Genomic DNA, 144179 nt, shown 5'->3' with positions numbered 1-144179 from the left:
TACTGACTCCAAGCCGACCAGTCCTTGTTTTATCCCCTTCATGCCGAGCGCCAGACAGGGTAACAACAAGTACCATCTTTTAACGTCTTTTGGTATGACGCGGTCGGGGATCGAACCCCGGACCTTCCGCTCTCCGGGCGGAGGCGGTCTTAGTGTAGTGTAAGATGGTCGAGTGTGTTTGTATACACGGGAAGCAGCCAACGAGTTCTAGCACGAACCTTGAAAATATTCACAGATGATAAACACTAAGCACCTTAGTTTAAATACTCAAATGTATGCGAGTCTGACAGAAACAAATGTTCCTCTTATAATTTTATCGTATTCGATGCTATTGGACTGAAAACACATTGGAATGTCGGAGATTCTGTAAGGAGCTCCGAGAGATGCATTTTTATAACAGTATACATCGTAAAACTATGCTTGCCGTCCATTTGCATTGACTCAAGTGTCTATCACGTGACTGTAACATTATACCTGTACCTCATTCTACTCGATGAAGGGGGCACGGGTGGCCCAGTCGTCTAAGGCGCCGCAATTCGCTATGCAGAGTTGCGTCCCTTGGGCACGCCAGAAACCTATGATTGTGGGTTCGAATCCAGGTTCGCCCCGATTATGTTTCTAGGTTTGTCAGCACCATACCCGTGCTCGTGGGTTTCACCGAAGTGGTAAACGTCTGAGACCTGCATCACTTCGGGCTTTCCTCCCACATTAAGCTGACACGCCGCGATATAACTGGAATACAGTTAAAAGCGGCGTTAAACCCAACTCACTCACTCACTTCTCGATGAATCTCGTTTATTGTGGTAACGTGTCAAATCTATACTTCCATATTACTGTTAGATATACTATCCTTAATAAAATTGTTATCCTGATGTTCAGGAGTGTTTGTTGCTTAACCAATGTATACATATACAGTTAAATACGTTTATAACGAACACGCTTATAACGAACTGACGGATATTACGAACTTAATTTTTGGTCCCGGCCATTTGCTGTATAGATGAATATGCTTATAACGAACTACGGTTATAACGAACTAAAATTAGTGGTCCATTTGGGTTCGTTATAACCGTGGTTTACTGTACATCTCTTGTTAACAGAACAAATATCTTTCTCGGAATCTTTACACAAACACAATCAGGTAGACATACCATGCGCCTAACTTTGCCAAAGCAGCAAATCACACATGTCAAAAAAGAGAGAACTGCCACGCGTGTCACCACATCATCAGAGTCTGAACCAGACAATCCAGTGACAGAAGGAGTGGCCTGGGACGTCCAGGAGAGGGGCGGTGAGGTAGCCTTGTGGTTAAAGCGTTGGCTCGTCACTCCGAAGAGCCGGGTTCGAATCCCCACAGCATTCCAACACTCACTGTGTAAGGGGAGAGTCATGTTTTCTTCTCTTCATTTTTAGAGGCTGAGATTTTCAATATACGGAAGGAATGATAAAGTTTTCTCAGTGTTCGAGGAATGAACATTTCTATGACTAAGATTGTGGATGATGGACATAACTAGCGTAACTTTTAAAGAAACGTTACCAAACTGAAATTGGGACACGTTGGGCCCAAACCCCGAATAGTGTTACAAAATGGTTGAGAATCAATCGCGTTAACACAACCAAACTAGTTTGTTGAGTATTGAACGTGCTAGAGTACCCAGGGCGAAGGAACTTTAGTTTGAAGTGAAGCGATGGCTGCACTTGCAGCAAGCCAACCTACAAAGACATGGGTATAAAAGGAACGATGCGCTGTTCCTTCTCACCCAACCCGTTGGACAGTAGCATGCTAAGATTAACCTTATTACAGAGAGAACGAGCTGGTGGTAGGATACACCAAGGAGCAACGCATGACTACGTCGCAGGGAGGTTTGGTTGTAGACGAATGGCGGTCACCAGGCGCATGGCCTGTTTCAGGCAGACTGGGCGGACGAAAGCATTTTTGAGAGGGGGGGAATTCTTATTGTCTGTATCATGGTTAGGTGGGCGAAGTCGACCTGCAGTATCACACCATCATCAAATACAAGTACAAGTTCACAATATAGCAAGGCTACATGATAGTCCACCGGATCTGTAATGGGGTAAGATGAAGATATAACAATATAGTTATCAATGGTCTTCGTTTCACATGTAGAGGTGCGGCTCTGTGGGATGCTGGCTCAGTAGAGGTTCACAGACCGGACCAAGTGTTTGAGAGATCATGGGACTGCATACAGAAGGTTGTTGTTGGTTTGTTGTTTAACGCTGCACTCAGCAATATTTAAGCTATATGACGGCGGTCTGTAAGTAATCGAGTCTGAACCAGACAATCCAGCGACAGAAGGTGTGGACTGGGACGTCCATCAGAGAGGCGGTGGGGTAGCCTAGTGGTTAAAGCGTTGGCTCGTCACTCCGAAGAGCCGGGTTCGACTCCCCACATGGGCACAATGTGTGAAGCCTATTTTCCGGTGTCCCCCGTCGTGATATTGCTGGAATATTGCTAAATGCGGCTTAAAACCATACTCAATCACTCACTCACTTTAAATTACTCATACTGCTGAAATCTGGTCACTACAATGCGACATTTCACCCATGTTTTATCCTTCGCTGATACATAAACACCACGATTGCGTCATCTGCGCCGAAAGTGTACAACAGCAGCACTTCCATGACCATTCGCGACCATCTCGCCCCATTCCGGGACAAGCCGAAGGTTACGGAAACATGCTAGTGGTGACGAATGCTTCCAGGACTTCGATTATATCTAATCAGAGAGTGCGGAGCCGCCATCGAGAAGCAGGTCTCAGAGTCAGACGGCATGACAGAGGTGTTGTCTTGACGCATCATCAGCTGCGTCGGTGGCGCAAAGCACACAGCGTATGACCTCACCGGCTATGGACAACTATTTGGTTAGACGACCGGTCAACATTTATGGTGCACCGAGCTGATGGAACAGCCAGGTTGTACCGACGTTGTCATGAACGTTTTGTAGACTGTGGGTCTACACATTTGTCGGTGGTAACGTAATGATGTGGGCAGTATTTACCCACACTGGTAGAGCAAGACGGGTGTAAGTGCAAGGCAACTTAACAGCCCAGTGCTACGGTGATGAAATCCTACAGTCGCACACTTTTCCCATTATGAACCATGGTATTACAGCTGAATTCCAACTGGACCACAATATACCGGTCAGTGCATTTAAACCTGATAGAACGCTTACAAATAAAAGCGACAAAACCATGTCCATATTCTTAAGAAATCTCTGCAAAACGCAGAGTCGATTGTACGATTTCGACTATATTATGATCATGTGTTTGTGGACCGCCTCCGTGGTCCCCGGCCGCGTCATACCAAAAGACGTTAAAATATGGTACTTGTTGTTACCCTGTCTGGCGCTCGGCATTAAGGGGCTAAAACAAGGACTGGTCGGCTCGAAGTCAGTATACTGTGTCTGAGTGGGGTATTCATGTTAAACTGCGGCCTGGTATCTCAGTGAGCTAGCACTATAAATCGGCATCAGTCCGGACTAGTACAAGCAGCCACACACACGCACACACACACACACACACACACACGTGCATACACGTCGCTCTATAAGTGCAATAATCTTGGACGCGACGTTAAACCCAATTTCACCTCACATCACCTCATGTGTTTATGAATCAGTATCCAATAGTGATGACACCCGGTGTTCACCAAAAGGTAAAAGTGGATCTTGCCCCATCGGTCACACCCATCACAAATACATGTAAAGGCAAGTCAATTGTTCAGCTGACTTATGGTACAAGTCAAAAAAGGGAACTGCATCGGACATCATTTTTGTCACTGATGCGTCAAATATGTTTACAATATAACCGTTTGAAAGCTTTACTGTGTCTATGAATGTTGTAACCCTGATCAAGATTCATATGACGTTAAAATATTTGTAGAAACAGCATGCTCAGTTTTACAACACGAACGATAGTTACGGGTTTAACGACTGAATCCATACAATCTAGACCATCTATTAGCCATTCCAGAATGTTTTTTGTTCAGGCTTCAAATCTTTAATCGAGAATTTGTCAAAATATGTTTCGAAGCGTTGTCGCCAATTTGAAAATAGATCTAGTGCCGTAAAGCACGAGAAAGCTGCCTTTTGATTGGTCATTCCATTGTTCGGTCAAAGTTCGCGCAAGGTAATGGGATGTCCTCATATTTTTTTTTAGCCCTAAGCGAGAACCAAGATCTGATCTTAATGAGATTGAGGAGTATGATACATATGTTAGGGTGCTTAACTTCCGTGTTGTGGGTTTCTTGCTGACTGATGTTTCCAACAATGGCTACTGTAGTCACTGTACAGGTGGGCTATGCACATCAGCACCAATCTGGCAATGAATCACACCCGCGTCTCTATGTGACGAGGAAGGGTGAGTGAGTTGGGTTTAACGCCGCTTTTAACACTATTCCAGTTGCATCGCGGTGTGTCAGCTGAATGTGGGAGGAAAGCCTGAAGTGATGCAGGTCTCAGACACTTCGGTGAAACGCACAAGCATGGGTATGGTGCTGACAAACCTAGAAACATAACCGGGGCGAACCGGGATTCGAACACTCGTAGTCCATTGTCAAGTGTATAAAGCATGTCCCTCGAGAGCAGAAAGTTGGTTGTTCGTTCCCCTGCCGAGTCATACCAAAGACGTTGAAAGATGGTACTTGTTGTTTCCCTGTCTGTCACTCACATTTAGGGGCTAAAACAAGGACTGGTCGGCTCAGAGTCAGTACATACTGTGTCTGAGTGGGATATTCATGTTAAACTGCAGCATGGTATCTCAGTGGGTTAACAGGAGTCTGTCCTAGTACAAGCAATACCCACCCACCCACTCACTCACTCACACACACAAACACTCACTCATGTTACACTGACCCATGATGAGGGCTCCTGGCCAAACAACAAAGGTCACCTCAACTTCAAATACACTTTATTCATCATTGCATATGATATATGTTTGAGGAAATATTTACAACTTGCAAATCATTGATTTCAGAAGATTGACAAAAATCATAGAAAAGTATAAAACTGCTTAAAACATAATAAGGTCACCCAATGTTCATGCACACGTGCTTAGAGCAAACATATCTCAGTCTTCGTACACTCATTAACACAACAGTACACATGACCTCCGACATACTTATTATGCTTCATAGAGTGACAACCTTACGTTATACGTTTAACATCATAAGAAATAAATAGGTGCTTGTGAATCAGGAGATCAAAATAATGTCTCTTAAGATTTGAAGGCAGGTTGAGCATTCTTCATTTGAAAAAGACGGAATAATAACACCTGCAAAATTGCAACACAAATGCAAACACAAAACATTTAGTGACAATGACAATACAAAGGGCTGTGGAGGATCTTGGTTTTGACCCTTACTTAGCACACCTACTCAACCATGTGAGAGACGGACATGCCGCCACTCTGGACTGCCGATGACATCACACTGTGGATGTTGTCACAGGCTCTCTGGACAACTTAACCTTGGACATCAACTAAATTGAAGTTGTTCTGATAAATATTTATCACATTATATATAATGGCTGTAGCATTTTTTTCAAATGTGGGACATGATACTTATCAAGAAAAGACTTCCTACACACTGAAAAGTCCAGAGGTTTTCCTGGCTCAAATCTCAATTGACATTTTTCAAACAACCAGACTGTGTCAGACACGACAATTCATTTTACTCACGTTGAGGCATACTACACACATGATGTAACCTGGGGACAGGTAATGACGAGTAACATTGTAGGTAACCAGAGTAACATTGTAGGTAACCAGAGTAACATTGTAGGTAACCAGAGTAACATTGTAGGTAACCAGAGTAACATTGTAGGTAACCAACATGCCCTGTGCACATAGAGATCACAGTCTACATCAACATAGGATCATAAGACTCAATTCTATCTCGACCCGACCCTGTGCCCCACCTTACTTGAGGCCACTAATAACCGACCCGCTATCGGTGCGAGTACATCAAAACCTGGGTCCACTTGTACAAAGCGATCTCAGCACTAAGATGATCGTAACTCCCAAACTTTAACATAGAGTTACGATAGTCGTAGCGCTAAGATCGCTTTGTGCAAGTGGGCCCTGATCCCTTATTTGGTACTCAAGTCCATTATTCACTGAACATTAGCTCCAAAAATAAATTTATCTTATCTATATATATATATCTACAAAAAAAGGTACATAAAATCCAAATAGAGCCCAGAACAATCCTTAATTGTTAAGCTGGGGCAATCTAGACTGGGAAAATCATTCTAGACTTAAGTTGGACTCCTTTTTTAATTTATTCTCTAGGGTCTGGGAGACACACTAGTCCATTTATACCTGACCCAATATCGGGAACTCAAGTACATCTATACCCAGGCCATAAACAGGTACTCGAATACATGTCACGGGCATCATGCAATATTTCTGTCCAGGTCTCACAAGTGGCATATTGTATGCTATGTAATGTACTGTCAGTCGTGTCACACGGTCTACTAGTGGTGGTTTTCTGATGTGACAATATTCTATTCCACTCCCAAATGCCCCAAAACAAACAAGCTGGCACAGAAAAACAGTCTACAAAGTGCAAAACTAGACAGAAGAACTAAAAACATCTACTGTGAACATGTTGTGAAGAATTTCAGAATTCAGTTTTCTGAATTACAAATAGATTCTGTAAGTTTACCCACTACTGTCAGAAGATGCAAGTATATTATTTAGTGCCACATTCAACATATCCTCTATTTAATGTGAAATACCCTTAAACCAAACATGCCCTCACTTTCCTCATAGTGCATCTGTACCCAGGATACCAGTGAGCAGTTAGTATACTCACCACCAAAAGAAACATGTCTACCATACATGTTGGTTACTATATGAGGAATTACTTATATTCAAGAGATAACTAGATTGGTTAGAGGCACAAAAAACAAACTGTTATGTTGTGTAAATCGACGCTCATGAACACATCACACGTGATGTCACAGATCCATGACTCGAGATGCACCATTTGTCTTGTGCAGGATAAGCATGTAAAGTTTGGAAATCACGTGCAGTTTATCGTGAGTGAGTGAGTGAGTTGGGTTTAACACCGCCTTTAACAGTATTCCAGTTATATCACGGCGTGTCAGCTAAATGTGGGAGGAAAGCCCAAGTGATGCAGGTCTTAGACGTTTACCACTTCGCTGAAACCCACGAGCACGGGTATAGTGCTGACAAACCTAGAAACATAATCGGGGCGAACCGGGATTCGAACCCACAATCAGAGGTTTCTGGCATGCCCAAGGGACGCAACTCTGCACAGCGAATCGCGGCGCCTTAGACGACCCGTGCCCCCCAGTTTATCATGATAAGAATAAAGTCAGTCTGTGGTACTACTTGACTGAATGTTACTTTTGTCATTTATTGGTACACACTGGAATCTCTTCTTACCGTAAATAGTTCTCCCTATGTTTCTATGGTTTGCGTTTCTTTGGGGGGCGAGTACATAAACTGGTGAAAGTAATTATACAGTATTCGGTAGACAAAAACTGCCGTCTCCTCTTAATATGACCCAATGAAAAGGGGATGTGGCTCTGATTCCTAGAGTGACGCCCTTCAGGTTTGTTTAGTGGTACTCACTCGGACCAATCCAAATAAAACTGTATCTAATAACAAAATATAAGACAGATACGTGATTAATCGCAAAGAACAATGAAGAAAGATGTGTGGTTTATTTCATGATAAGACATCATTCTATCATGATGTCATTTCTGGAGATGATGTCGTAAATTGGATGACGGTATTTTTGAGAGGGAGTGAGTGAGTGAGTTGGGTTTAACGCCGCTTTTAACAGTTTTCCAGTTATATTACGGCGTGTCAGCTTAATGTGGGAGGAAAGCCCAATGTGATGCAGGTCTCAGACGTTTATCACTTCGGTGAAACCCACGAGCACGGGTATGGTGCTGACAAACCTAGAAACATAATCGGGGCAAACCCCGGATTCGAACCCACAATCATAGGTTTCTGGCGTGCCCAAGGGATGCAACTCTGCACAGCGAATCGCGGCACCTTAGACGACTGGGCCACCCGTGCCCCTTTTGAGAGGGAATACACGGTGAGTTGTTCCCAGTAGATGTAGTTGGGGTATGTAGATAAACACAACGACTGAACGATCGCATCCAAGAGTGAGAGAGATATGACAATCAGTATTGGGAGAAAAGGTGCAGGTAATGGACTCGAGGATTGTGAGAATGCAGGAAACATTCACCTGTGCGTAAAATGGACTTGTACAACATTGCCGAGGTCAGATTCTATTGGGGGAGTCATCATTATTAATAAACGGTCAAATATTTTCAAAGCTTTACATCTCATGATCTTCAAAGAAACTGTATATAATGTTGATATCTCATAAGAAATAAATGAGTGGGAGTTGTTTATCGTACAATAAAACACTGCAGGGAGAATAAACCATGAGGAGCGCGATAATACATAGAATATGACATGGTCAGTAATGTGATGTCATGCCAGGGTCTTTCACCACTGAGGCCAGTACAGAGAAGCTATATATATATAGAAGTTTATAATTAATATATATGATATGTCATTAAAAATATATTCCTGGTTTAACAGGGAGGTGATGAAAGTGCTCACATACAACAGAAACACACATATCTATAAATATATCCACCTCATCATTATATACAGTCATAAACAATAGGGCTGGGAGGAGTCCAAATTTACTACCCGGGTACCCAACCCCCTATTACCCGACCCTACCCGGGTACCCTCTGTAGGTCGCAAGAGATGGGTACAAAATGTCCAGTGGGAATTGTTTGAACGGAGCTCTGGCAAAAAGTATTTAGATACACTCCCCAACACTATAAAGCGATCTGGTTACACATACACAGAAGTTGACTTAAGCTTTATCTTTATTCAAACATATAAAAGTAAGAAGCAATGCGTGCATCGTCAGAACCATGTGTAACCAGGAGTTCTACATAAGTTTTGGCATTAAACAACAGATCACGTGACAAACCACATGTCCGGGTAGTCGTGTGGGTCCCCGGGTCCCCGAGTACCCGAGTTACCTGTCCCAGCCCTAATAAACAAGACACATTTGGCCTTCGAATGTAACAAGAGGATGTCTCAGCTGGGCTACCACTGCTCACTGCACAGGAACACGACACAGAGGCGACACACATGTCTGTACCATTCCCAACTACTTGATCAAGGTGTGAGTGTTCACCTGCAGCCTACAGTATGTACTCCATGATGAAACAACGAACAGTTCCTCTGAAACAACTGTCAACATAGTTAAATTTCTTATCTCGTAGAGGGATTATAAAAAAATTTAAGATCTTAAAAAAAATTATAGACAGGTACACATTTGCAAACAAACACCAATTTGTTTATTTCAGCATCAAAAATTGGCACTAAGGACTGTAGTCAATGGAAAATCAAATTCCGAAAAAGATCTGAAATATCAGGAAAGTTTGCAATAATTAAAACCAGAATGTAATCTCATCACTGTTATTGATTTCAACCAGCACCAAGTCTGTGAAAGACTTCATACCCACATATCCCCAGTTTAAAAATACAGCCTCCCACCATGTACAATGTAATTATTATCACATGCTGTTATGCACCTTCCTTAATATATTCTCTGTATACTTTTAATATAGAATCAAAACTGTTTGAAAAAAATAAATGTCTGTGAAAGAAAGTCAGCTTAGAGAACCACAATGACATTGCCTTGAATGTCATCTCACCTCTATTGACTTAAGAAAGAGTTCACCATCTGAAGGATGATTTGTGCTGGTCAAGATGTAGTCCATTGACACAACACAAAAACAAGTTTGAGATATTCTAAACTGCTGAAAAAGGTTTGAAATAAAATGCGGCAATCAGCAGTCAACAAAGGTTGGCTGTAAAGTGCTGTGGAAGTAAAACGTGTCAAGTGCTGTAACATGCATAACGATCAATGCTGATGTGTTCCCACAAACCATCACTGTAGGGTGCACACTGGCACATTACATTCATCACAGTCCTCACCCTACAAGCCCCAGCAGTCAGGCAGCTTGGCACCCTGGACCAGCCGGACAGACTGGTCAACACACACACCCCACCAGGTCAACACACACACCCCACCACTACACAGTGGTCATGTGGATACAAGAAATATTCAGAGAAGTTCAGCCTAGGAAACATTCACATCTCACTATTAGCTTACAGGCTTTCTGGGAACTACAATCTCAGAACAAAACTGTTACATCATTTACAGACACAGTTTCATAAAAAAAAATGAAAAAAATGTCAGAAGTAAGTGTCTTATTGAGGATGTACTTCACACTCCCCAAATTTCACCCTACCCCATTATATCTTATTTAATGTAACCATTACGGTAATTCCATGGACCTCAAACATGTCAGCATTTTAATTCTACCTTCATCCTGTAAACTATTAAAATAACTCTGATAACTGACTTATTTTAAAAACATAGCTAATGACAAATGTTATATTTGAGATAACACTTTCTTAGTAAAGTACAGATTCCAGTTCATTTTTGTGTTGAGTCCTGTTAGGGTTCGAATCCCGGACGGGACTCAGCTCGATAATGTTCTAGAATCTGTACTTTACTAAGAGAAGTGTTATCCAAAATATAACATTTGAACCATTTGACCACATTCTAAATGGCATTGTGTGTTCATAGCCAGTGACATTCAGAAGTGATATGGAAACATGAACAAGACATTTCCCACTTATTTCAAACTGTACTATCCCACGTCTCCACGTGTGACTATGTGTAAGTGAGAGTCATGATATATATAATGTGTAGTGATGGTCGTCAAGTATCTGGTATCCGTGGAGTAGGTAGACTGCTTTGCCATCAAACTCTGCAGCTGCTATGATGTGCTGGAAAGGAACACAGACATATTGTGGTCATCGGCTGGCCAGTTTCTTAAAGAAATACTCTTGTTGATCTTTCAAGTTTTGGAGTTAGTGAGTGACTATGCTTTTATGCCCCTTTTACCAAATCATGGTAGAAGAGACCAATAGAGGGCTTCACCCATTTTTAATATGCATACCGTATTCGACGTAATAAGCGCCCAGGGCACTCACAAAATTAGAAATAGGGAGCTAGTATTAGATATTATTTTGGTGAAAAAAAAACAGAGTTGAAAGATATTTTTCTTGGTTTATGCTGACAGCCTGAAATGTTTATGTACGACAGACATATTTTTCCAGAATTTAATTGCCCATAATTAAGGTTGCATATAACACACAAATAAATAATGAAAAAAAAAATAAGAATAAAGATATGCAAATAAATAAGTCTTGTGTACATTGATCATTCGGAAGGGGTGCTAATTGGGATTGTTCACTAGTCAATATATTAGCAAATATCGCCGTGGGCGCTTATTACGTCGAATACGGTAATATCCTCTTCCATATTTACTACTTAGTGATAATGAAAACAACTTAAAAATGTACCCCACTGCCTCCTGATTTGGGGCTTTATTCATACATGAGTCATCAGAAATACGATGGGAGATTTTCAGCGATGTGTGTTATACTCACGCAGACATGACCTTGTTTACGCTAGCAGTCATTGAACTCAACACACGATCAATCTCATCTTTTTCCAATTTGCAGTTCACAGACACTCGTATACTGAAATAAATACAGTATAATTAATGACTGTAACAACTGAAAATAAGCACGAACTTTGACCTTACATTTAGTCACTAAGGTATTATTACATAGACAAAAAAATAACATAAATGTCATGTGTCAAAATAGTTATAGACCCGTGAAGATTCCGGGGTAGAATAGGTCTTCAGCAACCAATGCTTGCCGTAAAAGGTGACTAACGGGATCTGGTGGTCAGGCTCGCTGACTTGGTTGATGCATGTCATCGATCCCAATTGCGTGGGTCGATGCTCATGATATTAATCACTGGGTTGTCTGGTCCAGACTCGATTATTTACAGACTGCCGTCATATAGCTGGAATATTGCTGAGTGCGGCGTTAAACGACAAACAGACCAACCAACCAACCAAAGTAGTTATATTTAACCGCTAGATGCTATGTGTTATGGTGGTGGTACATCTGCCAATAGTTACATCAGTTTTACGATATTAGTTTTATGATACATATACATCCCCCACTTATCCAGGTACTAGTATCTGATCAACAGCAGTATATTTGTTCCCCAACCAGTGGATCCGTATTCATTCCAGTTATCCTTCTCCAATCCCTAGGTTCATACAGCCCAAGCTGACTACAGGGGTAGAGGGATTTTACAATCACCTCATGCATCAGGTACTCAGTCCCTGCTGGTTGGACAAAGGCACATTTGAACTAAGTCACTTGCCCAGGGTGACACCACACATTTTGGGTGGATGAATGTATTCGTGTTTCCACGATCTGGTCATCTACCACTGAATGACTGGGTACTGTTAAATGTACAGTACTGGCTGTACACTAGGGGTAGTGACAACACCGTAAAGACCTGTAAACATTGTTGGTCCATAGGCTGAATAACCACCTAGGCCCACTTGCACAAAGCGATCTTAGCGCTAAGATGATCGTAACTCCCATACTTTAACATAGGCTTACAATAGTCTTAGCCCTAAGATCTCAGCATCTGGCGCTTGCTGGCCTAACGCTTGAGACCGCCTGCCCACTCCATCCCTTGGAGTAGCAGCAGGTGCTTGTTCTGCAGAGCAACTAACAAGGTAACAGTCACCTGGGGTATGGAAGGACATGCTCCTCCTTCTCCAGGTAGCGAGCCAGAGTCAGTGCAACGCCCTGCTGCCTCGACTGTAACAACAATATTCATACTTTAAGCATCATTTTGAATTTTCATTGTGATAACAGTTCAGTTTCAATAAGGAAATGTATGAATCCAAGGGAGATAACTCTCAGATTGAACATCCTGAATTCACAAGACAATTAATTTTTAGAGAAAAATTATTGTTTCTGGCTAGTTGAAACACTATATATGACAAACTATATATGACAAACAATTTTTAAAGTTCATTGCTTAAAGTTCCACTTAGACTCAATCTCATTAAAATCAGATCTTAGTTCTTGCTACCGCTAAACAAAGATCTGAGGACATCCCATTACGGGTCACGTCAGACCGACCTTGCGCGAACTTTGAACAACCAATGGAATGACCAATGAGAAGGCAGTTTTCTTGTGCTTTATGGCACAAATTTCAAATTGGCGACTACGCTCAGAAACATATTTTGACAAATTCTCGATTACAAATTTGAAACCTGAACAAAAAAACATTCTGGAATGGCTAATAGATGGTCAAGATTGTAAGGATTCAGTCGTTAAACCCAAAACTATCGTTCGGAATACCCCGTGTTAAAGTTTTCGAGATTGCATGATTAGAAATCACATTCCGACTGTCACTTTCATGATCTGGTAAGCGACGCACCGATTGGTCGGATGAAAGGTCGTTCTGACATGACCCCTAATGGGATGTCTTCAGATCTTTGTTTAGCGGTAGCGAGAACTAAGGTCTGATTTTAATGAGATTGACTTAGACTTGAATGAGTTTAATGGCCACAGGAGCCCCTTGCCTTGTAACTACAAAGTCAAACTGACTGTCCTCATGTAACACTTCTAAGTACATTATCCTGAAAAGATATTACATAAACTAGTGGAAGGGAAAACTGTTGGGGGTTGAATGCAATATTTATAATGACCACAGTGTCACTCACATGATCCACAATCATCTGCAGGGTCTTCATGTCCAGATCACGGTCATCAGATGGCTCAGACAGGCGGACATGCTTGATAGGAGCGACAGGATCCCCCAAGACACAGAAACCCTCAAGCCTGGAAAACATCACATCAAGACTAGACTAAACATGCCTGTTATGTCATATCTGTCCCTGGCATGTTCAAAGCATTTGCTGAGACAGAAGGTCACTTGCATCAAACCAAATAAACATATAGCTTAAAGTTATTTGAAGTGTTGTATAACACAACTAGATTCAGACTGCAATCTACACCTGAACTAGTACACATATGTGTGATGGTGTGAGCACACAGACAATGACACACACAATCACAAGGTCACAATCACCTGTCACACCAACCAACCACTGTATCCACTCATGACAAGCATGAGGCACTGGGGAATCCCCAGGTGTCTATCTAATCACCTGTCACACCAACCCACCACTGTATCCACTCATGACAAGCATTGGGCACTGGGGAATCCCCAGTTGTCTATCTAATCACCTGTCACACCAACCAACCACTGTATCCACTCATGACAAGCATGAGGCACTGGGGAATTCCCAGTTGTCTATCTAATCACCTGTCACACCAACCAAACACTGTGTTCTGTCTTGACAAGCATGAGGCACTGGGGAATCCCCAGGTGTCTATCCAATCACCTGTCACACCAACCAAACACTGTATCCACTCATGACAAGCATGAGGCACTGGGGAATCCCCAGGTGTCCATCCAATCACCTGTCACACCAACAAAACACTGTATCCACTCATGACAAGCATGAGGCACTGGGGAATCCCCAGGGGTCTATCCAATCACCTGTCACACCAACCAACCATTGTATCCACTCTTGTCAAGCATGAGGCACTGGGGAATCCCCAGGTGTCTATCCAATCACCTGTCACACCAACCCACCACTGAATCCACTCATGACAAGCATTGGGCACTGGGGTATCCCCAGGTGTCTATCTAATCACCTGTCACACCAACCCACCACTGTATCCACTCTTGACAAGCATGAGGCACTGGGGAATCCCCAGGTGTCCATCCAATCACCTGTCACACCAACCAAACACTGTGTTCTGTCTTGACAAGCATGAGGCACTGGGGAATCCCCAGGTGTCTATCTAATCACCTGTCACACCAACAAAACACTGTATCCACTCATGACAAGCATTGGGCACTGGGGAATCCCCAGGTGTCTATCCAATCACCTGTCACACCAACCCACCACTGTATCCACTCATGACAAGCATGAGGCGCTGGGGAATCCCCAGGTGTCCATCCAATCACCTGTCACACCAACCAACCACTGTATCCACTCATGACAAGCATGAGGCACTGGGGAATCCCCAGGTGTCGATCCAATCACCTGTCACACCAACCAAACACTGTATCCACTCATGACAAGCATGAGGCACTGGGGAATCCCCAGGTGTCTATCCAATCACCTGTCACACCAACCCACCACTGTGTCCACTCATGACAAGCATGAGGCACTGGGGAATCCCCAGGTGTCTATCCAATCACCTGTCACACCAACCCACCACTGTATCCACTCATGACAAGCATGAGGCACTGGGGAATCCCCAGGTGTCCATCCAATCACCTGTCACACCAACCAAACACTGTATCCACTCATGACAAGCATGAGGCACTGGGGAATCCCTAGGTGTCCATCCAATCACCTGTCACACCAACCCACCACTGTATCCACTCATGACAAGCATGAGGCACTGGGGAATCCCCAGAAGTAACCCACAAAGAAACTGCCTTCCTTCTACTCACTTTGAGAGGCCCTCGTGCATCAGCTTACAGTTCTCTTCCAGCTGTGTCAATAAAACTGAAAACAAACAAGTCCATCATATTTATTCTAGCTAGGGAACAAAGGCCTAAGTCACACTTAACAGTACAGTCAAGTCCAGTAAGTTAAAACATGACATCTAGAACTATGGATCTTTTGTGGGGGCCCAATTGCGTCCTTCTACATTTATCATCATTGGTAGGTGAACATTTGCATTGTCCCCGAAGTCACCTTATAACGTCACATTCATCATTTGGTAAGAAAGGAAATTGTTATGCTAATACTATGAATGAGATGTCATGAAAACATTTGAGTTGTTAGTAACAGATTACCATTTTGTCAACCCACATGTTGTTGAGAGCTGATAATAATATCACATCTCCCAGATAATATGTGTCTTCCAACAGAAGTAGGGAGGTGTTCATTATACTTTAAGTATGCGTTGTATGTACTGGCTGAGTGATCTGATGACTCCCATTGGTGGTGATGATGATGCTGATGCTGATGATGCTGATGATGATGTTTTTAGGAAGATGTGTTTGTTGTTTAAGCCACATTCAGCAATATTTCAGCTGTATGTAAATAATCAAGCTTGATTTGGTTGATTTGTTGTTTAACGCCGCATTCAGCAATATTCCAGCTATATGAGGGAGGTCTGTAAATAATTGAGTCTGGACCAGACAATCCAGTGATTGATATCATGAGCATCGATCCACGCAATTGGGATCGATGACATGCATCAACCAAGTCAGCGAGCCTGACCACCCGATCCCGTTAGTCGCCTTTTACGACAAGCATAGTCACCTTTTCAGCTTGGGTTGCTGAAGACCTATTCTACCCCGGAATCTTCACAGGTTAATCAAGCTTGAACCAGACAAACAAGTGAGATGCACTACAATTCATGGTATCAGGGTACAATGACAGGCACCCAACCAAGTCACAGTGACCACTCGATCCACTAAGTCCCTTGTAGGCGAAGGGGTCGCTGTTACTGAGGTCTACTCACCAGGCTGGTTCTCCAGGATGCTTATGGCTTGTGTGGCAGCTGAAGCCAGCATGGGGGGCAAGGAGGCCGAGAAACAGTAGCCCAGTCCTGACAGACGCTGGAACACGGACAGACATCGTCACCATCAACAGGCACCAAAGAAGCCATTCTGACAAAACTGCATATCACGTTCACCCAAAATATCAGACATAATTGAATTCTTTTCCCCCAATAAATTCCAAGATGCTTTTGTATAAAAAAGACCAGATGAGGTGAAATAAGGTTGCAATTATATTCCAATGCGTGTGTTTGGTTGCTTGTACTAGGAAGGACTAATGCTGGTTTTATGGTGCTAGCCAAATGAGATACCATGCAGCAGTTGATTATGATTACCCTCCTCAGTCACAGCATATAGCCACTCCCAGGCAGGGAAACAAGAATACCATATTTAATATCTCTTGTACCGTGGGTGAGTGGGTGCGTGGATGAGAGTGAGTGAGTGATAAGTGAGTGAGTGATAAGTGAGTGAGTGAGTGAGTGAGTGAGTGAGTGAGTGAGTGAGTGAGTGAGTGAGTGATGCAGGTCTCAGACATTTACAATTTTGGTGGAACCCACAAACATGGGTATTGTGCTGACAAACCTAGAAACAGCGAACTGTGGCGCCTTAGATGATTGAGAACCTTGGTTACTCAGACGATTAAGAAGTTTCGAATAAAACCATTATTGTTTTGATCGTTAGACTTGATAAAAATCATTCCTATGCTTACCTGGTGATCAATGACGTATTTCCGCCCAAAACAGAATCATTCCTATGCTTACCTGGTGATCAATGACGTATTTCCGCCCACAACAGAATCATTCCTATGCTTACCTGGTGATCAATGACGTATTTCCGCCCACAACAAAATCCCCCGATGGAGGCAATGGAGTTCTCTAGAGATGCAGCAATCAGATCAATTTCTTCTATCTGTAAAAACAATATAATCACAAGATAACAGTAATGCAATATATAAATAATTGTTCTACAGTCTAACAGACTTTTTATAATTAAGATGTTTTGATTTAGCTAGTTGAAGGAAAATAGGAATCAGAGCATTTCCCTTATTTACATCCTGATACAACAGTAAGCAATATTCCTTCTTGCTTCAAACAAATAACAGTGTAGAACAGTCGCCCAAACACACCCTCCAACCACCTCACTCCAGCATGCTCCTGTACTACTCCTAACCCACCTTTTCCCAAGATTGCCCACATACTGGTGACCAAGCTGCCAGGCGGGGCGGGTGAAACTTCAGTCACTGACGACAGGCCTGCATGGACCAGAGGATGAAACAAATTCCACCATGCCCGTGGAACACTGACGACAGGCCTGCATGGACCAGAGGGTGAAACAAATTCCACCATGCCCGTGGAACACTGACGACAGGCCTGCATGGACCAGAGGGTGAAACAAATTCCACCATGCCCGTGGAACACTGACGACAGGCCTGCATGGACCAGAGGGTGAAACAATTTCCACCATGCCCTTGAACACTGACGACAGGCCTGCATGGACCAGAGGGTGAAACAAATTCCACCATGCCCGTGGAACCCTGACGACTGGCCTGCATGGACCAGAGGGTGAACAAAATTCCACCATGCCCGTGGAACACTGACGACAGGCCTGCCTGGACCACAGGGTGAACCAAATTCCACCATGCCTGTGGAACACTGACAACAGACCTGCCTGGACCACAGGGTGAACCAAATTCCACCATGCCCGTGGAACACTGACAACAGGCCTGCATGGACAAGAGGGTGAAACAAATTCCACCTTGCCAGTGGAACAAGGAGGAGTCCTCAACTCGTTTCCCCCCGATGATTTGTAGGGTCTGGGAGAGAGTCAATTCCAGTTGAAACGAGGGATCCCTCATCAGGAAACAGTCAATGTACGCTGACAGGGAACAACCCGAGGGGTTTGGTAATATGAGTGAAAAAACACAGGGCCGTAGAGATGTCAGACGGTAGGACTTGCCATTTGTTATGTCGGCTATTGAAGAAAAAATCATCCAAAACAATGGAGGTTTGTCCATGAAATTGCACACAGATTGTGAATCATAGGCAGTTACAATGAATATTTCTTCAGACCCAGGAAGATGCAGCTGTAAAATCCTTACGTAATGACCTCTGGAGACAGGGGTTCTATTACCTCCTTGTCCAGAAGCCTGATGTTGTCCTATAACGACTCCAAAGTTAGGCAAGGTACGTCAGTTGGAGAGGCGATACAGTGCTATAAAGGGTAAGGGGTACCCGTAGCGGAGAGTCTGAATGACCCAGCAGTCCGGGAAGAGTTGGTCCCAGTTTTGCCAGAACAACTGGAGGTGTCTGCCAAGAGAATAGTCATGAAGAGGGACGACTGGTTGCAATAGGTCCCAGTCATCCACACAGGAAGGAGCATCACTGCAGAACATGCTGATTAGGAGGGCTGAGTGCCCAAGAAGACGTGGCCTGGGTCAAAGGCTGGACCCAATTGAGTTGCTTAGCCCAGGGCCGATAGGGTGTCCTACGCGAATACTGGGTACCCCTCTCATTGTCAAAGAGTTTTTCGGACGACCAAGGTTTACATAAAGCTCCAACATGAGGAATGGGCGTCACCCCGGATCCTCAATATAAGCAGGACGGAGCCCGTGGCATGCATGAGAAGTTGAGCCAAGTCCACAAATAATCTCAACCAAAGCAGAGGGCAGTTCCCTCAGGAAGTCCTTCATCAGCAGGCCAATTCTTGTCACAAACCTGCACGAAGGTGATAATGAGAGACAATGGCAGGAGGGACAGACGGAACTCATAGTCGATGGACATCAGTGATCTGTAATCAATCTTGAGTCGCAAAGAAGTAAACGACCTTTGACTGTAGATTTATATGAGACATTAACAATAACAAAGACACAAAGGACCACCCCATTAGTGGATGGTAAAAGATATGTATTGTGCAATGAACACAGGAAGGTAAGTTGCCGTTTTGTCATTCATTGAGACCCTGAATAATGTTACACAAGGGTTGAAATAGATCAGCAAACCCAAATGACAAACTTAGTCTATTCCAATCATAAACTGGGAGCGAAGCAAATACAGGTCTGTCCAATACGGTTTGGTTGGTTGGTTGGTTTGTTTGTTACGCTGCACTCAGCAATATTCCAGGCATATGACGGCGGTCTGTAAATAATCGAGTCTCGACCAGACAATCCAGTGATTGACATCATGAGCATCGATCCACACAATTGGGATCGATGACATGCATCAACCAAGTCAGCGAGCCTGACCACCCGATCCCGTTAGTCGCCTCTTATGACAAGCATAGTCGCCTTTTACAGCAAGCATGGGTTGCTGAAGACCTATTCTACCCCGGATCTTCATGGGTCCGGAACAATACGGACTATGTAGGTAAAGGTGATGAGTAGTACAGAAGCATGCTGGGAGCCAGGTGGTCAGTGTGTGTTTTACACTGTTCTACACTGTCATATGATCAAAGAAAGAAGAAATATTGCATACTGTTGTGGACATATAAGTTAAAAAATATTTTTTTAATTTAAAATATGTGTAAGTAACTAAAATTAAAGTTAAGGAAAATACTGACAATTTGACAAATTATGACTCAGATATCTTACATTCACATTGAAATATTCAGTGACGCCTCGGCCCGTCTTCCCCAGGACACCAAATGAGAGACTCTCTTCCAAGAAAATGCGAACCTTGTACTTCCACTTGAGCTCCACCTGGTGACCGAAAGATGACATCATACAGTTTGTTTGTTTGTTGTCTAAAAAACTGCAATGTTCCAGCTAAAAGATGCAGCCTGAACATGGTCAAGTCTGGACCAGACAATCAAGTGATTGGTACTGTGAGCAACAATCCATTGTGTTGAGGTATGAGACAACACTATCAGGTTGCTGGGGACCTATTCTGACCCGGAATCCCCCTAGTCTGACTAGCAATGTGCACACCTGGACAATTTTTCGGGGCACACCTACAGTTCACACGTGGACAATTCTACGGGGCACACCTGGACAAGTCTACAAGGCACACCTGCAGGGCACACCTGGACAAGTCTACAAGGCACACCTGCAGGGCACACCTGGACAAGTCTACAAGGCACACCTGCAGGGCACACCTGGACAAGTCTACAAGGCAAACCTGGACAAGTCTACATGGCACACCTGGACAAGTCTACAAGGCACACCTGGACAAGTCTACAAGGCACACCTGGACAAGTCTACAAGGCACACCTGGACAAGTCTACATGGCACACCTGGACAAGTCTACAAGGCACACCTGGACAAGTCTACATGGCACACCTGGACAAGTCTACAAGGCACACCTGGACAAGTCTACATGGCACACCTGGACAAGTCTACAAGGCACACCTGGACAAGTCTACATGGCACACCTGGACAAGTCTACAAGGCACACCTGGACAAGTCTACATGGCACACCTGGACAAGTCTACAAGGCACACCTGGACAGTGAGGCTCAGTGTGTCAGGTACAGGAAAACTCCTGCTGCATCACCACCGACTGTAAACAGTCTGAACCACACACAACAAGTATTGCAACAGGGAATCAGCCAGGTCACACACAGGTCACAGCCAGGTCACAGTGTTACCATAGCAACATCCATTTTAGGTACTCACAAGTTGAGGTAGAGGGCAGATGTCTCCATAGTTGACAAACAATCCTTCTGTAACTATAAAACGTCTCGTCACTTTGGCTTTCTTGGGATTCTGTAACAAAACAAAACAGTGAGCAGGGGGTAGATACGGGAATATCAGGTGACAAATCAACACATCCTGACATAATCAGTTCACCTAATTAAGGTTCATTTCCTCTGACATTAGGTACAAGATGGGGTTTTGGCGAATTCCCATTGTGGCTTACAAAGATAGTAAGTGTCTGTTGAGTTAAATCAACACTTGGAATTGTGTTCCTCCTAATAAAGAAGTTGGCCTCCATAAATTCTCTCTCTTTAATGTGTAAAAATTCAAAACGCCATTCAAAGATTCAAATCTATAATGATAAACATGCTCAACATACATTGTCCAAAGTTTTGTTATGAAGACATTACGGTCAGTCAACAGATGTCAGCTGCCCCCATTGATACTACTGAATGGTGAAGTGCATGAGCACACAGGTGGTGAGGTGAGGTGAAATGGGGTTTAATGTCGCGTCCAAGATTATTGCACTTATATAGCGACGTGCATGCACGTGTGTGTCTGCTTGTACTAGTCCAGACTGATGCCCATTTATAGTGCTAGCTCACTGAGATACCATGCCGCAGTTTAACATGAATACCCCACTTAGACACAGTATACTGACTCCGAGCCGACCAGTCCTTGTTTTAGCCCCTTAATGCCAAGCGCCAGACAGGGTAACAACAAGTACCATCTTTTAACATCTTTTGGTATGACACGGCCGGGGATCAAACCCTGGACCTTCCGCTCTCCGCGCAGACGCTCTACCACAAGACCACGGAGGCGGTCACATGAGCACACAGACGGACACTGGTTTACTGAAGGTCGTATATATAATTCTTCCAGTCTGATTCTGGATCAGCGCCACCAAGATTTTAACAAGCCGTGTCAGGTGACTAAAGAAGTGTACAACCAATTTGAAATCAGCAATAACGGATGCACTGAAGACAAACTAAACATTTCAGACTATTTTGATTCACTCTTAATGACAATTACTGTAAATTATCCAAATACAAAAACGGTTGAAGATATATTTCAAGGTCTCATTTTTGAAAGGTTTTGTTCTCTGTAAGCTCACTATGGGAAAACTGAAAACAACAAATATTACTCTGGACTGATCTCAAAATAAAACCCTGAAATACCTTCTTATCGTTTTGTTGTTGCTCAATAAGAAGTCGCTCCAGGTCGGCCATGTCATTGTGCTTGAAGAACTTGACAATGCTACGAGATGCCACCAGACCTTTCTGGATGGAGAAGCAGACTCCCTCATCACTGTACAAACAACAACAGTGGCATGGTTAGAAGAAAACAGTTTGGGTTGCACACTACAAACTACTTCATTGTTCATTTGGTACGTGTCAGTGTTCATTGTATTTCTTTGTTTGTTGTTTAATGCCAAACTCAACCTACATGACGACAGTCTGTAAATAATCGAGTCTGGACCAGACAATCCAGCGATTTATATCATGAGCATCATTCCACACAATGGGGGGATGCAATGACATGCATCAACCAAGTCAGCGAGCCTGACCACCCGATACCGTTAGTTGCCCCTTTCGACAAACATAGTTGCCTCTTGCGGGAAGCATGGGTTGCTTGAGACCCATTCTACCCCGGATCTTCACGGGGCGTGAGTTCATTGTTATACCCCTTTAAACAGTATTTCAAATTGTCCCATCTCAGCCAAAGGTTTTGGGGGAAGACAAAAGGAATGCCGGCTGTAGACATTTACCACTTGATGAAACACAAGAGCTCACGATGACTCTAGAACCAAGCAGACTGGACAAGCTCTTCACAGCGATAGTCCGTTCACAGATCTCTCTATACTATCACTGCCACCAGTCCAAACTCCCCACGGTGATAAGTGGCCCCAACCATGCTTGGAGTTGAACTCGCAACCGAATAACCGTTATGTTTACAAACAAGTGACGACTGTTGTGACGCCGAATACACTTACCGCTGATAAATTACTTTCTTTATTTGTCAATTTGAATTTCTATGTCATTAAAACTATCATCTTTAATTGATATAGTAAGAATGTAAGGGAGAAGTTGGTTGATTTTCCGTTAGTCTGCATTCTCAAACCAATCTGATTATTAAAACAACAAAGTAAATTCATCTGGAAAACATGGTCAGTCGTAAACCTTTTCAAAATGAAATATGATGGCATTCCCAAAGACATAAACAAAAGTATAAACGTTACTACATATTGGATTAGAGGGCAAATTTCAAGATTCTTGTAATGGCCGTGCCCACACTGGTGGCAGCGATGTTACCGAGAGTGTAACGAAGGTGCCACGCGCTGGGAAGGAGCTTGCAGACTGGATAGGTAAGGGAAGCAACTCTGCATATCTGCTTGCCATATCCCCTGACTTCACAAAACACAATATGGATGTTTCAACTTTCATGTGGTAACATGTCTTCGTAATATTCTTACTTCAACCCACATTGTGCTTAAATGAAAACCTTTATATATTAATCCTACACTAAATCTAGGGACACTTCTATGACATGCTTAGAATCCATGCTGTGTGTGAAGGAAACTGTAAATGGCATCTGATGTTGATGTGAAACTTACCAGAACACTATGTCCCCCCTCTTCGAATAGGCTGGGATAGCGCTGGCAATGGTGGCAAACCCGTAAGAATACAAGATGGCTTCCTCACAATTCATGAACTTGGCCAGTTTCTCTTCCAGTTCCAGGTGAACGTCTGAGAAGGAAATCAATGGTGGAAATAGGTCGCGTCTTGTCACTAACACATGTCAATAATTATTCAAACATGTGATGGTTTAAAAAGCAACTGGAAATATATTCTTTCTTACTGACCTCAAATTAAAAGTTAATCTTTGGGACTGGTCATTATAGGGGGTGTTTTTTTCTCACACACACCCTCCCCCATCACGCCCATAGATGAAACAATTTTTTTATATTTATCTTTTACTACACATAGTACCTTATTAAAGATTGATTTGATATAAGAATAACAAATAAATATCAATCACATATCAACGAATTCCCAGTATAAGAAACGGTTACAGTTTCTCAGTTTCTTACCCATGGTTCCGTAAAAGCCTCTCGGTCCACATGAGCCTACCCCATAGACTTTCAGTGCTGCTATGGCCTTCGCCTACAAAATGCAAAGGATTACTTAACCGTCACATCCCTTCAAGTTACATTAAAAACATATTTCAATTGCGAAGTGTCTCATTTCTATTTCAAAATGTTCTTTTGACACGTTTTTATGGAATCCTTCATAACAGTGATAACAAATATAATGCATTTTGTGGACAAAATGTAAGCAAACATGACCATCCCTTCATGCCTAGTAAAACCATGACAACCACAATCAACCAATCAGCTGCAACATCCAGACATCTACTGCCCAAGCCTTCCCCGTAACTTTGGTGGCAACACATGATTTAGACATCGATACATCATAACAAAGTCTGCACAATACTAGCATTGGTGGTCAGGCTCACTGACTTGGTTGATGCATGTCATCATATCCCAATTGATCGATGTTCATGATGTCAATCACTGGATTGTCTGGTCCAGATCCGATTATTTACAGACCGCCTTCATATAGCTGGAATATTGCTGAGTGCGGCGTTAAACAAACAAACAAACAAACACAGCAACACTGTGTCTTCGTTTAAGCATTCAACTGACTGGAAAGAAAGCCACAATGACCAAATGACAATAGCCTAGCCTAGTAGAGTAGAGCCTAATAGAGTTAGTATAATGTGCGAAACTGCTCCATCTTCTATTGTTATTCGGATCTACCAAACTCATTGGATGACAACAAATCTGTGAACCATAAAACAGAAAGAGCAGGGTTCAAATGGCAGTCACATAACAAACAGGTCGAACCATGGAAACTATTAAATATCAAACCTCAATGCTTTTATCATTGATCATGCCAAGGAAGTCGAGAGTGGCCATGTTGATACACCGCTTGCCATTGATGGTAACATACTTGTCTGGACGGCTGAAATCAGAAACATGATTGTTCCGCAAACAGGTCGAATTACCATGACCACAGTGAGTAAGTGAGTGAGTCTTAACGCAACTTTGATCAATATTCCAGTTATGTCATGGCGTGAAAACTTACTGTGGGGGGGGGGGGGGGGTGAGTGAGTGAGAGAGAGAGAGAGAGAGAGAGAGAGAGAGAGAGAGAGAGAGAGAGAGAGAGAGAGAGAGAGTATGGTTTTATGCTACTTTTAGCAATATTCCAGCAATATCACAGCAGGACAACAGAAATGGGCTCCACACATTGTACCATGTTGGGAATCAAACCCAGGTCTTCAGGTCAATGAGCAACGCTTTAACCACTAACCTACTAGACGGTGCCTCTGACACAATGACCACTAAAGGAGACTGCTATATTGTCATATTGACTCAATACATTTTCATGAACAGTACATTGAAAGAAGGATGCTTTCTGGGAAAAATGATGGAGTTGCTTATAGACAAACGGTGTGCCGTCACCCCATACCCAGATATCATGTTCTGCTCCATGCTCTGCAGGATTGGGTGGTCGTCTGGCACATCAGGGGCCAAGGGCTCTGGCTGCCAGTCGGCAATAAGGTCTGCCTTTTCCTGTAAACAAATACATCATTTATTATTTCTCATGCACTTATATATTTCAGATAATACTTTTTAATGATATACCATTTGCATACAAACAAGGGACATTTTGAACAGAAACAAATGCTAACCATAGTTAAGTAATTACATATATAGTCACAGTCTGCAACTTTAGCCACTAGTCCGAGTCCAGAAAAATCTGTTAGGTCTAGTAAGCTCAGCTAACAGAAACGCCATATGATGACACTAAAATGTACTGAGAATGATGCTAAGAGCCAAGCGGAGGCCTGTTTTGGGCACAGACTGTTGTTACATGAACATCGCATCGATTAAATATAATGAGTGGTTAGTATTGATAAGGAAAACTTCAATTTAGTTCATATATCTGCACATTCTGCAGACCTGGAAAGTTCACTTGCTACAAAATATGCCAACATACCAATTTCATTAAAATCAAATCTAAGTTCTCGCTGCCGCTAAACAAAGATCTGAGGACATCCCATTTCGGGTCACAACCTTTCGCAAACTTTGACAGACCACTGAAATGACTATCAAGAAGCCGATATCAGCCAAATAGAAAGCAGCTTTCTCGAGCTTTTTATTTTAAAAACTGAAAAAAAACGAACATTCCCGAATGTCTAATATATGGTTGTGATTGTACGGCAGTGCTTCCCTCGTACTATGGAATGCCTCCTCCGTTCAAATGTTTATCCCACGTAAGCGAGAGATAGACCATAATTTAGACGGAATCAGTCCTACAGGCCATAACTGACGTTCGGAATATCCTGTTTTCGAGGTTGCATGATTAGAATACACATTCCAACTGTCACTTTCATGATCTGGTAAGCGACGCTTTCATTGGTCGGATGAAAGGTCGTTCTGACGTGACCCGTAATGGGATGTCCTCAGATCTTTGTTTAGCGATAGTGAGATTGGACAACATACATAGTCCACATAATAACACTAAAATCTACTCAAAATCATGTCAAGGGACATGTTGGAGCTAGTAGACTAGAAGATGTTGGCATAGGCTGTCATCAGAATTGTTTTTATGTTATAACATCAACATAACAATATTGATATTCTATACTGAGAATGATAGTAACGATTAAGAAATATATTATGGTCCATCAAAATGTGACCTCTACTGGGGATGTGGTAACGTAATTGGTGATGTATATTAATGCTGTCATGTGACTATCGACATCTGCAAAGGGTTAGCATGGCAAATGGTACGTAGAAGACCACTAACTCTCAGTTCAAAATTGCTATAAAAACTACATTTTACCTCATCATGCAACCTTGTAATGGTTAACACAGGTATTCTGAATGACAATAACGTGGTGTACGACTGAATCTGTCACAATCACCTTCTCCCTCTTCCTTCAATGGGATAACTATTTGCACAAAAGAGATATTCCCAATCTCATTAAAATCAGAATCTAAGTTCTCGCTTCCGCAAAACAAAGATCTGGGGACATCCCATTACGGATCACGTCAGAACAACCTTTTGCTAACTTTGACCGACCACTGAAATGAATAACCAGAAGTCGATATCAGCCAATGAGATAGCAGCTTTCTCGAGCTTTACGGCACTCGTTTCAACCTGGTGACTTCCATTTCAGACTACGCTTGAAAAAATTGTTGACACAGTTTTCGATTAAAATTTTCAAAACTGAACAAACGAACATTCCAGAATGTCTAATATATTGTTGCGATTGTATTGCAGAACTTCCCCTATACAGTGCAACGCTCCTCTGTTCAAATGTTTATCCCATGGAAGCGAGAGTTAGACAATATTTTTGACAGAATCATTCCGTAACTGTCGTTCGAAATACCCCGTGTTAAAGTTTTCAAGGTTGCATGATTAGAAAACACATTCCGACTGTCATTTTCATGATCTGGTAAGCGATGCTTTGATTGGTCGGATGAAATGTCGTTCTGACGTGACCCGTAATGGGATGTCCCCTGATCTTTGTTTAGCGATACCGAGAACTAAGATCTGATTTTAATGAGATTGGAGATATTCCATGGCCCATGGGAAGTACTGCTATACAACCTAAGTCATCTGTTAAACATTCCAGGTTGTTTTGTTCAGCTTTCAAATTCTAAGTCGAGAACTTTGTCAAAGTATTTTTCAAAGCGTAGTCTGGAATGTCAGTCACCAGTTTGAAACCAGACCTGGGGTATTTGTATTCAGATATTATTCATGACGAAAAATTGAGTATTCACATGTATTTATTTTTGTTAACAACTCATGAATACAAAGTAAACACAATTTATGGATACCATATTCGACGTAATAAGCGGCCCGCTCTAATAAGTGCCCACGGCGATATTTGCTAATATATTGGGACGTGAACAATCCCAATTAGCACCCCTTCCGATTGATCAATGTAAACAAGACTTATTCATTCGTGTATAATACGCACTCCTGTGTTATATGCACCATTAATTATGGGCAATTAAATTTTGGAAAAATATATCTGCCGTACATAAACATTTCAGGCTGTCAGCATAAACCATGACATTTATCTTTCAACTGGTTTTTTTCACCAAAATAATATTTTAATAAGAGCCCCCTATTTCTAATTTTGAGAGCGCCCTGGGCGCTTATTAAGTCGAATACGGTAACAACTTCTCTATTTACTGTAAAGGCGATGTTTCAGAACATATCCTTATACTGTTGTCAAGCAAGGCCATGAATACACATATTCATACTGTATACAGAGCTCCAGATAACTTTTTAAGCAATTGAGTTTTTACTCTAGGGTTTCTATTTTAATTGGGTAATAACATTTTTCATTGGGTAACCAATATTATTTCACTCATCCATTCATAACTCTATTGGGTTTTCCCCAAAATTAGTGACCATTTAAATTTTTTGAAAAAAAGGTGAAATAATGTTTTAGATGTATATAACTGTTCTAAATATATAGGCTTAACTCAGAAAGTAAATTAGCTCATAATTGTGTTTCGGAAATTAGCTCCGTTGTATGCATGCTGAAAAAGCTTCATTGGGTATTTACGCAAGCTGTTTTTATACATTTGAGTTTTTCATATAATGCATGCGTTTCTGTACGCAAGATAATTGAAAGTAATTGGGTTTTGAACATTTTTGGGGAGTATTTCATGCAAATACGCAGCTTATCTGTAGTTCTGTGTATTTGAATACTCTCTTCCAAACCCCTGTATTTATAATTACTTTAGGAATACATTATGAATACTTTTATTTTACACTAAATGATGTGTGATTGCTCAAATGATGTATTATATCATTTTTATTCTCCAGTATTTCTGGGTAGGTCACCTTTCCTATTTGTTATTGTATAGAATGTTAGAATGATCATAGTGTTGAAAAAGACAAGGTCCCCATCTGGTCTTTTATTTCATGTAACAACACTCCACAGACTAGTGATTTGCAAACTAGCTCACAATGGCAAAAAACACTACATGTTGATTTCAATATTGTTTACTAATGATTAAGCATAAACTAAATAACAAACATTTACACCTTTTTATTTTTGCTAATGATGCTAATTGAATTATATTAGTTTTATTTTTGTCCGTCACTTAAAGGCTCAGTTGGATTGTCCTGCACTAAACAGCCTCCCAGTTAATATTACATCCAGTCATGCTATTGTATAATCACAATTAACATGAACCATTGCACGAAAACACAAGCTGTTACATGAACAGCCGGGCTGAACCTCCCATTCTACAAGCAAACAATGGGCCTAATCAGCAGGTTGCCATATGCCTTTGTTCTTGCCTAGCGACTCATTCTGGTTTGTTCACACTAAAATCGGTTTGGTTCATTCTGGATCAGGTGTAAAACTTGTCCATCAGGTGACTATTTTTTTATTGCTTCTGATTGGCCAATTAGGTTCAGCCTTGTGACTTTGTGCATTTCCCTAACCATGTGCCACTTTGAACTGCACATTGCAGGAGGAAAGGGCACGCTGGGCATGCTGGGCACATTGGCTCAGGATCCGATACATATCAAAATATTTGTATGAGCTCATATCTGAAGTGCATAACCCATATTTTTTATAGACAGGATATTTAAATGCCTGGCACACTGATGATTTACAGTTGGCAGTATCAAGTATGGCACAATGGATGAAAATATTTACTTTTTCACTACTAATTTTAACTACTAGTGTTTGGACAAACATTTATTAAAGAATACATTTAAGGTAAGAATCGATATGTTTTACGTAGGGGGCAACTGTGATCAATACTTGCATCGGCAATTCAAATATTGCGATCCACCGATGCATTGGTGTATCGTCCTATCACTAACTTCATATGTACCTAATGTTGAGAGGTCGGATGTGTGTTATGTCAAGTCAGCAGCTTTGATGACATCACACCTCTCTTTTTAACGCGACAAATCACGATCAATATGGGTTTTAGAAAACAGCATATAGTATGACTCTACAATATCGCTGGCTCTATATTATCGCGGTCTCTGCAAATGTTGTAATCCACACACCCTGTCGACTGTTTACTAACGTATATCTAAGCACAATATTTCATCGCTTGATCGAATACAGGACTCGTTGTGGTATGTCATGGCTACTTGTAAGTATACACGCTAACTTATTATTATAGTTTCTGTAATGTTTTTTTAAATTTAATTACCCCTACATCCGTTCAAAAGTGGTTAGAATAAAACCCACTGGTTTGGACAATGTCCTGTGTCCCAAACTCGGTTGTATGCATACTGATTATGCATAATTCAAAACAGGAAGTGATGTTAAGTGCCTAATCCACATGTATCACACCACAAAATACAAAATAGTGACACCATGATCAAATAGAGTTGCCTGCCCTTGAGTAACTAATGACAGGTACTTTGTTTACCGAACTCGATCAAGAAAATCAGCAGCGATCAATTGATGTGTCATAAAAGTTTAACAAAGAATCAGAAACATTTTCCATATGACATATTTATATAGGTTAGTAAGCGTGAGCCATTACAGTCCATTAAAAATGAACTACCGCAATAACATAGCGCACGATGCTACTCAACAGCAACATCCAGTAGATGGTCATCAGGGTAAACAAATGTTTCCAAATAGATTGCACACCTAATAAACATTGTACAATAGGATTTGCTTGGTCACCACTCCAAAAGTGTACAAACCTTTTCTGTTAAGACTGTTCTTTCTGGAGCATAGCTCTTGGAGAATAAGAGAAGCTTGAAGATCCATACTATCAACAGAGCTTCAAACACCAAGTGGTAAGCTGGCGCCTGCAATGTATAATTATTCCTGTTATGTCTAACGCCTGTTTCATATATATGATATTCTGAAATACCTAAATTATGATAATTCTATTTGAAATACATGAGCTCATTGTGGAATGACTGTGTTCTACGCAATAAATATTTCATAAAACATGTTTACTTCATTGTTTTCTTTAACTAATAGCTTATGTAATAAGTTAGAAAACAAAGTTAGATTTGTATTATAAAACCAACTAAGCAAATTAAACCATTATTACGATATGCTTATGAACGAAATTACATGATTTATGGCATAATAACAAATACATTCCATTCTGATGACAATATGAGCCAAATATACTGTTAGGCCGGCTCCCATCACGAAAACAGAGCAGGTGCACCTTACCGAAAGAAACACAAACGTGAAAATCAGTCATCAGTTTCATGAAGGATATGTAAATACTCATATTCTATGGTGTTAAAAAATAGTAATACATCTTCTACATTCTATTTCTCACCTGTATAAAACCTTGTATGAGGTCATACATGTCCCAAGTTGCTGGCAGGATAGCCATTGTGATGCTTGTCGTGAAGGTAGCGAGAGTTACAAAGGGGAGGTAATCCGGTTAACAAGTTGAATCTTGTACACGCCCATGGGTTGTAAAACCGGCGCAACCATGCTCACTGAACCGAAAACACAAGGATTTTAAATTTGGATGATTAATTTGATATTGTATTCTGGGTCAACAACTTATTTGTGGTCGATCATTTTTCAGAAATTCATTATTCAAAATAACACTGTATCCATGGATTTAAATACATATTAAAAATCTCATCTTTGAAAAAGATATAACTATCAGGTTTACTTATAACCTTTGGTTAATTTGAACAGTGTGCAATTTTGTGATATATTCAATTGTGTGTAAGTATTTAATAAGTAAAACATTCCCATTTAATCAGATGTTGATAACTATATCAATTACTGTCTGGAGTCAACAGAACTACATCTAGATTTAGAAATCAGTTAATCAGAATCACAGCAGGTGCAATAATGATAATAATAACAACAATAATAATGTGCATATTTATAATGTGCCAATCCACATCCAACAGTGTGCTCAAAGCACTACATTATTAATCCAGTCAATGGATGAGTGTCGGCTTGATTTTCATTCTCAGCTCCCTGGGGAGTATACAACCCAAGCTGCTTGTGAGGGGCTAGAAGGTTAACAGTCACATTACCATTCACTGCTGGGTTAACAGAGGCACATTTCGACCAAAGTCACTTGCCTCAGGAGACACCGCATGTAACATGTGCTTCAGTGTGTAGCAGGACTGAAGTTCTAGAAACTCGATCAGGAGCCAAGCTGACGAATCTGGTCACCCATCCAGCTACCCTCTGCAACCAACACTGCTTAACTTCACCTGATTTCTGCGCTGTGCACAGGACCGCGTGACATGATCATCGTCATCACCATCATCATAATACTCATTGAATCATCACAAAACCCATCTTCCCGAAGCAAGTGAGTAAACTGACTATAAAAGTCCAGTTTCCACCCTTGCCGAACTAGGATGGTATTAATGAGTTACATTTTGGCTGGACTGATGAGTCTATGCATAGTCCAATCAAAATCGCGTTCCGAAATTGAAATCTGGTTCGTAAATTGTCATGCAGAATTCGGTCGATTGCAAGATTTGCAAAGCATGTACACCACTAACTCGTTGTCAACAGATATTTTCAAAATCTTTTCATGTTTTTAATAAAGGTGTTCATGTGATTTGATGCACTTCGCGATGTAAGACTCGTTTTATCATAGTTATGGATGTTGATTATCAATCAGATCGTCTTGACTGGGCGCCACCGTTTGAAAGAAATGCAAGTGATACCAGAGGTGGAATCTGATTGGTCTATAGGGGAGGCATAGAAGGGACATAACTCTTAACAGCCACTGGTGGCACTATGATCGAGCCCATGAATTCCAGCCTAGTTGGCAAGGGTGGAAACTGGACTTTTTAAGTCAGTTAACTCTCTTGCCTCGGGAAGATGCACAAAACCCAGCTGGGCAAACATGGCGATTGGCATCAACATCTTTGGTCATAAGTTTTATTAAATGAAATATATGGTCTCTGCCTGTACCTATGAAGTTAAATATGCTGACAGTTGTCATTTTTTACATTTTTACATCCATAATTATATTTTGAAAGTGTTTTCCAGATCACTTCAAATTCTGTCAACCATGAAGTCTTGCTGTATGTGATGCTCAGGTTTGTGGCCTCTCACAGTATGTTGCACTGTATTTGTGTCAGGCCATCTTAAATTGCCAGTTTCCTATTTTTTTTGTCTTTGTCAGAATATATTTGGGCTTCTGCATCTTTGATTGTTTTTGGTGTGTATTTCCAATTACCAAGTTTGCGTATTTATTGGCACAAAAAGCATTTAATGTGGAATATAATTATTATTGTGACAAGTTTTGTTTTACTTCCAACCTAGTCTGTTTACCAATGTCATTCATCTTCAAATCTTTGATGTAAGTGAGTTTGGGAAGGGTGAGGTGTGTGTGGGATGAGGCAGTCTGTCTGGCTGGCTGCTTGTGGTTGTTGGTTTGTTGTTTTACGCCGCACTCAGCAATATTCCAGCTCTGTGACGGCGGTCTGTAAATAATCGAGTCTGAACCAGACAAACCAGTGATTGACATCATGAGCATCGATATACGCAATTGGGATACGCTGACATCAACCAAGTCAGTGAGCCTGACCACCTGATCCCGTTAGTCGCCTTTTACGACAAGCATATTCACCTTTTATGGCAAGAAAGGGTTGCTGAACACCTATTCTACCACGGGTCTCCTACATTATAGGGACAGTGGTCATGGGGTGTTGAAAAACAATCATATGAATAGTAATCATAAAATTTCTTTTTTTATTGATGTCTTAAAATATTGTTACTTGTCTTCGATAAAAGATGGAAGGAAAAGTGCCAAGATGAAAGGACACACCCTTCCCAAAAAGGTTGGTGTTTCAATCCCCTGGCCGTGTCATACCAAAAGACATGGTATTTTTTGTTTCCTTGCCTAGCTCTGGCCATAAAGGGGATAAAACTAGAACTAGTTAGTATACTGTGTCTGTGTGGGGAATCCATTTTAAACTGTGGCATGGAATCTCTGTGGGCTAGCACTATCAAACAAGCATAAATCTAGCCTACCACAAGCAGTGAAGATTTACAGATTTACAGTCTGCCGTCATATAGCTGGAATATTGCTGAGTGTGGCTTTTAACAAACAAACAAACAAAAACATATAATGTAGGAAGAAAACAAACACTCAAAACTGATGTGAATAAAGGCCTTTGTATGTTATCCATAGATATGTAATACAGATGTGTAAACAAGAATATTTTTTATTGGGTCACAACATATGAATTATTTGCTCGTCAGCTTTTTTATTTTTGTGTATATAAAAGATTATTTTCTAAAAAAAGAGTTAATTTCTGTATTTTGATTATACTGTTGTAGTGTTACCGTAGTTGACATAATAAGCACCCTGCTCACCCCAGTGATATTTGCTAATCCCAATTAGCACCCCTTCTGTTCAATGTACTCAAGACCTATTTATTTGCATATAATACACACTCATGTGTTATATGCTCCCTTAATTATGGGCAATTATATTCTGGAAAAATATATCTGTCATACATAAGCATTTCAGGCTGTCAGCATAAACCACGAAATCTATCTTTCAACTCTGTTTTTTCACCATAATAATTTTATAATAAGAGCACCCTATTTCTAATTTTGAGAGCGCCCTAGGCGCTTATTATGAAAACAGTAGTTGTTTTGTCAGCGATGCATGTTCTGCATTAGTCAGTATTCTAGACTCCGAGCAATTGAGTATTTTCTTAGGTTTAAATAATAAATGTAGTGCTTACAGAATCTTTACATTTCCAGCATCATATCATACAGATGACCATGTACTTGTTATCGCAAAGTTTCCTTGGTTATACAATACTTGCTTCAACCAGAAATAAAACTTGTGTAGGATCAACTGAAATCTCCTTGGAGATGTTCCTTTATTGTCCATTGATTGGATTGTTATCAACAGATTCTACACTATCATACAGAGTACAAATGCAGGGCCACATCTTCCGTAGAATTTTACAGAAATTCAACTTGATATAGAGTATATATTCTCAGGTCAGAATTGGTCTTCAGCAGTCCATGTGTGCCACCCTCCTTAAAGATCCAGGTCAGAATTAGTCATCAGCAGCCCATGTTTGCCACCCTCCTTGAAGATCCAGGTCAGAATTGGTCTTCAGCAGCCCATGTTTGCCACCTTCAGTGAAGATCCAGGTCAGAATTGGTCTTCAGCAGCCCATGTTTGCCACCTTCAGTGAAGATTCAGATCAGAATTTGTCTTCAGCAGCCCATGTTTGCCACCTTCAGTGAAGATTCAGGTCAGAATTGGTCTTCAGCAGCCCATGTTTGCCACCCCAGTGAAGATTCAGGTCAGAATTGGTCTTCAGCAGCCCATGTTTGCCACCTTCAGTGAAGATCCAGGTCAGAATTGGTCTTCAGCAGCCCATGTTTGCCACCTTCAGTGAAGATCCAGGTCAGAATTTGTCTTCAGCAGCCCATGTTTGCCACCTTCAGTGAAGATCCAGGTCAGAATTGGTCTTCAGCAGCCCATGTTTGCCACCCTCCTTGAAGATCCAGGTCAGAATTGGTCTTCAGCAGCCCATGTTTGCCACCCTCCTTGAAGATCCAGGTCAGAATTGGTCTTCAGCAGCCCATGTTTGCCACCCTCCTTAAAGATCCAGGTCAGAATTGGTCTTCAGCAGCCCATGTTTGCCACCCTCCTTGAAGATCCAGGTCAGAATTGGTCTTCAGCAGCCCATGTTTGCCACCCTCCTTAAAGATCCAGGTCAGAATTAGTCATCAGCAGCCCATGTTTGCCACCCTCCTTGAAGATCCAGGTCAGAATTGGTCTTCAGCAGCCCATGTTTGCCACCTTCAGTGAAGATCCAGGTCAGAATTGGTCTTCAGCAGCCCATGTTTGCCACCCTCCTTGAAGATCCAGGTCAGAATTTGTCTTCAGCAGCCCATGTTTGCCACCTTCAGTGAAGATCCAGGTCAGAATTGGTCTTCAGCAGCCCATGTTTGCCACCCTCCTTGAAGATCCAGGTCAGAATTGGTCTTCAGCAGCCCATGTTTGCCACCCTCCTTGAAGATCCAGGTCAGAATTGGTCTTCAGCAGCCCATGTTTGCCACCCTCCTTAAAGATCCAGGTCAGAATTGGTCTTCAGCAGCCCATGTTTGCCACCCTCCTTGAAGATCCAGGTCAGAATTGGTCTTCAGCAGCCCATGTTTGCCACCCTCCTTAAAGATCCAGGTCAGAATTAGTCATCAGCAGCCCATGTTTGCCACCCTCCTTGAAGATCCAGGTCAGAATTGGTCTTCAGCAGCCCATGTTTGCCACCTTCAGTGAAGATCCAGGTCAGAATTGGTCTTCAGCAGCCCATGTTTGCCACCCTCCTTGAAGATCCAGGTCAGAATTTGTCTTCAGCAGCCCATGTTTGCCACCTTCAGTGAAGATCCAGGTCAGAATTGGTCTTCAGCAGCCCATGTTTGCCACCCTCCTTGAAGATCCAGGTCAGAATTGGTCTTCAGCAGCCCATGTTTGCCACCCTCCTTGAAGATCCAGGTCAGAATTGGTCTTCAGCAGCCCATGTTTGCCACCCTCCTTAAAGATCCAGGTCAGAATTGGTCTTCAGCAGCCCATGTTTGCCACCCTCCTTGAAGATCCAGGTCAGAATTGGTCTTCAGCAGCCCATGTTTGCCACCCTCCTTGAAGATCCAGGTCAGAATTGGTCTTCAGCAGCCCATGTTTGCCACCTTCAGTGAAGATACAGGTCAGAATTGGTTTTCAGCAGCCCATGTTTGCCACCCTCCTTGAAGATCCAGGTCAGAATTGGTCTTCAGCAGCCCATGTTTGCCACCCTCCTTGAAGATCCAGGTCAGAATTTGTCTTCAGCAGCCCATGTTTGCCACCCTCCTTGAAGATCCAGGTCAGAATTTGTCTTCAGCAGCCCATGTTTGCCACCTTCAGTGAAGATCCAGGTCAGAATTGGTCTTCAGCAGCCCATGTTTGCCACCCTCCTTGAAGATCCAGGTCAGAATTGGTCTTCAGCAGCCCATGTTTGCCACCTTCAATGAAGACCCAGGTCAGAATTGGTCTTCAGCAGCCCATGTTTGCCACCCTCAGTGAAGATCCAGGTCAGAATTGGTCTTCAGCAGCCCATGTTTGCCACCCTCCTTAAAGATCCAGGTCAGAATTGGTCTTCAGCAGCCCATGTTTGCCACCCTCCTTAAAGATCCAGGTCAGAATTGGTCTTCAGCAGCCCGTGTTTGCAACCCCCAGTGAAGATCCAGGTCAGAATTGGTCTTCAGCAGCCCATGTTTGCCACCTTCAGTGAAGATCCAGGTCAGAATTGGTCTTCAGCAGCCCATGTTTGCCACCCTCCTTGAAGATCCAGGTCAGAATTTGTCTTCAGCAGCCCATGTTTGCCACCCTCCTTAAAGATCCAGGTCAGAATTGGTCTTCAGCAGCCCATGTTTGCCACCTTCAGTGAAGATCCAGGTCAGAATTGGTCTTCAGCAGCCCATGTTTGCCACCCTCCTTGAAGATCCAGGTCAGAATTGGTCTTCAGCAGCCCATGTTTGCCACCTTCAGTGAAGATCCAGGTCAGAATTGGTCTTCAACAACCCATGTTTGCCACCCCCAGTGAAGATCCAGGTCAGAATTGGTCTTCAGCAGCCCATGTTTGCCACCCTCCTTAAAGATCCAGGTCAGAATTTGTCTTCAGCAGCCCATGTTTGCCACCCTCCTTAAAGATCCAGGTCAGAATTTGTCTTCAGCAGCCCATGTTTGCCACCCTCCTTGAAGATCCAGGTCAGAATTGGTCTTCAGCAGCCCATGTTTGCCACCTTCAGTGAAGATCCAGGTCAGAATTGGTCTTCAGCAGCCCATGTTTGCCACCTTCAGTGAAGATCCAGGTCAGAATTGGTCTTCAGCAGCCCATGTTTGCCACCTTCAGTGAAGATTCAGATCAGAATTTGTCTTCAGCAGCCCATGTTTGCCACCTTCAGTGAAGATTCAGGTCAGAATTGGTCTTCAGCAGCCCATGTTTGCCACCCCAGTGAAGATTCAGGTCAGAATTGGTCTTCAGCAGCCCATGTTTGCCACCTTCAGTGAAGATCCAGGTCAGAATTGGTCTTCAGCAGCCCATGTTTGCCACCTTCAGTGAAGATTCAGGACAGAATTGGTCTTCAGCAGCCCATGTTTGCCACCTTCAGTGAAGATTCAGGTCAGAATTGGTCTTCAGCAGCCCATGTTTGCCACCTTCAGTGAAGATCCAGGTCAGAATTGGTCTTTAGCAACCCATGTTTGCCACCTTCAGTGAAGATCCAGGTCAGAATTTGTCTTCAGTAGCCTATGTTTGCCACCCTCAGTAAAGATCAAGGTCAGAATTTGTCTTCAGCAGCCCATGTTTGCCACCCGCAATGCTTGTTTTCCTTTTTAAGAGGTGACTAACAGGATCAGGTGGTCAGGTTTGGTTAATGAAATTGTTTGATAGGCATTACTTAGAAGTTGACGGATGACAGAGTAGAGATAATTTATACATAACAACTTCTTCATTTACTGTAAATAAAGAAGTTGTTATCCATATGATCTCTACTTTGGTAAATGAAAGCCATTGTATCTCAATAATGTAGATTGATGCTCATGTCAATGACTTGATCATTTGGCCCAACTTAATTATTTACAGACCACCATCATAGAGATGGAATATTGCCAAGTGTGGCAATAAACAATAACCCTCCGGCGTCTTCCTTGTCTGCCTATGTCAGGCTAAGCATTGTGTTTGTTCACTTTGCTATGTCGGTATTGTCCATCCTACCTTTCCCAGCATCCTGGTTCAGCTGTTTAACACCGCTTTTAACTGTATTCCTGGTATATCACAGCGTGTCAGCTTAATGTGGGAGGAAAGCCTGAAGTGATGCAGGTCTCAGACCTTTACCACTTCGGTGAAACCCACGAGCACGGGTATGGTCTTTTGGTATGACACGGTCGGGATTCGAACAGCGAATCTTCCGCTCTCCAGATGGAGGCTCTACCATTAGACCGAGAAGGTGGTTTGACTTCCATTTGGAATAGAAACAGTGGGAAACTCCCTACAGTTCACACAGGTCCCATGAACCAAATCATGAGCCTGTACATCACTGGTCTTGTCAGTGTAATCGTAATAGGTAATAGTACTAACATTTACAGCACACTCTCCCCACAACCCTATCAAATTCAAATTGCAAGTTGTATGAATTGAAAGTAATAATTCAGAAATGGATGAAAAGAATTATTACACCAATTGGCAGAATTGTAGTTATAAAATCTCTACTTGTATCCAAGCTTACCTATTTGTTGTTATCATTGCCCTCCCTCCCAAGACGTTCATAAAACATTAAATGACATGCTCTTTAAGTTTCTGAGGAATGGAAAGACTGATAAAGTTAGAAGACTAAAAGTCTGTCAACCTGTTGAACAGGGAGGGTTAGGTATGATTAATATATTTTTGTACACAAAATCTATTAAGATTACTTGGATAAGGTGATTATTATGTGGAGATACCAAAAAGTGGAAAGACATCCACAAGGCTGCATTTCCTTTTGTTAATGAACTCAAAGAGTTTGGATCTCGTTTTATAGAAAAGAAGCAGTGTTTGTTTTATAATATATTTTGGAAAAACTGTTATGAAGCTTTTGTAGATTTTGATAAGAAGATTGTACCAGATACTTTCAGCAGTTTTTTAGCTGAACCTATTTTTTTCAACATCAAAGTTAATAAATTACCAATATTCTTGAAAGATTGGGTTGATAAAGGTATCACCCAAATAGCAGACATTGTAAATCATAATCATGAATTCATATCTTTTGAAGAATTCAAAGACATGTACAAGATAAAATCAACTTTCTTGGCTTTTTATGGTATTGTTTGTGGTATTAAGAGATATTTGACCAGTTTGAATTTGACTAAACTCCCTACTGACTGTAGAAGAACATCGCTGTGCTATTAAAAAGGTCTTCTCTAAAAGTACAGGCTCTAAATATATTTATTATATTCTTGTATTTGTTGATATGAAAACAAGAGGCCAGGAAAAGTGGGAGTTACAGTTTGGAAAATTGAATTGGAATATTATTTGTATTAAGCCTTCTAAAGCAACAGGTTTCAGTATTGAATCATACATAGAATACTTGCAACTAATTCTTTGTTGTTTAAAATGAATATTTCTGATACCACACTTTGTTCTTTTTGCAAATGTTATGATGAAACTATTGTACAGCTTTTTGGGGGAATGTGAACTTGTACAAGTATTGTGGAAAACCTTCTTAGATTGGATAAATAAATGTAACCATATACATCATATCAAATTAAGTGCTGAACTTGTTTAATTTGGTGTTAAAGAAAATATTGTTACTGACCAAGTTTTTGATCTTCTTATTTTAATAGCTAAATCTGTTATATATTTCTGTAGATTAAAAAAAAACAAATCTTTGCTTTGCAATATTTAAGAAAGATGTTTGTCTGAGATACAAAATTGAGAAGAATATAGCCTTTACAAATGGTAATGTAGCAACATTTTATAAATCATGGATCTTTTATCATATATTGTTTGAAGAAGCAGAACAGCAATAACATATGTATCTCTTTCTCATATTTGTTTCTTGCCAGGATCAGTGTTTGAATAATATTTTGAATGCTTGACTGTGTGTATGTTTTGTTATATTTCTTAAAAATCACCTTGGCACCATTTCCAATATTTGTATTTAATTTTTCCCAAATGTATACATACATTGCCTTCAGAATGTGAGGACGACCATTGCCCTGGATGGCCATCCTCCTCATGTAACAGGGAAAAGGTGATATAAAATGTATAAAAAAATTCACAAAATTCAAATTGCATTCACATCTCCCTGCAATGGTTTGTGCACAACAATTTAACTTTCAACTTCGGATTGTATTGAATTGATGTTGGACATCATACAGTCCTGTTTCACTATTGGGACTGCCAAGTTAAGATCACACAATAATACTTTCTCTAAATAAGGAAGAATTTTGAGAAATTATCCATCTTGCGCTTTTAGTATTTACAATGTGTGGGAAGTTGGGTCTTGTGCATAATGTTGTGTTTTATCAGCATGTTGTTTGCAGTTTCCCTGATGTACACAGCTGCTGTTCCAAATGTGTCTAATCACTGCACAAGCATACCCATGAGGATGCTGGTCAGTACTACAAGCTTCCTGTGAGAGCTGACTAAAAAGGGAATCGGTGGTCAGGCTCTGTGAATTGGTTCACTGTGTAATAACCCATGCTTTCAGTCACTGGTTTGCCTGGTCCAGAATTGATTGTTTACAGGCCACCACAATGGAGCAAAAATACATGGGAATGCATAGTAAAAAAACAAGCAAACATCCCTCTGAGTAAGGCAGTTTCAAGACCAATGCTGAAGAAACAGGATACAGAGAAAAAACACATCTGTAGGTTTTCCAATGATTTACTACTTACATCATGTTGAATATTTACACAGAATGAGAGCTAAGAATTTTCACATTTCAACACATAAGGAAAAACACCCAATGTACATCGAGATAAATTTAACATACATTAGTCTCTTGGATATAATCCACCAGTACAGTAACATGATCAACAGGAAACAGTTTGTACAGCCAGAGTGAGTCACATTTAATGTAGCATGCTCAGATGGGAAGGAAGGGTGTTATACGGGTTCATATCACATAGTCAGGTTATGTTGGTCATATCACAGGGTACTCCAGGGCCCACTTGCACAAAGCGATCTTAGCGTTATGACTCGTAAGCCTAGGTTAAAGCATGGGAGTTACGATAATCTTAGCGCTAAGATTGTTTTGTGCACGTGGGCCAAGAAGGAGAAGGGAGACTGGCGACCAAGGCAGGGGCAAAGCAACTGTAACCATGGTAACAATATCAACACCATGCATGGCACAATTAGATACTTGAGTCATGAAGGGTGAACTGCAAGATCAAAGCAATAACTTCCAAAATATACCGGATTGCTAACAATACATAGAACTAGTCAGGATAACCTTGCCTCTATAGAACACCCTTCTTGTTAAATGTATCCAATTGCGCCAAGCATGTCGGCCTGAGCCAATGAGGGCATGTCAACAAGCTTACCATAATTTATTTTATGTACACTGCACCTCTAGTCAAACTGACATCATCAACTGCACTGTAAAACAACGTACAACCTCCAACCACACTGTACAACAATGTACACCCTCGAACCAGTCAGTATTATCTACAATCCAATCTGCCTAACAGTACCTAGCACTGGATCATTAACATGGGCCTTGCAAACTTTGATAATAAATAATCATAAGCTTCATATCTACCACATATATGAAATATATGTTATTCCCCAATGGCAATGTGTCTTATCTAGAGGCTGTAGTGGTATTCCCTTTCACACAAAGAACCATTGGTATATCCCAAGGGACAGTAGAAACTACACATTGTGACTCAATTTATGTGACCAGTTTTAGAAAGTAAAAGAAAAGGAGAAAGCTTAAGTTTATCGTCCCCAACCATGCCAATTTCAACCATCCACATGAACCATTTTAATTTTCCATTATTTATATTTATTACTTAGGGTGGGTAACTTTACATGCTTTCAAAAAATTGCAAGTATGCGATTTTACCATTTGGGAAAGTGTTGCATTTATTTTTTGAAAAATAATGTAATTAAAATGATGCGTCCCCTCCCCCAAAAAGAGAATAATAACAACTACAAAAAGTCACGTAATCCCTTCATTAAACTCCAAACCAAAAGACCAAAAACGTACTATACTTTTTGGAGGTAAAGGTTCTACAATGTTAATAGGTCAGGGTTTACCCAACATCAAAATCAGCTTATTACAGACTTCTTAGTCGAGTCTTGAATGTTTGTTACAAGGCCAGATCAGCTTTTTCTTTCAGGAACATCTGTACGGAATTTGGCAAAAGGTTAGAGTAATTCAGACACTCATGCCAATACAACCACGTGACCAAGGCTCTCATCTTGCGGACAGGCTCCCAGCACTATACGTTTGCAATCTCAAGCATTGGCTCTTGTAACTTTGGTTTCTTAGCAACAGAGTAACACCACCCAAATCACTAAACATCTAAAAAATTAAACAAAGAAAATGTCCATTTTCACCTTTAAAATAATTAAATTACGTTATATTTACTACACACTTTTCCTCCTAAACATTAAATGTGGATCTCAGTGGTAGTTATTTCATTACAATAACTAAACCAGATATTTAACTTGGAAATTAACAATAACTATAGGTCTTCCAAATTTGTATAAGCTACTCTGATAGACATTACATCATAATGACAATCAATAGGTTTATACATAAATTTTGTATATTTTTTTATAAAAGTCAATGAAGGCAATGACTGCCAAAATTAATGCAGATGATGAAGTAAAATGGTATTTACACGGATATAATGTTTATATTTAACGTCGGGTAAACAAGTGAATCTAGTAACAACTCTGAAGCAACTGCTTTACACAAAAATAACATTGCATGAAGCTGGTGGTACAAGCAAGTTTAAAGTCAATAACAGCTGTGGCCTGAATGTATCTTCAACAGAGGCTAAGACAGACTCTTGGACTGAAACATCTGCCATAATGAAACAAACATTGCGTAACCATGGTGACAACATATTGTATAGATATTGACATTGGACAATAATTTGTGAAAAACTTTGTTGATTACATTATTTTAAGAGACAATCTAAATTAAAGATTTCATACCAAGGAACTGTATCAGATTATGAGAGTCCCATTGACGTTTACAAAATAATAGCAAATATGTTTTTATTGTTTCCAGGGGGGAACAGAAAACAAGAAGTTATATATTCCCTTGAACACAGATATGACAGGAGAGAAACAGTCGGTGTTAATCATAGCACTATTTTGACATGGAGTGATGGAACACTTAGTGTAGTGGACGTGTACTTATGTCTGCCATTTACACACTATACATTCACACAGTAACAAGGTAAAACATACCCACAGACCAAGTTTCTTTCATCTGAGAAAAATATCCTTCAAATCTATTTTTGATTATGAACTAAGAAATACATTCACTATCATGATTCCATAAATGTCCAACACAAGGACAGGTGTCATGGACAATGTACCCCTTCCTGCTGCAAGTGAAAGTAAACCCACGACAATGTACATTCACTTAACAAATGTTGAGATTCAAACAAATGAATTGCTAATGGCTGTGTTACTTTATCATCAGTTATCAGCAACATAAAGAACAAAGGGTAGGGTAATTTGATCATGGCTGGTATGTCAATATCAAAACCAAATCTAGATCATGAAGATAACAAAACTTCTTATCAATTAAGTAGAGGCCTATCCAGTGAGGATGTGTTGAGCAGACAATTCAGGTGCTCTCCAGAGTTCATGAACTGACTACTCAGTACAAACAACATGAAAGCACACATTAATCAGATGAAGTAATTACATGTAAGGTTGTCTTGGTTAATTTGAAAGTGAAACAAATTCTCTCAACATAAGTGACCTTCATACGTTTAACAGAATGTAGATACATTGAAGTCTATAGTGAATTTATCTTTTTGCTTGTTGGTTGTTTAACACCGCACTCAGAAATATTCCAGTGGCCTGTAAATAACCAAATCTGTACCAAACAATCCAGTGAGTGAGTGAGTAGGGTTTAAGCCACTTCTTAACAGTATTCCAGTTATATCGCAGTGTCAGCTTAATTTGGGCGGAAAGCGCGAAGTGATGCAGGTCTCAGACGTTTACCACTTGGGTGAAACCCACGAGCACGGGTATGGTGCTGACAAACCGAGAAACATAATCGAGGCGAACAGGGATTCGAACCCACAATCATAGGTTTCTGGCGTGCCCAAGGGACACAACTTTGCACAGCGAATCGCGGCACCTTAGATGAGTAGGCCACCCGTGCCCCAGACAATCCAGTGATTGATACTGCTAACGAGTCACGACTGGGCAAGAGGACTATCAGCCAAGTCGCTGAGCCAGACCACCCAGTCTATTTGGCTGCCTCTTGCAAGCAGCATTAGGTCTCGAGGTTACCAATTCTACCGTGAACCCCCATGGGGTGGTGTATCTACCTGTAAAGAACACACCAAATTTGTAAATTGTCATGGACATCCAGAAATCAACCTCCAAGTTGGCAATGACACAAGAAAGGCTGCATTCAGATGAAGTAATATAAGTAGCTCACATTTAGTAACTTTGTTATAATAATCATGATTTCAGCATTCAGTCTTAGCATGTTAAAGAAAACAATGTCATCCAGAGATGTGAGTGCATAGGAAATCATATTCTGTGCCCTGCACGTGATACAACATGATTCCATTATCAAAGGACAGATTATACAAAACTTTTATTACCAGGAAAACATTGCCTCTCGCCAACTCTATCCATGAATACTTTCAAAATTCAAACAAATCCATTTTATTTTTAGAAAAGGAGCTTAGAAGTTTGTAAATAGGGTGCAGAGGAAATCAAATTAAAAGCGAACCACAGCTGTAATGTTTTGAATGAGGGTATGAAACTTGTGGAGTGGGTGGGGTGAGCGCTTTTGGTATTGGTGGCGTCCTAAAAGCATCCAAGTATGAAACAAGTGTGATGTACAAAAAGCATTATGGGAACTCATTGTGAGCTCAGGTCAATGTGCAGTACTGACACAACACAACAGCAGACAATTTATATCACAATATCATTTGCCACATTTCTTAAATTCACATGAAACAAGAGATCTGATATGAAACAGTTCTTAAAAAACATAATGGACTAAAAATAAGAAGCAACACACTTCCTTTCTCTGTGCCCCTTGTCAAGTTATTGGGAAACATGTGACAATGTACCAAAAATGAATCGCGATTTGTTTCCTTGGTAATTACAATATATGAACTACATGTAGAGGTTGAAATAAATAAATGATAGTATTTTGATCATACTTGTGTGCTGCTAATAATCTGGGTATGCATTCCGACATGATTCAATTGCAACACAGACAAAGCATAAATCTGCAGATGTATTAACACTGGGACTAAGGGGAACTGTTTTGCTGGACTTTTACATACATAACCTTGTAAAACAACATCAGTGAAAAATGGGTTGACCAACCCTGGCAGCTCTATGCCAAATTAACAAAAAAATAGGTTCTGCAGCTCACCTTTCAACTGTGGTGTCACAATGGTGGCGAAAATATATGGTGATGTCACATAATTAATTCTTGCTCTGTTCAAATTTGTGTTGTTAGTTCTTTATCTTTCTGTATAAGGATGTTATTGACATGCTGGGTGTACACGGCAGGAATCAAGGGTGATGTTTGGTTCTTGTTGAACACAACACTCGGCAATATTCCACCCATATGCCGATGGCCTGTAAATGTATGAGCCTATCAGACAATCGATAATGTCAGCAACAATCACTCCATCAGGATACGATGACACACAATCAGCCGAAGATAACGAGGATCAACAGAAACAACAAACCTTTCTACACAACTGACAACCTTACATCATTTTCATTGCACACTTATACATGAGTAACATGCTTTGTAGAGGGTCAAACACACACATTCATCGTGATAATCACCCACTCGTGGTTTGGGGTTACGCGAAAAAGGGGTGAAAAGATGCATCTGTGAAGCATGTTTTCATACGATGAAACGATACACGATACATATTTTACTGTATCAATACCATACACTTTCTAAAATACATTATTTACCACTCGTTTAATAAATAGTGTTTCAAGTTCACTACTAAAAATAGCCCCTACAAACGTGCCTACAGCTAGCTTTTCCTTTTAAACCTGCTCTGAAATGATAATAGTCAAGAAGTTTCCACACGTTTTGATGAGAATATGCAAATCGCAAACTATGTATCATGATACATACCGTGTCGTAACCTTTGTGTATCGTTTCACCCCTACAGAAAAACATGCATTTTGAGAGTATTTTTCAGTATGTTAAAGTGAAGGTCAAACCAAAGCATATTACGAATTATGGAACACAGTGTGAGTCCATTAGTATCTAATTACCAAATTTGAAATGAAAGTGAGTTAACAGGGCTTTCAATGAGGTTGCAGTGGAGCCATGGTGTAAAAGGGATTCCCGTCTTCGCATATGTATGTATCCTTGGTGGGAAATGCATGTGGAGTATCAACTTCAGGTGGTTCCTGAGATTATGTTTACGACAGACAATGGGCGACACATGACAGACAAACAGGCCATGACATAAGCTCACTTGACTTGCATTCAGGTGAGCTACAACACATGAAAGGTAAAAATCTACAGCATCAAATATGAATATAACAGCAAATATTTTACTACCCTAATCTACAGCAAAAGGTAAAAAAATTATTTTGTCTCTATGTTTATAATGTAGTCATTTTCAAACAGTAATGATGTACCAAAGTTCAAATATATACAGTATGACAAGCCAGTATGACTTGTAAAAATCGGACAGACCAGGCATCTTCATTATGTTCATAAGTCAAATTAACAGGTTAACAAGTTGAAGGCAAGTGCTTAGGATGCTAATTATAAATACACTGACATACAACACAGATTTACAAACAGTTGCATGGAGATATAACCAGATAAAACACTTTAACGGGAACAAGGGCTGTCATCAGCACTGTCATAGACGCTTCATAACAATGTCTACTGATCATTTGCTGATCATGGTAGTAACAATCAGATGCGATATCTCCCAAACATGGTGAAGGCATTTCTCTTTCCGAAAAGAAATATTTATAGATTAACAAATAAATTTAAACTTGAAAAGCTAACAGGAAAATCATTTGGTATTTGCAGCTTTCAGTCAAGAAGTTTAATTGTATATAGAAGATGCCGAGATGTAGGGCTACTGTTACAAACAAGTATAGCCTCTACATAATACAAAGAAATATTAGAGACAAGAGTAAGGATAAGTATCAAAATTATGTCTGGAGCCTTGTTGTTGTTAACATGTTGAGTCTATTTTTTTCTAACAAAAATATATCTAAGCAGGGTTAGAACATAACATTAGACCGCCAGCCTGGGCTAGTACAAATTCCCTTGGCATGGTACAAACTCCTGTGGGACGGTACAAATTCCTGTGGGATAGTACAAACTCCTGTGGGATGGTACAAATTCCTGCGGGATGGTACAAACTCATGTGGGATAGTACAAACTCCTGTGGGACGGTACAAATTCCTGCGGGATGGTACAAACTCCTGTTGGACAGTCCAAATTCCTGTGGGATAGTACAAATTCCTGTGGGATGGTACAAATTCCTGCGGGATGGTACAAACTCATGTGGGATAGTACAAACTCCTGTGGGACGGTAAAAATTCCTTTGGGATAGAACAAATTCCTGTGGGACGGTACAAATTCCTGTGGGACGGTACAAATTCCTGCGGGACGGTACAAACTCCTGTGGGACAGTACAAATTCCTGCAGGATGGTACAAACTCCTGCAGGATGGTACAAATCTCCTGCAGGATAGTACAAATTTCCCCATTGTTTTAACATTACAAGGGCATTCATTTTATCTTTACCCAGACTAGTAAGGTTTTTGTGTTTTGTTCCAACCCTGTTAAGGACTATGTAATTATTCTGACCATGATGAAAGCCTGAAACATGCATCAAATCAGCACAAATAATCATGTTTTGTTCTTATTTTGGGCTATGACTTTGTCCAGGAACTTTTCTAGGTCCCGGTGTGATCTGTAGCAGTTGTTCTCGATGCTCAGGGTCAGCTCAGGCAGCATGAGTTGAATCAGGAGAAACACCTTCTCTCTGAACTCCTCCAAGCACACATCGGGAGACCGACACAGACTAACACAAGTTTCAAATACAGGCACCCCAGAGTTAACCCCCAATAAAGTCAAACTCTCCAACTCCATGCTCAGCTCTTCGGAGTCTTTCACATCATCCTCTGCCTCAGCCTGCTGCAACAGCAGGATAATGTCATCAACAATTCTTGAAAAGTGTCGCCCCTCGGGGGCAACCTTTGATAGCACTGGTTGTAACCTTGGAAACAGGTGGCAGAACAGGGTGTGAAGTTTCGTCTGCAGATTGGACAGGTACAGACAATGACGCACGAATCTTCGTTCATGAGCTTGTAGTGAGTTTTTGCCACTGACTGATACCACACTGCACTCGCTATGAGACCTGGAGTGGCGTTTCCTTCTGGCAGGGCTCTTTGATCTGACACAACATTGACAGGAGGAACTATTTTTTCTGCCTGCCTTTAAACGTTTGCTTCTAGATGAGCCACCCTTTTCGTGGCACTTGTGAGTGTCCTGGGAATGACTTTGAAACACTTTGCTTTCAACAAGTTCTGTTTCAGGCTTCTTGATCTGTGGCTGTGCTTCCCTTTTATCAATCACCTCAGCAAAATATTTTGGTGGAGAATTTTTAATGCTTGATTTCCGCTCACACTTTTTCAGCTTCAACACAAGGGGTGGACTACCATTACTGTTCGTCTTATTCGTGAGGTCACTGGGAATAACAGTAAAACGATGACTATCACAAGAAAATTGCGGACTTTTTGTATGACCAGAGACATGATTGTCGTGTTCATGACGTGGACTTTCCTCACAACAACTCTCACTCTGTGAACCAGCGCCTGAGTCACTGGCACCTATTTCACAGCCATTCCGAGACACATAACCAGTGCTGTCACAGTCAACACCTGCAGACAAAGTCCGCTCAATACACAGATTTCCACCATCAGGCTTTTTGCCCAAACCAATACCTGAACATGAATCAATCTTGCTTGTGACCAGTTCCCCGCCGGCAGATTCCAACTGATGGCAGCCATTACTTCTCACCGACTTTTCCCGTTCTGAGGCAGAAAGAGAAGCTAGGCAGTGCTTGCTGCCTGTTTTCTTGGATCTATGATTGTCTTTGGGAGTGAAAACATATGTTTCCAATAAGGAATTGCACATTTTATCACCGACTGTATTTGATTTAGGATATGATTGTTTCTTGAATTTCACTGATGATTGATGAGAATCCCCAACTGATTTTGATTGGTGACTGAGTGAAGCGTCCCCTCCCTGCACAGAGGCAGTGGTGGTATCTGGGAGCTGTAGGCTAGGGGTGAGTTCAGGGGGATGTTCATGGAAATTACCATCCAGGTGTTGAGAGTAGGGCATGTCTGGGGGCCAACAATTACTGCTGGAGAAGTCATCTTGGATGTTGGGTGGCGAGTCATCACCACTAAGGCATCCTTCACTCTCTTCTTCCAACATCATGTCCTTTCCCATCCCCACAGACGCATCACATCCAGGGGACACAACTCCGCTGTCATCTGTCTGGCTGCCAGGGCTGAGGCTCTTCTTACAGCGGACCCATCGTTTGCGGGAGTATTTCTTTAAGACTGCCTTATATGCATGAAATCGCTGTCGGGTGGTGGACTTCATACGCCTGCTGACTAGATTTGCTGGGTTCATCTGAGTTGACAGTGGAGATGGATAGGACGAGAAGGGAGACAACTCAGTGTCAGTATCGCTGTTGTTGTTTGTATCTACCAACATCACCTCATCTTCAGTGTCACTGTCTCCGTCCCCATCCTTGGACTGGTTCAGCCAGGCTTCAAACGCCTGTTCAAAAGCACCAGATTCTGATGGCAAACTCATTATGTTCACTTTAAAAGTTTAGTTTTCACATTTCCTATGTATTCTCAGTACTACCGTTCATATGATGGAAACTTGATTTAGATGTAGAGTTCACATGATTTTGGAGCGGGTAAAGCTGACAACTTTCACATATTGAAAGGGTGTGTGAGAAGAATTTGGTAGAAATGGTAGATGTCCTGGATGTATCACCTTGCCACTGCAAACAAAAACAAAAAACAAATTATACAACTTTGTAAGTACATTCTCATGGTGAAAAGAGATACATTTGTGTTTGTCAGGCAGTGTTTGAAATAAAATAAACTGCCAGGCTATCATCAAGACAAGACTTTAGAAGCTGCAGGCCCTGACTTAACTTGACAAGCCCCTTAATTTTTTAGGACCCCCCCCCCCCCCACACACACACACAAATTTGAAACTACGGCCCGACACAAGATCTACCTGCCACAGGCCTATGGGCAAGCACACCACTGTTGTCAGGCGTGGTTTTGTTTTACTAAACAGAACAGTTTACAACCAATTCCCAACACGACCAGGGTCTAGTAATATTTCTATTCTAAAGTCTGAAAATGATGCCAACATATGGGAATTGATGACTGCAAGGTTTTACCTTGACCCACAAAACCAGGGGTCCCAAATAATTAATGTCAGGGTCCTGTAAGGTATTGGAATATTGTAATGCAAAGTATTGTAAGATTTGATAATTACTTTAATTAAAAGGCCTTTATTTTTCTTGTCAAGTATTTGGTACTATGAATATTAATGTGCATCCCTAAGGATGCAATATTTGTTTTGTTTTTCTGTGTCCATTCTATACATATGTGCGTACTGGACACAGATTCATACATCATGTAAGACCCAGGATGACTGGGAGACTTAACTGATTGATGGTGTAAAATATTTCTATCATAACTTATCATGTTGTTTTGTGTATGACACTGTCAGAAAATGATAAGTTTTTACACCTTACACATAATTGTTTGCTACAAGGTTCCATCTATGAATGGTAAAAGTCCACAAGAAAATGTCACTAGTCCACCCTGAATTTAACTATTCTTTAGTATGTTAATTTCGCACCCTGATTCATGTTCAAGATCAAAGTTTCAAAAAAGTGCCTGCCTGTTGGTCCCCATGGCTTGTAGATATTTTGCTGGGGCCATAGTTTCAAATTTGAGCAAGTCCTTATGGCCCACAGCAAATTAATGTGCCTATTTATTTGTCACAATAAGCTGCAGTTTTAATAAATGGGGGCTTGAAGAGTTCAGTCAGGGCATGTAGCTTCAAAAGACCGCGTGTCCTGATGATGACTGGCAATTTTTCTACAGCTGCACACAGAAACATTTGTTTTCGGCTCATCACTGAACAGTTGCAGCTTCCTTTTATCATGATATGTTTTCCTGACGGTTGTCACACCCACAGAACTCAAACTGAAGGCAACAACTTTGATGCATATTTATCAGAGACATCTTTTTCCTGTAAACAATGGATACATAATTGTGCATCATGTCCAGTAGTGATTCCAGTAAAATACAGTGTATCATTCACGTTTCATTTGAACTGCAATGCAATCATATCCTGTAAGACAGGACTCCAATAATCTGGATGTTGCTCTTTCCAATTGTGGTGAGTTGTCTTGTTGGAACATAAATTGTCACAGGGGCAGAAAGTGAATTTACTATAAGGTTTGAGATTTGCTAAATTTGGATGGGAAAGGGTTGGCTAAAGACAATGAAATACTGCCTCAACTACTGAAATGTCATCGTACATGAAAATACTGATGTATCAATAAAAACACATGTTTAAGAATATCAATACTAAATTAACAATCCACTGCCACAGAAATCTTAACATTCATTAAGTTTACCCTGGTAAAGATTGACAATGAGGAGGCAGAAAATTGTAATTTTAACATAAAAGGATCGGCCTAGTTCATAATTGCAGGTCGACATAGGTAACTTGTGTCTATACACATACAGAATTATTATTAATTGATAAATTAATATATTGGGCTTCTGGGTCAATATATATCGATACTAATTTTCCAATAACGATAGCACTAGCTTTAACCATGCCAAAATCCTGCTATAAGCTATCAAAACATCCTCACAAGACGACATGGCATTGTCACAGTTAAGTAAAATTACCAAGCTGTTGACAAAGAATTAATCAAGTGCTGCCAAAGCCCATGTTGCTGTATTTTACTTTTTATATCAATTTAATTAATTTGTATCTATCTTGACTGGTATCATCTTATTCTGGTTGCAACATACAGCTAATTATAGCAGCATCTCTTCACCGAGACACTTGTCCCAGTAGTCCAGACAGTTCACTATATGGGGCATTTTGGCTGAAAACAAGACTGTTCACATTAACTTGGTTCCACTGAAATGATTACTTCCTTGTCCAGACATTCCACATCCTAAACCTAAACAGGAATAAGAACAGTCATTTTGTGTCATCGTGTATCACTGTTCAATAACATCAAATCATACTTTTCATGACTAATTTAAGAAGCAAGAACATGCCTTTGTATGGATTGACAACATAAAGTGGTATATCGACCTACTACCAACACACGGCGATAATGATATTATGGCAGTGGTTTTTACAAGAGATTAATGGCACAAGAACATTAACCTTTGATAAACCATTGTTATCATAACCTATTTTGACAATTTATGAATACCATTCAGTCAAAAGAATATCCGCCACAATTACTCAGATAACTGGTTACGGTTTAATGAGAATTCATAACCATTTGAAAAATATACAAACTGATGTTCGATTTCAAAGTTTTACAATTAATAATCGTTTGAAGTTTATTATTGCTAAAATGTATTATTTGCCCATCAATAAAGTCAATGACATAAATCATGTATACCATGGCAATAACACTTCAGTCGCATTTGTTTGTAACATCATATTTTTGTATGGTTAAGGAGTTTTACGGTTAAACTTAAAAAAGTCTGTTGGGCAGCCCCAGGCGAATTCTACGATTCCACTGAAAGGTTACCACAGAATTGCAGGAACATCACTGAATTTGCTTCTCTTTTTCAACAATCAATACACCAATTTTCATTATTTATAAACTTTTCTATCGCATTTTGCACTCGAATGATGCACAAACACTTAACTTTCAAATCAAAATATGAATTCTACAATAAAACACTATTTGAAATACCTAATTCTCATTCATAAATGTTCTTGTGGTGTAATGACAACATAAACTATGCTTACATCAAACCATAATCATGTCCATTTATACCCCATATTTCAACACTGAACACATTGACTTACAATTCAGGGGTTTATATCAATATTTCTTTTAACATCATGTTCATACATATGCCAAAACATACCCGATAACAATACTTTATGAAATATTTCATACTACAATCAGTGGTTATAATTAAAAGCTTATTGCCTTTGGTGATAAAATCAGTTTGTTTACAAAAGAAACCAATAACACTGGAAAAAATATACATACTAGTGATAGCACTTGCAAGGACAGTAGTTGTTCATTTATAAACAGAAAGTCTGTATTTGACTTGAAGTTACCTTTCAGGTTTTTAGAACATTACATACATGCTACAGCTAATTGCAAATCCTACATAAGTATGATGTAGTTGAGGTTTCTGTCATGGCAGTGCAAATATTACTTGATATTAATTAAAGGTCAAGCAACAAACAGCCGTCGAAAATATTAAACTAATGAACCTGGGAATCCCTACTGGTCGGAAAGACAATGGGGTTCAGTTGGGAGATCTACATGATACACTTTCAGATCTATTAGTGCAATAGCGATTTCATGTGACGATCAAAATTTCTAAGCTTCAACATTATCAACACTGCAAAATGTATGTCACTAGTAATATTCTGCAAACTTTCACAGCCATGACATCACTTAATAAGCAGAGAATATCCATAGTATTTATATTTTTTCAAAAAACATTAACGTAACCATTTTATCATGATCCAAAGAATACCTCATGTGGGCATCCACCACGTCCAATGTCACATAACTGGCAGATGAGACAAATGCTTAATTCTAGTTAAATGTAGGGGTGAAATGATTCAGCAAGATCAGATTACGACACGTATCACGATACGAATCACAATACCCATGTTTACATGAAATTATGAGGAAACTTCTTGACTACATGTATTTGAGCAGGTTCAAAAGAAAAACCTAGCAGTAGACACATGTTCGTAGCAGCTATTTTATGTAGTGAACTGGAAACGCTATTTACAACACATTTTGCAATATTTGATAGACAAAAATAAATGTGACCGTGTTGCTGCTGCAACAGTGCTCGGTTAACGGCTGCACCCGTGCATGATGTAACGTTTCACAGCTATATGAATGTCATCAATTAGACAGAACATAAAACATGTCAAAGACAGGGAAAGTGAAAGCTTAACCTAATTCTAGTACTCTTACCATATGCGATTTCGGTCCCACAATTTCTTATCATAAATGAAAAACTGCTAAGATGAGTATTTTCGCATAATATAATGCACGTTGAGAAGGCATGTTGGTGATGTAGTTTCCTCTGTATAATAATACAGAAATGGAGTTTTGCTAAAATGAAATGTCATTTAATGCGACATATATTCTGAGCAATTCAAGAACATCAAATATGGCATTATTCATATTTAATTAATCATAGGAGTTTATGTCAAATGGAATACCACACTAGTTTAGCCTCGGATAGACACTATTTAAGTTGTTTCGTCTGTTCTATATTAGTAAAGCGATCACCTGCCAAAATGGAAAATGAATGTCAAGTGAAAATGTAAACATATCCCATCAGAATTTGAGACGGCAAAATAGACTAAATTATCAGCGACAGTTGATTCTATTTCTGTTTTAGGTATTAATACTCACATATAAGGAAATATGTCCGTACAACTTGCAGTCTCTAAGAGAAAATTGATGAAACGGTGAAATTTTAGTCCTATGGCAGCCGCTTCCCAATCGTTTAGAAGGCGCGAACTGCCACCTAGCGGCGACTTCTTCTTCCGGCTTGCACCAGTTTGTGACGTAACTTCCTTCGATCAGGTTCGGTAACTCGCGGCATGTTCACAGGTGCCCTTCGCTGCAAGAAAAAAACGAAAAGAGACTCTCCTTGACCCATGATAAATCAAAATGCAGTACGATTTCAAAGACGAGAAGCAAGCTCAAGAGTACCTCAAAACTCTCGACATTGAATACAGATTTCAGTGTTACAAGGAAAAGGAACCCGAAGGTCTAGGCCTACTAAGCGGCTATTTCTAAAGTTCCACTGAATTTGTTGGAGTGTTACCAATTTAGAATAAATTAGAGCAGTACTTCATTCATAGTGAACTAAAACAGATTCGAAACAAGTTGTCTCCGGGCTCCACGTGCGATACTATGTTTTAGTACTTCCTAAAGAAGTGAACAGATGCATTTGTGTACAATGATTTCTGCTAATTAGGCCTACAGGCTACATGTGACTTATTGTACAAGCTAGTTTTCACTAGTGGAGTGAGAGAGCAACATGGTACTACCACTGCCTAAGCAAATAAAATGCACATAATGACATATACAGATATATCAGGCTTTGAGTGCAAATATGTTCTATTTCAAACTATATATCATGTTATTTTTAATGAAATCTTTGCCCAGACAAAAAATAGAACCTGTAGTGGCTGCCTTGAAGAGACTAAACAATGTCCACTTAGGTACAACAAATGGAAAAAAGCGTTTTCGCTTCAATCGTTTCTACTATGTAATTTGCAATTATTCATTAAACTTACATGATTTAATAAGTGTGTCATTTCTCCTACAGATACATACAAGTGACCAATACAGTTAACTTGGTGTGTGACCTGTGTCACTATAATGTAAGGCAAGGACAACTTAAAAAAAATAAAAACAACTAGTTAAAAGCCCTTGTCTGATTGGTTCATGTGATCTTGATCAAATACTATGTATCCTGCCTGCAAGGGAAATAAATGTCTGAGTGGGAGAATAAATCTCTTACGATATACTGTAATAATTTATTTCTTAATATTTAAACCTAAACAAATGTACATTACATAATTATTTCTTTTGAGTTTAAAAAATTATTCATTGAAGTAATCAACAATGATCAAGTGTGATGGTACAGTGAAAAGACTGTAGTCCGATATTTTCCCCAGTCAGGTTAGATCAAAGACAAAGAATGCACCATTAAAAATCACTTCTCAAGCATCGTAGTGGTCAGTACAAAACCTGATTGAATCCAAGGAATTGAAAAGTCACATCAAAACTTTTGACACTAAATCAAAGATCAATAATCTGTGTACATATATGTGGAAAACATATTCAGCTTTGTTAAAAATTAATACTAAAACCAGTTTTGTAAATTTTAATCATGGTTTGCCATGTAAACGATTGATGCTCCAAATCATAAAGTCCAAATTTGAAATGATGTACAGTACACTACAGTTATAACTCAAAGGGAACACTAATTTTAGTTAGTTATAACTGCAGTTCGTTATATTCACATATACAGCAAATGTCTGGGACTTAAAAAACAGTTATATCTGTCAATTATAGGTGTTTTTGTTATAAACTTAGTTTACTGTATTAAATAATGATGGGTATTAGCCAGACTTTTGTATTGCAATAAAGATTCATGTATCGTGGTAGATACCAAATAATACTGCATGTGTGCTTTGTTATGAACCTCCCTATTACCCGACCCTACCCGGGTACCCGCTAAAGGTCTCAAGAGATAGGTACAAAATGTCTGATTTGGGAAACGTTTGACCGTACTCCTGTATTTAGATACACATGTACATGTCTAAAATGATCTGGTCGTGCATACACTGAAGTTGACTGAAGTTTTATCTTTATGCAAACATCAGAAGTCAGAAGGAATGTGTGCAGAGTCGGAAAGAAATGGGAATATTGTCACTTATAGTGTAACCATAGAGTTCTAGATACTGTTTGCCATCAAACAATATAATCACGTGACTAACCACGGGTCCGGGTAGTCCTGTGGGTACCCGGGTCCTACTCAGTACCCACCCGACCTGAGTACCCGAGTTATCTGTCCCAGCCCTTGTTAAAAGCCATTAAACCCAACTCACTCACTCATTAGTATTTCAAATTGTGTTGTATCGGTATTACTGTGCGCCTCTGGTATTCAACTTCTTCTAATTTTGTAGGATGTCAGCGTCTTGCTGATTTCCTGGATAGCATCAGGAAGGACTTCAAGCAGGCAGCCGCTGTATACAAGACGAACTGTGAGGAGAGCAACTATGGCGTCAGCTGTTACAAGTACGCCAACTATAACATCATGGGAAGAGGTATATGAAATGGCGGTCGTCAGTCCCTCAGTCTTGTTGCTACAGATGTCTCAGATTATACCTACTATGCATCAATGTACTGTCTCTCATGACTTCCACTCTGCGGTATTGTGGGATATGAAATAGTGGCACTCTGTTCCTCCTCTTTGTCATTATCATATTTTTTACATGACAAACCATGATTCACATATACAAAACTTGGTTGAAGCCAAGGAATTGAAAAGACATTTCAATACTATTGACACTAAATCAAAGATCAATAACCTGTGTGCTTATATATTAGTGGTGTGACGATGCACCGATGCATCGATGGATCGTGACTTTTTACTTCTCGATACAAGTATCGATCACAGTTGCACACTAAGTAAAAAATATCGTTTCTCACCTTCATATGTTTGATTTAATAACTGTTCCACTAAACACAAATCAGTAGTGTATGTTAATAGTGGAAACGTAAATATTTTCATTTGTGCATTACTTGACACTGCCAACTGTAAATCATCAGTGGGCCAGGTATTTTGCCATGCTGTCTATGAAAAAGATGGCTTACGCACCACAGATAAGAGCACATGCAAGTATCGTGATACATATCGGATCGTGAGTAAGGTATCATGATACGTATCAGATCTCACAGTTGGTGTATCGTCCCAGCCCTATTATGTAAGGGAAACATATCATTAAGTTAGCCCACGGACATACCAGGCCGTGGTCATAGAACCAGGCATTTCACATTTCAGATAGATATTTCTGGTATTTGTGCTGCCATGTTAAGTAGGGAAAAGTAACTGATCATAACATTTACTGGACAGAAGGTCCGGGTTCGATCCCTGGTCAAGTCATACCAAAAGATATTAAATAAATGTACTTGTGGGGCGGTCCGGTAGCCTAGTGGTTAAAGCATTCGCTGGTCACGCCGAAGACCCGGGCTCGATTCCCAACATGGGTACAATGTGTGAAGCCAATTTCTTGTGTCCCCCGCCGTGATATTGCTAGAATATTGCTAAAAGCGGCGTAAAACCATACTCTCACTCAATAAATGTACTTGTTGATTCCCTGCCTGGCGTTCTGCATTGAGGGACTAAAACAAGGACTGATCAACTCAGAGTCAGTAATGTGTCCTAGTTGGGTATCCATGTTCACATGCGGCATCGCATCTCAGTGGGCTGGCACCATAATACCGGCATAAGTTTGGACTAGTTCAAGCAGCCACACACACACATAAATGCACATTGCTATACAAGTGCAATAATGTTAAATGGGAAATTAAGATCCAACATGGATCGGGAGTGGGAGTGGTTGAGCTTCTCCCCTTTTAGAAGCATACTGATCATGTTGATACACACCCTTTATCTTAATAATTTGGTGACATGTCTTCAACAAAAATAATTTAATTGACTAAATTTTTAATTAACAAATGCATTGTATTTTAAGTGACTCGCCCTAAAAAAAAGCTTGACACCCCCAGCTCAATTACCTAAAGGCTGTATTCACACTTGAAAATAGCCATCCATTTCTCCAAGCGTTGTGCAAGGACCACGAAAATTTTTAGTCAAGTTTAGCCCTATTTATTACACCAGGGCACTTTAAATCTTCAAAGAATAAAAGATGAGTTTTGATCTGTTAATCTAATCTCAACAAAATGACCACAACTACTTTTGCCTGATGAATTATCTCCCTTTCACCATGGCAACCAAATTTTGAATTACTTCAATGTAAATAGAACTGCTTTGTTAATGTAAGAGGCATGTTGTGAACATTTCATGGAAACGTTACTCATTCAAGTTGTACAGATGCTAATTAGTTGAGAGAAAAACCACCAAAATTGTTCCTAATGAAAAAGCATTTTATCCTTTCTAATAGGCTGTCATATACAAATATAAATGAACATATTTCTCATTTAATGATCGAAACATTGCAGGTATGGAAAAGAACGAAAAAGAGGCATTGAAGTATTACAGTAAAGCTTGTGTCCTCGACCATATGCCAGCATGTCACAGTGTGGGCCTGATTCATGGGAGCAAGAAGGTCTGTCCTCCCGATGACATGGGGGCAGCGTTGAAGATGTTCACGAAGGCGTGTGACAAGGACTTCCTTCCCAGCTGCTACTACATCAGCGGCATGTACATCAGGGGCAGTGACCAGGTGCCCAAGGACATGAAGAAAGCGTCCGAGTTCTCCAAGAAGGCATGTGAAATGGGGCATTTGTACGCATGTTCCAACTTGAGTCAGATGTACAGGAGGGGAGAGGGTGTGGAGAAGAGCACCAGCTTGGCGGACAAGTTCGAGAAGAAGGCGCAGGAAATACGGGATGGTCAGACACGAAAGGAAAGAACTATAAAATTTGGTGAATAGGAGTATAGTTTTTATTAGACACAGTTGATGATGGATAACATGCATTTTTAAACTTATTCCTATCTCACATTATGAATTTCTTACTTTTTCTTTCACCGTCTCCGTGGTCTAGTGGTAGGGTGTCCGGCTGGAGAGCGGAAGGTCCAGGGTTCGATCCCCGGCCGTGTCATACCAAAAGACGTTAAAAGATGGTACTTGTTGTTACCCTGTCTGGCGCTCTGCAACAAGGCTAAAACAAGGACTGGTCGGCTCGGAGTCAGTATACTGTGTCTGAGTGGGATATTCATGTTAAACTGCGTCATCAGTGAGCTAGCACTATAAATCGTCATCAGTCCGAAACTTGTACAAGCAGCCACACACATACACGTGCAATAAGTGCAATAATCTTGGACGCTATGTTTAATCCAATTTCACCTCACCTCCTTTTTCTTTCGATCCTTACATGCTTGAACAATAAGAGGATGAGAAATGAGAATGATGTGGCAGGAGTATTCATGTGATCAGGTCGTCTAGGTTGCTATGCACACGATTACACTGAGTCGCAGGGTGGTGACCATGGTGATGCTGGGATGTGTTTGTGTGTATTGTTTTTTGAAGCTGGAAACTTTGTTCAAGCATGTTTCCACGTAAAGATTGAAAGAAGAATGGAAGAAATGCATAGTGTGAGATGTGATAATTATATAAATGTACAAATATTTGTAAAATGAACAATTGTAATATTCTGCAGAATTTGCTGTATTTGTTTGTGTTCTATTAATGACCAATTGTCTGCAATATTTTTTTAATATGGAAGAATAATCAGATGTTTATAGGTATTTGGTCTCCTATGATCATTTACATATATATTTTGATAAGGTGTGTGATAATCACATGTCATGGAAAATATCGAAATCTTTCAAATGTGAACATTTGTTTCATATCAATTGGGTTATGAAAGGTTGTTTAGTCAGTGATTGAGTGAGTTTATATTTAACGTTGCTAACCAGTGAGACTAAGGGTTGCTTTCCATGCAACTTGTTTGTATCACATATCTAATGGCGTGATTGTAGTAATAGTTTGTGTGAAATCTACTCCAGAAGGTTTATGGAACAAAATGAGCTGTAGGCGGCATGGGTGCCAAGGCTGTCGGTCAGCAACATCTAGGTGTTTCATGTATGTTTGGCAACAGTTTCCATTGTCATGTTTCAAGTCACTTTCATATGCTTCTGGGGGCATAACAGGCGTGGTTGTCTAAGGTGCTGCAGTTCACTGTACAATATTATGTCCCTCACCACTAGGTGGGGGCATGTGTGGCCCAGTCGTCTAAGGCGCCACGATTCACTGTGCAGAGTTGCGTCCCTTGGGTATGCCAGAAACTTATGATTGTGGGTTCGAATCCCAGCTTGCCCAGGGGTTAACGTCTGAGACCTGCATTACATTAAGCTGACCTGCCGTGATATAACTGGAATACTGTTAACAGCAGCGTTAAACCCAACTCACACACTCACCCAGCTTGCCCAATTAGGTTTCTAGGTTTGTCAGCATCATACCCATGCCTTTGGGCTTTGACCAAAGTGGTAAATGCCTGAAACCTACATCTATTTCAGACTTTCCTGATGTTAAGCTGTCAAGCCTTGATGTAACTGGAATACTGTTCAAAGCAGCATGTGTTTGTTTTATGTTTAAAGTAATAAGTAAGGGTTGGCTGTGAGCTCAGTGCAGCAGGATTGCTATTTTTGTAGCCTGCTTGAAGAAATGTGAGAACAAATTAAACAAATGGGTCACCATTATCAGAATGAATTAGTTTAGTGTGGGATATTTGTGTGAGCAGATGGGAAAGATATGTGTGTTGTTGATTATAAGTGTTATAAAAACTTGCAACTTAATGATTGGATTTTGTTTTCATTTATGAAAGGTGGCTAATACCTCCAACCAAACACACAGAGAAAATTAGTACAGTTATTTGACTATACCATGTACTGAAGTGAGCTGAAGCAGGCAGTGGTAGAGAGAACACGCTGTAATCGATGGTGACATGGTTGCCCTTAGCTGTAATCGATGGTGACATGGCTGCCCTGAGCAGTGATCGGTGGTGACACGGTTGCCCTGAGCTGTAATCGATGGTGACATAGTTGCCCTGAGCTGTCATTGATGGTGACACGGTTGCCCTGAGCTGTGATCGGTGGTGACATGGTTGCCCTGAGCTGTCATTGATGGTGACATAGTTGCCCTGAGCTGTCATTGATGGTGACATGGTTGCCCTGAGCTGTCATTGATGGTGACACGGTTGCCCTGAGCTGTGATCGGTGGTGACATGGTTGCCCTGAGCTGTGATCGGTGGTGACATAGTTGCCCTGAGCTGTCATTGATGGTGACATGGTTGCCCTGAGCTGTCATTGATGGTGACACGGTTGCCCTGAGCTGTGATCGGTGGTGACATGGTTGCCCTGAGCTGTCATTGATGGTGACATGGTTGTCCTGAGCTGTAATCGGTAGCGACATGGTTGCCCTGAGCTGTGATCAGCGGCGACATGGTAGCCCTGAGCTGTGATCAACAGCGACATGGTTTTCCTTGAGCTGTGATCAACAGCGACATGGTTGCTCCAGGCTGTGATCAACAGCGACATGGTTGCTCCAGGCTGTGATCAACAGCGACACGGTTGCTCCAGGCTGTGATCAACAGCCACTTGGTTGCTCCAGGCTGTGATCAACAGCGACATGGTTGCTCAAGGCTGTTATCAACAGCGACATGGTTGCTCCAGGCTGTGATCAACAGCGACATGGTTGCTCCAGGCTGTGATCAACAGCAACATGGTTGCTCCAGGCTGTGATCAACCGGGGTAGAATAGGACTTCAGTAACCCATGCTTGCCGTAAACGGCGACTAACGCATAGAATGGTCAGGCTCGTTGACTTGGTTGATACATGTCATCGTATCCCAATTGTGTGAGCCGATGCTCATGATGTCAATCACTTGATTGTCTGGTCCAGACTCGAATATTTACAGAGTATGGTGTTAAACAACAAACAGATGTACACATTGTAATCAGTGTCATTTGTGAAACTGAGACAATGCTCTGTGTAATTAGGTGTTAGCTGTAGATGATAAAAGTTGAATTGAGTTTTGAGTGATTGGAATAAAACTTTCTCGGACGTCAGTTGACGTGGGCGTAGTAAGTGTGTCACCTTGCACAGTCAGGACAAATAAAATACGGAATGAATAGTGAACACACATCTTGTTCAGATGAGAATTATTTCACAAATACGTGAATTAACACAAAATGTCCCCGTGTACAGGATCCCGATGTGGAATAGGTGAACTAATATACAACGTCCCCGTGTATGGGATCCCAATGTGGAATAGGTGAACTAATATACAATGTCCCCGTGTATGGGATCCCGGGTAGAATAGGTGAACTAATATACAACGTCCCCGTGTATAGGATCCCAATGTGGAATAGGTGAACTTATATTCAATGTCCCCGTGTATGGGATCCCGGGTAGAATAGGTGAACTAATATTCAATGTCCCCGTGTATGGGATCCGGGGTAGAATATAGGTGAACTAACACAAAATGTTCCCATGTATGGGATCCCGGGTAGAATAGGTCCCCATGCATCCTATCCACGACTCCTGCAATGACTAGGTGGTTACAATGTCCAGGTGATTGTCCTCGTGCGGTCGGGTAGCCTGGTGGTTAAAGCGTTCGCTCGTCACGCCGAAAACCCGGGTTCGATTCCCGACATGGGTACAATGTGTGAAGCCCATTTCTGGTGTCCCCCGCCCTGATATTGCTGGAATATTGCTAAAAGCAGCGTAAAACCACACTCACTCACTCACTCCTCGTGTCCCAACCCAGTGTCGTTGTTTCATCTTTGAACAGATTTGCTGCAGTACGTAGGCGCCAGTATATGAATAGATAGTACATTTGTAATTGCCAAGTTTTTCTTGTTTGTTGTTTAACGCCGCGGTCTGTAAATACTGGACCTGACAATCCAGGGGGTGATAGCACGAGCATCGATACGAAGACATACATCAACTACGTCAGCGATCCTGACCACCCGAGCACTTTATAGTCGCCTCTTGCGACAAGCATGGCCTACCGAAGACCAGTGCTATGATCCGGATCTTCACTAGGCGTAATTGGCAAGTAAAACATGTCAAATGCCACTTGTAATTGGTAAAATGCAATGGATGTGCTTGTAATAGGTATGGCGTCAACACACTACAAACATTTATACAGCGATCAGATACCCGCAGGAGAAATAATTTAAGATTCACTTCTACAGTCTGTACCTATAGACAGTAGTTTGTAATGTTCTCCTCAGCTCTCAATCGATTTAAAAAACAAAAGCTTGGTCATACGAATTGCAATTCAACCATGGTAAATGTGACGTGGCGGATTACTACAGTTAAGGGACACAAACTGATGGAGATAGTCAGCAGGCATCTATCTATTTGGTACTCTACATCATTTAGTGAGGCAACAGGCCACGGCCAAGATAAGAACACACTCCGTGCCAGACGACCAACAAAGGATCGAAATTAAATGTTTACTTGCAGTTTCACATGCTTTCCTTGTAGGTTCAATAACACACACACACACACACACACACAAAACACGCACGCACACACACACGCACACACACACACCACATAAAAACAACAACATGCAAACAACCAACTGCTCAAATATCACAGTACAAGGGCGGGTCCAGCATTTTTAAAAGAAAAGAAAGGTCCCAACTTCCAAAACCCTCTCTCAGATACGTTTGCAGCCAACAACATACTGCAAAGCGTCTCCCCCCCCCCCCAAAAAAAAAAACAAACCAAAAAAACCCAAACAAACAACAAAAACAAATAAACAAACAAACAACAACAAACAAACAAACAAACACAAAAAATCGTTCAGCCATTATCATGAATTTGAGGATAGAGATCGACTGGTGCGACGCGCAGAGACCATAATTACATCGGTTATGGTCTCTGTGCCACGTGGAGATCTCTGTCACCCATAATATTCCAACTCAAAATATATCTATATTAGTTTGTTTTCTTGTTGAACATAGCCATTTCCGAATTATCCCTTTCATGCGAGAAACCCCTCTCTCACAACCACAACCTTCTATAGCTATTCTATATTGGTACATAGCATTTTATAATGGCTATATAAAACACTGGATGGATTCTTCTCTAGTTTGTAACAAACTCTAAAGAAACTCCTGAACAAAAAGCCAACAGCTTACTGTATAAAAAAAAGTCGAAGCTCTCAGCAAGGCGACTGACATATACAAAAAGACTGGTCCTGTTTTCAGTCCGTGTCTCCTCCGTGATTTTCTACAGATGCGTGTCGTGTTATGCAAAACAATAAGATCATGCCACGTTTGATATAGCTAGTTATGTAATTTCCGGTTATTTCATCTACGGAGATCGAATTTCGTCATTACTATGTTTACGCAACACCATCAAAAGCGGCTTGGAGAAAAGAAATGGTTAAAGAATGACGCTGCCTTATTTTGATCATTAGATTCCTAAACGTACTAACAAAGCTCACTGTATGATACATATATTGTTTTCACCATAGCTATCTATATCTTATCACGCTTTTGCAATGTAAGGTTCCAGCAAAGACGTGGGTATGTGTATGTACTGGACTCTGATTTACATATAAATAGATCTATATATAGAAAATTATATGTAAATATATATCCTAGGTAAGCGCGTAAGTTGAATCTGTCTTCACTTACAAAAGAAGTATAAGAGACAAAAACTTTTCAACAATATGTAACATATGTTTCGCAAAAGCATGCAATTCAATATTTTCAGTATTTCTTCTGTCCCCGGAGCAGGTCAGATGAATTAGTTATGTGTTGTCGCCCCTGAACGGTAACCACCAGATGGCGCTAGAAGCTGTTTATGGAACACTGGTTCTCGCAAATGATTGGCTGTTTTTTCGGCGGGGAAGTGAAATTTCGATCCACTTCCGGTCTATATATACAACATTCGCCCGCCATATTACTATCATTCTCTCTCCATTCGTGACAGTGACAGTAGCGTAAATAATTTCTGAAACAAAAATGTCAGGCCGTGGCATAGGTGGAAAAACGAAGGCAAAGGCAAAGAGCCGATCATCAAGGGCTGGACTGCAGTTTCCAGTCGGTAGAATCCACAGATTGCTCAGAAAAGGAAATTATGCAGAACGTGTTGGCGCTGGTGCTCCAGTTTACCTGTCGGCTGTGCTTGAATATTTGGCGGCAGAAGTTCTCGAATTGGCGGGAAATGCAGCTCGTGACAACAAGAAATCCAGAATTATTCCGAGACATCTTCAACTGGCCATCCGAAATGACGAAGAGTTGAACAAACTTCTTTCTGGAGTGACCATCGCACAGGGAGGCGTGTTGCCGAACATCCAAGCCGTGTTGTTGCCTAAGAAATCCGCAGCTGCTGCCGCCAAAGGAAAGAAGTCATCCCAATCACAAGAATACTAAAATGTGAGACGTGAATTGTGCTGACATTTTTAGCCAGGACGCTGAACATTTCACTGGATAACACGGTACAACCTGAATGCACGATGCGTTGTACCAGTATGGCAGACATTTGTGTTTCCCGCCAAGTGTGTAATACCAGGTCATCCGTTGAGGGGCAATGTGTTGTAAAATCAAACATTTTTAACGCATCCTGTTCATCTTAATTCATACTTCATCATTTTCTGAATATTTCTTTTAGAATTTACCATTCTGTATCTGTAACCTTTCTACTGACTTCATTGATAATGGTCTTGTTGCACAGAACATATCATTTCAACAAACCTGTTCTAGGACATCTTTTACATTCATCTCATTTGTTGAACCAAACATGCATGTGATATATATGACATAAATTTTCATGAACACATTCTTGTTGTGTCTTTTATATATGCTGTGATGTGGGTTGCATTTTTGTTTTGTAATATGGTTCAAAGCACTCTTGGGTCACTGCTCCATGGTGTGTAGAGCGTCTGAAAGGTATAGGGTACAGTTCCCGGCTGTGTCATACCAAAATGCATTAAAATTGGTACTTGTTACCCTGCTTGGAACTCGTTAAGGGGCTCAAACTGGTCAGCTCCATGTTTGTTGTTTTACGCTGCACCCGTCAATATTCCAGCTATATGACAAGTAATCGGGTCTTGACCAGACAATCCAGTGATTGACATCATGAGCATGAGCATCAATCCATGCAATTGGGATATGACGACATGCATCATCTAAGTCAGTGAGCCTGACTACCCGATCCTCTTAGTCACCTCTTATGGCAAGCATGGGTTGCTGAAGACCTATTCTACTCCAGATCTTCGTGGGTGCAACATGGATATCAGTGGGCTAGCACTATACAAATAAGTCAAGACCAGAACAAATATCCATACAAGTTCAATTCCAAAACTTGTTTTGTAAATATCAGTATGGTACACGTGCAGTATTATCTCTTATCAGTAATATACTTATAGAATTGCAGCCACAGCTGGGCACATGATGTACACAAGTTTCAGTTTCAGTACACTTGAGTGTTATAGGGACATACTGGTGTTTACAAAATTCTTGGAATTCTTGTATTTTTATTACAAGATCAGTACATGAATTCTTACACTTTTGTAAAATCAGTAGGACATGCAAGTACAATTTCTTTTATTACCCATTGTTTTGAGATCCGGGTAAGAATAGGTCTTCAGCAACCAATGCCTGCTGTAAAAGGTGACTGACGGGATCAGGTGGTCAGGCTCGCTGACTTGGTTGATGCATGTCATCGAACCCAATTGCGTGGATAGACGCTCGTGATGTCAATCACTGGATTGTCTGGTCCAGACTCTATTTACAGACCGCTGGAATATTGCTGAGTGCGGCAATAAAACCAACCAATCATCTTTTTGAGCTCCCCTTAGAAAAATGCACTGATCATGACTGTCATCTCAGAACCTTACAAATGGTCGAATGTCGACAAAGTTCAGTGAAGTCGTTTCTAGTTTGTCATTCCACCAATGGAAACGATACACCTGTGCACATCAATAGATTGTTGCTAGTGCAGAAACATTTTTCATGAAGTTGGTTATTTCTAACCATGCTAACCACATGGGTAATGCCACCTATTGTGATAAATACCCTGGACCCATCTTGTTCCTTCCTGTCCGAGAGTAATTTGAATGGATGTCTATTTCATTTTCTAGACATGTCTTCAGCAACCCATGTTATGGGATAGGGTGGTCAGGCTCGCTGACGCGGTTGACGCATGTCATTGTAGCCCAATTGTGTAGATTGATGCTCATGATATCAATCACAGGTCCAGAGTATTTGTCGAGGGAGGGCAATTCATAGAACATCCTTTATACCAGGTGAATCCAATCAACAAAATAATCTTTTCCCAAAAATGAGCAACAGCAGTATACCTTGATACCTTTTATTTATTTTGTTTCAAATACTTCCATGTAGTATGATTCTACATCGTAATTCACTGTCATGGTATGCATGATCATGAGTAAACATCCATAAAATATACTTTGACAGACCAGACCAACACCGTTACAATGTTTTCAAATCATTCTGACAATATCTTTAGTGAAATGTATAACAAATTGTTACAAAAAACACATTGTCTGCACTCCATTGATCCATTGTATTTTCCTTGCTTGTTATTTATCATACAACCCAACCTCACCTTCAGTATCTGATGGGAAGGTTTCCGGACGACTTTTTATATTAAGGTTTTGGGTGATAAACATAATGCAAAAGAAGTCTAGGCATACAAAGAATGAATTACTGTTTCTCGTAATTCTTTTTTTGCAATCATGTTTTGTCTTGCTGAAAGTGATGTATCGTTAGTACTGTATGTACATCCATTCATAAAGGAACTGGCTTGATCAAAACATTTTGGATCAATTGGAAAAAATACTTTTTGTAATGCAAATTACACCAAGATAAAGTGAAATGGGTATGTGATGTAATATCTATTTTGAGACATCTTGATAAGATGGTGTCAACTTAAAGCAACCATGATAACAATGGGTTTGTTATCATAATACAAAACCACAAAAGTGGTTCATTACACTTGTGTCCCAAGCTAAATGTTAAACTTTGACTGCATAAATAATTGTCTTGTGAAGATTCTGGGTTAGACTGGTCTTGTGACCAACGGGATCGGGTGGTCAGGCTCGCTGACTTGGTTCATGCATGTCATCATATCACAATTGCGTATATCGACACTCATGATGTCAATTTCTTGATTTTCTGGTCGGGATCCGATTATTTATAGACCGCTGTCATGTAGCTGGAATATAGCTGAGTGCGGTGTTAAACAACAAACAAAGCGTAAATAATAACATATGCACTTGGTCATGTTCAGGGACCAGATATCTTTACACATGTTTGACTTGACTCCTTACAAGTGTAGAGCTGTAAACATCAAAACATCCTATAAAGGTGATATGCTCCATAAATACTGCACAGACAAAGATTGAACAACGTATAGATTCAGCTTGAGCCAAGCACTTATAAAGCTAGGTGTTATTTCTTGTAATACTTGGTGAGTTTTTTTCTGGTCAGTGGCGGAAATTATAGAAGGTTCCAAAACATTTTTTCTTTAACTTGGAATGTGACCTCTTTAAAGAAGGGTGAAATGAAGTGAAAAACTGGTCTCATATCTGCCAATTTAAGTTAAGACTTAAAAAATTTAATAGTGAACATTATATATATATATTGTGAAATCCTGGTTGGTTCATAACCAAGTGCTCTGAACAAAAACACCCTGCTTTCACACGTAAACACCAAAATCTATCCCCACAAACTAACCTCCACAGTGCAATGCTCATCTCCTATCAGGTGAACATTTAATCCTGGCAAAATACAAATGACACACAAATCATAAAATAAAACCTGTTATGAGAAAACTGCACTAGCATTGTCAGTTCAGGAACAAAGTATTTACTTCCTAGTTGATATCACCACAATCAATAACCTGATTCCAACTACCGGTATCACAATCCCTACTTCAACAAAAAGGTCAACTCTTTGCCTAGTCCTGACAACCATAAGAATAATTTTTTTAAAAACTGGAAGAAATTACATTCCTGTGGAAAGATAAGCTTAACCAAAGCAGGTACCGTGGAATAGTCTCTTGAACCTGAAGTGAGTTTGGGTTTAACGCCACTCTGAACATAGTGAGTAAGTGGGATGGGTTTACACCGCTTTTAACAGCATTCCAGTTATATCACTACATGTCAGCCTAATGTGGGAGGAAAGCCCGAAGTGATGCAGGTCTCAGACGTTTACCACTTCGGTGAAACCCACAAGCATGGGTATGGTGCTGACAAACCTAGAAACAAACAGGGCGAACCAGGATTCGAACCAACAATCATAGATTTCAGGCATGCTCAAGGGACACAACTCTGCACAGCGAACACTCTGAACAAAGTTTCAGTTATATCACAGCATATTGGCAAAATGGAGACACAGGGTGCAGACAATTACCACTTTGGAAAAACCCATGATCAGCGGCATGTACGTACTAACCAGGGCTTTAGAAGGCCATGATGGACAGTGTGTGCACATTGACTTGCCTCACCTTGGTCAGAAAGTAAAGTAAGGCCAGGCGTTTTATATTTTTCGGATTACGGACCCGCAGACTAATTTTTTAGAAAATGTAAAAATGAATAAATCAGATTTCCCTTTTTTTCCCCTGCCGATAGCCGCGTAGTCAGTTATTTTATTTGTTATCATTTATTGCCTCCCTTGACAACTGTCCATGCTGTAAGTGATGGAATTTGTATTGTTACAAGGGGCTTTATCGTCACAAATGGCGGTCTTTTGAGCATAGAATATGTTCATAAGGTATGCCAGAGGCATTCTGCATTAAAAAAATATGCATTTTGCTCCTTTTTTTCCCCCCCGCCTCTAACCCTGGACTTTGGGCTGAAAAATCCGTAATCCTAAATATAAAAAAAAGCCTGGCCTAAATGATTACCTAAGACAAAACAGACTGATGCTTGTTTGGCAACATTTTTGTCTATATAAATTTTAAATATAAAATTACAGGTGCTTCTTGTCAAGCTTTGAAACCATTGCAAATAAATCTCACTATTTACACACTATTTCTTGTACTTTTAGCTATCTGGAGGTATATGAACCAAAAGTCTTCACATGAAACAATGGTTATTACCCAAACTGACCATCAACGCCTTAAGGACTAGGCATTAAAATAGGCCTGAGGCTTCACATGCAGGAGTTCAAATACAGAGTCTTCCACTGTACAAAGGACAAGTAATAAGTTCATGATCTGTTGTGTGCAACTAAACTATCCAAGATGAAGGAATGCAAACAGAGACTCACAAAGTCCCAAAAAGGAAAAAGAGCATCACTGAACATGTCTAATAACACATCAGCTTCACACCTACAGTCCGTTTGATTCCAAATGAGAACGATGAAGTGCAAAATAAGTCGAAATCCAGAAAAGTGTATGAAACATCAATACGGTACTTGACCATGAATACCCTGTACCCAACAAAATCTGAATTTTGTTTATTTTAAGACCCATGATGGATGAAGTTCTTTAAGAAACGATCATGTAATTTTGTATAGAAATGTGTACATGACACGTGGGGGGACAAACCGTGGAAGGAACAGCGCAGGGAGTTATTTTGCAATTCATCATTCTCATTTGGAGTGAAACGGACTCTAATGTAGATGTTCTACACACAACTTTCAACATTTTACATGAGAAATATACTCACCAACAAAAGAAACACGTATTCCATACATGTTGGCTACTTTATGAGTGAGTGAGTGAGTTGGGTTTTACGCCGCTTTTAACAGTATTCCAGTTATATCACTGCGTGTCAGCTTAATGTGGGAGGAGAGCCCGAAGTGATGCAGGTCTCAGACGTTTACCACTTCGGTGAAACCCACGAGCACGGGTATGGTGCTGACAAACCTAGAAACATAATCGGGGCGAACAGGGATTCGAACCCACAATCATAGGTTTCTGGCGTGCCCAAGGGACGCAACTCTGCACAGTGAATCGCGGCACCTTAGATGAGTAGGCCACCCGTGCCCCCGGCTACTTTATGAAGAATTACTCAGACTCAAGAGATATTAGATTGGCTTGATACACAAACAAACATACTGTTATGTTGCGTGAACCGACACTCATCATGCATCACATGTGACATCACAGATCCATGACTCAAAATCCACTGTTTGTCTCGTGCAGGATTAGTGTGTAAAATTTGGAAATCACATGCAGCATATTGTGGTAAGAATAAAGACACGCTATGGTAACACTTGACTGTTTGTTAGTTTTGTCATTTAGTGGTTCACATTGGAAACATCTCTCCTTAATGTACCTAATTCTATATATGTTTTAATGATTGGGTTTCTATTGGCGTTGAGTACAGTACAGCAGTGTGTGCAGATTACCTTCAGTGAATTAAACGAATCTGTGGCCCACAATGCCCAGGGAAAGTCAACAATATCTTTGGCCATAAATGTCCCTACTCCTATCACTATGGTCAGTTGTGTCGATATAATGAAATGTCTTCAATTGTATTAAAACTGTTCCGAACCCTCTACAGTGCATCTTAAAACTGTCACATTTCAATGCGATAAATAATCTGTACATCATCACATACATTCTGTGTTACAAACCAGTATCAATCCACCTTAGAAGATAAAACTATTGAAGTTTTCACAATTGTTTAGTACATACAATGGTTGGGGTGTCGTATCTTAATACCTATATTCTCAGCTCTCACAGTGCACCCTCAATAGTTGTCTCTTTCAGATTCCCAACATTTGATATATATATATTCTACAGCAGTGGGAGGCCAACTTTAACTGCGGATCTTCTCAAAAATACCTTTTACCTCTTCCCACACCTGTAAGTAAATAAAAAACAAAATCATATTAAACTGATTGATTCAAGGTGTCATGTCCACACTGATGTAAAGATACTAGGGGTGACTACTGAGGCATTTTTGACTATTGCGATACTATTGCGATAGTTAAAACAACTATTGCGATACTATTGCGATAGTGGCCCTACTATTGCGATACTATTGCGATAGTGGCCCTACTATTGCGATACTATTGCTATAGTTTTCACTTGCAATTATAGCAGGCTTTAGCAGCATATATTTCAGCATTTTGACTGACACCATCAAAATAATTATAACTTTCTGATACTATTTGTAAAGAAAACAAGAAATGAAAAGAAAACAAGTTCAAATTGACCTCTCAAAAACATTTAAATACAAAATTTCACTTCATGTAACTGGTAAAGTCTTAGGTGTTTTAGCACCAATGTGAATGAATGTGATTGAATGACTAGTATTTGATCCCCCTTTTTAACGTGGACAAATATCTGGGTGCCGTCTTGTCAAGTGGTCGGTCAGATTAGTAGTATTTCCTGAATACTTTAGAATTATCCGACAGATTCTAAAACTTACTTTTGCTTGTCTGTCTCGTTTTGCGTTTTGACAAAGCCGAAATGGTCCCATACCCACGATTTGCCTGCCTTATTGGCGACAATTTCAAACTGACATGTGGCGTCCGCCAACTTGTCAAAGTTGCCTAGCGACGAGTAGCTAAGGGACGTAACTCTAAATCAAGCAGACAAAGTAGTGCAATCCAAACGAAAGCACGACAGAGGTTAGATGATCATAGGAGTTGTTTCTATGTTTTTTAAGAAAGTAAATGTACCAAACAAATTAACTATCGAAACTATCGATAGTTAGACAAACTATCGCCAATAGTATCTATTGTTTCAAGTTGCAATCGATAATGTTCTATCGTGAGACAAGCAATCGCAATCAATCGAAAGTTCGATGTATCGTTACACCACTAAAAGATACTACTCCACTTTTGACTTTTGATACACAAAACTGACTGTCATAATATGTCGAGAGTTTGTTTAAATAGAGTTACATTTTTGACTATCAGTACCACGAGTTGAATAATATATTTGTTTGTTTGAAGTTTAATGCCACACTCAGCAATATACCAGCTATATGACAGTGGTCTGTAAATCATCAAGTCTGGACCTGACAATCCAGTGATTGATATCATGAGCATCGATCCACGCAATTGGGATCGATGACATGCATCAACCAAGTCAGCGAGACTGACCACCGGATCCCGTTAGTCGCCTCTTAAGACAAGCATAGTTGCCTTTTATGGCAAGCATTGGTTGCTGAAGACCTTTTCTACCCCGGATCTTCACGGTGCTTCTGACAGGTCCTGCAACATGTTGTCCACTTAGCACATCCCATTGAGGCAGCTTATGATTTGGCAAGTGAATGTTTTTTAACACCAGGGTCCAGACTGTTCCAGATATATATCACTGGACTGTAAATAACCTAGCCTAGACCAGTCAAATCAGTGGTTGACAGCATGAGCAAGTCTAAATGCCAGCAGAGTTTGACTGCCTCATCCATAGAAACACACATGCAGATAAAAAACACAGACAAACAACACACAGACAAACAAACAACACACACACAAAGAACCAACACAATTGCAAACAAAAAATACACACACAAAACACACACACACACACACACACACACAAAACACACACACACAAAACACACACACACACACACACACACACACACACACACACACACACACACACACACACACACACACACACACACACACACACACACACACACGTTTAGCATATTATATTATTATTGCCTCCACTCCCTGAAGGAAGTCCGCTACCGGGTCACCACATTACTTACATCATCCAGCGTCTTGTCGGCTTGTATTTCTGACACAAGATTCAGATTGCGGTAATGTTCAATCACAGGCAGTGTTGAGTCTCTGTATGTGATAATCCTGGAGTACATATAAATAAGGATATCAAAACATGTGAAAACTTCAAGATTAACGCTATCAGTTGAATGAAATAAATAAATGTATAATATATCTAAGCAATGTTTGAAAGAAATACAGTTAAGCCTGAACATATCAAACTTGTCGGGACTATAAACATAAGGTTGGTTTATTAGAATATTTTAAATTCATCACATGTTACAGCTCACAGAAAAGCAAAATTATTCACTTTTGATCATTCTTTATTTAATATAACCACAAACACACTGTTATGTTTATAAAAGTATAACATTCAACAACATAATTTTTTACTTTTCTCTTTAACTGATTTAATAATAATCAATAATTAAATTTTCGTTGTGTCAGGATGTCAAACTGCGATGGTTTCAATACAAAATTACCCACAGAATTCTCACCACTAATACTTTTCTGTATTTACTCAATTATGCTCAGAATGATTTGTGCTCCTTCTGTCACAATGAAAAGGAAACAATTACTCACTTGTTTTGGGAATGTGATGTAATAAAACAATTTTGGGATGAAGTGTCATTGTGGATCGACCAGTGCTTTCATGTTTATAATATGACATTTTGTGCAGAATTGATACTTTTTGGAGTTAAAGAGAACATAAAAACAGATAAAGTGTTTGATTTACTTTTACTAATTGCAAAATACTATATTTATAGATGCAAATTCCAAAATACAAAACCTTATTTTCATGTTTATAAAAAGGAAGCTTTTTCACGATACAACATTGAAAAAGATATTGCTTTCAAGACAGGTAATCAACAGAAATTCTATGGTGCTTGGATGCTGTATCATCAACTTTTCGAAAATGAGGAGCAGCTTTCAATTTAATTTTAGTTTTGTACTTAAGATTTTAATGTTTGAGACCATGTACTTTCCTAAACTGCAATATGATATATAAACAAGAGTGAATGTGTGAGTGAGAAGTATGTTATTTTCTGTATAAAAAAAAACAACAAAGTAAGATGTACTGATAAGTTGTGCTTTATGTCATGGGCTTTCTGCTACCCTGGGCGGAAGCCCATTTATGTAACAGGTGTGTCTTTCTAAAAACAATAAAATAAAAAAAAAAAAAAAAAAAATTTTCGTTGTGTTCATTGAAATTCCTGCATTCTGATTAGCTGAATTTGTCATGTGTTACTGCATTTATTTCCCAATGAATGTAAAAATTTAAGCCACGCCCACCGAGGCACACTACTTTTATTGCTGCGGAATTTTGGGGAATTCCAATATTACAGTCAAGGGAATTCCCTTTCTGCTCACTTTCTGTATCGTCATGCACATGACATTTAGCGACATTCATGCATATTCATTGTCCAAACTACCCTTTGAAACCGAAGGCCGAGAAGGAATGAAACAGCAAACATACAGGCTAGCTCGCCTTTCCCCCACCCCCCGCTCGCCTATTTTTTTTCCCCCGCTTGCCTCGGTTCCACAACTTTCATGTCTTCAGGTTTCATTTCTAACTAGCATTTTTCCAACTGTGTTTTCCTGATTTTGAATTTCGAGTTTGAATCTGGCGGTAACTGACCATGTCATTAGAAACAGCTGCCTTCTCGAAGTCATATTTCTTCCGGTTTTCGTTACAATCTGACTCTCTGTTGATTGGCTACTGACTGTGTAGGCGTGTCAAGTTTTGTACATAAATAAAACGATCACCTGTTTCATGTCACGCCACAGTATGTATTCCTACACCTGGAATGTTTATTAATCTCTTCATTTTTGTCTGTTTTGATATATACAACTGTTTTTGGTTAAACTATTGTAGATAAAACCTGTTTTACGTTGTCGAATTTAATTATAAGCATTGACTGTGTATTTATTTTTGTTCATTGAGGTATGAATCGAAAAACCGATGTGCAAACTTTTGTATGAATCCGCTATGCGGATTCATACAGTTTGCACTTTGGTTTTTCAATTCATACCTCAATGAACAAAACAAAATACACAGTCAATCCTTAAATGAATTCATAATTTAGAATTAGTTGATGAATACTTCATCATGTTCCCAGAGACAACTGCAGTTTCAAAGCGTTTTAGCATTTGTCTAAAGTATGTCAAAGAATGTGTTCTTACAATTACAATTTATTTACCTTTTCTTTAAACTTTCCTCATTGTCATCTGATCTGCCGCTAGTTTTGCCTCTGTTTAAACAACGTTCAATACAAACCTGCAACAAATAAACTTAAACTTTGAACATTTAACACATGGGGTTGGAAAAAAGGTACCACAGTGAATTAAATCGCGTTCAAGATTAGTGCACTTATATAGTGACGTGCACTATAGTGCTAGTCCACTGAGATACCATGCAACAGCTTTAACATGGATACGCCCCTCTCAGACACAATATACTGAGCCGACGAGTGCTTGTAAATCCCCATAATGCCAAGTGCCAGTCAGGGTAACAATAAGTACCATCAATTATTGTCTTTTGGTATGACGTGACCAGGGATCGACCAACCAACCTTCTGTCTCTGAGGAGACACTCTAGACCACGGAGGCAGACACTATTCATATCAGGAAGTTGTGTTGATAATTCACTTTGAGGCTCATATACTTCCTATGCAAGCCCTGACTGAGGTTAAAGTATACAAATAATTCACATAATAGAAGGGAGACAACATATTCATTATTCAATGACTGATTGGCTGCATATTACTGCAAAATAAAAAGGGCTCATATGCAATCATGAATCATATAGAGAAACCACAGCTCACATGTCCATGCTGCCATCTGAGTGTTTATGCATACACATTTTGTGACTCTCAATTAACATGCATCAAGGAGTAAACATGGACTTACGCCATCTGAACAGTTGAAGAACAACACCCTCTTTATCTCGGTCAGATCACACATGGCTCGGTTCCATCCATCAAGGTTATCCTGGTTCCGAGGAAATCCATCGATCAGAAAGTTTTGTCTACCACTCTTCTCCATGGCCTGGAAGACAAAATAGTGTTCCCCTCTAGAACCAGTCTCTCGTTACGTCGAAACCTAATTAGTAGTTTCACATGTTTGTTCAAAGATCAGCAGTCTCAGAAAAATCAAATCTTTTACTCCAATACGAAACCTAAAAGAAGAAAAAGAAGAATACAAGAAGAATTTCTCTGAGCAGCATTTTTGACACAGTACAAGCCCCAAATGATTAAGTCACAATTCCTCTGTGAAACACTTGACACAAGCATATTCTGCTGATCAGGGCCCACTTGCACAAAGCGATCTTAGTTTGTGCTTATCTTACCTGTAACTGGACAAACATAAATTTCATGAGATAATCTCAAAGTGTCACTTCATTTGCACATGCTATCATGGCGGGCAATGCTGCAATTACATGTATTGTGTTTGTTTTATCCAAGATGGCAAACATTTCCGAGTGAAAACATATATAACAAACAATGTATATAACAAACTGATTTCTCTGGTCCCTTGTAGTTCGTTATATCCATGTTCTACTGTAATCCCAAAATCTTGTACATATCACAAGATACAAAGCAAAAGATTTATTTGCTAGCTGTTTCTTCAATAAAGAAACTTTATTCAAATTATTGTTTCCTGTATTCGTGATTTTGCCAAAGGTGGTGAGGTGAGGTGAAATGAGGTTTATCGTCGTGTCCAAGATTATTGCACTTATATAGCGATGTGCATGCACGTGCATGTATGTGTGAGGCTGCTTGTACTAGTCCGGACTAATGCCGATTTATAGTGCTAGCTCACTGAGATACCATGCCGCAGTTTAACCCCACTCAGACACAGTATACTGACTCCGAGCCGACCAGTCTTTGTTTTAGCCCCTTAATGACGAGTGCCAGACAGGGCAACAACAAGTACCATCTTTTAACGTCTTTGGCATGACGCGGCGGGGGATCGAACCCCGGACCTTCCACTCTCCGGGCAGACGCTCTACCACTAAACCACAGAGGCGGTCACTCTTTAGAGTGAATTGCAGCCCACTATGACAACTGGGCACTACTGGAGGACTGGCAATGGCCATGTACACACCCTGTGCAGCAGGGAGCAGGTGATTTCTACTGGCACGATGGTTCCATTGCGAATATGCTTTTCAATCTCACTGCCAATCTTGGAATCCTTGTTCTGGCGTTCTTCTCGAAGTAAATCACCAGCAGAAAGATGAAGAAATCCAAATTCCTAAAAGCAACAACATGTACATAGTTAGTTACATTAATTTGACAACATAATCTTATCAGATACATAACAATTTGTGTATACATCAGATAATGGTAAAGATCAATCTCATTAAAATCAGATCTTAGTTCTCGCTAAACAAAGAACTGAGGACATCCCATTACGGTGTCAGGTCAAAACGACCTTTCATCTGACTACTGACTAATGAGAGTGCCGCTTGCCAGATCAGGAAAATGACAGTCAGAATGTCTTTCCTAATCATGAAACCTCAAAAATGGTTAACACAGGGTATTCTGAACAACAATTACAGGCTGAACAATAGATTCTGTCAAAGTAATTTTCTATTTTTTGTTTCTATAGGATAAACATTTGAAACGGAAGAGACGTTCCATAGCACTGCCATACAATCCCGGCCACCTATTTGATATTCCAGAATTTTCATTTGTTCAGTTTTCAAAGTTCCAATCCATATCTTTCAATGCTTAGTCTGGAAACTAGTTTGAAACTAGCGCCATAAAGCTTGAGAAAGCTGCTTTCTGATTGGCTAATGTCAACTTGTTAGTCATTGCCTTGGTCAGTCAAAGTTTGCGAAAGGTTGTTCTGGTGGGACCAGTAATGAGATGTCCTCAGATCTTTGTTTAGTGGTAGCGAGAACTGAGATACGATTTTAATGAGATCAGATTAAGATTGAAAACTCATTTGCAAACAAGAAAACTTAAGTCGCCCATGTTATGTGTGTCCTGATCCTTCAGCTTAAATATTGAATTGGAAGCTTCCTTACACCCATAGTTCCTGCAGCCCCTTGGAATGTACCAGCAATCTGGATAGTGTACCCCCTTGGAATGTAGCAGCAATCTGGATAGTGTATTCCCTGGAGCTAATGTACCAGCAATCTGGATAGTGTACCCCTTTGGAATGTAGTAGCAATCTGGATAGTGTACCCCTTTGGAATGTAGCAGCAATCTGGATAGTGTCGCCTCTGGAGTTCATGTACCAGCAATCTGGATAGTGTACCCCCTTGGAACATTCCAGCAATCTGGATAGTGTATCCCCTTAGAATTCATGTACCAGCAATCAGGATAGTGTACCCCCTTAGAATTCATGTACCAGCAATCTGGATAGTGTACTCCCTTGGAATGTAGCAGCAATCTGGATAGTGTACCCCCTTGGAATGTACCAGCAATCTGGATAGTGTATCCCTTGGAGCTCATGTACCAGCAATCTGGATAGTGTACCCCCTTGGAATGTACCAGCAATCTGGATAGTGTATCCCCTTGGAATGTACCAGCAATCTGGATAGTGTACCCCCTTTCGAATGTACCAGCAATCTGGATAGTGTACCCCCTTGGAGTTTATGTACCAGCAATCTGGATAGTGTACCCCTTGGAATGTACCAGCAATCTGGATAGTGTATCCCCTTGGAATGTACCAGCAATCTGGATAGTGTACCCCCTTGGAGTTTATGTACCAGCAATCTGGATATTGTACCCCCTTTCGAATGTACCAGCAATCTGGATAGTGTACCCCCTTGGAATGTACCAGCAATCTGGATAGTGTACCCCCTTGGAGTTTATGTACCAGCAATCTGGATATTGTACCCCCTTTGGAATGTACCAGCAATCTGGATAGTGTACCCCCTTGGAATGTACCCGCAATCTGGATAGTGTACCCCCTTGGAGTTTATGTACCAGCAATCTGGATAGTGTACCCCCTGGAGTTCATGTACCAGCAATCTGGATAGTGTACCCCCTTTCGAATGTACCAGCAATCTGGATAGTGTACCCCCTTTCGAATGTACCAGCAATCTGGATAGTGTACCCCCTTTCAAATGTACCAGCAATCTGGATAGTGTACCCCCTTACGAATGTACCAGCAATCTGGATAGTGTACCCCCTTTGAATTCATGTACCAGCAATCTGGATAGTGTAGCCTCGAGTTCATGTACCAGCAATCTGGATAGTGTACCCCCTTTCGAATGTACCAGCAATCTGGATAGTGTACCCCCTTGAATGTACCAGCAATCTGGATAGTGTACCCCCTGGAGTTCATGTACCAGCAATCTGGATAGTGTACCCCCTTTCGAATGTACCAGCAATCTGGATAGTGTACCCCCTTTCAAATGTACCAGCAATCTGGATAGTGTACCCCCTTTCCAATGTACCAGCAATCTGGATAGTGTACCCCCTTTGAATTCATGTACCAGCAATCTGGATAGTGTAGCCTCGAGTTCATGTACCAGCAATCTGGATAGTGTACCCCCTTTCGAATGTACCAGCAATCTGGATAGTGTACCCCCTTGAATGTACCAGCAATCTGGAAAGTGTACCCCCTTAGAATTCATGTACCAGCAATCTGGATAGTGTATCCCCTGGAGCTCATGTACCAGAAATCTGGATAGTGTACCCCCTTGAATGTACCAGCAATCTGGATAGTGTACCCCCTTAGAATTCATGTACCAGCAATCTGGATAGTGTATCCCCTGGAGCTCATGTACCAGCAATCTGGATAGTGTACCCCCTTGAATGTACCAGCAATCTGGATAGTGTAGCCTCAAGTTCGTGTACCAGCAATCTGGATAGTGTAACCCCTTGGAATTCATGTACCAGCAATCTGGATAGTTTACCACCTTTGAATTCATGTACCAGCAATCTGGATATTGTACCCCCTTGGAATTCATGTACCAGCAATCTGGATAGCGTACCCCATGGAATTCATGTACCAGCAATCTGGATAGTGTACCCCCTTGGAATTCATGTACCAGCAATCTGGATAGTTTACCACCTTGGAATTCATGTACCAGCAATCTGGATATTGTACCCCCTTGGAATTCATGTACCAGCAATCTGGATAGCGTACCCCATAGGAATCAATGCACCAGCAATCTGGATAGTGGACAGATTAATTGGAGCCATTCGCATCTCACTATAATCTCATATCTTAGCACATATAGTTTACAATCACCCTATCCTATTCTCATCACAGACATCCCATTACCATTCCCTGTTTAGAAGTTAATAGTCCCAAATTATCATGTTAATAGAATTATTTCATTAAACTGTGTACAAGTTATGCATAACTTTTCGTGGACATGTGCCACACCCAGGATAACTAGGAGTTATGAAATATGATGGGATACGTTTCATGTCTTAGTACATCCGGCTACCTCTGACACAGCACATGCTCTCAGACAATAACACAATAAATATGATCGCCGTATTCAGGTGATGTTGGGATATAAAAACACAGAATTTCACACGAAAAGTCGAAAACTGTCAATTATTCGCAATAATCATTAGGACAGAACAATGTCAACAACATTAAAACACTTATTAAAATACTTTTAAATACTAGGAGTATCAAAGAAATATCTTTTTCAGATTAGTCTCCTAGCAAGATCTATTGAGACGAGACAACATGGTCTGATTCCCTTTTCCTATCTAGGACAACGTAATTAGTGTCCTTCAAGAAATTGAGCTATCTACATTATGTGATGTAATTAGGATAATCATTTTATGATATATTTCTAAATTGATCAAACTTGAGTAAACAGACAAAAATCAAGTGTTGTTAAAATGACCGATTCAAAACTTGTCCAAAATGCACAGGGCTTGCAGCTTATCTGTGCAGATAAATTAGAACTAAAGTTTTAAAACATTGAATATGATGCCATCAGTATTGAAACATGTACAGTACCTTATCTATTCTCTCACACTGCGTCCCTTTTCCAGCCCCAGGTCCACCGAGTACAAATACAACACCATACTTTGTTTCTGACATGATGGAATGTTGCGGAATACTAAACGTGTTCAGATACTTCGAGTTTGATATTATTTTGCCACCGAGAAGCCCGCTCCCCAAATGGCGTAAACGAAAGAATGGTCGAAAAATTATTGCTCTATACAACATACAACTCTGATCAGGTGCTGACAAATATATAAACAAATGACAAATAAAATCGCGGAATGATGAGGTGTCCCTCTGGGGTGCAGGCTAAAACGGCACCTCAGCAAAACGTCACCGATTTCTCTGGCGAAAACGGCTACTATGTATGGGGCGAAAACGGCACCTCTATTTTTAATAACGATTTTTTTGTAGTAATATATATGGTTTATTTACATCGTACTTGATGTATTTACATGTCATTTGATGTATGTCATGTATTTACATGGTATTTCCTGTTTTCACAGACAAGTACATATGTTCATATATAGAGTTCTTCGTGTATAATAAAAACATTTTTATTGTTTTATATAGTTTATTTTTATTGTGGGTATTTGAACATTTTGTATTTGAACATCCTCGTGATGTCGGCTGCTGGTAGAAAGGGGAGTGCCATGATTTTCCTTACAAACTTGTGGATGGCATCATCCACCATGTAGGCTACCTAGAAACAGCCTGCCTGAGTCAGGTGGAGCAGACATCCACGGATGCGGGCTTCTGGAAGGGCTTTACTGATTGCTTTCCACGCAGCCTGTTTGACAATTTTAAACGTTCCGTCCATAAACCATTGACCACTCCTACACTCCTAAGTGCTGTAATTGCCGGTCAGTAGCAAGAATGATATGCCTCTCGACAATTACTCTACTGTAACAATAAAATATTCAACATGTACTTGACAGCTTATTGTAAATTACCGAGAACAATTGCACCAATCAGTTATAACAACAGTATTAATACCTCAACTCTATAACGGGCCACAGAAAGTCCGGTTCCACCTACACGATGGGTCCACTGGTCACAGTTATCACAGGATACAGCATGATGATTTTTTCTGACATTCTGGAGTAGGAGGCTAATTTCTTACTTGTTTTATTTCACAATTATTTGTGTTTGTAAAAGACGATGTGAGTTTAATTCTATTATTTTTCTTCAAAGCATGTTATGTTTTCACAATAAGTTGTGTTGCGTATAAGCTAAGTTGGATTATAGTTGGAGTAGAGGCTAATTTCTAATGTAAACTTGTCTCAATTGGCGTTTGCAAGTTACAATGTAAGTTTAATATCATATATTTGACCAAGCAGTGCCGTAGCCAGCCGGCGGGCAGGCAGTTGCCCCCCTAGATTTTTCATAGAAAACAGTTTTATTTGAATCAAGTTGGGGACAAAAAAAACTGTCAAAAAAAGTTAACTACGGCCTTGCCAAGGTAAAAAAAAAAATAAGGTGCCGTTTTCGCCAATCGGTGCCGTTTTCGCCTTGTGACGTTTTTGCTGAGGTGCCGTTTACGCTATAACCCCTCTGTACTTCGAGCAAGTATTGACACAGGTTTTAAACTATACCAACCAATAAAACTAGGTCAAATATACCCAATTAAAGTAACGTTGCTTTTCTGCAAGGTTCATAGACTCAGTAAATAATTCCTAAAAATATCACGAACAATAAACAAACACTGATATGTTTAAACTCTCGACACCATGTGGCAAGGGATATATGCGGTTGTATCTAAAAGACGAAATGGATTTGCACACGAATTTGTACATCTTACGATTTTCAACCAACAAGAAAATTACACTTGTATGGCTACTAAAATAATGAAATATGTTTCATCATGATAAACCAGGAGAAATAAACACGGCAAAATATCAATCACGGATGAGTTATGAAATAGTTTTAAACTTTAAGTTTAGATATGGCACAGACGTATATACATATATATATATACGTCTTTGGATATGGTAATTCAAATGATCTTATCTAAAATGTCTAAATTGTTTCCTGGGAAATCTACTATCGATATCATATTCACTGTTTCATTGGCATTCTTTATCCGCGAGCTTCATTACCTGTGTGCTATTTGTTATTCTTACTGTACATTTGGATTCATCCAATTAAATGTATGCTACTTGGTAATACCTATTGTTGTCAATGTTAATCTGCTGCTTATCACAACATGTCATGCATATACCTCTCTAGACAAACATCCAGTCATATCGTACAGAAAAAACAGTTGTTAAATTATCTGAATAAAAATATAATGAAAAGGAGCCCAGAGACTCTCTTCATTTTCACTGCAGTAATCTAGACTTGCCAAACATTATAGACTTGCATGGGCTGTATTGGATATATTTGTATTAGGGTCTGTAAGACAGACTTAATACATCTCATCACTTGGCTGTTGTCACTCTAGTTGATAACGGTGTAAGAATCGAAACGTCGCTATATATGCAATAAACCAGGACTTGTTATCCATAAAGTTGTACGTTTTCTTAGATATCATATTCTTCTGCTTAATGCCTGCAGTTAAAGGGATGACTCGGTTTAGATAATACGTTTCATTGAGTGTTCTCTTGTGCAGTATACCTGTTTATCCTGCACAGTTGTCGAGTAATAGTGTACGGGTATAATATATGCCCATATATTTAATCACTTTAATATTAAGGAAGAGAATTTATGGATGTCAACTTGTTTATTATGAGGTACATTACTTCTTCGTCGATAAGCATATACTCCGAAACGTTGTGTTCCTCATAATAAAGAAGTTGACATCCATAAATTCTCTTCCTTATGTGTATCACTTCTAAATGCCCTTCAAAAACTTTAATATTGATAGAAACTCTTTTATTTACATTCGAACGACGTATCCAAAAGAACATATTTTACGTTCATACTATTGTTTTCAAACAATCAGGTCGGTCCAATTTGAAAAACAAACAATATGCTTCTCTGTTTATCTGTTAAGCTCAATGAACATTCAAGGCGTCTTTTGCGTTAATCCACAAAATACATGTATATCTTATTGGGAGTGCCGTAAGTGTAATTGCTAATTCAGCATTGTTAGTGATCGGATTAGCGCTGGCAATAATACACACCACGGAGTTGTAATTACATACAAACTGAATGTGCAACGCTGATAATGTTTTAAACAATTATCGTTAGAAACCAGTTGTGACACTTTCATAAATTATAACAATATTTTTGTTGTTGGTAATGCAACTCAGGATATACTTAATATTATTGATGTGGTTAAAAACATAAATCCCCATGTTCTTTTCGTTTGTAAATCCTAAGTTTTGATTTGAAATCTACAACGAGGCAAGTGGCCGACATGCGCAGTGAGGAAATGGTTTGACTGCTAAGCGCCAATGTTGATGTTTACAGGTGAGTGCAGGCAATGCGTTGTTAATCATATAGAACACTTATGCATTAACTGTTCCTTATCATGAAATGTGTGCAGTTAAGGATGTGATAAAGAATCATGTTACTTTGAAATACGTTTTGGTGGCTGCTCCGATTAATCACTGGCATAAAATAATCGTCTGTACGGACTGCAAACGTACAGAAACCTGTCAACGCGTGGGAACTTCAAAAGGTCCAGCGACTGCAATCGTTAGTGTTCTGCATCTGTCGTAATTTAAACTCCGATATTGAATGATGTTTGATTTAATGGTCTAAGAATTCATGTGAAATTACACCAGTTGAATGACCCTACATATGTCAAGATCAAGTAATCACATGTTAGTTGTAAAGTCATTCGCGGGACGCTGTCAAAACATGTAGGGGCGTGTTCTGTTTCCATGAGTGGTATTGGCCGGCGTGAGATTGACATCGGCATGTGAGGAACTTGATATTGTTTTATGTCTATTGTTGACATTTTTTGGTTATTCAATCACGTTTGTTTTCTTGTACAACACTCAATCAACTGACAAAATGCTCTTTGAAGTAAGTCTGAAATACTAGTATTGCGCATAATACATTTGGATATACTGAATGGCTCTGGGTGAATAGTTCATGTTCAAGTCTCATATATGTCAAAGTTGCTCATCAACAGTCATCAATGATCATGTTACACCAATTAAGTGTGTTTGGTGTGCATCATTCCACTAGGGAGGATCATGGATGCGTAATTACAAGCTAGGAGTCCATCGGTGGCTTTGGATTACATTACAAATACTATGAAAGGTAAGTTGACAAGGACTTAATATGAATCCTTACCAAGGGGCTACCGTACCAAAGGGGTTTATCGATTTGAGGAACTGAATTTAAGTATTTCTGTTATGTTCGTCAGTTCACATTATCACACTCGCTGCCTCAGACCTTCGAGTGATTTGCTTTTCCCAACACAACTGAAAGGGAATTCATATTGTCCTATATCTATTGAAGATTGTTTTACTCTTGCTAAAATGCATAAGAACATTAGATTAATTACCAAATTCAAATATATACTGTTATATTTGATGATGTTTCACAAATAAATGTTTTGAAAGACGAGGTCAGAGAACTAGGGCAAAAACTATTCCACAATTCTTCAGATATTGTATCAAGTCCAGGTAAACCAATTTGTATTAAGTTTAAAGTATGGAGGATTGGTGAAGATTGAAACACCCCAAATATTAATTGTCATTATGGACTACGATCACTGGATTTCCAATTGTCCTTGGCACAATGTAGTAGTCTTGGGCTCAGACAAGTGTGAATTTTGAAGGCTCAGCTGGCTTCACCAGTATGCAACATTTGAAGTTCAATATGAAACGTCTGTTTTTTAGTTGTTACTTGTCATCATTGATTGTAGTAGTAAATTGAATAATTATCGTCTAACCACAATGTCATTGCTGTTGTGAAATATATGGATCCTATTCCATGCCAGCCCGATACTCGTTTAAAATGGACATATGAGAATCATACTGTTGACTTTGTGGAACAGGGACAAATTCATTAATCATGTTAATAGTTTTTCAAATTAAACAATAAAAATATTACAAATGCAGATTCATTTTAACATAGGTCTTTCATCCTGTGTTATGTACAGTAAAGTCAATGATTCAACAAAAGATGTTGCAGTTCTATTTTGTAAACAATCAAAACTAGTAGAAATACACAAACCTGTAAATTAAATACTAATATAAGTATTGTTGAACTTGATGTTGACATTGAAATTGAAAACTGCACTTGTCATAAGCATGATCAGAACTACTTGTTGGAAAATGTACTAGCTTAATATATTTTTTTGTTTACTGAAGGTGGTATGTGTGTTTTCTAAAAATTGGTAAATATCACAACTAGCTTCATGGAATATCTGAACAAAATCATCTCCAAACTCAGTAGATCCCTCTGCAATTTTGACTAGCCAAAGGCTAGCATGCAAGTTTAAATTGCTAACATTTAGCAGGATATTATATCATGAAACACTTTGCACCTGCATATTACAATCCCATAAGGAAACACTTTGAAACTTGATATTAAAGATTAAATTTGCTGATCTTCCATTGATATATCTATCATGACAAATAAAAGTCTCATTACAAATAAGAAGCTGCAAAATACATCTTGCCAATCACATCTGTTCTTTATTATTGTCAAGAAAGTTATGTCACACACCACATCATGCTTGACCTATCCAGGCAATGAAAAACAAACCTTTCTATTTATCAGTATTTGTAAACATATCACAACAGTTTATGGTCTGCTTTGCTTTAAAAGCATGTATCTTCATGTATCTTGATAAAGATTGTTGACTATGCATGCTAGGTGAAAAGTAGTTATCAAAGATGTTTTCTTTATACTTGTTCTGTTAAAAGATGAGCAAGATGCACTGTAATGTACAGTCAACAGTTGAGCAAGGTCAGTATTGTCCGAAACTCAAGACAACTGTTTGATCATCAGTACTGTTGCCTTCAACATGTGATAGAATGTCCAGTGATTGAAGAAGTGTATGAAAACATTGGATTATGCAAAAGACTTTAGTTAAAAACAAAACTTGCGGGATGGAATAATTCCAAGTATTCAGTAGCATACATGTTTGACCTGTTTATGCATGGAAAGATGGGACAAAGATATACAGATATGATTATGTTCATACAGTGCTCCAGATAATGTTTCAACCATACCTACAGTACTGGTCATTATCAGAACTGAGTACCAGGCAGTTATTTTCATGCCAATAAGAACCATACTGCTCGTTTGTAGAATTGACAAATGCTGGTATGATACTGCACCATCATCATTCAAAGACTAATAGTTGTACATTCACATTCTGGTGCCAAACTAATGTAAACATAACCGAGACGAGAGAATTCTAGTGTGCGTTATTATTAGCCAATGACAATGCATGATCGGGAGGAAAAATGCATGAATGGGAGGAAAAATGCATGAATGGGAGGAAATCCTTATGCTGCCGACACAAAATGATGTATTCCTGTTTAAGTTGAAGGTAATGCCTGATAACAGTGAACATAAGATTAACAATGTTTTGAAGAACGTTTTTGAGAATAAATAGACAAGATATGGTAACACGTAATCATGAGAGCGTATCATGTTGTTTGCCCCGTATTTGATCATGTTTGATATGGTTGTAATTTGCAATCCGTCGTTATTTGACTTTTTCATCCGTATAATACACTGATATGGCATCTATCTGGAGCACTGTCATGCTTCATTTTCTATTCATCAACAATATAGTACTGGTATTTCATGTCTTTAAATTGGCATTTAGAAGACTGTTAAACAAGAAGACATGGAATGACTTTTTGATAACAATGTCTAATTTTTTTAGATGCTGTTTCAATGCTTTGTCTTTCATCATGATTAACAGTATTTCAAATTGTGATAATTTATTCCTGGTAAATTATTACAAGTTGTAATTTAAGATAACATTTTCTTATGTTTCTGCATCATGACCCTGTATGAATAGAGTAGAAATGACATTCCTGAGACATGTTTCTAATGTGCTGAACATCTAAAATCTTGTAAATAGAAATGTGAAAAGTTTATCATATGATAGGACAGGCCTTTATCATGTTATGTCATAAACAAATCTTCATGTTTGCCTATACCTTTGGTTACAATTATACAATGGCACAAAAAATATACTAAACTTTCTGGAATGCAGTTAGTCAACATGATCTAAACATGCCAAAATATGTGGGCTATCATCCTGTGCTGGAAGCTTGATGTGATTAGTTGAGAGGCCTATAGAGTAGTATACATCTAGCTAAGTTGCTAGCACCAGGCTTTATCTGCTTATGAATAGAACATTTACAATAGCAGTGGAACATAATCCTGTAATCAGATTTAGTACAATCAGAGACCTATTGAACCTACACAGATTTTCTCTGTCTTTTCAGACAAGATTAGTACTCCTACGTAAAGCCCTTGATATGTACCTTTTTCAACAAACATATTAACTAGCCTACTGTGTTTTTCATGGCCTGCTTTAATTCACTATCAAGACTTGTTGCGTGGTCTGTTAATTCTGTTCTTTCAAAGGCAATCTGATTATGATTGCACTTTTGTGCAGTCTTTTTTTCTGTGAAAACCCTTGCTAGCACTCAAGTATTTTGGGTTGAAAGGTAAATATGTGGTAAGTTTTATTTTATATAAAAAAAAAGGATAATGGTACCTCCTTTCAGACTGAAAAATATTAGGTGTTTTTAGATAGAAAAAATGATATTCTGTGAAAGCAGTTTGCATCTTTAGCCACTAGTACAATGCATAAGTCAAGAAAAATGTACCAGGTATTTGGTTTTAGTACGCTCAGGTTGTTTGGTAATTTAGAAACCTCAGAAGCAGATGTCAGTTTTAAAAGAATCCAAATTGTAATTTGGAAATTCCTCAATAATATTTTTAATTTTTTTCACTTATTTTTTCTTCTTCTGAGACCTGGAGCAAGAAAGACAATGATAAAAAGACAATATTAGTGTAAGGATAAAACAAAGGAACATTGGAGTACTTTTTCCCCAAATTTTGGAAAAAATAGCACCTTGCTCCCACCAATGGCATCAGCACGTACTTGTAAATCCTAGATATATCCATGGCTTCTGACAGTCACAGCCCATACTAAAGAAGTACATAAAATCTACTGAAAAAGATGGGGAATCTGAATGACAAAAAGGTATACTTAAAAGCAGTTGCAAATGTGAATATGTATTTTATCATGTTATTTATACTTGGTACTGCTGTTTGTCAGTTTACTTCATTGATAATTTATGATTTTACGAAGTTATGCCCAGTTTAATGGGTCCAGTCCTTAACCCCAGACAAAAATGAAAAGATCACCTGGTCATTTCTGAACCTGACCTGTCATTTCAGGGGTAATAATTCACTCGACCCATAAGAATTCAATTGTAGTTATTTAAGCTTTGTATGCTGCTTGATTGTGTTGTTAAGTAGTTCTATCATTTTAAGGCAAATTATCTTTTATGAATTTAGTATGTGCTTGTTCCAACATGCTGATTTGTATTTCATGCAGTCAAATGACTAGCATGTGGACACATTAAGTGAGCCAGCATTCATGGACATAATTGTGCAAACGTCTTTTATCCCGCTGAAAGAACTATTTGTAGTTGAATAAATGACTATTGAATCAAAGGGTGCCCAGCAGTCAGTATGGTTTGAGATATGCTGTGTTAGGCTACTGGCCACATGGGAGGTGGCAGTATGAATGTGTGGCATGGTAGCCACCTTTTGTACCCTTCGCTGTGTATAAGGCTTTGAGCTTGAGTATAAGAAATGGGAAATTATTACCTTCGCAGTCTGTGACTTTAACCAGTAGTCCAAAGCTAAAGTCATGTGAAATTCTGTTTTGTTTAGTAAGGTCTGTCAATAATAGTCCCTAAAATAACAACACTTAAATCTAATGAAAAGTTTGCTTAAGTCCATGTCTTTGCAAAATAAGTGCCAGTGAATATTTTGAGCAGAAAGTTGTGTTTCAAATAAATGTCATGTTCTGACATTAGTCCAAAGTCATAGATAAGTAAATATCTTCCTCTGATCTGTGAAGATTAGCTAATGTCTGTCAGTGTTGTTCTTGTTAAACAATTAATGATTGGTTGGTGCCTGGTTCCTTCCAAGGACCTCATCATGAAATCATAAAGATCATGATTTTCCAATTCTATGAAAGTCGATTTTCATGACAGGTAAATTTCTTGTATAATTGACTCCATTCATTCTTAGATGATATGTGTCTGTGAAGCATTTCAAAGATTTCAACATTCCACAACCAGCCCCAGTGTCATCCAATTCTCATATATGGGCAAATCTTTGCTGTTTTTCACCAGTAACTGCTAATGGTTTCACCTTTAACAGTAATCTTGTAGCATATATCTACACAATCTATATCATGTATATATGTAATAAAGATATTTTGTGATTTCTGAAGAAATCCTATTTGTGCAGGATTATATTTAAGATCTAAAACATTGATATCATTCAGGATAATTCGATCATTTGTATAACAAAATAAGCATTTTCAACTTTTCCACTGTTTTTAAGGAACCAAACATAGAAGTCTATGATTTATCAATGACTTATGAAGCAGTTCTTCAGGACCATTATGTTAATATAAACTTATACATTTATACACTTTTAACAGCGTTAGAAATTGGCACCAGTCCTATTGTCCTTGCCAAACTGCCTAATAGTTAAGGTATCTTGAGGACTAGTATAAATTATCCTTTTTAAGGGTTTTGCTATATGTTATCATTATAAGGACTAGTAGACTAAAACTGTTACTTCTAATTATGCCTTTACATGTCCTAAATAACCATGCTCACAACAGTGTTACAAATATTACATTTTCACCTGAAGTAAGTGCAATGTGTTATCTGGTCCTGGATACAAGCCTCTGTGTATCACACTTTCCCTTCCATCAGACCATTAGGGAAAGGTGTGGTGCTAACTGGCATTTAAGTGCTGACAATTGTTGTGATCTGTTTCAGCCTTTTCTGTCAATGGCTGTCCCTGTCCGCTTGAAGAACATGCCCGAACACATCCGGGCACAATATGGCTTCCCTTACCCTCAAGTGGAGCCCCGGGCTCAGAGACAGCAATGTATGGATGGTAGTCAAGAGTAAGTAGCAGTGCCCCAATTGTTGTCCCTGTCACTCTTTATTGACTTCATATCTGGTTTATGAACATCAAGCTCAAGAACACTGTTATATAGAATTATGGGGAACATTTATGTGGAAGGAGATAAGTGAAATTAGAATGGTTTAAATCAGTGCTTGAGATTAACACTGGTCCGCTTGTCCAAGTCTAGTTCATTTTTTTAAGGACCAGTAACATTAAATAAATGGTGGTTTTTGGGGATGAAGAAAGTAATTTACGTTTGTACAACTTTTGAAATCAACAATAGATCAAGTCTAAGCACCATTGTGTCCAGTACAGATCCAACAGGACAAGTTGATTTTTTTTTATGCTGGTCCTTTGGACCACGGACAAATTTTGGTCATATTTTGTTGAATACTAATTTAGGGTATGACATATTTATTGAATGCACTTTTTCATTGATGTCAAAGTATGCATAAACATGTTCAGTTAATGTGTTATCAAATTCCTGATTTGTTGTGAATTTTGAAGTATATGTTCTGATTGAACCAGTGTTATTATTGCAGATTATGTGAAGATTTACAAATGTTACAATTTCCAAAGACGAAGGTGATCCTTTGGGATCACACAGTCACTGGGCCACCGGTGTACCTTCACTTTGCCCAGTACAGGTATGTTGTGTTTTTTCACATTTGGGGAGATTCACGTACAGTGATACATATACTAGTATATGCATTTGACATATAGTCTCCCAAAAAGGTAGTAGAAAATAGTCGGAAATAACAGATGATTACAGAAATACAGAGAGGTGTCGAGTGATGGTATTGATAAGAAAAAGGAAGGTCTAGGTGTAACGTGACAATCAACAGAACATGTTGGCGGTGTATTGTAAGAGTGCAAACAACCAAGAACTGTTTATGACTTGCTGCCACGATTAGTCAAATATTTGTTTATGATAAACGGCACAACTATTGGCACCAGTATGTTTATGACTTACCACCACGATAGGTCAAATATTCGTTATGATAAACGGCACAACTATTGGCACCAGTATGTTTATGACTTGCTGCCACGATTAGTCAAATATTTGTTTATGATAAACGGCACAACTATTGGCACCAGTATGTTTATGACTTACCACCACGATAGGTCAAATATTCGTTATGATAAACGGCACAACTATTGGCACCAGTATGTTTATGACTTACTGCCACGATAGGTCAAATATTCGTTTATGATAAACGGCACAACTATTGGCACCAGTATGTTTATGACTTACTGCCACGATTGGTCAAATATTCGTTAATGATAAACGGCACAACTATTGGCACCAGTATGTTTATGACTTACTGCCACGATAGGTCAAATATTCGTTTATGATAAACGACACAACTATTGGCGCCAGTATGTTCATGACTTACTGCCACGATAGGTCAAATATTCGTTTATGATAAACGGCACAACTATTGGCACCAGTATGTTCATGACTTACTGCCACGATAGGTCAAATATTCGTTTATGATAAACGACACAACTATTGGCGCCAGTATGTTCATGACTTACTGCCACGATAGGTCAAATATTCGTTAATGATAAACGACACAACTATTGGCACCAGTATGTTGTTTCAGTAGTACTTGTCCACTGACACTTCCAAGGACAATATGCAGTGGCATTCTGGCAGTCATAGTGATCCCACACTATATCATTACAGACCCTGATCACAAATACTGCATTAAAGAATAGAGAGCTTATGTGTTACTGTGGAAAATGAAAATCAACAATGTTTATTGCTCAGAGCGATATAATGGCCTTTCACTGCAGTGCCAATATCAAGAATGTCTCCTACTCACATGCATGGAGGAATTGCAAGGTCCAGTCTCAGTGTTTTTAGGGCATTGGGTTTTGGTTCTGAAACCTTTGTGGCAGTCATTTTTCAAAGCTGATATTCCTTCTGACAGCTGATAAAGACATTTATATTTCATGATCCCCTACTGTTTTAGAGTATATGTGATGGATGAATAACTTTTAGTGTGAAAGACACCATGTGGCATGTAAAATATTCTTATGTAATAGAAGGCAACTATCACATTAATGTTGCATCTAGAGCCACCAACAGTAAAATAGGTGACACAGAATTGAATATGGAGCATGTGGTGCAGTCTTTCATTTTGAATATAAAGTCCAGTATTTGGTGTAATGCTATTGTAGTGTTTCTCTGGATAGAACTTTGATTTTGCATGCATGTACAGAGCTCCAGATAAGCTGAGTATCTGCGTAAAATACGCATCAGAAATGCAGAAATACGCAGCAAAATAAAATCCAAGTGTATCAAATACGCAACGAACATTACAGATACGCTACAAAAATAAAACTTGTGCGTATCATCAAAATATTGTGAAGTAACCCTGCATATTCGATTAGCTAATCAGCAACTTATTTTGAAATTATAAACGGGCATTCCGTCAACCTTGCCAAACTCCACGATGACAGTTACATCATGATCATTTGCCATCCCACTTTCTTGTGGAAGTATCGTGGTATTTTTGAGTCCTATAAAGCTCTCGAACCCACACGACATCAGTTTGCAGGGACTAGATGAATAGTGTTTTTAAATATTCAACTTAAATACCCCCATGTGTAAAAACTAGTGGGTAACAGAAATTTGAATACCCAAATAGAATTACTGATACCCAATGATTTTAAAATGCATGGGTAAAATACCCACAACACCAAAAGCTTATCTGGAGCTCTTTTGTACTTTAGTTAACATAGCAACCTTTTCATTAAATAGTAAGTTTGAGAGACTAAGTTGAAGCAAGGAGACACATCCTGCTTCAGAATGAGGAAATTGAAGTTTAATAGTTTGTTTCTTACATGTACTGTGGAAATGTATATATAACATACATTCTGTATTTGTAGGAAACCCCGGATATGTCTATCAGAAAAAGTGTTGCGAATTGCTCACCGCCAGTGTATCAGCTGTGGTCAGTCTCGGGACTGTGTCCTGATTGGAAGCCTCAATGTAGATGATGGTAGGTCTAACTCTAAGCATTGAAAGAGGGCTGACTATTGGTCTGGAAATCACTATTGCGATAACTATTGATATTGCAAGAAACTATTGCAAGAAACTATTGATATTGCAAGCAACTATTGCAATAAATATCGATAGTTTTCAGTGTATCATCTTAGATGGATTTTAGACTTGGAATAAACCTTGGAACTTAAGTTTCCTTAGAATGTGATAACCATAACAACAAATAAAAAGTAAAGTTTGAGATAATTCTGATTTGTTTTTTCTTTACCCTAATTATTTAAGAAAAAGAAACTTCCACATTACCATGTGTAAATTACTACTACATGTACTCATGATCAAAAGAAGGACAAATTTGAACAGCATTGCATGTATTTTATTGAAACTGTAAAACTATGGTAAATACAATCGAAACTATTGATATTCCTAAATGAAATCGAACCTATTGATCGGAAACTGATTTAACAATTGATTTATTGACTTTAAGTGCTTACCAATAGCAGTATATCAATATTTCGATTTATCGTGACACCCCTACATTGTAGCATTGTATAGAAAGCCAGTCCAAGTTTATAGAACAGCTACAATTAATTTTACTTTGAGTGTTTTGATATTTTAAAAAGGATATACATGTATCCTGAAAATTGAATATGTTTTTATTGTCTTGGATTTCCATAAAGAATTTTTTAATGTTACATATTTTCTTTGCATTTTGAAAGTGTTCTACTCTTTGAGAGTCTCCAATAATGAATTGTACCAATAGGTTAAATCTGTAAAAAAAAATTTGTAGATGGAGATGGTATGATGTTCAGTATCGACCGATTAGACAATCGACCTAGTAGTGCTTCCACCCTGAAGAACCTGGCACCTGGTGATGTGATGATCCCCATACTGGTAAGCTATGGAATATGGCGACATCTTTTTAATCCATACAGTGCTGTTTAGTGATATCATCCGGATTAACACATTGCAGGATTAATGAATCATTGTTACAGAGTAATGTCCTTTATATGTAGATGTTACTACAATAACCGACCAGGAATATGATTTACTGTGCCCAAGTCACACCTGTTCAGTACATGCAAATATTTACAGCTAATTCCGTTCAGTATATTCTTGATCTGCCAATTATATTTTTAAAAATGTGTAGGTTAGTTCTATGTCAGCTTCAGCAGTAGATTTAACAACAAAATTGTATGTAGCCAGCAGGGCTTGCTCCTATTAAAAGTTACTGGCCCTTCTCCAAACTAACTGGCCTAAAACTAAATGGTGGGGGCCGTGAAGTGGCCCAACCTGTGGTCAAGTTGCCACCTAGTGGGGCTCTGAAAATTTTAGAACTCTGCACCACTGATACGCCTTTTCCTGCACTACATTAAATCATGGCTTCCGGTTGCCTCATTTCATGGGGATTTATGATCAAATAAAGATGTTGTATGCAACGTTACAAAATGGTGGCCGGTTGTCATTTCACCGAGATGATCGACATATATCTTTCTTTGAGTTAACAAGAACTCATCGCCCCTAAATATTTTCTCATCAAAATTGCATGATTCACGACACAACATGGAGAAGCGGTGAAATTTTGACTAGCCAGACGGGCCATGTACTTTACATTTCAGCAAGCCCTTTGTAATATTACCTGGACATGGGCCAATGGGCCAGCAGTTAAATCGACTCCTGCACTTGTATTGTCATATTTCATATCTTATATGTTCTTATTTTTGTGTGTGTAAAATTGTCTTATTGTGGATTTCATTAATGCTAATTCTCCCCTTTGTTGTGGCAGATGAGTGTTAATGGCGGTTCTAGAGGTGGCAGCTCAGTGGAAGACTATACTAATGCACTCAAGGTAGGTACATGGAGACAGCATTTCCAATCTGGACAACTTATTTCCTTTGAAGAGAGTCTCATTTATGTTCTCATGTTATTGCAGTGAAAGAATGCAAGTCCTATAAAACCTCATCTCATACAAAATCACATCTTCATATTGTTTATTTGGAAAGACTCAGTATTTAATCTATCATTCTTGTTTGTTTCAGTTACTAAAACAACGCTGTGAGAGCAAGGAGACTGTGGATGTGTGTAACTTCCTACTCACCAAGGGCTGGTGTAACTTCTACAGTCGAGGGGACCAGTCCATCGCTCACCTTGACTTTGATGTTGTCACATTAAACACAGTCATCAAGGCATCTCCCATAGCACCAGTGCCCATTGTACCTACAGCCCTGTCTAAGAACCTTTCAGGTCCAAGGAGTATCAGCCATGTGCAGGGAACTCCCAAGAGTGGGTAAGTTGGATGTACTTTTCCTTCATCAACTTGATCTTTCTTGTTCTAATGTACTTTTGACAAGGTACATATTGTGAGATGTCGGTGTAAGAATTGTATGGCAATAATCTAGATTTATGTTCAACAAAAACCTTTCTAGAAGAGATATGAGATTTGTTTGGTTTGTTGTTAAATGCTGTACTCAGCAATATTCCAGCTGTATGTTGGCAACTTGCATCAAGCAGGTGATGGCAGGCAGTCGACCAAGCCTGACAACCTGATCCATTTAGTCTCTTAGTACAACTAGCATAGATTGACAGTACAACATAGATGACCAGATACAAATTGTATTAATGTCTTACTGATGAGGGTAATATCTTGTGCTGGAAACAATATCTAGTTCATGATATTGGTAAACCTCTATGTATTTGTGGCTGTACAATCAGTGACTGTTGTTGGCCTGCTATTGATGCTTTATGTTTGATTGTGCCAGCTACCTTACAATGGACCACACTCGGAAACTGTTACTGGTCCTCGAATCGGATCCCAAAGTGCTTAATCTTCCAGTTGTTGGCATGTAAGTCAAATTCTTAGTTTGTTTTCATCTACTGTGCTCTTCACAGCAAAGACTGGCATCCATTGAACTGTCCTACTCTCTCATCTTCGAAAATCTGAAATGGATAACTCCAAACACTAACACTAAAAGAATGTGTGTTCTTGCATACATTGTAAAAAATTAAAAGGGCCTGATAATTACTGACCAATACTATTTCAATTGTGTGGACTAATAATTCATTATGGTAATTGGTTTAGGTTTGTAAGGAAAATTCCTACTGATCTGTAAAGTATGTTCTGTTGTTAAATTTTCAGCTGGGTGTCCGGTGTTGCGATGATTCACCACCCATTTGTGTGGGCTAGCTGTGTTCGCTACCTCCATAACAAGGTCCTGCAAGACAGGTAGGTCACATTGCTTATTAATGTCTGACTGGAGATAAAACACCCAACAATGTGTTGTCATTATCAGATAAATGTGGATTACAAATACAATATGAAGAAGGTAGTTGCTGTTCCTTCATTTTTGAGGGGGGGGGGGACATTTTCATGCATCTGATTCTGCAAATGGTTATTTACTCGTATGAATTTTGAATTTTATAAGTGTTAACAGCATTTATGGCTACATGTTCTGGAATATAACCTGGCAATTCTACTAGCTAATATAAATGAGAACATTTTCATATTTTTAAGTTATATTTATGGTGTAGGCAAAGCATTTAATGCCTACCTGTGTAGTTTTGGGCTGATATTGATTTTATCTGCCTTGTAGGGTGTGTAGTCCGCCGGAAGGGTTCTTAGTGGTGCTTTACAGCCCACTCCATTCTCGGCCCGAGTTCTATGAGTGCAACACTACCACTGGAAACAACAAGATCAGCTTTGACCTGTATGGTGGATATGAAGCAACAAACCTCAACACAGTAAGACATTTCTTTCGAGAATTATATACCCTGTGGCAACCCCAGGTTAGACTAGGTACCTAACAACCTATGCTGGTGACTAAGTGGATTGGGTTGTCAGACTCGGTGACTTGGTTGATTGCCTGTCATCGTACCCTGATAGTCGACCGTTTATCACAACATAGATCACTGGAATGTCCACACTGTGGCATTAAACAACAACAAACAATCATGAATCATAGCTGTATTGATAACAGTGATTTGCAGTTTATCTTCTTTCATGATCAGGGGCGGTCGGGTAGCCTAGTGGTAAGAGTGGTTCGCTCGTCACGCCGAAGACCCAGGGTTCGATTCCCGACATGGGTAGAATGTGTGAAGCCCATTTCTGGTGTCCCCTGCCGTGATATTGCTGGAATATTGCTAAAAGCGGCGTAAAACCATACTCACTCACTCTTTCATGATCACTTTCTGATAGAGAACATCAAACCAGTAAGGGACCTACCTCATCCCATTGGTCAGACTGTTAGTCCAGCTGAACATGCACAAGATTGGGTTTGATTCCTCACATTGGTAAATTTTGTCCCTGCGAAGAATAAAAAATTGAGCTGACTTTAGCCTGCAAATTGATTCAAGTAATCATGGTATGATAGAGATTAGACTGGATACACTGGGGACAAGAGACTGATGGTCAGTGTGTTGCCTTGTAGAGTTCCGTGAGTCTACAGAATGGCCTTCTGGAGTGTGAGCTGACCAGTGTCCAGCAGGGGAAGAAGCGGGAATTGTTCGATGCCGCCCTCACCCACTGTAAACAGCCAATGTGAGTCGGAGTTGCTCTTATACATAATACCTAGATCCCTGTGTTGAAAATATGGAACAATCCTTGGTTATTGGTTTGTGTTCATATCAGTCAAGTCAGAGTGAGAAAACTAAGAAAACAATCATGACTAGGTATCTACTAATGTTTTTACAAAAATAAAGGGTTTGACTGTGTCACTGTTTCCAAGTTTTGTTTAAAGATGAAACGTTTTATGTTTTCAGCCTTGATCATGTTGATGTAGTTCTTAATAGTCCTAAGCTTGTCCACCTTGATGTTAAGATTTACATTCTTATCATTATATTTGTCATGTTGTGAAAACTAGTATAGATGAGTGTTTATGTTGAAGCAGGAGTGAAGTGTGTCCCCAGACCCAGAAAGAAGAGCGTGGTACAGGTTCAGAAGATATTGTGCCCAGATCAATGCCAGCTCCACATCAGGCCAGGGTAAGCCTAGACAGTGTTAGAAACTAAGCGATGTTCTAGGGTCTTCGAGTTTGGTTTGGTTGTAGGTGGTCAGTCCAAAGACCCCATGAATGAAGTTGTGTGAGGTCCAGCTGAAGAAATAGTTGTTCGAACCAGTTGCAATGCAGACCCGTTCGCACGACATGACCACGGAAGTGATGACATCACTATCTTCATATTACTGGTTGTCACCAGACTGACTGTTCAATAAATTTGTCCAGCAAATTTGTGTTACCTGTTTTTTACATTATTTATGAAATACTGTAAATCTTGAAATTAACGCGACCGTGAATTAAATGTGAAAAATGCGAGTGGTCTTTGCTCACATTTTTAAACATCGCATTTATATCAACAATAACATATTGGATAGCAAAAATACCAAATTAGACATACGCTGATGTATTCCACACCACTGTTTATTGAGCAGCACAAGTATATAAACAATGTCATTCAAACACTAATTACGTCCTGTGAATTGTCACTGCTGGGGTCAAGACAAGAGTTCTACTCACTTATGTCATCACTGATCACACCTGCAAGTCCAGGCAGACGCCACCCTTTGTTCTTTGCGACTACGTCAAAGGCCGACATGAGCCAGCGCGCATGTATTGTTTTTGCGGAAGTACTTTACATAGCACTAATAAGTGTGTTATTTGGTGTGTGATTGGATTAAGGTGAGGATTCTAAACCTGACTGAGGACATCTTAAGATAGAAATCCACTGATGCTTGAGAGGAGGGGGTGTCGCATTCATATTGAGTCACATTTTTGGCTAGGGTCCAGTGGTCGCATTCTTTTGGGGACGCATTAATTTCACGATTTACAGTATATGTGAATATCTCCGATCATCCAGTTGGTGTTTTCATGTTCTGCCATGTATTTTTGCCAGAGCATTAATATTTTCAATGTGAGGGTGACTTGTCATCGTAATTCTTATGTGGTTTGTTGTTCCAGTCCGCCATTTTGTGTGGTATCGTACATGGAGGCACGCGTTTTCTGTTCTTATTTATGGCTTGGTATTGCTTACCTAAAGCCTCTCCTTTGCTTCTAACTTGTGTTTACATGTTAAACAGCATCACTGTAATCCTTTAACCCCAGAAATTGGGTTCAAACATTGGATTATTATCCCTTATATTTGAGTTCATTTGGTCGTTGCAACTTCTGCTTTGATTGCAGATTTATGTTTGCCTTGTTGCGTCCATTGTCGTGGAAAAAAGTCACTTGAGGACCATCATCCACGGTGTCTTGATTGTACTAGTATCTGTTTGATGGGACAGAAGTGTCACTTTTGATCTCCTGCTTTACCTGCTTTACCTGCTTTACCTGCTTTACCAAGTATATCCAGGCATCCAGAAAGAGCCTTACACAGCAGCCCCAATGGCACAAAAGGATGATGTTGGACTCACATGAATCTGTTGTAGAGGAGACTCCAGAGACCCCTTTTGTTATGTCCCAGCCGTCGATCTTTGTTTTTACTCTTTAGAAGGACTCGCTCGGACAAGATGTGAATGATACACAATCTAGCCATATTCAACAAGCTATACCTAGAACGTCCTCCATACTTCCAAATGACAACTCTAAGACTGCTCAGGACTAGAATCAAGGCCAACGATTACCTGATCACTCTTGATTTGCAGGATGTGTACCTGCATGTATCTATCCATCCCAACGAGTGCTGATTCCTCAGGTTCCAATTCAAAGGTGTCCACTACCAATACGCAGTTGTCACAATTGGCATTTCAGCGGCCCTGTGGCTATTTACTTGCATCACCAAGCCAGTGGCCTCCTACCTCCACCTGAGGAACATTCGATTCCAATTCTTTATAGACGATTGTCTACTGAGCCATCCTGATCGGTGACCCTGCTCCTTCACCAGGATTTTACCAGGTGCCTGCTCCATCAGCTGGGATGGATGGTCAACGAGATGAAGTTGAAACTCACCTGATCATAGAAATTTATAGGAGGCCAGTTTCAGACAGACTTGGACCTCCTAATGGTTCCACAAGACAGATGCTTCAAGGTACTGTGCCATCTGATACCTGGCCTTCAGCAATCCCTCACACTTCGTCAGTGGCAGGTGCTTTTGGGGCTGCTTACATCAGCCCAGGACCTGATGATCAGAGGACACAGTTCCTAGCACTGTACATAAGACGCATGCCACATCTCAGGTGGTGGATGGTTGAATGTTTCCTTAACAGAACTGTTACTAACGTCACGCCTGTTCGTAGATGCCTCACTACAGGGTTGAGGTGTGCCCTAGAGGACCAGACAATAACCTGGAGCCTTTATGATGAGGCGCTATTTTGAAACCTTCTGCAAGGAAAAGACCCCATCAGAAGGCCAAGTTTCATCCACCCGCATGGGATCTGAACATGGTACTTTGGTTTCTGCGTTTCAAGCCTCTCCATGCAACTTCCTTCTTTAACCTCACCAAGAAAAGGATCTTCCTCTTAGTGTTGGCTACAGTTGGAAGGGTCAGCGAGCTACACGCGCTTGACATTACCCGTGTCCGCTTTTAGGACAGCGCAGGGAGCAGTTCACCTCGGACTGTGCCTGGACTTCGTTGCCAAAAATTAACTCCCAGGACAACCTGACAGGTCCTTCACCATACGACCACTCTCCTCAATTGTGGGCTTTGAAGATGAAGAACTATGTGTTTTTATCCATTGCTCCAAGACTCTACGTGGTGCCCGGAAACGGCTGTTCATTCAGGTCTTCTTGACATCAATGACTGAAGTTAGCCACAATATCGTATCCCTGTGGTTACGTGCCATCATCCTTCAGCCGTATGAGGCCGCTGGCCTTTATCCTCCTAGAGTCAACAATCCTCATGAGATCGGCCAGTCGCCTCTATGGTGGCTCTCCACTGTAATTGATACATCAGAGCCATCATGGAAGGATGCTTTTGGAGATCTGAACTGAGGGACATGGCCTTGGAAGACGTCAAAAGTGTACACAGTTTTGGTCCTTGGGTCCTCGGGCAGGTCACCAATCCTATATGCCAATAACACCTCCATCTGTCCAGAGCCAGCACTGGCCCGGTAAGTCAGTTTTCAGACTCTAGGGCAAGCTGTTTTCTATTGCTGCATTTTACCTGGACCTCCTTAAACTATTGTTCTTTCCACGGACAGGATTGGACAAGTGGCTGCCGATCTTCACAAGTGATGTGCTGGACAGCTGCCTAGACGTTCTCAGGACCACATCTGAAAGTATGCCCACCACCGTACAGAGTAATGCAGGATAAGTTAGAAAAAAATTAGTATAATCTAAATATATTTTTCACATTTGTATATTTATCCTGCATTACTACGTCTAAGGGCCCACCCTTAGCAGATCTGCCTCCCCAGGATGTCTTCAGATGTTATGATTCAAGCAGCAATGTGAAGATACGTGACGTCCTCACTTCCGTGGGCGCTGTACGATGAGGCCTGGGCTCTTTCTTCAGCTGGACCTTAATATAAACATGATAAAGTAATAGATGTTATATAAAAGAGATGATTTTCAAAATTAATGGTAACAATATTTACATTTTCAGATGTTTTCAGCACAGCCAATGGTACCCGAGGTTTCTTTGTATTTTCCTGATTCTCCATCACAAAATATGCCATCCACTGTTCGATCAGAGGCTGGTAAATCTCATGGTCAGGGGCCTAACAAGCACTCACAAGTGCCACAAGATTTGGTCAGGCATATGACGTTCAGTCCTCCTGTGACACCAAGAAATGGTGTTGATGCTGATCCCTCCACTCCCAGGAGCCTTCCAGAGATGTCACACAGTGGGATACCCCGACCACACAAACATGTTGCATTTACCAGGGTGGATGAAGAGTCTCAGCCAAACTCTATTCCACCTTCTCAGGGTCACAGAATGATGAATGGAGGTCACAGTGTTAATATGGGTGGTGTAATGCATGGACAATACTATCAGGGTCCCTACATGCAAAATGGACACCAGCAGAATTCTGTGCCAAGTGGATGTGAAAATAACGTTCAGGGTTACAATCAAGCTGAGCAGTATAGGCAATGTACCAAACAGGGTTTTGTTGATCCTAGAATGACTCAACATGTTCAGAATGCATATGTTAACCAAAGTGTCCAGGATTTAAACATTAACCAGAACTGTTATCCACACAATCAAACAAGACATTTGAATGGAAATGCTCCACAGCATTCTGTTATACCTCCTCATCAGTTAAATAGTGCTCTTCCCCTCCCACATGTACAGCAGCCCTCTCACAAGCCCCACCCTACAGCCCAGCAAACCAGCATTCCACCTTCAGGGCCTCACCTACCCCACCAGAGCGTGCCTGTACCCCAGGGGTATCACCCCCAGCCAACACAGCCTCCATCTGCTCCACTCTCAGCACCTACCTCGGCTTCCAGTGTACCCACTCAATACACACAACTCAATAGTGCTTTTACTCCTAACCCTCACCAAGGAGGGCTTATACCTCACCACCCCCAGCAAGCGACAGGGTATCCTCCCCAGCAGAATCTGCTTGGTTTTGTACCTCAGCTCCACACTTCCTATTCATCTAGTCGAGTTCACACAGAAAGCACTTGTAGTGGTAAATCTAGTGATGACAGTGGTCTTAGTGTCACACCAGACAGGTCCAACCCATCTCCTAAAACAGGCAGCCCCAACACACCAGACAAGACCAACTCTAATCTCCCTTCTGGGATAGACACTATAAACTGGGAACAGGTGCCCCCTGAGATCTATCAGTTGATCCTGGCCCAGAATGCTCAACTTCAGCAACTACAAACTCAGATGCAGCAGCTCTTGAAACAACAGTCGCCTGTTGAGACTACGCCAACACCACACACAGTTCAAACGGAATCTGGGATTGGGGTGTCACCGAGTACAAGAGAGACATGTGAAACAGCTGTCAACACAACACTGTTCTTCCCCAGCCCTGGAGAAACCACACTTCGCCATGGTGTCCAATCAGTGTCTCTGCAGACCAGTCCAGTAAAGACCAAATCACCACAGTCTTCAACAATGGTCCACCATCAACAAGGACCAGAATCCCAGCCCAGCAGCTCCACACAAACCCCCGTGGAGATCCGGCACAAGGGAGCCCTACCCCTCAACAGCACACAGCGAGATGACAATGACCAGCATGACATCACACAGGGCGACCTGACAGCTGTGGTGGACAACATCGGTCTACACAATCAGACAGTCGATAGTGTCCAGTCCGAGCTCATCCTGGACATGCCTAGCTACCAGTCTTCACCTACCAGGTGGGTAACACTAACAACACAATCATGCAAAAAACAGTGCAGGCAGACCTAAGCAGCAGGGCTATGTAACAGTATGCTACTCAAATTAGCTCTTTCTAATCTGAGGTTGGGAACAGGTGGCTACTTTGTCCAGTAGGCATGTCTGGATCCTGTTATTGTGGGTTCCAATTTAGATTTGTCGGGATTATGACCCTTGGTTTGTCAGCACCTTTCCCCAGGATTCAGGAAGGTACTAAATATTCAAGACCTGCATCACTTTGGGCTTACCTCCCATTTTAGCTGACATGTCTTGTTACAACAGAATACTGCTACTTACTCACCTGTGGTTCATGCTGGTGTTATAATAGTGTCTGCTGCAGTAAGTGTTTTATGTATTCTTGTATGTGTGTAGGTGTTGGTCAGTTTCATGTTTGGCAGATGTGAATGTTTGTTTGCCTTGTGCTTTAATATTTGTTGACATTTCCAGTCGTTCGCCAAAAGACTCTGGGTCTCTTGACGGCAGCTATCAGACAAGCCCCATCAGTGCCAGCATGTGTGGCCACAGCAAGGTAAGCCTTCAAACAGTCTTATTTAACTATGATGACAGAAAGTATTCTTAGGCTAAAAAATGTCTTGGTCTCAGGCACTGCCGCATCATCATAAAGTCTGCTGTATGTATCATTTTAGTTCCATTTTCACCTGGGCAGTGAAATGCTGCATTAGTAAAAACAACATGATCCAATATAGCATGCAGTTACTTCCTTTTATATGCGCACTGTGTGTGATGGTCATGGCGACCGTAGAAGCTTGTGTGCTTGTTTTGGCGTTTACAAATTTTGTACTTTTAAACATGAAATTTACGATAAAATATCACATGGCATGATGATTTACAAATTCAATGGTGTTTGTGTACAGTATGCCAGACAATGTTTCATATGCAGAGATTAAGATTATGTGTGTATTTGTCTTGTAAAATAAGCTTGAAAGGCAATCAGCTGTCCACGCATTTTCTCATTGATCTATGGGTGATTTAGTTTAGGAATACTTAATATCATGGCAAATATCATGAAAAGAAATTTCAACACAGTGATAGGAAGACCGAAGACTTTGTATCTCTAATGACAAATGTATATTTCAAGGTGAGTTCGTGGTGAGTTGAAGTGATTTGCCGATCAGTTCATACATGATTTCACCAAAATTAATGTAAGCAAAATTGAATGAAATCTTGGATAAACATAATATATTGGATTACAAACAATAAACAATGAACATGTTTATAGACAGGTAGTAACAGGAGTAACTTGTGTATTTCAGTACAGATTTATTGACATGCTACTTCTGGTGTTATGTGCTCATGGAGACGTTTTGAAATAAAATTGCAGCTCATTGTATGCGTGTATTATGCACACATTGGTAGTCGAACGGTAGTCGAACGGTAGTCGAATACTGTATTCTAGTGTACCCTATTATTTTTGTTATTTTAAATCTGTTTGATATTAAGAGCAATGTATGTATATTGTGGTATTGTAAGACTTTTCCATGATCACAAGTTTTCTAATAATTGTTTTATAGTGAGATAGTAAAATTGTGTCAAGAAAATTAATACTAATTCACTGGATTTTGTTTTGAAAATTAGGCACAGGTGACCATGAAAACATATATGCATCAGCTATTAAGCACACAAAGCTGGTAAACAGGGCAGATTTTTTGTGTTCTCTTGATATCATACATTCGATAACTTGAAGATTCAATGAAGTTGAGTTCTGTGCTTTGCAATACATGTAGCAACAAAGCTTGGTCTTCCTGACCACCACTAGATGCTTCAGATTGGAATAAGAGACAAATCTATTAGTATTTTACTCATCAACAGATCACAATCTCATTAAAATCAGATCTTAGTTTTCGCTACCACTAAACAAAGATCTGAGGACATCCCATTACGGGTCACGTCAGAACGACCTTTCGCAAACTTTGACCGATCAATGAGATGAATGACAAGAAATCGACATTAGCCAATCAGAAGGCAGCTTTCTCGAGCTTTACGGTCGTTCGGATTACCCTCTGTTAAATATTTCAAGGTTGCATGATTAGAAAACACATTCCGTCTGTCACTTTCATGATCTGGTAAGCGACGCTCTGATTGGTTGGATGAAAGATCGTTCTGACGTGACCCGTAATGGGATGTCCTCAGATCTTTGTTCAGCGATAACGAGAACTAAGATCTGATTTTAATGAGATTGCAACAGATCAAGGAATATATTTATGTAGGGAGGCCATTTCCCAGGTTGATTGTACACAACTGTTTATTTGGTTACATACTAGGTTGAACCACAAAAAAAAGGGGGCCACCTGCCCCCACTATATTTTCAAAAGTCATTGCCTGACAACCAAGTCTTTTAGTTTTTGGAGCCTTAAGGTTGTGGGAAAGAGTACCCCCAAGAAGTCAGTTTGGGTCTTAAAGCAGAAATAGAATTGTTGCAGAGTGTTTTACTAGAGGCGGAAGACGAGGACTCCAAATAGTAAAGAAGACGAACAATTGCGGACATTAAACTTGTTGTCCTAGATATCATAAAGTTGTACATATGCACTTTAATTCTACAGGAATCGTCTTCGCAGGGGGAGGAAGGAGAGAGTGAGGTTCTGGATGAAGCTTACTATGAACACTTGCTGGTAAGATCATTGAGATGTGAAGATGAATTGAAGCAACACCAACTATTTACCACTTTGTACTTTATAAAACAGGTTCAGATGTGCTCACTTGTGTTTCTAAAATTGGTTGACAAACAAATAGTTTATTATACAAAATCTGTTTATAGTGATGGGAGCAGAAACACATTTGTGATCAATAAACATTTTGCAAATGAGATCCTCCTGCATATAGATGCATACAAAGTGTATATTAAATAGTGCGTTAAGTTAAATCTGGATATTATTAAGTGAAATACCACAAGTGAATGAAATCCCTAAGCAATGGTAATAAACATTATTATTCCTAAAATTAATGATATGATCAGATGATTTCCGTGTTCCCTTTCAGCTCATTATGTCTATATCTATATTAGATCCTTTGTAGAAAATCCGATGACTTAGTTGGAGAAGTTATTGTTGCTTCATATCATGTGAATTTCTTACTCCTGTCTGCTGATACTGATGATCATCGTATTTTGCATTATTGTGCTTGGATTTATTAATATAACAGTGTTTAGCATGATGCATATGTCTTTATCTTTTTGTACCTGTTAGGATTAATGAAGAGATTTCTAAGGCACTGACTAACTATTCCTCCCTCCCTCTTTCCTCCAGGGCAATATCCGACAGTTGTTGGGTAAGCACAGTGATATGACAGGGGACACCAGTGAGACAACTGATCTGCAGATGAAGCTGCCTGACTCCACTCAAGGGGACACAATCCTGCCCAGTCTCCCTGCCACACCCAGCAGCAAGGCCTCAGGGTCTGGCGGACCTGCACACGCACTTCTGTCTCACTTACAGTAAGTGAATATCAGATACAACTACAGAGCTTGGTTGTTGTTTTAGTATGATATGAGTCATGGTGTACTGGTACTTGTCAACTCTTTGCTCCAAGAATCTGCTGGTCATGGCATTACGTTCAGGTAGACCTGATTATGATTCTTGGTCTGCCTGCACCATGTACATCTTGTTGGCATGTCTCCTAAAGTCATGTTTATTGTGACGAGTGGTTGTATCATTCAGTGCCAGTTACTGTTGCATCTTTACTTGTACAACCCTGAGACTGGTCGTTGCTGCATCTGAAAACATTGTCCTGATAAATTTCCACTCATGGAAGTACCGTATTTTCTTGAGTATAGTGCACACTTTTCCCCAAAAAACACAGCTGTGTAGAAGGCGGTGCACATTATACACGCAATAATGAGTTTTGATGTTTTTTCTCCCCAACGCAAAGACATTACCATGATCACGTAACATCGGAAATACGATATTTAATTAAAGCTGCAACTAAAATAACATAATATAAGAATATATTATTCCTGATAAAAAAATAGTTTCAGGTACAATTTTCCCGATCCTTGCATTACAAGCCTTTAAAGTTATATCATTGGGTACGTTTTAACCGAATCACCAGTAGAATCCAAGAAAACATGTGTACATATGATTGATGTTTCCGGCTTAGTTTACGAGAATATTCGATAATCTTAAGCCCTGGATGTGAAACAATGCCTAGCAGAACAAAAGTACAATTTAAACAGTAGATCAACATGTCTGGTGATTTTGTATGTCAAATTTCAAATTTGTTCTGACCAAGTTTCTTATCACCCGTTCGTTTACCGTAATTCGCTGAAGGGGTCTGGTGTAATTTTTTTATGCGCATAATATAGGAATATTTATTTTCATAAATACTGAATCTGCTAGAGGGGCGTGCGCATTATACTTGGGTGCGCACTGTAATCAAGAATATACAGTAATGTTTTTTATGCTGGAAGCATTTCATCTGACTTTAGAAACTCTGAGCAAATGGCGGTGATGGGGCCGCTTCTGTTTTTGGAAGAACTTGAAAATATCTAGAGTAAAACTGATGAGTCACAAATCTGACCAATCACTTATTTGTTTCCAGGTTGAGAAATGGAGCCGACACAACCTTCATCCCCCGCATCAACTATCTGTCCATGATGCTGGACTCTGACTCCGACACATCCATGGAGATCAACGCCATGGCTCTCAAGTACCTGAATGATGAACAACTCACACAGCTGGGCAAACTGAGAAAGAACTCCCTCAACCTTCCCAAACAGGTATCCCAGAATGCACTGCTGCGAAGAGTCCTCATGTCAGACACCACCATGTCCCCAGATGTGTCACAATATGGTATGTCCTCCAACAACGTTACCATGGGAACACGGAAGTATTTAGAGAAATATGGCTTGTTGAACTCCACTAATGGTACGGCTTTAACAGATGAAACTGTAACTTATGAAACACTTCAGTTAAAGGTAGACTACAGTATAGCAGCTTCCCCAGATCGATTAAGAGGGGACAGTCAACTCAATGTAGCTTCCCTAGCAGGCCGCTCAAGGGACCACAGCACAGATGTACGAAGTCCATTATGTGAAAGGACGAACAGAGTTGACAACTACTCTGGGTATTCCAGTAGCAGTAATGGGTCAAAGAGTCCTATCAAGAAAGACTTTGTGGCATACTCGCCGTCACCTCAAGACCCAAGAAGGCATTATCCAACATCTCCAATAAAGCGCCATGTATCGCCTCAACATATAGTCCACAGAGAAGAGGATTCCTCACCAGGGTTACCCAATCATTGCAGGCGGTATGAGGAGCCCCTGAACCAGCATAGATACCCTAGCACGAACACTAGTGAATTTCAAGTGTTTAATACAACAGAGTCAACAGACAATATTCTAGACATAGATAAACTTAGGCAAATGCCAAAGCTGTTATAGTAATGGCTTATTTTAGGTTCAATAAATAAATTATTTAGATTAGAAATAATAGAAAATATATTTCTCATACTCAAATATAATTGTGATATCTATTATAGTTAATGTTTTTATTGGCACAATATTATGATTACATAGATATTTTGTCTTAGGATATTATCTAAATGAATAGAATCACTTCAATACTAGGTAGACTGTACGAAGAACATTCCTTTCAGCATATGGTTAGAAGTCTTTGTCAAAGTAACGAATGATAAATGTATTTGTAAGCATTTTCTGACAAGGCCATTGTCCAAAGATAAAATATGGGCTTCCAAAACTGCTTGTAGACTAAATGCAAACACAGTTGAAAATCACGTTTAGGAGTTTGTGTGCTTGTTGGATGCAAGTGTTCCTCAGACTTTTGACATAAATTGATATTCTCTCTTGTCGGAGGTGTGTGTGCATGTGATCAATATGGAAGATGTGTGACAGAAAGGATGTTTTAATTGTATATTTTCCTTGACTGTGATATTTTTCTATTCAGATATTATGTGCATTGGTACTTTGAGTGTCTTTGTGTGTTCAGTAGTTAAGGCAGTTGAAGTCCCTTCTTTCATGAAATTATACAAATGGAACAAGGATTACTCATGATACACTACATCTGATATCTGAAATGATATTAACAAGCAGGCCTTTAGTACTTCAGTCCTAGCTCTGCCTGCTGCCACTCTATGGAAGGCCCTGAGTTTGTCATTTAACGTAAGTAATACTCTTAAATAAGGGAAAGGTGTTTTGAAAGGCTTCATTATTGTTGTGTTGAGATAAGTATTACAATAAGTATTACATCGCGTCAGATATCAAGTATCAGGACTTTCTGTATCGTTGCACGTCCAGAAAATATGAATGTTTAAGTCACAATTCACTGAAGAATGTTTGTTTTTGAACTGCCACATTGACAATTTTGATAAAGTATGTTCATAGTTTTGAGATGGTTCTCACATGTTCAACGAATGTCAGCGATTTCCTCCATGACTCACAGGCCAGATATATGTAGATTTGTTTTTAAATGTTTTATAGTTTTGTTATGTACATAACATCCTAATTTAATAAATTATTTTAATATTACCTCGCCTTTTATTTCTCTTTTCCTGAGATATTATTTTTAGTGGAAATTCTGTGGGTGAAGATTTTGTGTGCTGGAGTATTCCTAACCTGCGTTCTACACCACCAAAGCTTTAATTTCATAGGTCAGAATTTTAACTGTTTATCAAGTCAGGCCTGCTCAATGAATTACTGAACTTGAATGGTGCCAGGAAGTTCACATTGTGGGAAGGTGAATGTATTCTTACATAAGAGTTACTACTGCTATATGTCACTAACATCCCCCAAATAGTAACCACTATTTTAGCATACAATTCATTGTTATCCACAATACACCTTAGCACTCTTGGGGTGGAGAGAGTGGTCAGTGAGGAGGTAACTGGCTGGTCAACCCATCCTTGCAGCAAAAATCAACCTGGGGGAGGAGGTAACTGGATTTTGAAATGTGCCATAATTTGTTAAAAATGTATTTACTCAGTTGTAGCCTGTGCAAAGGATAATGATCAATCAGGACACACGTGATTGGTCCAGACACATGATCAGTCAGGACACACGTGATCGGTCCAGACACATGATCAGTCAGGACACATGTGATCAGTCCAGACATGATCATTCATGGGATAAGTTTTTTTGTTTTTTTTATTTGACGCAACTCAGCAGTATTCAATCTATATATGATGGTGGTTGGTAAATAATTGAATCTGGTCCAGACAATCCAGTGACTGACATCATGAGCATTGATCAACGCAATTAGGATACAAGATGCATAAACCTTGACCACCTGATCCTGTTAGTCGCCTTTAACGGCAAGCATGGGTTGTTGAAGACCTATTCTAACCTGGATCTTCACGGGTGTCTTGGCAAACGTTATCAGTCCGGACACATACGAGCAAGTGAGCATGGTTTTACGCTACTTTTAGCAATATTCCAGCAATATCACGGTGGGGGACACCAGAAATGGGCTTCACACATAGTACCTATGTCGGGAGTCGAACCCGGGTCTTCGGCATGACGAGCAAACGCTTTAACCACAAGGCTACCCGACCTCCCCGGGACACATACGATCTGTCAGGACACACATGATCAGTCTGGACATGTGATCATCCAATGCTCATTCTAGTTGGTACAAGCTCTGGCTGCTGTGAACCTATGTGCCCCAAGCACTGTGTAGCACTGTGGACTAATGCGAGATTAACAGAACTGCCCCAATCTGTGTTTTTCTGTCAGAGCTTTTAAGCCTTGATGTTAATCTCTCATAACCTCTAATTTGCCAGCAGCATGAAAGAATTATCAAAACAAGTGTCTGGCAAATCTGGCACAGAATTTTTGTATATTTTTTGGATGCCAGTAAAGAAAAACCTAGCCACAACATTTTATGAACAAAGTTTGCACATACACTGAAAACTTTTACAAAAGGACAATGTCACGTTCTATTAAACATGTCGACATGCTTCCATTATACATGCGTTAATAGCAAAACTGAAAGAGCTTCAGGTATATCTTTGCCCCAGATATGTTTAATTGATCTCAAGGTAAATTCTTAGAAAGACAAACTCCACCTCAACAATTTGTTCCCAAATACAACTCAAAATGTTGCGAAGACAACAGAAAGGCAAGGGGTTCTTTATCATTTGAAGAGTAATTTTTCCTGGGCCTTCTTTGAAAAGTAGCCAACTTGGTTGTAAATGCCATTTTGTATCTTCCACACCACCAGCACTAATGTCACTTGGATCAACTACCAGCTTAAATGTTTATCTTAAGACCTGGTGTTTTCCAGAATGGAGAAATCATGAATATGACGCTTACCAAAGCTACCTGGTAGTAGCCAGCAAATTAGTTACAGGGACTTGAGAACTTGGGTCATCCCTCCACACAAGTATTGATTGAGCAAATAGGATTTGGGATTTGTTTGTTTGTTGTTGTTGACACACTCAGTTTTCCAGCTAAATGACAGCGGTCTGTAAATAATCAAGTCTGGACCAGACAATCAAGTGACTGACATCAAGAGCATCAATCCACGCAATTGGGACCGATGACATGCTTCAACCAAGTCAGCAAGCCTGACCACCCGACAGTATTTCAGTTATATAATAGTTTCAAAAATATCTGGGGAAAAAAGCAAACATGTCACATATCAAATTCACAAGAACTATTATGGTGCTGAAAAAGGCGTATGGTCGGGGAGCATCTGTGCACTTTCTCTGCGAGAGAAAATGACATTTGTTTGCAACAACTATATGCTAATACGACATCAGAGGACATGCAACACATAACACACACAACAAGTATCAGTAATAATACCTTTATTGTTCCTGCATTTCACAAGAACAAAACAAATTGTGTCATCACTCCACAAAATAATCAACATTTATAGAATTTTATAGAAATTTAATGCAAATTATACACAGGCTGATAGATGAAATGATGAGGACAGTTACAATCATAGAAATATGAATGAGTCTTCAAATAGTACATTTCTGCCTCCCAAATACCAAGAGGTGTTAAAGGGACGTCACCACTTCACTCTTCCATTCATCACCGCTTGCACAACTCTTACACCGTGGCCCGGCGACAGGTCACATGACTAGATGCACAGTGCTACCTTTTTACCATAATTTAGGTCACTCTGCAATTCTCTAATCAGGAAGTGCGTAGAAATTGTGACAAGAAACAAACATAATTACATGTAAAATATTGCTTGAGTTAAGCATTATCTAAATTATGCAAAAATAGGTAAATGTACATACACTTACATATTTTGAAAATATATTAGAAACGTTTGAAAGTAAGAAATAAATATGAACATAGGACAAACTACCAACATGCTATTCCAAGACTGCAAAAATATCTTCAATAATTCAAGGCAATGGCCAATTTGTTAACAAAATAAGTTTTTGATTTATGATTCCCACATAAAAAGGTGCGTGTTTTGTCATTACACTTAAAAAAATTAAAAAAACAGCAGCATACAATATGCCTTTGCAATCTGGTCAACATGTACAGCTCACAAATCACAGAGAATTATTTGCAAACACATTTTCAGAAACTAGAAAGTGCCAAGCTAGCAGTGGCTAAGTGTAAACAAAATAATTCAATATGCATATTTTCAGAAAACATTAATATGTTGCACATTTTCCACTTGTGGTATGAAACAGTTGTCATTGCACGATTCATGTTACACGCTGGCTGGCTGGCACCCCAATCTAAACCTCAAGTTCCGTAGATCAGGTTGCATAGATATTAAACAAGTAGTATTTTGTTTTCACATAACCAGCAGTTACAGGTCCACTTATTAAACACAAGGAATACGACTACAGTCTCTACTTCTCCCATAAGTCCCACTCGATCCAACTGTAAACGATCACTACACCTAGGTGTACTCTGTGTATTCAAGTTGTGTAAGGATCTTCATATTTTACTGTCATTTTGATATTCTGCTTTTAAAAATAGAAAAAAAAGAACCAGAAGAATGCATTCATACAAAGTTTAGTTGACAGTGTAAACAGGGATTTGTCAACATGATCAATATCATACCACTAATTTGGATGAGCATCTGACAGGTGATAATTCTTGAAATCTAACTTGATGAAATCTCATGTTTTGGCCACTGGAAGTATGACAACACAATGTACGCAGTAATGTCAATGAAAGTGAAAATATTCAACAAATATGACCCCAAAAATACATTTCAGTTGTCAACCGATACTCAGCACCAATAGCTGCATGCTGGCGAGATTAGAAAACTCTCAAACTTTGCAGACATCTGATAAACTGGTGCACACTTCCCCAGTAGTATATTTTCAAGCCCATTATTGTTATAGTACCACTTCTAGCTATTGTTTTGTATCACAAATAAATTCCTCTTTGACAAATGATAGTATCAGTTTACCTTTCTGTAGACTTTGTAAATTGTGACTTACCCGATTTCTCCCCGTATCTAGACCAAAACTAAAGACATAAAATATGGCATATGACTGAGCTGGAGAAGACAGTCGGGGGAAATGACCAGCTGAAATCACAACATATACTGTGTGTAAAACAAAGCCTTGCAGAAATCAGAAGGCAAATTGCAAAACTTGACATGTAACCTATTTGCTTTTACTAGATTTATGTTTCAATGCCATCTCCAGAAATCAACCTGTGTTCCACATGCAAGAACATAACATTGCTTAAAATTCTAATAAAAATAAAATAAGGGATCATGAACATTTTTGGTTTTACTTCTGTGTTGAAGACTGAGCACACAATGTCACAATATGCCGCAAAATATTCACAAACCCTAACTTTTTTGTTTTGTTCAATACACATTAATCCCCCCCACCCAAAGCACCCTGTTATATTTTTTCCCCCGACAAAACTATTTCAGACTAATTTTTAGTGACAACTACTAGACTGAATCAAATTTGAAATTTGAATGCTGCTACTTGAAAATATCCTGCTCTTAAGTTGTTTGTGCAATGAGGAGTAAAAATTATTTTTAGTTACAAAAGTTCTGTGCCATGACAACTCATAGTATCACTGGACAAGTCAAAAGCAAGAGTCAGTAAGTTCAAGATCATAACGGATTTCAATTTCTTATGTCTTTGGCTATAATTACTCTCAAAGATTGCTATATTCACATAAAATTAAAAAATAAATATAACTTGTGAACCTTCCTTCTATAACACGGGAACAAAGGATCAGACTTGATCTGTATTCGTACCTGTGACAATCCTGAGTTTTCATTTGCAGATCAACATGAACATATTCTTGAACAGTTTACAACAGTGGTGTCATATTATTGAAAAGAAAATGGTGAAAAGTAGACAGCTGTGCACAGAACAGATACTGTTTGGTTGTGACTCGCATCATGTATCATTATCCTCCCTTGAAACAGACATGGAATGCATTAGGGAAGGTTATTTTTGTCCATGGTCATACCCAAAAGAGAACCTACAGATGAAGATGAACAAAAAGTCACCCTAAACTGATATGCATGATTTTGGCCAACAATCCACACAAACAAGTACAACAAAGTCAACGGGTTTCAAGTCGGGAGAGGTGAGGGTATATAAAAAGGCAGCACTGTTACATAATCAGTCATCTATATTGACATAGGGCAAGATGTGCAGTAGAGTACCATCATATGCTGAACGAGACAAAGTCTGTGACCAATCATGCCACACCCCATCCACATCATAACATCCATTCACATTGTCCCACTCCTGGGAGTGCAAACGTTCCACTTCACATTCTTTTCCTGCTGTGGCTTCACTTAATGAATATTCATGAGACTCCCAATCAATGCTCTCTGCATCAAGGGGAGGCAACAGTCTTAGTATTTCTTCAACACTTAATTGCTTCTCTGCCATTTTGGCTTCAATACCATTTTCAGTTTTAACCTCGCTGTTCGAGAAACGTGCATGATGATCTGCATTAACACTGATGGAGTCACCCAAGCTATCATGATGGGCTTCTCCAAATGAATGCGAGGAATTCATTGGAGATTCATACTTATTCAAACGATCACCTTTAAATGGACTGAGTTGGTCAGATGATTGGTTGACTGAGGATTGGAGGAACTTATGAACCATCTCATTCTTTGTCTCGCTGAGTGACATTGATGATGGAGCATCTAGAAGAGCAAGGTTCTCACTACTCATACTGACACGTTTCTTTGGTCGTTTCACACCAGGTGGCAACACAGAACGAGGTGCATCCACCTCTTTTTCTATCTGATTGCTCTTAAGTTTATTCATGATATCATTACCATAGCTGGTACTACCAGTCCTTTTTTGAAGCTCATCAATCAACTCAGCGGTGGTTTTGACCTTAGGGGGTTTTGAAGCCTTTGCAGAGTCAGATTTTGAATTTAAATGTTTCTTTGATATATGATGACGAGATGCATCAGTTGTATCAACTGGGGAAACAGGTGACAACTCCCTGCAGCCCCTGGAATAAGTTAACGATGTAGCACTATTTGATCTATCAGGGTCCACTTTATCGCCCTTGTGATGTTTATGAAAGCCTACAACCCCATTTATTGTAGGATCCCTCTTATCTTTTGAAAGACTTGAATTGTCAGTTTTTGGCTGTTTCTTAGGCACACTTTCTGGGCTTTTGGTTCGTGTCCTTTTTCTATTTGCAACATTTGTTTTTGAAATGTCACTTTGATCCTTTCTTGAGCCTTTATCACTAGAATTCGAAACTGAAAACTCAGTGGAATGATTTGATTTACGTGCGAACACTTCTGAACTGTCCTTGTCCGATTCACTCTTTCCTTTGCCCTTGAATTTAGAATTTGAATTATTCTTCTCTTGATCATAGTGCACTCCTGACAATGGCGTGTTTGGCCAACTTGAGTTTGAGTCCTCGTTATTACTTGGTGTTACAGGGCGAGAACCTAAACAAGGAGTATGGGCACGACTACTTGGGGTTGCTGGACGGCCTCCCAATGATGCCGAGGAACGTTCTGGTTTTGGTGAACGAGTTTTTGGACTGTTGGTGTTCTTGGTGTTGAGGCTAGAAGAGTGTGGAGAGTCCATGGAGGCATGCTTGAGTGCTGGGCTGTTGCTGCGGGAGTTGTTGCCAAGTACTGGAGATGCTCGGGACCCTAGGGTAAGGTGGGAGAGGGTTGGTGTAGTGGATCTTCCACCACTTAAAGCTTGAGATGTCCTGCCCATTAGTCCAGGGCTACTGCGAGCAGTTTGTAGGGATGGAGTGGATGGCTTACCACTGGAGGGAGTGCTTTTTAGGCCTGGACTGAGACGAGAGGCCTGTAATGTTGGGGTGGCAGGTTTGCCTCCCCTGAGGGCAGGGGAATTGCAAGCACGAGGGCTCCCTTTAGCTATCTGTGGTGTGAGAGGCTTGCCCCCAGCCAGAGCTGGAGACATGCACTTTCTGCCTGCAATAGAGTCCCTGTGAGAAAGTGCAGGAGAGGAGATGCCACCTTGCCGACCTGTCCCCTGTAGAGCCGCCACACCCCTATGCTGGGGTGGGGTAACTACCCGTTCTCCATTAACTGCTTGTTTAACATCAGGATCAGGGTTAAGGAGTTTCTGCCAGTTGCGCACCAGCTTCTTGGCCCTCTTTGCCAACTGTTCATTTGTTGTTTTCTTCCTAAGTTCATTAATATGCTTTCCAATTCTTGTTTGCTGCAAGATAGCAAATATTTGTGCATAATCAATCATTAAAGTGCATTTTATAAAACAGCAAATATCTTTCAAAAAGCAATTTATTTACTAAACAAGCTACTAAAGTTGTCTTAAAGGGAGAGAAATGTAATCAGGTCAGGTGAAATAGGGTTAATGTCGCGTCCAAGATTATTGCACTTATATAGCGACGTGCATGTACGTGTGTGTGTTTGTGTGGCTGCTGGTACTAGTCCGGACTGATGCCGATTTATAGTGCTAGCTCACTGAGATACCATGCCGCAGTTTAGCATGAATATCCCACTCAGACACAGTATACTGACTCCGAGCCGACCAGTCCTTGTTTTAGCCCCTTAATGCCCAGCGCCAGACAGGGTAACAACAAGTACCATCTTTTAACGTCTTTTGGTAAGACGCGGCCGGGGATCGAACCCCGGACCTTCCGCTCTCCGGGCGGACGCTCTACCACTAGACCACGGAGGCGGTCAGAAATGTAATCAACTGATGGTGGCCAGTATTAGGATACGTCCTGAACAGCTTCTTTGTTAGCTTGGAATACCCCTTTACTGTGATACCCTTACCTCCAAGGCCTCCCTAGTGATGGGATATTGCTCCAGTATGGAGATGACCTCCAACACTGCCGCTGCATCACGTACCTGAAAAATAGGCATATTACAGTTGACCGGAAATGACAGACACTAGTATCATCAGATATTCTCAGTGGTTCACCTTCTAGGAAAATGGAAAGATATTTTCATGTGGTGATGATACTCAGGAAAGGCCTATCAATTTGCTTGAAACATGAAAATGTGCTAATGACATTTGTCTCACAACATCTGAGAACTACAATACTTTTTAATATGGACAGTGTGTGGTAGTCCATGATAAAAACTACACGACATGTAATAATTTTGCTGATGGGACAAAACTGCTTCCCATTTTCAGTGAGCAAGTTGGGATTTACGCCGCTTTAAGCAATATTCCAGTAACATCACGGCAGGGGACACCAGAAATGGGCTTCATACATCCCATTTTCAGTATTCAGTGGCACTAGACCTGTAGTCCTTGCAAAAGTGCCCAATAGTTAAATTTGCCATTTTTACACCTTTCGCTAAATGCTAAAGGGACTAAAAATGTTTGTTTCTACTGCTGGTATTTCTATTAAATATTGAATAGTATGGAAGAATAGTACATATGTCAATATACATGTGTTACTATCAAATCATAATTCTAGATTATGAGTATATCAAACAATCTAAATGCTAAAACACACCCAACATTCCTTCATCATTGGACATTAACACATACGTTCAGAAGACATGATGGCAAGTAAAGTTACCAATTCACAAAAACAAATTGATTGAATAACAGGAATCGTCTAATTAAATGAGGACATGTTTCTAAAGTTGGTTACCTTGACTACCCCTGAAACAATATACACCAGTCATGACAAGTTTTGTGGGGAACATAATACACAGAGCACATGTTTGATGCCACCAGCCTGTGCCACAAGCTTTAAGTGAGTGAGCATGGCTTTACGCCGCTTTTTAGCAATATTCCAGCAATATCACGGAGGGCGAACACCAGAAATCCATAAGCTTTTAAGACTTCTTGCCCAAACATAGCTTTTGGAATCATTCTCAGTTTTAGAGTTATCATGGTTCTCATGAGGACTATTATAAGATGAGCTTGCAAGACTGAACAGAATTTTAAAAGACTCAGGCTTTGGACAAATGGCCAATTTCGAGCCACAAGTAGCGGATGTAACACCAGTAGAAGTTAAAAGCTACAGTTGCACAAATATTTGTAAATATAGTTTCAAAACTTCAAATAGCAATCTCCGTAACATGTATCCAAAGAAACTTTTATGAACATATGATGTATCCTTAAGCTTTGAGAGAGTATGGTATTAGCAATATTCCAGCAATATCACGGGGGCGACACCAGAAATGGGCTTCACACATTGTACCCATGTCAGGAATCGAACCTGGGTCTTCAGCGTAACCACTAGGCTACCCGACCACCCCACCTTTAAGCCTAGACAAACCCAATAATCATAACATTCTTCTTAGCAGCTGACTCAACCTAGTAAATAGTCATGTATGACTTTGTGCTGATAATGCCACGGAAACACCCTTGTAGAACTGGTACAGATATTGGTAATACTAGTGCAGTTAGTGTTGACAATCACTGACAAATCAACATCAATAATCAATATGATGCACGCTATGTCAGAGAGAATGTTGCTTTTGACAGCTGACCACGATAACAGAATGCATCATGCAGCCTGTGAAATTTGAGTGAGTGAGTGAGTTTGGTTTAACGCCGCTTTTAACAGTATTCCAGTTATATCGCGGCATGTCAGCTTAATGTGGGAGGAAAGCCCGAAGTGATGCAGGTCACAGACGTTTACCACTTCGGTGAAACCCACGGGCACGGGTATGGTGCTGACAAACCTAGAAACATAATCGGGGCGAACCGAGATTTGAACCCACAATCATAGATTTCTGGCGTGCCCAAGGGACCTGTGAAATTTGAAAGGAGATAGTTCACAAATTTTTTTCATGCAGCTGGACATGAAACTAAAGGGTCGAAAACCAATGGAATCAACTCAATATCTGTCAAACTGTGACTATCGAAACTGGAAACAGATTTGAGGCTTTACCCATGAGACCGACAACAGTTCCAATCTGTTCGATTCATATCTACAAGCTTGAACAAGAACATTTAGGCCACTTGAATTATTCACACTGGCTCTTTACATCTTAATCATGTTGATATGAATTCTGTTTCTTGTGAATGTGATCATATAAACATGAAATGTTGGTTACAGGTTTGTTCATTTTCAAACGAGTTGGATTTCATGCCGCCTTGAACAGTATTCCAGTTATATCACAACATGTCAGCTTAATGTTGGAGGAAAGCCGAAGTGATGCAGGTCTCAGATGTTTACCAGTTTGGGGAAACACACGAGCATGGGCATGGTGCTGACATATCTAGAAACAAAATAGGGACGAATCAGAATTTGAACCCAGAAATTGGTCTGGCATGCCAACTCTGAACAGCGAATTGTAACTTTTTAGCCTTTCATGCTCTTGGTTAATTTTCTAGAACATTGACTATCTCACAACATGTCCTAACATTCTTTTAATCAAATTTGGTAATGTATAGAACATGTAACACTATGTCCAACTAAAAACTGACAAAAATCCACAAAATATCCAAATGCCATTTTGTCGCCAGAAAAATAAAATCACTGATAAAATATTGTGTCATTGTCATAATCAACCACACAGATTTAAAGAACCTAAAAACATTTGTATACACTGGATAGTGAAACAAGATCTTGCATTATCTAGAAATTATGATAGTTTAAAAAACTTGTCTCATCAGTGTTTAAATCCATTAAGCACAGTACTCAACATACTATTGGAATAGTCAAACTGCCCCATATAGTCAGTCACCACCACTGGCAGTGGTCACAGCTTATCTTATCTGTGATAGGATTATGTAAGTACAATCTTAAACCAGAAGAAAATACAATCAAAATTTTACAAATAACTATTGTTCAAATGTCAATTTCGCAACATTTATATTGAATGAAAAGTAATAACATCTCTTGTTTACTACTGGCTCCAACAAGTCAATGTCTTTTCTGTACCATTTTGTTAGCATTTGACAAGGTATTTTTGTAGTCAATAAAAACATTGACAATAGCTTAGTCATTCTACCTTACTCATCTTACTTCTATGACTACCTTATTTATTTTGAAACTAAAAACTGAGGATGTTTGAGAATTGCTGTAGATACAGATCTCCAGATAAGCTTTTGGTGTTGTGGGTATTTTACCCATGCATTTTAAAATCATTGGGTATCAGTAATTCTATCTGGGTATTCAAATTTCTGTTACCCACTAGTATTTAAGTTAAATATTTAGAAACACTATTCATCTAGTCCCTGCAAACTGGTGTTCTGGTGGGTTCGAGAGCTTTATAGGACTCAAAAATACCACAGTACTTCCACAAGAAAGTGTGATGGCAAATGATCATGATGTAACTGTCATCGTGGAGTTTGGCAAGGTTGACGGAATGCCCGTTTATAATTTCATACGTTGCTGATTTGCTAATTGAATACGCAGGGTTACTTCACAATAATTTTTATTGTTGTAGCGTATATGTAACGTTCGTTGCGTATTTGAAACACTTGGATTTTATTTTACTGAGTATTTCTGCATTTCTGATGCATATTTTATGCAGATACGCAGCTTATCTGGAGCTCTGAGATAGGAGACCCATGAAGATCTGGATAGAAAATAGGTCTTCAACTATCCATGCTTGCCATAAGAGGTGACGATGCTTGTCGTTATAGGCGACTAACAGGATCAGGTGGTCAGGCTTCTGACTTGGTTGAGGCATTTCATTATTGTAATGCCTTGATCCATGTTGTCATGTCTTGCTATTCGATGAGACAGTTTCAATAATTCTAGTTGCTAATGTAAACTACCTAACACTGAGCAAGTCTCCCTTAACACAGCAAAAAGCAAATTATCTTTTTCCATTACATGGACTGATTTATCCACCTAAGTCTATGAATAAGCAATATTATTCTTTCAATTTTTCTGTCAACTGTTTGTAACTTCCATCATAATATTACACTGTAATTGGAAGCAAACAAATATTCACAAAATCCATTATATTACATGTATTGAAGATATATAAAATAAACTAAGTGCGTGCATATTAGTAAGACCTTTATCAATCAGAAGTTCAGAGCTGAAAACTTAAAAAATGTTAGGTAAATATCAGACCATCACAAAATATCTCTCCCCCTCCCCCCTAATCAATGTTCTCCATATAAAAAAAAATAAAAAATAAAACCCCATTTTATGTAATATATTCATTTTTAATTCTAAATCCTCCATTTCCTAAAAAATATGCGATCAAGTATCACGGAGTGATAAGAAATGGGCAAACTAACGCTACTCAAGCAACATCGTGCAACACATGTTCACAGACGTGGTAGTCAGGGTTTATGAATCTCGTAAAATCTGCATGTCCAACTACCCAAAAGAGTCCCAGATGGGAAATACAAACTTCAACTTTGAAAAATGAATGCAATTTGCAAAGAAAATATATAATTGAGAGAGTATTTGGCTACTAACACCGTGCTTCGCATAAAAAACAATCTGTTACAGAGACTCACAGGGATTCAATCAGGCCAAATTTGGGAGATTGCGTCTCCGAAATGCGAACTCAGCAGGACTTTATAACGGCTAAATGAGATCAAATACTGAAATAAGATGTGATATATGAAATAATATTCATATTCATACCACTAGGATAGGTAGATTTATGTACGGTATGAAACATATCGCGAAACTGCAAGGCTGAACGTTGTTTACTGATCACCCATTTCCTTCGCACCAGACATCGTTGTTGAGCGAAGTCGGTCATAGGTACGAAATGGTGATCTGTTTTCACCTTCGAAAAGGTGAAAAATCTTACATTATTTTGATCATCAAGTGCCTTCAGAAGTTTCTCTTTTATCTGAAGAGGAGTGAACTGCATGGGGCCGGCCAGAATCTCCTATGTGAGGGGAGTTGCGCCAGCAGAGCTTCGTAGACTGTGCCACCAGAATGGCGGACGTCCATACATTGTACGGGATCGGAACACGCACTGACATCTGGGTAGAAACTCTCGACTGCCAATGACGTCAAGTAACGAAACTGCGAGCGGATTCTCGTTAGCGAACAATCTCGCGCGAGACTATGCAAATGACGTACTTTTTTGTGTGTAACAAGGCATGTGATTGGTTTATCTTTATACTGCTATTGTTATCGTGGCATTCATTGGTCAATTCAATGTAGGGCAAAAGGTTAACTTTCAGGTCAAATACTAAAGGGAGATAACCAACAGTATCAACGGTAAAGTTTCCCGAGAGGTAGTCCTCGGCAAGGTTGTTGAAAGTTATATCTTATTTATAGGCCTGTCACTTTCAGTAAAGACTGCATTGAATGATATCATTTAATTATTTCGTGTGTAACATTTCTAACTGTAATCAATGCATTGTCATTGCAGTGCAACTTCGCCATGTGAAGTTTCATCTTCATTCAAATTTGCACTTACTATGTGGAGCCTGTAAGGCAGCTAGAACTATTGATTTTTACGTAACAAAGAATAGCAGATAGCATATAATAAAATTAATATTAGTAAGTAAAGATAATTTGGAAACTGTTAGCAAGAATAGATAAAAAAAACCACCATTGAAACAATTGGTATTATACAATCAAGCAAATAAGTTTATGAAGAGTAATGCTATTTCATACATTTTCTGGTACATGCATTCATCTTACTGGCTTTCATTGGGTATGTATGCAAATATTGTTATTTAATGCCTGTCTCAAATTTTCAGGGAAGAAACTGTTCCTACATATACAACCAATCATGAAACTCCTGTTGACATCTTTACAAAGAGCTTCCCGGGAACTCCCTGCTGTCACACAGTTAGCCTGCTGCAGATATATAGCAGCAAGACGTTTTCATGGATTGGTTAGAGCAGACCCAGAATATGCTTCAAGAACACTGTCCACACATCACACAAATGTGTTTCAACACTGTCAAAGATTGAAGAGTTTTCAACACAATAATGCTGTTTTCTGCAACAGAAGTGTATTCCTTTTGTCTACATTCTGTGTTCCAGCATGGAGCCGTGTGCACACACAATCACATGAAATTGGCATCCAGAAACGATTCATTTCAGAAGACAGAGAAACCCGCGCTCTCACCGTGTGGACAAATTTAAAAGAACTAAGATCATCCCCAGTCCCGGCCTTAGTTCTTGGATTTTCTGGTTTAATTCCCTTTGTGTCAGCACCAGTGTATATGACCATGTCACAACTGTACATGCCACAGATTGCTTTTGCTCAGCTGGCCTATGGCGCTGTCATTCTGTCTTTTCTCGGAGGGGTGCGATGGGGGTTTGTGGTACCTGAAGAGAGCTATCATAAACCTGACTGGTTCAATTTGGGCTACAGCGTCACCCCCTCTCTGGTGGCGTGGGCGGGACTTCTCCTCCCAGACCCTGTGTCTGTGTTCACTGTGATGGCTGGTATTGCAGGGTCTGCATATTTCGACACTGTAGTGCCTGGGTACCCACCATGGTTCAAGGGACTACGGTTTGTACTCAGTTTGTGTGCAGTACTGTCGTTGTGGACAACCTTTATCTGTCGATTTTTCCTTCAAGGTGTTAAGAACAAGGAAGAATAAAAAAAAAGGACAGGAATCCTATGAGTATGTAGCCATTCAATTTAATGTATTGTTACTGTGGTATATTTCAGATATTTAAAAATGTTGCTTTGAAATTTGTGTGTGCTATTTTTTTGTTTGGACTGGTTGATCGTTACAGAGGGGCTGAGACTGCTCTGAGGTCTTTTGGTAGAGCGTCTGCCCAGAGTGCAGAAGGACATTAAGATATGGTACTTGTTGTTACCCGGCATTAAGGGGCTAAAACAAGGACTGGTCGGCTCAGTATCCGTATACTGTGTCTTAGTGGGGTATTCATGTGAAAAACTGGCATGGTATCTCAGTGGGCTAGCACTATAAAATCAGCATTATTCCAGACTAGTACAAGCAGCTACACACACACACATTTGCATGTACGTCACCATGTGAGTACAATAACCTTGAACACGAGGTTAACCCCATTTCACCTCACCACAGGGGCTGAACAGTGTTAGAGTTATCAGATGAATGAGAGGTTTGTTTAAATTGTACTCGTACATAAAATGGTTATTTCCACATTGGAATATTTCCTATCTAAAGGGGCGGTCGGGTAGCCTAGTAGTTAAAGCGTCAGCTCATCATGCCGAAGACCCAGGTTCGATTCCCGAAGTGGATACAATGTGTGAAGCCCATTTCTGGTGTCCCCAGCTGTGATATTGCTGGAATATTGCTAAAAGCGGCATAAAACCATACCCACACACACATTCCTATCTTAAATCATTTTTAAAAAAGTGAAGGCATTAGAATGCTATTCTATATTTTTAAAAATGTCAAGTTGCCAATACCACTATACAGTGATTTATGGCTAACCGAGGGTATGTAATCGTTGCAATTTGAGAAACGCATGATTAACAAGTTATTCATGCATGAAGGATTCAATAATGAGTGGTCACAGTTGATTTGAGACTTCAAAAAACGTTTGGCAAGGGTCAGCAGGTCATGCCTGGATGCAAATGAGATATTGTTAGTTAATCTGGTGTTTGATAATTAGTCAGGAATTCATTAGGGCCCCACTGGTGTAGCTCATTAAGCTTCTGATTCCAGACTAGCGGCCACACTCAATTAACTCTGGAATATTTTAAGGTGTTTTGGCAGTCAGGATATGGATTAAGTGAATAGATGGAGACTGAAACACTTTGTCCTTTCTATACCATAACACACTCAGTATGTACATAGAGGCCATAGCTGGAACATTTTCATATACCTGCCACACCTCACATTAACCCACCATGATACCTACACTCACCGATAAAATCACAGCACCCATACCAAGTTTTCTAACAATTATGGGACCCGTGAAGATTCCGGGGTAGAATAGGTCTTCAGCAACCCATGCTTGCCGTAAAAGGTGACTGCTTGTCGTAAAAGGCAACTAACAGGATCGGGTGGTCAGGCTTGCTGACTTGGTTGATGCATGTCATCGATGCCAATTGCATGGATCGATGCTCATGATGTCAATCACTGGATTGTCTGGTCCAGACTCGATTATTACAGACCGCCGTCATATAGCTGGAATATTGCTGAGTGCAGCGTTCAACAACAAACCAACCAACCAACCAACCAACAATTATGGAAAGAATATTTTGTAGACCCCTAGACTGTTTCAAATATTTTCATATCACAAAAAAGTATTGGCACTCAAGGCTGGGGTTGGGGGTATCAGATGGTGATGCTGAATCACATTCTTTTGTGTCTCTCAGCAACGGATCCTTATGTATCTATTTAAAACCATGGACACTGGGTGCAAACAAAACAAGAAAGAAGTGAGCAAAGCTCACATACCCCGTTATCCCCCCGCTGGTCAACAACAAATAGTAAATAGTTTATTAATTAATGAAATATTACATATTTCTAACTGATTTTAACTTCAATGTTTAAAAAACTAAGATTGAGTACCAGTGACAATTGACCCCCCCCCCCCCCAAATCTCCCATGTTACCAGTGTTCACTACGAGGAAGGTGATCACCATGAACACCTTTGAATAAAATTTGATTGAGGAGTTACATAAGAAGAATTATCAAAAGGACCAAAAATTGTTGATATAAAAACACATAAAAAATGGAACAATATCATATAAGAAAATCAATAAATTAATAATTTCCATCTAGCCTTAACAGATATGGTAAAAAATTCATAAATTCAAAGTAACACAAAGCACAGATACTTATGATGATCTACATGAGTGGAAACAATTTTGGAACATATATTAGCTATACAAAACCAGTCATCAAAATTTCTAAATTCCATCATGTTTCCATGAAAAAAGCAAAAGAGAAAACTTTCAGAATCTTATAAAAGATAAAAAAACAACAATCATATTGGTTAATGTAGCAAGTTTGCTGAAGCTAGGATACATAATATTGTAAACATGGATCGTACAAAAACTCTACCCAAAATTTATGTTACACCATGATTCTATTGAAACGGCAAAAATAAAAAAATTAAGAATCTTCAAACTAGCAAAAGGCACAAGTACTCATTGTGGTAAATGTGTGTAGCAAGCTTGATGAAGCTAGGATACATAGTTAAAAAGATATGGGCCGTACAAAACACCCACACTAAAAGTTTAAGTTTCTAATGTTTCCATGGAAATGGCAAAAATTAAAAAGTTCAGAATCTTCAAACTAGCAAAGACACAAGTACTCATTGTGGTTAATGTGTGTAGCAGGTTTGGTGAAGCTAGGGTGCATAGTTAAAAAAGATATAGGCCGTACAAAACACCCACCCTAAAAGTTTAAGTTTCCTAATGTTTGTTATAGCTCTTGGTCCATAACAAAATTCACACGTCGAATTATATTTAGAAAGAATGATTTTCTTTCCCACATTCTTATCGTTTGATCTGTTGTAAAATTCCATTCATAAACAATTTTATACAAGATCGATGTGGAAAAGAACGCACATCTGAGCCAAGGATCACTCAAAGAATCATGTTTTATATTCAAATTTATTTCATTCAATATGCAATTGTAATATGACCATCGACCGTATGGCTAAGAAAAAGACAAATCTATTGCACCTCAAAGAGTCGCAGCAGTGGCCAGCGGTGAAAGGGAGGTAACCCTCTTTTGAAAATACTCGGTAATCCCGAAATTACCCGAAGTACTCCGAAATAGATATAGACTGGTTTGCATGGCCTAGAGCGCATGCGCCCATCGCCGCAGTACAGTGCAGTCGCCAGAAGGACAGGATACCGGTTTAAAAGTTGTTAACCGGAGTTCCCTCCCCTCAGTAAACAAAGCTACAGTTGCAACTGACAAGTCAACTTATAAAATTGACCTGTTTTCATAATGGACAAATTTGTGACCAGAACGAGAAAACAGGGTGGACAATCTTCCCCAGGGAAGAAAAAACAGTTTAGACAGGCGACAATTGAATCTTTGCAGGTGAAAACGGAAACGATCGAGTCACACTAACACATCACCTTATGCATCTTGAGAATGAGACAAACCGAACAAAGCCATTAGCCTCGTTAGACATATATAGCACTGGACTAATATGTAGTGTATTTCGCAAGAATGTAGGCCATGGCCCCAAATTCACAGCATACAATTGATTACACGTGAATAATAGATGCTACACATGAGCTATATTTTGTGGAGCTAATGAAAGGTAGAAGTCTGTCTCGAGATGACGAGAACGTATTTGAGACCTTGTGATTGTGAATGGGTTTTTTCTTCACATTTTCTCTAGAATGGGGTAGATGTCTGTAGTGCCTGTGTCGACAACAACTCGGCATTACTGAGTGGATAAGTACAGTTATTTATCATCTATGTTCCTGTATTACACTTTATTGTTTCAATATGATGAAATCTCAACACTTATCGGGCTGAGGATTCCGAGTGTCGGTATATCAACAATAGCTTCGTATCACTCATGCAAATGCATGTACTATTCGAAAGTAGTATTTAACAATATATTTTCATATAACGTATATGTTTATATCATTTTAATTTTGACACATGTCAAGTGATGATCAAGACACATCTTGATATGAAATAAGCTTCTCATATTTTGGCAGAAAGTGTCATAATGCACCATCAATTTTAACCAGCAGTCCAACCAAATCAAATAGTGTTGAAAACCATGACAAGTTATTGCATCTTGAACCTGTTGTTGTTCCAGGGGGTCGTGGTCATCGAGGAAATCCAGCGTCTCAAGAACAAGCTGAAACTAGAAAATCAGTCAAAGGATGTTCTTGTGGACTGTTTGAAGGAACTTGGGAAGAAGATACCCCCTAGACACGTCTTGTTGTCTACCAAAATAGGTGAGGATCTAGTCATGTTGTCTACCAAAATAGGTGAGGATCTAGTCCTGTTGTCTACCAAAATAGGTGAGGATCTAGTCATGTTGTCTACCAAAATAGGTGAGGATCTAGTCGTGTTGTCTACCAAAATAGGTGAGGATCTAGTCCTGTTGTCTACCAAAATAGGTGAGGATCTAGTCCTGTTGTCTACCAAAATAGGTGAGGATCTAGTCCTGTTGTCTACCAAAATAGGTGAGGATCTAGTCATGTTGTCTACCAAAATAGGTGAGGATCTAGTCATGTTGTCTACCAAAATAGGTGAGGATCTAGTCATGTTGTCTACCAAAATAGGTGAGGATCTAGTCATGTTGTCTACCAAAATAGGTGAGGATCTAGTCATGTTGTCTACCAAAATACGTTAGGATCTAGTCCTGTTGTCTACCAAAATAGGTGAGGATCTAGTCCTGTTGTCTACCAAAATAGGTGAGGATCTAGTCCTGTTGTCTACCAAAATACGTTAGGATCTAGTCCTGTTGTCTACCAAAATAGGTGAGGATCTAGTCCTGTTGTCTACCAAAATAGGTGAGGATCTAGTCCTGTTGTCTACCAAAATAGGTGAGGATCTAGTCATGTTGTCTACCAAAATAGGTGAGGATCTAGTCGTGTTGTCTACCAAAATAGGTGAGGATCTAGTCCTGTTGTCTACCAAAATAGGTGAGGATCTAGTCGTGTTGTCCTCCAAAATAGGTGAGGATCTAGTCGTGTTGTCCTCCAAAATAGGTGAGGATCTAGTCGTGTTGTCCTCCAAAATAGGTGAGGATCTAGTCTTGTTGTCCTCCAAAATAGGTGAGGATCTAGTTTGTTGTCTACCAAAATAGATGAAATATCAATGTTTTTATTCAAGCATTTGTCTTTAGCATTTTGCTAAACCAATCAAACTATTCAAGCATTTGTTTGTAACACTTTGCTAAACCTTTCAAACTATCTTGCGGAAATAGATGAAATATCAATGTTTTTAACCATTTGATTGAAGCTTGTTCTTTTTGTCATTATATGTATTGTCTGCATAAATGAGGTCAGGGACAAATGACTTTGTTTTATCAAACTATCTAGCGGAAACGATTTTGAGCGGTCAATTTTGTGTTATTATTGTTGTATATCAATTATTTTTCTGTTTGTTCTTACTTTTCAAGGAAAAGTTGTAAATCGATTCCGCAAACATGAAGATAACCAAGTTTCGAGTGAAGCGCGACGGGTGTACCTCAAGTGGAGGCGTCACTTCAAGGATCATCTTGATCGGCCACAAATTGAAGTGAAATGTGATGCAAAGACAGAAAAAATGAGAGCATCAGGAAAACGTTTCATCGCAGACGCCCTTTCTCTAGAGGTAACTGATTGTGCTCAGATGCTCCTGATGTCAATCACTGGATTGTTTGATCCAGACTTGATTATTTACAGACTGCCATCATATAGCTGGAATATTGCTGAGTGCGGCGTTAAACAACAAACATCTTCAGCATCATCACATGCTTAGAGTATCAATCTCATTAAAATCAGATCTTCACTCTCACTACTTCTAAACAAGATCTCAGGACACCGCATTATGGGTCCTGTTTATGATATTGCCCTTAATTCTCTCCAGGAAATAATATTAAAATATTTGACGAGTTTAAACAAACTATTTCTCCGAAATTTGATGTCGATGTGCCATCTTGCCTCTCAGTAATGAAAGAACGATGTTACCAAGGATACGTTAGATCATGGGGGAGGTAGTTTGAACAGTGCCATGACGTTGGTTGCGGGTCTATTATAACGTAACCCACAAAGTGTACTTTATCGCAGGATGAAGTACAGTCAGCGCCTTTGATCTTTTAGGGAAGCATTTTAGAATTAGGATTGCAGCTTGTGAGATATGTTAAATATGTCATTCTGATTGATTCTCAGCTGTCCCACAGTCTTCCTGAGGCAATAGAGAGAGAAGTGTTCTATGTGAGCAAGAGGCTGATTAATGTCCACTACCGAAGGACAATGCGCACGGTAGTCTTCACTCTCAGGAATAAAGAAGAGGTGAAAAACAAAGTTAAAGCCAGAGAAATGCCTGTTGAAGAATTTGTGAAGACATTTCAGAAATGATATGGTGTGTGTGGATTAAGCATGTGAGGATTCCCTGTCAGAAACAAATTTGTGTGTATAGGTGTTAGCGTGGAATAATTGCCCGGAGCGAGAAAGAAGTACAGTGGTGTTCAGCTGGGTTATGCATGGTTTATCTACAACAGCGACACATCTGGGTCTCCATTACATGCTAAGGCTGGGTGTAGCAGAGAGTAACACTGATGGTGCCGGTGTAGCTGTTGTTGGTGAAGATAGACTCTAGTTGAGATTTAGACAGCTGAACAGTGTGTGATAGTTTGAATGATCCGGGACTCTAGCTGAGATTTAGACAGCTGAACAGTTTGTGATAGTTTGAATGATCCGGGACTCTAGCTGAGATTTAGACAGCTGAACAGTGTGTGATAGTTTGAATGATCAGGGACTCTAGTTGAGATTTAGACAGTTGGACAGTGTGTGATAGTTTGAATGATCCCGGAGTAGATGTTTGGTCAGGACTCACTTTGTCCTTTTCGATTTAAATTGAAACAATTTTATGTGTGTGCATTGTCAGTTATGTTATGATCTATACGTATGGCATGTTTTATGCAGGCTTTTACAAAATGATTATTTTATTTAAATGTTTGTTCGTTTAATAAAATATCATGAACAATTTCTTTTCTTGTTTGTGAGACCGCCTCCGTGGACTAGTGGTAGAGCGTCCGCCTGGTGAGCGGAAGGTCCGGGGTTCGATCCCCGGCCGCGTCATACCAAAAGACGTTTAAAGATGGTACTTGTTGTTACCCTGTCTGGCGCTCGGCATTAAGGGGCTAAAACAAGGACTGGTTGGCTCGGAGTCAGTATACTGTGTCTGAGTGGGATATTCATGTTAAACTGTGGCATGGTATCTCAGTGGGCTAGTACTATAAATCGGCATCAGTCCGGACTAGTACAAGCAGCCACACAAACACACACGTACATGCACGTCGCTATATAAGTGCAATTATCTTGGACGCGACGTTAAACCCAATTTCACCTCACCTTTTCTTGTTTGTTGCTGGTATAAATACTACACTGTGAAGGTATTGTTATTACCTGGGAGGGAATCCAGGGTCTGATCTGACTCTGGTGGTGGTTTGCACAGCAAGCTCAGCACTTTTAGCCAACAGGTGGCCAAGATGTGGTACAGATCTGTATCTGGTTTGGTGTGTGCATGCATAACATTCTTTATTACAATGTAAATAAAATAAGAAATGTCTACTGTAAATCTTGAAATTAATGCGTCTCCAAATAAATGTGACTACTGACCCCTAGCAAAAAATGCAACTCAATATTAATGCGACTCGGAATAGTCGCTGTTTGTTGTCCTAGGTCCCGAGGGGAGAATAGGTGCCTAGTAACCTATGCTTGTCATATAGGACTTGTCATGTATAAAAGGGGGTCTCAGGACAGTTTGTTTTGTTGTTTAACACTGCACTCAGCAATATTCCAGCTATAAGATGGCAGTCTGTAAATAATCATGTCCAGACAATCCAGTGGTTAATATCATGAGCATCGATCTACACAATTGGGATACATTGACATGTATCAACCAAGTCAGCGAACCTAACCACCCGATCCCGTTAGTTTCTTACGACAAGCATAGTCACCTTTTACAGCAAACATGAGTTGTTGAAGCCCTATTCTACCCCGGATCTTCACAGACTGGATCATAGGTCTTCAGCAACCCATGCTTGTCGTAAGAGGCGACTAACGGGATCGAGTGGTCAGACTCGCTGACTTGGTTGATGCATGTCATCGATCCCAATTGTGTGGATTGATGCTCATGATATTAATGTCTGGACAGACTCAATTACTTACAGGCTGCAGTAGACTCACACTTAGTCTCTGAAAATATATGCTAATACCAATCAGCTACATTTAAATTGAAAAGGAGTGCCAGTGAGATGAACCTGTGGAACATGTAGACTTGCTTTTGTAGCGGCGATAAAATTTCCGAGTCCTGTGATTGGATTCGAACCACAGACCTTCTGATCCGAGGCCAGACACCTTGTCCATATGACCAAAGAGGTTACCCCCGTCAGCAAGCTGACAAGGTAAGGATGTCATCTGTAGGATGACTCCACGCCCTGCTACATACTCCCCCGTCAACAGAAGGCACGCCCCGGGCCGCATTGTAGGGTACTGAGGCTTATTTTGCTCAAATATAATATGAACGTGCTCAGCCCCACGTTGGGCGCCAATGTAGCGGCCAACAAAATTTTCGAGTCCGTGATGGGATTTGAACCATGGACCTTCTGATCCGAGGTCGAACGTCTTGTCCACATGAGCAAAGAGGTTAACCCTGTCAGCAAGCTGACAAGGTAAGGATGTCATCTGTAGGATGACTCCACGCCCTGCTACACTTTGTTTAGGGCTATGGCATTTCAGTAAGGGCTGGAAAATAATATGGTCAAGGGACTGTGTGATAGATTAAGGCTGCAGTGACATCTGGAATATTGCTGAATGCATCATTAAACAAAGAAGAAATACTACGATGGATTCCCCCTCGTTTGTTGCATGCTGGACAATGCTTTGGTTTGTCAGATGAGCTCTATGATGTGGCTGACTGCATGTCATCATCTAACGGCATTGGTGTTTCTTCTGTTTGAAGTCGGAGGCAGTCGGGTAACCTAGTGGTTAAAGCGTTCGCTTGTCACGCCGAAGACCCGGGTTCGATTCCCGACATGGGTACAATGTGTGAAGCCCATTCCCGGTGTCACCTGCCATGATATTGCTGGAATAATGCTAAAAGCGGCGTAAAACCATACACACTCACTCACTCTGTTTGAAGTCACGGTTTACACGCCACTCACTTAGAAATCACAGAAGTAATTTTCATAAGATATATAATTGTACTTTCCATAAATCATAAATATGTTACAAAAACAAAAATAGTTCATAAAGTTAAAGTTATATCAAGCTCAATGTGAACAAAATATTAAACCACAATTGACTTGAATATATATATACACATGAACAAGAACAATGTAAAAGATTACAAAACTATTTCAGGTGGAAAAAGCCCCACAAAGATAGCTCTAAAACACAAAGGCATACACAGGGTGGTTTCACATTACTCTATTGCAATATATGATGCTGATTTGAACCAACAAGATCATGAATACAAATGCATTTGACATTGAATTTTTAATGATCACAAAATACTGCACATGTGGGTATTACATACAACATGCACACAGCAGATTCCTGGCACAGCACACTGCACAGCGTTCTCCGTATCGGTCATTCACTGTTCAGATGGACAATGATGCCTCTGTTCAGGAATAAGAAAGTTTATCTGACAATATTGTAACACATGGACCAGATGTACATACAGGCAGATTAAAGATCACATCTCCTGCTCTTGAAAAAATGACATTGATATATTGCTGGAATCTCTGCACTTGTAACACATCAGACGTAATTCAAAATTAACATCAATTTTAGTTAATAAACAAGAAAGGTGCTATCGTGTCACTATATTTTCTGGTCTATTGATCAGTTGATTGTCTTGTTTGTTTTTAGGTTGCTGCCACATGACAGGATGACTCCTTGCCGGCATCAGGCAACAAATATTTACTTTTTTATGTAAATTGTGTGAATGGCGGGTGCTACCAGTAGAGCAGGACAGGCTTACCTTGTCAGGAACACCTGATGCCATCACTGATGTTCAGTGATCCATTTTCCCCAGTGATCCATTTTCCCCAGTGATTCATTTTCCCCAGTGATCCATTTTCCCAAATGATTCATTTTTACCACTACCCGGTATTTTGCCTTTTACGCCCAATGGAATCTGTTTTGGTGGATAATCAAGACTGTTTCTTCTCTGGCGTTCATGTTTTATAAAATTAAATATTTAGAGTGTGCACATTATCACAGTAGACATTATCAGTAGACATTATCTCAGTAGATGTATATACAGGCAAATGGGAGATCAGATCTCTTGAAGACATGACATTGATAAAATGCTAAAGTATTTAGAGTGTTGACATTATCACATATTATAAAGGCACTGTAATGAAGCCATAACTTGAAAACTTTTCAACAGATTTCAATGAAACTTGGCATATGCATTGCTCATCAGTTAAACTGGTGCCTTTTGCTATTTTGAAATATTTCCTAATTTTATTTTCTTATGTTTCCATGGAAACATGTTCAACTTAGTCTCAAACAAGGGTAGTGTTTGTTTCCAGGTCTTAACTTGAAAACTGTCTGACATATTTCAATGAAACTTGGCATATGCATTGCTCATCAGCTTCACTGATGCCTTTTGCTATTTTCAAATCTTTCTAAATTTTATGTTTTTTGTTTCCATGGAAACAACAGATTTACAGTAACAACTGGAACTAATGTATCCAAATAAGGCGAGGGAAGTCATATGTTTTTGAGTAAAACACATTCTAGTTTTTTTCTAATGCACTCCCTTATTCTGGTCACACATCTCTGCAGCACACCATAACAATGTCACAAGAAAGACTAAACTAAACAAAACAAGTGACTCGGCAGGAGATAGAGGACCTAAGGGGTGCCAGGATACAATATTGTGTTGCGACGTCATAATGAAAGACGTTCAACTTACTTCTGTAAAATTCACCTGTTCAATTCAATTCAATTCAACAAATATAACATTTTTCATGTTCACTCACAATGTAATCAAAACATTTTAAAACATTTCAGTATACATGTTTACTTTTAATTATTAAATGTATCACAAGTCTAAAAATGGGACATTGCAGAAAGTGAGTTCAAAATGTTTCATGCCGTACATCTTTTTAACAAATATGAATTGAAGCTTGAGAATTTGGTTCCTGTGTCCGTAATATACTGTCGTTTTAAAATATAATGAGAACCCATAAGGACCCTTATCTCTGGTTGGTCACAAACATCGATTTCTAAAACCAGTTGGAGGAACACTGTAGATGATCATTATAGTGAGTGAGTATGGTTTTACGCTGCTTTTAGCAATATTCCAGCAATATCACGACGTGGGACACCAGAAATGGGCTTCACACATTGTACCCATGTTGGGAATTGAACCCGGGTCTTCAGCATTACGAGCGAACGCTTTAACCACTAGGCTACCCGACCGCCCCTTATGATCATTATAAGGGTCTTGGATTAATGAATAATTTAGGTCGTTGACAGATTGTCTTCTGCATTATACATACATTGTATGTAGGTGTGTAGGGAAGTGACATTTAATTCCATATTTCATGTTATATATGTGATTGTCAATTTGCTAAAGACTACAGTTTCGGAGGGATATTGTCATGAAAGGAAGTCTCTGCTTTGGATGTTTGGAACAGGGACATTTGCAAGGATTGCCAAAAATGAGGGACATGTAGGAAGTGTACGAAGTGTCATCCAACCTCCATGCACATCGAGCAAGTGCTCCATGATAGTACCAGTCTGTGTGTCTCATTGGGCCAAACCCTAACTCTGCAAGGCTTGTATACACTCCTCAATGCACAATCTGACAATGTTTGTGACAGACAGTATTGCTAAGCCCTGAATGTTGATGGACCAAGTACTAAACCAATACTGTCAACCATGACTTCTAGGAAAGCTTCAGTTATCAGCAAGAAGATTAATGAACTTGAAGTGAGAGCCTTCAACAGCTCATTGAAGGTATCTCTACCAGATGAACACACAAGGGAGAATCTTTATCCTCCAATATCATTAAAGGGGAAGTGTACACGCAAAAATCACTTTCTTTCTTTTTCTAAACAAAACGCAATTTTAGAATTAGTTAGTATCTGTGTTTGAAAATATACACTCATTTTTTCTCACAGTGAAAGTAGGAAGCTCACAATAGTGTTAAAATGATATGTCGTTATAAGGCCTTCGTTTTACGAGCAAAATAGGCCTGAGTTATCCCCCTTAGATTATGACGTAATTGGTGCTAATTCAACTGGGTCCCTGTCTATTCTCAACGCAAAAGATATCAAGGACCAGTTTTTATGTAAAACAACATGGTCTACGACACACTCCGGCGCAGTGGTGACTCAGTATAACACAATTCTGGCTGGCATCTGAGACGCTAAAATCACAAAACTGTACCTACACCACGTGAAGCGGCTCTAACAAAGCATGATGACGTCATAATGTTTATCAATTGGCACCAATGACGTCATATTGCAAGGGGCATAAGCCATGGTGTTTTTGTTATGGAAATAGAACACTTAGTAAATGTGAAAAATATAAATCGTTTTAATGCAAAAAATATGTTAATTAAATATGATGTTTTTATATTTTTGTCTATGACACTTCTATGTTAACACTTTTAATGTGGAAAAAGTACAAGAAAAATTGGTTCATTTCCGTGTGAACTTGCCCTTTAAAATCAGATCTTAGTTCTCGCTACCGCTAAACAAAGATCTGAGGACATCCCATTACGGGTCACGTCATAACAACCTTTCGCAAATTTTGACCGACCAATGAAATGACTCACAAGAAATTGACATTAGCCAATCAGAAGGCAGCTTTCTCGAGCTTTATGAAACTAGTTTCCAACTGGCGACTACGCTTTGAAACATATTCTGACATATTCTCACTTAAAAAAATTAAAACTGACAAGAAGAACACTCTGGAATGGCTTATAGATGGCCTAGATTGTATGGATATAATCATAAAACCCGTAACTGTCGTTCGGAATACCCCGTGTTAAATATTTCGTGGTTGCATGATTAGAAAACACATTCCGACTGTCACTTTAATGATCTGGTAAGCGACGCTCTGATTGGTTGGATGAAAGGTCGTTCTGACGTGACCCTTAATGGGATGTCCTCAGATCTTTGTTTAGCATAGTGAGAACTAAGATCTGATTTTAATGAGATTGCGTTATCCTCTCCCTACACTAGATGTTGCACGTCAGTGGCCACATTTAGAAAGGAATTGATGTCGGTGAATGACGTTTGAAATAGTCTGGTTATGTGAACAATTCAAAGGCTATGATGCTTACTGAATATAAACAGCAGACCCTTCAAGTCACCCCAGCAGGTAATAGGTGCAGTTGCAAAAGAAAGAGATTCCAGCCCACAGATCATGTTATACAAATGGACTATATTGTGCACCCCTCTACTGAACTATACTATATGATTATGAAAAAGCCTATATACCACAGTAGCATTACACTATGGACCAATCATCATCATCATCATTTTTTGTATTCAGGCCATAGGCCCATATACATACAATAATATTATATATATATACGATTTTGTACATGTACAAGTATAAACATGCAGACTTATATGCACAGAGATGTGCACGTGTACAATTTTGTGAAAAATAAATCGCATCACAACACAACAAGAGGAGATTAAAGCATTTGATTAATAAAGGCAAATAACCTCAAGAATAATTAAACATCATTTGTACAAAGACGGTTGCGAAGTCGTAAACCATAATTAATGTATAGGATAGTATTCTTTTGTTGCTCGTTAGATATTTCATCAAAACGGAGGAGCTTGATTAGTGTATTGATGTTTTGGGGTAAACCTTGGAAATATTTTGTTCTGAGCGATTCATAACATGGACAGACAAGCATAAAATGGTATTCGTTTTCAATAAATGTCGGGCAAAAAGGACAAAAACGCATTTTTTTTAAAACTGAGGAAAAACGACCCGTATTACATACTAAATTGTTCAAACCTAATCTAAATCGCGTAAAAAACACACGAGTTTTCTGTCTGTTATTTCTGTTAAGTACTGTTCTGGAGATAAGCAGGATTTAAATGTTTTATAAAGGTCGTATCTTGAACTATTTTCCAATGTAGCTCTCCATTCTTGGATAAACATATCAGATGCAACTTGTTTAAATACACTAAGAAGTACTGTCTTATCTCCAACACCTTGGTAAATCCAAACATATCCAAATCCATGAAGAAATAAAAGTTGTCTGATTTTAGTGACCCATGTTATATAACCAACATTGTCGCGGTATTTCAGCATTTCATAACATTTACGTGGAATACGATGAGGTGACATTTCTGTAATTTTTAATCAATATTTTAGACCGCGTACATAAGAACAGATATATAAGGGATGTCTTCCACATTCACCATACACCATACAATTTGGGGTAGATTTGGCAACATTTAAGAATCGTTTACATGCAGTTAAGTGAATTTTTTCCAAGATGTGATATTTCTCGAGACCTCAAATCTCTGAACCATATAACAGAATTGGTTTAACTTGAGAATCAAAAAGTTTGAAGAAAACAGACGGGGAAGACACATGGAGTTTATCAAGAACAACAAATAAAGTAATGAGGGCTCTCTTAGCTCGTAGCGCAATATCGTTGACGAGGTGATTTAGTTTCAGATTAAAAGGAAAAATGACACCAAGGTATTTATAAGTTTTTTCAACATTAATTTGTTGCCCATTTATATACCATTTTTCCCTGGATGCAAGAGGACCCCCCTTTCTAAAAACAACAATTTTCGTTTTATCTGTATTAACGGTCAGTTTCCAGGAGATAGTATACTGAAACAATATGTCTATTTGTGTTTGAAGCCCATTAACAGTATCAGAAATTAGTATAACATCGTCTGCGAAAAGTAATATTAGCAATTCATACATATCTGGATAAAGTTGGACACCATGTTTTCCGTTTTGTTGGATTTCAAGGGACAATTCGTTGATAAAGAAAGAGAAAAGGAGAGGGCTAAAAATGCAGCCTTGTTTCACACCGATAGGGCAATCAAAGTAATCAGTGACACCATTTTTGTGACAAACACATTATTTGACATTTGCATATATAGATTTTAACATTTTATACATTTTACCCCCAACGCCCGTTTTTCTCAAACAATCCCAAAGTTTACAACGATTAACACTATCAAAAGCTTTTTTGAAGTCCACAAATGCAACATACAGTTTTCGTTCCCGGCATCCAAGATATTTTTGTACAATAGAATAAAGTGTAAAAATATGGTCGATAGGTGAATATGATCGTCTGAAGCCTGCCTGATTTTCTGGAATATTATCATAAACATTAGACCAGAGCGTTAAACGCTTGTTTAAAACTATAGCAAAAACTTTACCTAAAATACTTGTCAATGAAATTGCTCTATAATTATCAGGATCGCTTGTATCACCCTTCTTAAATAGAGGAACAATGATAGATTTTGACCAAGTTGACGGAAATATACCTTTGTTGAATATGTCGTTAAAGAGAGAATGCAAAAATGGAACAGTTATGTGTTTGAAACTCTTCAGCATATCCGCTAAGATATTGTCAGGGCCTGGAGATTTTCCAGGTTTAAGTGAGTCAATAGCATCGAGAATTTCCTTTCTTGTTATTTCGGACTCAAGAATGTCAAACTCAACATCTGATGGGTTATAAACAGCAATATCGTCATGCTCATGTTCAATAACATCATGGAATATAAGATCATTGCTAAACACATGCTTAAAATGAGTCAGACACTCTGTGCCTGTGATATTATTCTGAACAGATGATGGACTGCGTAGAGAATTAATTTCTCTCCAGAACCGTTTTTGGTTTGATAATGAGGCATTTAGATGATTTAATTTGGTTAGTTTAAGGGATTTTAAAAAGCTTTTACATTCTGTTTTATATTTGTTGCGTAACTGACAATAAGTTTTCCTATTAGATTCAGATCTATTTTTACGGAACTTTCTTAGCGTTCGTCTTGCTGATCTCCTATGTTCTCTACACTCGCTGTTTAAATTGAAAGTATATTTACGTGGTTTATTTCCAAGAACTGTTTTTTTCATACACTGCCCTGACTCAAGTAGTAGATTTACAAAAAGATCAACTGCATCGTTTATGTTAGTGTTTAGCGTAGTCAGAAGAGTCTGTGAAGTTTCAGCCAAACGATCACTAAGACAGTGTACAAATTCATCTCTATGCAATTCATTCCATACAAATCTACCTGCCGAGTTAGTGCTATTAGATTGTGAAAATCTATTTGTGTTTTCTCGTGGAAATGAACAACTCAGTTCAAGAGGGCAGTGGTCCGAGTCAAGACTCTCGGCAACTGTAAGATTATAAACAAACTTGTAGAAATCAGATGAGGCAATAAAAGAATCAATAGTACTACTACCATTACCACTAATGAATGTATATTCACCATTCATGTCGCCATTAACTCTGCCATTTAGTATGAACAAGTTGAAAACATAACAGAAGTTAATTAGAAATCGTCCAAACTTATTAATAACATTGTCAAGCCAAGATATACATGCATCTACAATGTCAATTTCAGGGAAAATATCGGGATCATTTGTGGTCGATTCTTGATCAACTAAATTATTTTCACAACCTGTTCTAGAGTTAAAATCTCCACAAAGAAGCACAGTGTATTCAGA

The 144179-nt window shown here is 39.7% G+C and overlaps 9 protein-coding genes across 11 annotated transcripts; 5 read left to right on the top strand and 4 right to left on the bottom strand.

Annotated features, from left to right (window-relative positions):
* Window positions 1-7964: 7964 nt before the first annotated feature.
* LOC124146260 (serine palmitoyltransferase 1-like) lies at window positions 7965-31747 on the bottom strand. Its single transcript, XM_048400077.1, has 16 exons — window positions 31592-31747; window positions 30993-31100; window positions 25749-25852; window positions 25148-25241; window positions 24308-24380; window positions 23831-23963; window positions 22395-22524; window positions 21196-21285; window positions 20174-20281; window positions 17401-17496; window positions 16551-16647; window positions 15529-15583; window positions 13718-13835; window positions 12730-12803; window positions 11559-11651; window positions 7965-10892 (listed from the first exon to the last, which is right to left on the bottom strand). The coding sequence occupies exons 1-16, from the start codon at window positions 31646-31648 to the stop codon at window positions 10883-10885; spliced, it is 1440 nt and encodes a 479-aa protein (XP_048256034.1). The 5' UTR covers window positions 31649-31747; the 3' UTR covers window positions 7965-10882.
* A 13311-nt stretch (window positions 31748-45058) lies between these two features.
* LOC124146259 lies at window positions 45059-55876 on the bottom strand. Its single transcript, XM_046516460.2, has 2 exons — window positions 55741-55876; window positions 45059-51051 (listed from the first exon to the last, which is right to left on the bottom strand). The coding sequence occupies exon 2, from the start codon at window positions 50853-50855 to the stop codon at window positions 48873-48875; it is 1983 nt and encodes a 660-aa protein (XP_046372416.1). The 5' UTR covers window positions 50856-51051; window positions 55741-55876; the 3' UTR covers window positions 45059-48872.
* A 25-nt stretch (window positions 55877-55901) lies between these two features.
* Window positions 55902-60741, top strand: LOC124146257 (cytochrome c oxidase assembly factor 7 homolog). Its single transcript, XM_046516457.2, has 3 exons — window positions 55902-56101; window positions 58032-58172; window positions 60091-60741. Exons 1-3 carry the CDS (start codon window positions 56002-56004, stop codon window positions 60522-60524), a joined length of 675 nt encoding a protein of 224 aa, XP_046372413.1. The 5' UTR covers window positions 55902-56001; the 3' UTR covers window positions 60525-60741.
* A 5751-nt stretch (window positions 60742-66492) lies between these two features.
* LOC124146256 (histone H2A) lies at window positions 66493-67394 on the top strand. Its single transcript, XM_046516456.2, has one exon. The coding sequence runs from the start codon at window positions 66580-66582 to the stop codon at window positions 66988-66990; it is 411 nt and encodes a 136-aa protein (XP_046372412.1). The 5' UTR covers window positions 66493-66579; the 3' UTR covers window positions 66991-67394.
* Window positions 67395-72523: 5129 nt separating this feature from the next.
* LOC124146255 (UMP-CMP kinase-like) lies at window positions 72524-83530 on the bottom strand. The gene is made up of 6 exons (XM_046516455.2): window positions 83224-83530; window positions 79387-79533; window positions 78190-78327; window positions 77481-77557; window positions 75267-75363; window positions 72524-73397 (listed from the first exon to the last, which is right to left on the bottom strand). Exons 1-6 carry the CDS (start codon window positions 83434-83436, stop codon window positions 73353-73355), a joined length of 717 nt encoding a protein of 238 aa, XP_046372411.1. The 5' UTR covers window positions 83437-83530; the 3' UTR covers window positions 72524-73352.
* A 3031-nt stretch (window positions 83531-86561) lies between these two features.
* Window positions 86562-113081, top strand: LOC124146254 (SCL-interrupting locus protein homolog). Of its 2 annotated transcripts, none has more exons than XM_046516454.2 (17): window positions 86562-86625; window positions 93180-93310; window positions 93855-93959; window positions 96211-96323; window positions 97113-97216; window positions 98109-98171; window positions 98362-98609; window positions 99082-99165; window positions 99459-99545; window positions 99913-100060; window positions 100747-100856; window positions 101206-101299; window positions 104852-106563; window positions 107030-107111; window positions 109144-109212; window positions 109846-110033; window positions 111137-113081. In XM_046516454.2, the coding sequence occupies exons 2-17, from the start codon at window positions 93192-93194 to the stop codon at window positions 111975-111977; spliced, it is 4167 nt and encodes a 1388-aa protein (XP_046372410.2). In that variant the 5' UTR covers window positions 86562-86625; window positions 93180-93191; the 3' UTR covers window positions 111978-113081. The 2 variants fall into 2 exon arrangements, with proteins under 2 accessions (XP_046372410.2, XP_046372409.2); XM_046516453.2 differs by lacking the exon at window positions 86562-86625 and adding an exon at window positions 86665-87426.
* Window positions 113082-115343: 2262 nt separating this feature from the next.
* Window positions 115344-125911, bottom strand: LOC124146253 (mediator of RNA polymerase II transcription subunit 26-like). Its single transcript, XM_046516452.2, has 3 exons — window positions 125692-125911; window positions 120769-120843; window positions 115344-120190 (listed from the first exon to the last, which is right to left on the bottom strand). Exons 1-3 carry the CDS (start codon window positions 125752-125754, stop codon window positions 118133-118135), a joined length of 2196 nt encoding a protein of 731 aa, XP_046372408.1. The 5' UTR covers window positions 125755-125911; the 3' UTR covers window positions 115344-118132.
* A 156-nt stretch (window positions 125912-126067) lies between these two features.
* Window positions 126068-127547, top strand: LOC124146252 (transmembrane protein 69-like). Of its 2 annotated transcripts, none has more exons than XM_046516450.2 (2): window positions 126068-126142; window positions 126599-127547. In XM_046516450.2, the coding sequence occupies exon 2, from the start codon at window positions 126631-126633 to the stop codon at window positions 127450-127452; it is 822 nt and encodes a 273-aa protein (XP_046372406.1). In that variant the 5' UTR covers window positions 126068-126142; window positions 126599-126630; the 3' UTR covers window positions 127453-127547. The 2 variants fall into 2 exon arrangements, with proteins under 2 accessions (XP_046372406.1, XP_046372407.1); XM_046516451.2 differs by having other exon boundaries at window positions 126072-126110.
* A 3108-nt stretch (window positions 127548-130655) lies between these two features.
* Window positions 130656-134472, top strand: LOC124146251 (transcription elongation factor A N-terminal and central domain-containing protein 2-like). The gene is made up of 4 exons (XM_046516448.2): window positions 130656-130851; window positions 131591-131732; window positions 132905-133098; window positions 133656-134472. The coding sequence occupies exons 1-4, from the start codon at window positions 130756-130758 to the stop codon at window positions 133842-133844; spliced, it is 621 nt and encodes a 206-aa protein (XP_046372404.1). The 5' UTR covers window positions 130656-130755; the 3' UTR covers window positions 133845-134472.
* Window positions 134473-144179: the final 9707 nt, after the last annotated feature.

The sequence above is a fragment of the Haliotis rufescens genome, unplaced genomic scaffold (genome assembly GCF_023055435.1).
Source record: "Haliotis rufescens isolate VD_foot unplaced genomic scaffold, xgHalRufe1.0.p SCAF_2, whole genome shotgun sequence".
In the NCBI taxonomy this organism is placed as follows: Eukaryota; Metazoa; Mollusca; class Gastropoda; order Lepetellida; family Haliotidae; genus Haliotis; species Haliotis rufescens.
The sequence above is the reverse complement of the archived record's forward strand: the minus strand, read 5'-3'. Positions and strand labels throughout refer to the sequence as shown.

Coding starts and splice junctions, on each gene's coding strand:
- LOC124146260 (XM_048400077.1), bottom strand. CDS start 31,648: ATGGCTATCCTGCCAGCAACTTGGGACATGTATGACCTCATACAAGGT. Junction 20,282..21,195: donor TCTGCCCTCTACCTCAACTT/GTGAGTACCTAA, acceptor TTCGGTCACCAG/GTGGAGCTCAAGTGGAAGTA. Junction 17,497..20,173: donor CTGAATATTTCAATGTGAAT/GTAAGATATCTG, acceptor TTGTTTTTACAG/ATAGAAGAAATTGATCTGAT.
- LOC124146259 (XM_046516460.2), bottom strand. CDS start 50,855: ATGAGTTTGCCATCAGAATCTGGTGCTTTTGAACAGGCGTTTGAAGCC.
- LOC124146257 (XM_046516457.2), top strand. CDS start 56,002: ATGCAGTACGATTTCAAAGACGAGAAGCAAGCTCAAGAGTACCTCAAA. Junction 56,102..58,031: donor CAAGGAAAAGGAACCCGAAG/GTCTAGGCCTAC, acceptor CTAATTTTGTAG/GATGTCAGCGTCTTGCTGAT. Junction 58,173..60,090: donor CTATAACATCATGGGAAGAG/GTATATGAAATG, acceptor GAAACATTGCAG/GTATGGAAAAGAACGAAAAA.
- LOC124146256 (XM_046516456.2), top strand. CDS start 66,580: ATGTCAGGCCGTGGCATAGGTGGAAAAACGAAGGCAAAGGCAAAGAGC.
- LOC124146255 (XM_046516455.2), bottom strand. CDS start 83,436: ATGTTGTATAGAGCAATAATTTTTCGACCATTCTTTCGTTTACGCCAT. Junction 77,558..78,189: donor TCTTCAACTGTTCAGATGGC/GTAAGTCCATGT, acceptor TATTTGTTGCAG/GTTTGTATTGAACGTTGTTT. Junction 73,398..75,266: donor CCGACAAGACGCTGGATGAT/GTAAGTAATGTG, acceptor ATTTACTTACAG/GTGTGGGAAGAGGTAAAAGG.
- LOC124146254 (XM_046516454.2), top strand. CDS start 93,192: ATGGCTGTCCCTGTCCGCTTGAAGAACATGCCCGAACACATCCGGGCA. Junction 98,172..98,361: donor ACTATACTAATGCACTCAAG/GTAGGTACATGG, acceptor TGTTTGTTTCAG/TTACTAAAACAACGCTGTGA. Junction 99,166..99,458: donor AATCTTCCAGTTGTTGGCAT/GTAAGTCAAATT, acceptor TTAAATTTTCAG/CTGGGTGTCCGGTGTTGCGA.
- LOC124146253 (XM_046516452.2), bottom strand. CDS start 125,754: ATGCAGTTCACTCCTCTTCAGATAAAAGAGAAACTTCTGAAGGCACTT. Junction 120,844..125,691: donor CACTTGATGATCAAAATAAT/GTAAGATTTTTC, acceptor CCTATTTTTCAG/GTACGTGATGCAGCGGCAGT. Junction 120,191..120,768: donor TCACTAGGGAGGCCTTGGAG/GTAAGGGTATCA, acceptor GCTATCTTGCAG/CAAACAAGAATTGGAAAGCA.
- LOC124146252 (XM_046516450.2), top strand. CDS start 126,631: ATGAAACTCCTGTTGACATCTTTACAAAGAGCTTCCCGGGAACTCCCT.
- LOC124146251 (XM_046516448.2), top strand. CDS start 130,756: ATGGACAAATTTGTGACCAGAACGAGAAAACAGGGTGGACAATCTTCC. Junction 130,852..131,590: donor CGACAATTGAATCTTTGCAG/GTGAAAACGGAA, acceptor TTGTTGTTCCAG/GGGGTCGTGGTCATCGAGGA. Junction 131,733..132,904: donor CTTGTTGTCTACCAAAATAG/GTGAGGATCTAG, acceptor TTACTTTTCAAG/GAAAAGTTGTAAATCGATTC.